The sequence below is a fragment of the Vicugna pacos genome, chromosome 10, assembly GCF_048564905.1.
Source record: "Vicugna pacos chromosome 10, VicPac4, whole genome shotgun sequence".
NCBI classification, from domain to species: domain Eukaryota; kingdom Metazoa; phylum Chordata; class Mammalia; order Artiodactyla; family Camelidae; genus Vicugna; species Vicugna pacos.
In genome coordinates, this window is record NC_132996.1 from 64,519,127 (window position 1) to 64,662,575 (window position 143,449).

The 143,449-nt window shown below is 42.4% G+C and overlaps 8 protein-coding genes, 1 long non-coding RNA gene and 8 other non-coding genes across 18 annotated transcripts in view; 11 read left to right on the forward strand and 6 right to left on the reverse strand.

Annotated features, from left to right (window-relative positions):
- Positions 1 to 12,691: 12,691 nt before the first annotated feature.
- On the forward strand, positions 12,692 to 13,734 carry OR4D6 (olfactory receptor family 4 subfamily D member 6). The gene has a single exon (XM_006214901.1). The coding sequence runs from the start codon at positions 12,709 to 12,711 to the stop codon at positions 13,651 to 13,653; it is 945 nt and encodes a 314-aa protein (XP_006214963.1). The 5' UTR covers positions 12,692 to 12,708; the 3' UTR covers positions 13,654 to 13,734.
- Positions 13,735 to 19,556: 5,822 nt separating this feature from the next.
- LOC140699063 (olfactory receptor 4D10-like) lies at positions 19,557 to 20,492 on the forward strand. The gene has a single exon (XM_072970844.1). The coding sequence runs from the start codon at positions 19,557 to 19,559 to the stop codon at positions 20,490 to 20,492; it is 936 nt and encodes a 311-aa protein (XP_072826945.1).
- Positions 20,493 to 30,338: 9,846 nt separating this feature from the next.
- On the forward strand, positions 30,339 to 30,410 carry TRNAE-UUC (transfer RNA glutamic acid (anticodon UUC)). The gene has a single exon. It is a non-coding gene; the product is annotated as a tRNA-Glu (tRNA).
- A 1,034-nt stretch (positions 30,411 to 31,444) lies between these two features.
- Positions 31,445 to 32,435, forward strand: LOC102528176 (olfactory receptor 4D10). Its single transcript, XM_006219949.3, has one exon. It carries the CDS (start codon positions 31,481 to 31,483, stop codon positions 32,414 to 32,416), a length of 936 nt encoding a protein of 311 aa, XP_006220011.3. The 5' UTR covers positions 31,445 to 31,480; the 3' UTR covers positions 32,417 to 32,435.
- Positions 32,436 to 39,168: 6,733 nt separating this feature from the next.
- On the forward strand, positions 39,169 to 40,103 carry LOC102542657 (olfactory receptor 4D11). The gene has a single exon (XM_031691097.2). The coding sequence runs from the start codon at positions 39,273 to 39,275 to the stop codon at positions 40,101 to 40,103; it is 831 nt and encodes a 276-aa protein (XP_031546957.2). The 5' UTR covers positions 39,169 to 39,272.
- An 8,704-nt stretch (positions 40,104 to 48,807) lies between these two features.
- Positions 48,808 to 49,743, forward strand: LOC102529710 (olfactory receptor 4D9). The gene has a single exon (XM_006214900.1). The coding sequence runs from the start codon at positions 48,808 to 48,810 to the stop codon at positions 49,741 to 49,743; it is 936 nt and encodes a 311-aa protein (XP_006214962.1).
- An 11,904-nt stretch (positions 49,744 to 61,647) lies between these two features.
- Positions 61,648 to 62,589, forward strand: LOC102542419 (olfactory receptor 4D11-like). Its single transcript, XM_006214945.2, has one exon. The coding sequence runs from the start codon at positions 61,648 to 61,650 to the stop codon at positions 62,587 to 62,589; it is 942 nt and encodes a 313-aa protein (XP_006215007.1).
- An 8,511-nt stretch (positions 62,590 to 71,100) lies between these two features.
- TRNAV-UAC (transfer RNA valine (anticodon UAC)) lies at positions 71,101 to 71,173 on the reverse strand. The gene has a single exon. It is a non-coding gene; the product is annotated as a tRNA-Val (tRNA).
- Positions 71,174 to 71,456: 283 nt separating this feature from the next.
- On the forward strand, positions 71,457 to 71,543 carry TRNAR-UCU (transfer RNA arginine (anticodon UCU)). The gene is given in 2 exon segments: positions 71,457 to 71,493; positions 71,508 to 71,543. It is a non-coding gene; the product is annotated as a tRNA-Arg (tRNA).
- Positions 71,544 to 76,850: 5,307 nt separating this feature from the next.
- Positions 76,851 to 76,923, forward strand: TRNAK-UUU (transfer RNA lysine (anticodon UUU)). Its single transcript has one exon. It is a non-coding gene; the product is annotated as a tRNA-Lys (tRNA).
- Positions 76,924 to 77,756: 833 nt separating this feature from the next.
- Positions 77,757 to 77,829, reverse strand: TRNAF-GAA (transfer RNA phenylalanine (anticodon GAA)). The gene has a single exon. It is a non-coding gene; the product is annotated as a tRNA-Phe (tRNA).
- Positions 77,830 to 80,052: 2,223 nt separating this feature from the next.
- TRNAK-UUU (transfer RNA lysine (anticodon UUU)) lies at positions 80,053 to 80,125 on the reverse strand. The gene has a single exon. It is a non-coding gene; the product is annotated as a tRNA-Lys (tRNA).
- A 624-nt stretch (positions 80,126 to 80,749) lies between these two features.
- Positions 80,750 to 82,441, forward strand: LOC140699064 (uncharacterized). Its single transcript, XR_012077085.1, has 2 exons — positions 80,750 to 81,138; positions 82,207 to 82,441. It is a non-coding gene; the product is annotated as an uncharacterized lncRNA (long non-coding RNA).
- A 6,195-nt stretch (positions 82,442 to 88,636) lies between these two features.
- Positions 88,637 to 117,038, reverse strand: OSBP (oxysterol binding protein). The gene is made up of 14 exons (XM_072970012.1): positions 116,188 to 117,038; positions 111,609 to 111,817; positions 109,133 to 109,383; positions 104,319 to 104,517; positions 103,959 to 104,061; positions 103,580 to 103,634; positions 103,262 to 103,393; positions 99,403 to 99,648; positions 98,998 to 99,118; positions 93,092 to 93,195; positions 91,957 to 92,052; positions 91,117 to 91,298; positions 90,014 to 90,234; positions 88,637 to 89,924 (listed from the first exon to the last, which is right to left on the reverse strand). The coding sequence occupies exons 1-14, from the start codon at positions 116,559 to 116,561 to the stop codon at positions 89,782 to 89,784; spliced, it is 2,436 nt and encodes an 811-aa protein (XP_072826113.1). The 5' UTR covers positions 116,562 to 117,038; the 3' UTR covers positions 88,637 to 89,781.
- TRNAT-GGU (transfer RNA threonine (anticodon GGU)) lies at positions 94,740 to 94,811 on the forward strand. The gene has a single exon. It is a non-coding gene; the product is annotated as a tRNA-Thr (tRNA).
- On the reverse strand, positions 110,925 to 111,069 carry LOC116285535 (small nucleolar RNA SNORA48). Its single transcript, XR_004195248.2, has one exon. It is a non-coding gene; the product is annotated as a small nucleolar RNA SNORA48 (small nucleolar RNA).
- Positions 117,039 to 132,108: 15,070 nt separating the features above from the next.
- The window catches only part of PATL1 (PAT1 homolog 1, processing body mRNA decay factor), a 25,998-nt gene continuing 14,657 nt past the window's right edge, over positions 132,109 to 143,449 (reverse strand). For both annotated transcript variants that reach the window (XM_072970014.1, XM_072970013.1), the window contains exons 11-19: positions 142,859 to 142,982; positions 142,292 to 142,389; positions 141,698 to 141,757; positions 140,535 to 140,683; positions 139,051 to 139,210; positions 135,499 to 135,654; positions 133,388 to 133,479; positions 133,128 to 133,277; positions 132,109 to 132,808 (exon numbers count right to left, since the gene is read on the reverse strand). In XM_072970014.1, coding sequence (XP_072826115.1) covers positions 132,787 to 132,808; positions 133,128 to 133,277; positions 133,388 to 133,479; positions 135,499 to 135,654; positions 139,051 to 139,210; positions 140,535 to 140,683; positions 141,698 to 141,757; positions 142,292 to 142,389; positions 142,859 to 142,982 — 1,011 coding nt within the window. In that variant the 3' untranslated portion in view covers positions 132,109 to 132,786. The remainder of the gene's footprint in view (positions 132,809 to 133,127; positions 133,278 to 133,387; positions 133,480 to 135,498; positions 135,655 to 139,050; positions 139,211 to 140,534; positions 140,684 to 141,697; positions 141,758 to 142,291; positions 142,390 to 142,858; positions 142,983 to 143,449) is intronic.

A 143,449-nucleotide genomic window follows, 5' to 3' on the forward strand; every position in this document is an offset into this window, starting at 1 on the left:
CTAAGAAGTCTTCCATCTCTAAAATTTAGCTCTTTCTCCTCAGAAATTAGAGGCTGGCAACTTGGTTAATAAAGTGATTTTATAAAATATATACAAACTCAGTTTTGCCAGAAACACTTTCTAGAACACATTTAAATAAAGTTCTTAAGCAAAGTTTAAAAGGTTTTTGCCTTTTACCCTTCCTTGTTTCAAAATATTTCAAAGTGACTTCAAATACACATGCACTGCACAAAATAAAGCAAGTTGCAAGTAAGTGAAGAGTTATATGCTTTTTAAAAAGTTAAAATGCTTCATGGCAATTAGAAAATATAGACAAATATATGTGTAGCCTTGGAATAGAAAAGATTTTTCTAAACTTTTCTAAACACACACACACACACTTTACCAACAAATTTTGGAAAAGATAAACCAATAGAAAAAAGTGGGCACAGTTATAATCAAGAAATTCACACACAAAAAAAGATAATAACAGCTAATAATCTGATGAGAAAATACTCAACTGTACTAAGAGTCAAAGAAATGAAAATGGAACAGTGAGAAATTTTTTCTATTAAAAAGGCAAATGTTCAAAGTAGCAATAATATTGAATGCTACTGAATGCTAAGATACGGGAAAATAGGCTGCCTCATGTACAATTGTTGAAAATATAAATTGTACCATCTTTCTGAAGGTCAGTTTGGCAACATGCATCAAAAAGCATTAAATGTACATGCTTAAGCCTTAGCTCTTGTCCTGCTAAGAATGTAGCATATATGTCCAAGGATGTTCATCTCAGTGCTATACATGATACTAAAAACTGAAACATCCTTGTAGCCCTTGACATTCATACCTTGTTTTCTAACCTAAATGCCTTTCTTTCCCTTCATTGGTCATAACATGAATCAAGAATCAGCCTTCTCTGGGGGGAGGGTATAGCTCCGTGGTAGAGCATGTGCTCAGCATGTAGGACGTCCCAGGTTCAATCCCCAGGACCTCCATTAGAAAAGTAATATTAAAAATTTAAAAACAAAATCAACCTTCTCTACCTTTACACTGTTTGTTTTAGCTTTTTAATAAAAGTCCACAACTATGTTCTGTTCATGAAGCAAGTGCATTAAAATTTTTACATTTATGTTAAATTAAAATGTATATTAAATATTTGATTTACTTCATTAAATCTTCCATTAAATTTTAATTTAAAATATTATAAAATGAATTGTATTTTGGTTTAATTTTATATTTATATACAAAATATTAATGGTGCCTCTAACCAATAAGATTTTTATGAGTCTGTCATCCTCCATTGCTTTTTGTTTCAGTTTTATTGAGATGTAACTGACATACAGCACTGTATGTTTAAGACGTACAGCATATATTGACTTGACTTATGTATACTGTGAAATGATCACCACAATAAGTTTAGTTAAATCCATCATCTCAAATAGATACAAGAAAAAAATGTAGAGTTTTGCATGATGACAACTTTTAGGATCTATTCTCTAAGCCGCTTTGAAATGCATCATACAGCAGTGTTAACTACAGTCATTATATAGTATGTTGCATTCCCTGTACTTATTTATCTTATAACTGGATGCTTGTACCTTTTGACCACCCCGTCCCATTCCCTCCTCTATTGCTTTTTATATGCGTGCGATTCCTCCTTAGAAAAGACACTCTCCACTCATGCCCTAAATAGTACTATATGGGTTTTTTTAGTAATTTTTATTAAATAAAATGAAACTAGATGATTATAGGAAAAGTCTGTGTATTTTGTGCTCCCTCACCTGAGGGAAATGTCACCTGTGTGTTGTGTAGAGGGTATGCGCTCATGATCTGAGGACTGTGATTCCAAGTGTCCTTAATTTATGAGTGCTAGTGTCCATCAAATCATCTGTAAGTGGTTTGTTTGCAGGATTCAGTATGTTAACATATGCAAAATGCCCACTGCAACACTTGGCAAACAATTGAAGCAATGGGATTCTCTATGCTAACAGGTTATTCGGAGGTGAAGAGCGCAGGATTTTAAATGATCAGATACTTATCCTTTGTTGTATCTTCCAGACCCTCCTATGTGTTTTCCTCATTGACCACAAAGGAAAATCCCAAATTAGATTAACCCTAGGGAATCTCAGGGTCTGACCACTGGGTTGGAGATTAACTACCTCTGCTTTTAGAAAAGTTAAATGAGGATAAATCCCTTACACCCCAGAAAGCAATTAATTTATGAAGCTGTGGATTTTGGATTTTGCAAATCTTTCCTTCACAGAGACACTCAATGTAATGATTCGTCTGCAAGGATGGAGAGAACCAGCTCCCCAAATGCACCCCTAACCATAGACTTTGAAAATCCCTTGTCTACTCTCCAAAGCTGTGGATGTTAACAGGCACTAGAAAAGAGACTCTTAGAGGTTACAGTATCTCTTCAGTCTCCTTTCATTGTCTCACTTCAGGTATCTACCCACAAACATGAACTTCCTGCCCTGGGAGGATGGATGACTAAGCTTGAAGTTCTCTCTCTCATTAGAGAGCAACTTGGGGACCTGACGGAGCTACATGTGCCTGATTAGACTGTATCCAAAGCAGAATAAAACAAAATACAAAGTATTTGGGGACCAGACTGGCAGGAGCGGAGGGACGGAGAGGGTGCCCACAGTCAACTGGTGTCTCCCCTATGTGTGTGTTTGTGTGTGCATGTGTGTGTGTCTGTGTCTGTGTGTGTGTGTCTATATGTATGTGCATGTGAGTGTGTGTGTGTGTCTGTGTATCTGTGTCTCTGTGTCTCTGTGTGTGTATGCGTGTGTGTGTGTGTGTGTCCCATCCAGTCTTATTTATGAGCCCCCAGGAACTGTAAGGCTGAGCCAGATGCAGGAACTTCTTTAGCTTTTCTCTAGTGTTTCTGCCTTTCTATAAACTCAACCCAAATTCTCCCCTGTCCTCTTCCACTCCTCTGATGACATCTTCTGATGGACATCCTGACCCATGTTTGAAACTTTGCCCGCAGGAAGAAAGATTTAAAAAGAAAAAGTTTCCAAGGTGGTTGCTTGCTCTCGACCTCTCCTCAAAGAATTATGAAGTGACGTATATTTTAGGGACCAAGGAGGTCCCTAACTTCTGAACTTTCCCTTATTTGCATCCCAATGCCTCAGATTTTGAAACTCATCTGTTAGTTTGTCTTGTCCTCTTTTAAAATGCCAAACTTTCCCTTTTAAAAGAGGTCACTCGTTAAGTTTTACAGTCATTTGTACAGTAAGGGTCTGAAAGAGAAACTAGGCACTTCTCTAAGCACCCAAGAAGTTAAAGGGAGAGGCAACACTGAAAGAGAACAAGTTCCAGCCCAGAAGAGGGCGCACCCACAGACAGCCATCATGAGCGTCACAGTCTGACTCAACTCTGGTTACAGGACGTTGCTATCAATTTATGCCGTTTCACTCTCATAGCCAAGACACCTGTCAAACCCAAACTGGCAATCCGAATGGTCAAGTTCAAAGTTGGCCACAAATGTGAAGACATTTGAAAGTGGCAAGAACTAATTAAATAAGGTAATATGTGTAAAACAGTCTGTGTCCTGCACACCTATAAAATCTTACCTATTCTACGGGTTTTGGTATTACCATCTAATTGAAGAAGGATCAGGTCCCAAGATACCTTCCATCACTCCCCAACAACATACATAAAAGAATTAACATTTCCTGACTGTCTGCAATTCACGGAGCATTGTGCCAGACACTTCACAGGTGCTGTTTGATGTAATCAGTCCAGTCACCTGCAAGGTGCATATTTTTTGGATGATCAAGTTTTTAATCCCAGAACCAAAAGTCGCTAATTCTGACAAGTTATAGATATCACCTATGCTCTTATGTCTTCATTCTCTAACTCTACCAAGGGGAGACTACTAATTTTAAATTGATTAATATTTAATTATCACATCTATTTTGCAAAATAAGTGTGGGAATTAAATTCTATACATGTATTAGTTTGTGTAATTTGTGTTAGGTTTCCGTCTCTGTGTGGTTCTGTGTGCAAACTGAATTCTCTGTTTTATGATGAGGGCAGGGGCTTTCTCCTATGTCTCAAGGAAAGAATTCCCTTCTCTAGGTTCAGGGAGTCTCTACACCTTGTGCAATAAGAGTTCAGAGATTCAAATTAGCCCAAAAGTCCCTGACGATACTAAATCACTCTGATTTGTTTTGAAAGCAACATTCAGGATAGCATATTCTCTACTCCTTTTCTTCTGCTGCCAACTTGTCCAATAGAAAATAAAATTTATGGTACTAAGGAAAGCTTACCCTTAAACTTTGGATGTTCTTTCTCAAGGCTACTCTCTAAACTGAATTTTTAAGGACAAAGTAAAAGAATTACTAAAAAGAGACCCTTGAATTGACTTGCCAACCTCAAGACTAAATCCCCACAATATCACCTTTAAAACCGCCTTCTTTTGAACCTGTGTACCTCTCAGAGTGGACTTGATTTTTCTGTATTTAGCATATGTCAACAGGGAGTTCCATGACATATAATCCACCCATGCCCAAAAGTCACCATCATTAATATGCCCCTTTAAGTGAGCACTCACTTTGTGCCAAGAACTGTGTTATAAACTTTAGATATATTCTCTGAACCACGCATCTCAACAGCCCCCTGAGGTAGGCAGTATCATCCCCATTGAACAAAAGAAGCTGAGCCTCAAAGATAACCTGTTGGCATAATTATAGCCCAAAGTCACACAATCAGTAACTGGCAGCTAGAACTGGAAACAAGTACCATGTTGGTCTCCAAAGCCCACTCAACTTTAGACCATTACACTCCCTTAGCACCCCTTTCTGCCAAAACAAGTCTTGGCTCCCTCCCAGCCTTCCTTCCGTCTTGTCTGCACTTAGGATCAGGCTTGCATTGGGGACTGACATTAGTTCCAGTCATTTCTGACTCCCTCCTCATTTCTGCTCTTAGGAACTTCCTTTACTAATATCCTTATATGTTCAACCCTGTCTGCTTCTTGGAAAACTTGGACAACACAACTGCACTGCTCCTAAAAACTTCAAATAAGAAACAATATAAATGTTCATAAAGACTGGGCTATATTACCCAATGGAGTATCATATAGTGATAATTGTGAACAAATTACAGCTACAGGCGACAAAAGGGATTGACCTGAAGTGAAAGATGCTGGACACAAAATAATACCTATAGTATGATCTAATGCATATAAAGTTAAAAACAGACAAAATTAACTATGTTGTTTATAGATGCATAAGTTGTTAAAATACTTTTAAAAGGCAAATGATTATCACAAAAGTCAGGATTGTGATTAGCTCTAGTCAGGTTGGGGAGGTGGTAAGGGTGTAGCACTCTAAGATTTTTTTGAGTGTTTCATTTCTTGGTCTGGGTGACGGTTACACAGGGTATGGTCTATAATTATGTCTTGCTCGGCTGAAAGTGAGCTATAGTTTGCAATAAAAAGTTTTTTTAAGCCACCTGATCATGTAACTAGTCTAAATATGCCAATTAAAAGACAAGTGTTCTCATCACACACACATACACAAAATCGTAACTATGTATGGTGACAGGTGTCAACTAGACTTATTGTGGTGATTGTTTCACAATACATACAAGTAACAGATAATTATTTTGTACACCTGAAACTAATATAATGATACATGTCAATTATATACCAATAAAATAGTATCCAAAATAAAAATAAATAAATAAAAATAAAAGACAGAGACTACAGAGTGGATTTTTTTTAAGACCCAACTATATGTTTTCTATAAGAAGCCCACTTTAAACATAAAGACAGAGATAGACTAAAAGTAATGCAATGGAGAAAGATAAACCAAAGGAAAGTTGGAGCATATATGTTAGTTTGAGATAAAGCAAACTTTAGAATGAGGACAATTATCAGAGATAAGGAGAGATCTTTATAATGATAATGTTAAAGGGATCAGTTATCCGATAATATGTAACAGTATATAATGTGTATGCACCCTACAACAGAGTGTCAAAATACATCAGGCAAAAACGGACAGAAATACAAGGAGAAACAGACAAATTCACTACATAGTTGGAGACTTCAACACCCATCTATCACTAACTGACAGATCCAACAGGCAGAAAATCAGTAAGAGCACAGTTGAATCGAATAGCACCATGAATCAACTGGACCTAATTGATATTTATTAAATATTTCCTCCAACAATAACATAATACACATTCTTCTCAAGCCCACATGGAACATTCACCAGGACAAACCACATTCTGGTCCATAAGGCATTTTATTCATAAATCATACAAAGTATGCTCTGAGACCACAGTGGAATTAAACTAGGAAGCAATAACAAGAGTTAGATCAGAAAGTTCCAATATAGATACATGTTGCTTAGTAACTTTTTAATAACTCCCATTACATCTGCAACGGCCAGCTTCTCCAGTGAAAATTACTTTTTCATACAAATATCTGACACTATTCCCTATGCTCATTATTATGTCATTAGACTTCCAATCCAGTGTCTAAGGGAGCAGTGCAGATTGCGCCTGTGTTCAAGTAGAGAAGAGCAGAACAGTGAAGATGGGGGACCTGGCGGGCTCACCTTTCTAACACAAAGGTAGGTGAGGGCATCCTGAAGACACAGTTGCAGGCAAATTCAGCTTAACACACACACAATTTTATGATTTTATTATTGTTCTGTCTCAGCCCCTGAAAGGTAAGCTATCCACGTGCAATTCTTGAAGTATACATCTTTTAGGACTGCTATCCTTAAGCTGGTTGCAATCTCCTGCCTCTCCTGTAAATTATTAGGCTTCTCAGGGCACATTCAAGTGAGATTATTGTTTTATATTAAAACTCATTCTATAAACATTTAATGAGCACCAACAATGTATTGGAAAGTAACTGGCACAGCCGCTCTTTAAAAAATAAGAGAGAGAGAGAGAAATTAAAAGCAAGCTGGGAGCAGGGAGGGAAATACAATTTTATAGCGACTTTAGCATTATGATGATGTTGGATAATGTTTTGAAGCTTCCAATGGGCTCCCGTGTGAATTGTCGTTTAATTGATTTATGCAGCAACAAAAGTGAATGGGGGCAGGAGGGGGAAGTCTAGATGACGCCGGAGACAGAGGAAAGGAGAAAAAGCCCTTGCTGGGTGGCGACTGCCCACCAGGCACTGGCCGTCCACTTGTTCATTCCTCTATTCACAAAGAATTACTGAATAGCTGATACATGCCAGGTAGGAGCTGGGGAGACAATGGTGACAAAACAGACTCCCAGTCTTTGAGGAGTTTGCATTTGGAGGAAGAAGCAGAAACAGACAGACACGTAAGAACAGGCAATAAAACAGTGTTGGGCCATCTCAAGTACACCCCACTGCACAGTAAGCCTTGTGCCCCCCGTTTCATGGAAGGAGATTCCCATGGGCATAAAGGTTAACCTGCTTGGGGACACACAGCCAAAATTTAAAATACTCAAGCCTGAGTTCAAAGGCTGTGCTCTTTTGAACAAGCTGCCTCTAGATTCCATAATACAACCGTGAAGTTACAAGAGAGAAAGGCCACCATTTGATCTTGACCTGGCATCGGGCCTGAGAGCCCAAAACCTTCCACGATGATTGACCAGGAGAGCAAGGGGGACCCATATTAATCCAAAAGAGAAGCCAACAGTAAGTATCTTTGATCTCATTTTCCAGAGCTCTAACTTGGCTGGTCCCAGAGTGTCTCCTGGAAACCTCCAGCCAACGCCTGGGGAACCATAATATACCAAAAGAATAATTAGAACTGTCTTCCCTCCTATACCTCCTTCCTTACTAAGTTATCTTTCTTAGGACAATTTTACAGAAAGGGAAAAGAAAAATACAAAAATTGTAACATCATATCTCAAATTAACGGGAAAATCGTTTACTTCAAGCTGTTAAGCATGTGTATGAGTTTTTTCTGACTTTCAAGATTTTTTTATTTTTTATTTTATTGAAGTATAGTCAATTTACAATGTTGTGTCAATTTCTGATGTACAGCATAATGCTTCACTCATACATGAACATACATATATTTGTTTTCATATTCTTTTTCATCATAGGTTACTATAAATAGTGAATATAGTTCCCTGTGCTATACAATATGAACTTGCTGTTTACTATTTTATATATATTAGCAAGATAAGAAGCCATTTAAAGTCATTTTTTTAAATTGGAAACAATAGATTATCTCTTTAAAGTAACATTACCAAAATCCAGTTACCCACAGGTAACAGTATACATCTTTCCAGATTTCTTCTAGACATGTAGGTTTTTTTCCAATGATAACATTATATGATATATCCAGTGCTTCAACCTTTTACCAGTAGGGAATCTTACCATGTCTAAGAATAAAGGTCTATGTTATCAATTTGAATGGCTGCAAATATTGAATCATTCTGTTGTATCATAACTTACTGAACCAATTTTATAAATCAGACATTAATTTAAATTCTAATTTCTTCTATACTGTGATGAACATTCTTTGCATTTATGTCATTAAGCACTTAGTTTAGTGATTCTTTAGCATAAATTCCCACAGTGGAATTTCTGAGTCAAAGGGTTTGCACTGTTTAAGTTTTGACACATATTTCCAGAATGACTCTAGAAAGTGTGTCCCTGTGTACATTCCTCTCAACTACATATAGAGGTGTCTCTTTTCCCATATCCATGCCAATAATGGATTCTTTCATTGTTGGCCAATCTTCTAGATGAGAAGTACATCCTATTATTATTTTAATTTGCATTCATTTGATTGATAGTGTGAGTGGCCACCTTTTCATATGTGGGCTGATCAGCTAAATTTCTCTGTAAATCATGACCCATTTTTGTTTTCAAGTATCCATTTCTTACTGAATGATAAGAACTCTCTATATACCAAAAAATTAAGCTTATTTTATATTTTTTACAAATATTTCCTCAAGTTTTTCATTTATTTTTAGTTTTAAAATTAAACACTTTTGAAACCTGGAAGTTTCATATTTCTACTTAGCCAAATATAATAATCTTCCATGTAATGCTTACAAAGTTCTTCTCTACCCCAATATTATTTTTTAAAAGTTTACTTAAATTTTATTCTAATATTTTAAATTATTTTTGAGATTTATATTATATAAGATGTCAAAATCTCCAGCCTTCCATGTTGAGAAGTTTAAAAAAACTATTATTTATTTCAGCTCATGGTATTACCTATAAAAAGAAATCAAGCATTCAAACGCAATGAGAATTAGGTTTGTTTCTTTTTTTAACATTTTTTATTGATTTATAATCATTTTACAATGTTGTGTCAAATTCCAGAGTAGAGCACAATTTTTCAGTTATATCTGAACATATATATATTCATTGTCACATTTTTTTCTCTGTGAGCTACCATAAGATCTTGTGTATATTTCCCTGTGCTGTACAGTATAATCTTGTTTATCTATTCTACATTTTGAAATCCCAGTCTATCCCTTCCCACCCCGCCGCCCCCTTGGCAACCACAAGTTTGTATTCTATGTCTATGGGTTTGTTTCTTTACAATACCTTGTTTATCATTTAAATTTAGAAAATTAACACATCATTTGACCCATGTCTGGACTTACAGATGCACATGAAAATGCATTTGCAAAATGTTGAGAGCGGCATTATTTGGAAGTAGTAATTAGGGCCCAACTAGGCAAACTGAAGAGGGCAATGTATGACTTGTGGCCCCATCCCCTCCTGCACGTTCTACAAGCCTGACTCCCAAAGCCACCCACAGACCTCTAGTTTCCAAATTCCCCTTTCAACCCCTGTCTCCCAAGGCCGCTGTGCCCTCCTGGCTATGCCCCATTCCACTCTAGCCTTCACAACCAGTGTTTACTCTTGACCTGCCCGATTGACATATACCTGTGAAAACCAGTCTCTACCTTAGTAACCAATGTATTTACCCATCACATTCTACAAAAGATCAGAAAGGTCATACAGCAAAAACTACAAAACACATACAATAAGCAATAATATGTCGGTAAGAAACTGTTACGAGACTACACTTGAAAAAATATGGAGTAAGAAGTTGAGCCACATCTATACTTTTGAGTGTATGAAGGACAAAACAAAGCGATATAGCCCAATACATAGTCTTCATTACCTAAGAAGAAGAATCTTACTGGTTTCCTTACTGGATAAACATTTCTCTTAGGGTCTCAAATAAGGGGAACCGAATAAATCTTGCCCTCAATACAATCCTAAGGTAAGGTGTTCTTTGTAGACACCCTTGATGAAAGGCAGTAACTTAAGTCCAAATATAGGGTACCATTTGCATAGCTTTCTGTCATTTGCTAGGTGGCAGTTTAAAAAAAAAGACTGTATGGGGATCAGTTCTAGGTAATGTGCCACTGAATGCCAGGCTATTAAGTGGGATTCCCATTGGATCATATTTTTTTTTAAACCCTTAAAGGAAATTCACTTCTCCACAGGAATTAAATTGTTCTAATGGGGAGAACATTAGGAATCTGGGAAAATCAAGAAAACCTTTTTAATTAGGAGGCTTTCTGTATGTCCTAACTCCTCAGATTAAACCATAAAATGCACCCAACTGTAACAGAGCTGAAAAAAGAAACATCAAGAAATAGGTTGTTTGCAAGACGCTTTACTATGCTTTTGCTTCACAGAAAATGATCTGTCCTTTTTTTATCCAGTTTACCTCTTCTTTCTCATCCTATTTTCTTCAAATATTAATTCCATTGCTCCAAATACAAGACTGTCTACCTTCTATTGTTGAACTGGATTTTCACCACCTTAACTATTTGAATTTTTTAAAATTATCTGGTTGATGAGAATTCTTGGACATAGAGATATTCTTATTAAAGGGAGTTTGCCCTCTGGTGACCAGATATCTAATTTGAAAAAAAAAAACTATTTTTCTATAATATAGTAGTAGGAGAAAATTGCTGGAATTTAATTCAATTAACCTGGTTAAAATTCTCTATCTTTCTGTGAGTTTGACTATTTTAGATTCTACATATAAATGAGATTCTACAAATAAATGAGATCACGCAGTATTTGTCCTTCTGTGTCTGGCTTGTTTCACTTAACAAATGTCCTTCACTTGTAGAAGCAGAGTAGAATGCTGATTACCAGGGGTTGGAAGTATGGGGAAAAGGGCAGATATTGGTCAAGGTGTACAAAGTTCCAGTTGTGCAGGATGAGTAAGTCCTGGAGATCCACAGTAGAACAGCAGTGTGACTATAGTGAACAGTATTGCATATCTGAAATTTGTTTAAAGGGTATCTCTTACATGTTCTCATGACCAAAATATTAAAAAAATCACCAAAATACTTGAAATTTTCTTTAATTCTCCATCTTTCACCAATTCATAGACTAATTCTGGAAAAATAAATATTCTTCTCTGTTCCCCTTTAAAGTGGGGAGAGTTGGGGTAAGCCACATCCGAGATCCTGAAGCTTTAATCATCAGTTTGTGATACTTTCATGTGCTCTGGACAATGACTGCAGCTACACACACTACCAGGAGCCCATGGGCCCAAACGAGGTCCAAGTGTCTCCACGTACAGGGAGTCCTTATGAGGGCCTGATTCGTCTCTTCCTTTAAGGGAAGAGAGGAGGATTGAGGAGGCAGGCGACTTAACTGACTAAGCCTTATCTACTCACTGTAATTCTGATAAACTGAAGTAAGCTCCAGACTCTCTGACCTAACAGAGTGCTACAGTGGAAAAAACTCTGGAGACTCAGAGAAAAAATTATTCACTAGGCTCTTGTTAAAAATGGCAAGACAGATTTTATTCATGACTTGAGGGTCAAGACTATTGCAGTAGAAGAGAGAGACTGAGCTCAATTCCAAATACAACAAGGACGAGTGAGGATTTATAGCCAGTGAACAGAGTGAGGGGGTCAGTGGATGGAAAATTACCAAGAGGAGACATTGAGGATGGGGGGATTCTTGCTAAAGTGCTTTAGAAGGATTTTTGCTAAAGTTAAGCCAAAGACTTAGACAAAAGGGGTTGGATATCAAAGGCAGGAATAAGGAGTTTGATCAGAAATCAAAGGTAGGGGCTTCTGGCTAACCTGATTTAGCAAGACTCTTGCTAAAACTGACCTCTGCAATGAAAGACAAGGAAGGCCAAGGTTGAGACCTGGTTGAGAAGAGAGCTCAGAAGAGCCTAACCGAAATTTGATCAGGGAAAGAGTCCTTGTCAAGTCAGAAATTTTACCCAGGTTTGAATCCTTGACTTTCCACTTATTAACTTGGCAAATACACAAATGTAAGCGAGTCGCTAACTGCTTTAAGCTTCGGTCTCCCCTGTATAAAATGGGGATAGTCATAACTACTCTATAGACCCCCAGAGAGACACCATGGGAATCCAAATCAGGATGATGTTACAGGTGAAGCCTTGGTAAAGGATAAAGCTTTGCGTACATGTGAAGTTATTCTTACAGGACAGAAAGTAAGTCATAGCCAAAGGACCATCTTCATCTCCCTCTGTCAGATGAAGGACATAGGAGTATGATGGTTCTTCCTGTCAACCCGGGCTATTTACAATAAAAAAGAAGAATCATCAGGGCAAAAATTTTTCAGATCTTCACAAAAGGGAAGACTCGAGCACAGGTTTTCTTAGTAGTCATGATGATCTAAATGCTTAAAAGAGCCTTGTATCAGTTTATGATCCATGATGTTGCCCTCTATGGCACCATACTCCTAACCCTAACCCTCTTCTTCCAAGATAGACCTGGATGAAGGTGGTCCCCATCATGGGCCAGAGCAACCATACCAGCGTGAAGGAATTTGTCTTTCTGGAACTCACCCACTTCCGGGAACTGGAGTTTTTCTTGTTTGTGGTCTTCCTTGCTGTGTATGTAACAACCGTGCTGGGCAATGCCCTCATTGTGGTGACCATCACCTGTGAGTCCTGCCTCCATGCTCCCATGTACTTTCTCCTGCGGAACAAGTCAGTCCTGGATATTATTTTCACATCTGTCACTGTTCCCAAGTTCCTGGTGGATCTTCTATCAGAGAGGAAAACCATCTCCTACAATGGCTGCATGGCACAGATATTTTTCTTCCACTTTGTTGGTGGAGCAGATATTTTTTTTCTCTCTGTGATGGCCTATGACAGATACCTTGCAATCTCCAAACCCCTGCATTATGTGACCATTATGAGGAGAGAGATGTGGGTGGCCTTGGTGGTGGCTTCCTGGGTAGGTGGTGGTTTGCACTCCATTGTCCAGATAATTTTGATGCTTCCACTCCCCTTCTGTGGCCCCAACATCCTGGACGCCTTCTACTGTGATGTGCCCCAGGTGGTGAAGCTGGCCTGCACTGACACCTTTGCTCTGCAGCTTCTCATGATCTCTAACAATGGGCTGGTGACTCTGCTGTGGTTCCTCCTGCTCCTGGGGTCCTATACCATCATTCTGGTGATGCTGAGAGCTCACTCTGGGGAGGGTTGGAACAAAGCACTCTCCACCTGCACCTCCCACATCCTCGTGGTGACTCTTCACTTCATGCCCTGTGTTTACATCTACTGCCGGCCCTTCACTACGCTGCCCATGGACACAGCTGTGTCCATCAATAACACAGTCATCACCCCCATGCTGAACCCCATGATCTACACCCTGAGGAACCAGGAGATGAAGTCAGCCATGAGGAGACTGCAGAGGAGGCTTGGGCTTGTTGAGAGCGAGAAACTGGGATGAGCAGTCAGATTGAGACTGGACATTTATTTTGAGTTGGTTTTCTCAAACCACTGCCCTAAGAGTAAGAGGCAGCTAACTCTTTCTCCACAGTCATTTCTGTATATCCCCAGAGCCACGAAACTCTATTAGAGAGGCTGTGAGAACAAAAGGAAGAGGTGAGATTGAACATCAGCCATCAGGCTTGTGGTCCGGGGAGAAGTAGGGGTCTGAGGTTGAAATCAATAACCTAAATGCTATTTTGGTGGATCTGAGGCCCTCATGCTACTTTCACCACCTGTGATGTGGAAACAGCCTCACAAGGTTGTCATGAGAATGAAACATGGTAAGTGTTGAGAGGATTACAGTTGCAAAGGTTAGCACCACTTCTGGCATTAATGAGGCATATAATCAATGCCCCCTATTATCCACACCTCTGTTCCTATATGTGCATATATACAGATATGGATATATTTATTCCACACATTCTCTCCCTAGTGACTGTTATTTTCAGTTGATTGTTAAAGTCACTTCCTGATTTAATGCTGTAAGTACAGACTCTCTGATACATTTCACTAATTACTGAAAAGAGAAGGACCAGTTTAAGTTGTGTCAAGTCTGATATATCTATAAACAAATCTATACAAGGACCAAGTATTTCCTATTCTCAAGTCTATTCTACTTCTTTTGCGCACTGAGATTAATTCTAAAAGGACTTGTCCAGTGGAGGGATGTATCTGCACAAAGTGCACATTTCTTTTATGTCAACCTGAACTTCCTTCTTTCCTCTATCCCTCCATCCTATTTCACCCCTGGCTTTTAGAGCTGGAGCAAAACTGTAGTTTTGATCTATGTATGTATAGACAACTCAAGACAAATCATTGTAGTACAAAAAAAATTACCTAAGAAGTAACTTTTCACACACTCAAGACCCATTTTCTGTACCAGGAGAGAAAAGAAACATGCTGTATGAAGGGTCATTTAGGACTAGAGACTGAATCTGTGTTATAATCCACCTCCCTCCCAAGAGAAGGAATCCAAGAAAAAGAATAAATCTCCTTTCTCTCTCTATGCTCACTTCAAATTCCACACTTCTGCCTTCAGTAGTTTTTTTTTTAAAATTGGCCAAGAAGAATAAAGAAGTTGAGGAAATTTCAACATACAGAACAATTTTTTTTAAATGTTATGATGGGTTAATATTTAGCTAAAAAGGTCCTTTTGGTGACACACATCTGTGATCTTCTCTGAGTCTTACAAGACAAAGAAACTGGGCCAAGACTCTAAATCATAGACCAGTGTTTCAAAAGCTTTTTAAAATTATTGCCCCCCCAAAAGAGTTTTATTAGATATTTTTCCTAATTGCTCTCCCTCACGAAAATTTATTACCAAAATATATTGTGTATACTTTTGTGTACTGAGGTTCTCTAAAGAAGCACACATCATTGTAATATCTAAGTTTTTTGGCCCCTCAAGAAACAAATTTTGCTCCCTTGGACATAAAGCCTACATTGAGAATGAATGATCACATGATATGAAATGTCTGTATAAATGTTTCTTCAAAACTGAGAGAATCATAGAATATGCAGATATATGTCTTCTAGAACCGTACAAGGAAGGCATAGAAATGTGAGTATGTTTATGTTTGTACGTGTGTATGTGCGTATGTGTGTGTGTGTGTGTGTGTGTGTACTTGCATGCAATAATGACTTAGAAGCTGTTTAATAACCCCCACTGGAACTCCAACACTAGCAGAAGAATGTCCATCCTCTGTTCACCCTCACATTCAATAAAATCCCCTTTGCTAATTCCCATATTAGGCTTGCGCCTTGGGGATTAGTGAGCATAGCAGGGACACTTTGAGACAAGCAGAAGAGCTATGATGATGTAACTCCCCACGTCTGCCTTTTCCAACATGAAGGTTGAAGAGAAAGACACTGAAGTCCAGTATAACTAATCTTCACAAGAACTTCACCTCTAACGTGCTAGTTCTTCAGCATCGTAAACACTGAGGCCCAGCTACCCAGTCTCAGAATGTGTAAATTCCTGGTTGGATACTGAAGAATTTAGGTAAGGACAGTGAACAGTCAGAATATGAGATATTGTGGATTATACATGAATAGCATGAGCATGAATAATATACCTGGTGTGTCAGATGCTGCAAAGAGAGCTGAAACAACAGAAAACAAAGTGGATGTTAAATATTGGGAAAGGAGGAATGTCTTCCTAAGGAGAAGGGGCTTCCGAGATGGGGTCAGTGTTGTACAAGAGAAAGCAGCTTGCATTTGCTTGAACAACTGAGTTGCGTATAAGGAGCAGATTTTGTTCTAGCTTAGGGTTTGCCTGAGGGAATCACAGAACCTCTTTCCACAAGATGGGTGCTTCCTCGAAAAACATGATTTTAACCCCAAATTCCCTTAAAAACTATGCAGGTTTCAAAAGCAGCCCCACACCTGTACATGACTTACTGGGTCTCTTGCCTTTGATCCAGAGCCAATCTCAGCCCCAAATCCAACCACCCAGCACAGAATCCTCGGGTCCACTTGGTTAATTCACACCAGCTCATTGGAACAAAAATAAGCAAGTTGGCTGAAAGAGAAGCTGTCCTTCTACTGAATAGCATTTTACATTCTGCAAATGTCCTCATAAATAACCCTTCAGGACAGACACTTTTTTTTTCAGAGGAATGAAAGGGAAGCAAGTTAATTGAATGCCTACTATGTGCTGGACACTTTACCAGTACGATTATAGTTGCTCCTAATGCTACTTATTGAAGTAAGTGTTGTGCCTCCCAGTTTACAGAGGAGGAAACTAAAGGAAAATAAAGGACTTGCTTCAAGTAACAAAGAAGGAAGAGGCAGAATTCCAGCCCTGGGGTGCCTCCAGACCTCTTAACATTGTCCTACAGGGCATCACACTAGACGCTACATCACACTAGACAGTTCCCACATTTTACAGCTGAGCATCTGAGGCACAGAGAGGCTGCACAACTTTCTCAGGGTCGCAAAGCTATTTTAAAGCCTGGATCAGAAAGCAAATCTCTATCTGGCATCCCTGAGGCCAAGTCAAAGATATTTACAAAAGGGTTTCTTAACTTATGTTTGTCAACATCCTTCTTACTTACTCACACTCCAATGCCAATGCCTATGTAATGTACACTCGCCAGCGAAGTTTATTCATTAATTTTTTTAAAAAAAATTTATTGACAGGGAAATATACACAAAATGTTATGATAAATCACAGAGAAAAAAATGTGACAGTGAGTGTGTATATGTCCATGAATGACTGAAAAATTGTGCTGAACACTGGAATTTGACACAACACTGTAAAATGATTATGAATCAATAAAAAATGTAAAAAAAACATTTATTGAGCACCTAATATGTGCCCCAGACTAAGCAAATCTTTGATTACATTAGGATGAATGAAATACTGAGTGGACAGGATGAACTTGAGGTATTGCAGGGAAATTACAGTGAACCAAGGAGAGACAGACATATGAGAAATTAGATGAAATTAACTGTTATAGGTGCCAGAAGTCTATGCAGGGAATTGTGAGTCATAAAAGGATATCAGGAAAGTTTCCACAGAGGAGGAGACTCTGGACCTGAGTCTTAGAAGATCAATGTTCATCAAAGAGGAGTCCCTTAGGGTGGGGAGGACATGGTAGGTGGAGAAAGCAGCAGGAACACAAATCCAAAAGTATGGGCCAGCAAGGATTTGCATAACATCTGAAGACCTGAAACAGGATCAAAGGAAACAGGGCACCAGATAATATTCAAGATGGAGAAAAGTCTTGAATGCTGTAAGAGGAGTTCTATCTTTTTTCTGTAGGCAGTGGGGAACCATTAAAAAGTTTCAAACAAAGGAACAGATGGTTCCATTTGTGACTTACTAATATACTTTTGGAAACAACAGAGAGGATGAATTAGAGAACACCACACCGAAGAAAAGACCAGTTAGGAAATTCTTGCAACAATCTAAGAAGAAATGAAACTGGTCTAACTGAGGATGAAGCAAAGGGGATACATTGAGAGACAGGTAGAAAGTAGATTCCTCAGGAGAGATTTGACCCAATGCCCAGGTTGCTGGCAATGTAGGTGCCTCAGGTAAGTCTTTTGGATAAAATGTGCTAACCTAGCAATACATGCTGTGGAGGTGACCATGTCCATAGAGACGGAATAAACTGGGAAACAAAGCAAGTAACCATATCCTCCAGAGCAAATGAGAGGCGACATGTGTCTTCTGCTTATTTATCCACATAATTTCTCAAGACTCTGAAAGCTTGTTTCTACACAAACCAAGCACGATGCTTCCCAGCTGGGCACGATCAAGGGACCATCTATGTACGTGGTGATTTCAGATATCTCAGGTGCTAAGCTGAGGATTCCTTTTTTTCTCTAACTCTTAAGTTAACCTTTTTTTTTTCAATTGCTGCCACCATCATAAGTCTGCTTAGAAATACATATGGGCTAAAAGTCAAAGATTGATTTCACCACTAGCTTCCTATGTGATCTTTCACATGTCACTTAAGCATCTTCGGGAATTTGATTTTTCCTAGATTACTACTCAACCAATAAAAGGCTGGCTAATCCTGACTCACATGGGCAAAACAGAATGAACCGAAAATTCTCTCAGTTGGATCTGCCCCTTCCTCCCCAACAAGGACTGTACAGTAAGAGGACCAGCAGGCCTCCAGGAACAGGGAGCTGCCATTGCTTCCGTCCTGTGTTAGCTCGCACTCCATCAGGAAATGCAAATAGCAAGCTCATCAGAAGCTGCTTAAGTTGATAGGAAGGGCGCAGGAGGAAATCTGCATTTACCTGCCTCCATCACTGTGATATCTTTGCATTTCATGCCCTTCCTCTATATAGGCATGTCCGGAACATTTGCTGTCTTCTTTGTGAACAGAACTATCTCCATCACCGTCCTTATCATCTTCTTTGTGTTAAACTCCAACCCCTGGGTGTTTATGAAATGAAATTTAAAAGTTAAAGAGACATCACTTCTGAAAGGTAGTAGAAGGGATGTTGTCTGAAATTCCATGGTGATGGGGAGTGGAAATCAAAGGGGTGATGAAACTCAGCACTGACGGTGCTAGAAAAATTCTGTAAAGAGTACATTATGCAAATTATTGTAGGATTTATGTATCCTGAAACTGGGAGACAGTGTGGTACTGTGGAAAGATCCTAGTACTAAGAGACAGAAGAAATTTGTGTTCCTTTCTCTCTGCCACTGATTTTCTGTGTGACCTTGGAAGATTGACTTACCTGGATGGAGTTCAGTTTCAGTATTATTGAACTAGGCATGATTGCACCTCCTTCCCCTCTAGCCTCTGAGGGAAGTTAGGAAAATTTATTGAAATGAGGTGCACAGTTGCTTTTAAAGCTATAAATTGACACAACATTGTAAACTGACTCTACTTCAATAAAAATATAATACGTAAAAAATATAATATGTTATTGAAGTTGATCCATATCATGTTGTTACAGAAAGGCATTTGAGGGTTGATTTACTCTAACGGCTTTTAAGTCTAATGGCTTTTAAGCCATAGGAACAAAGTGGAATGTGAATAAAATCAGAGTTGCTCTGATTCACGAAGGCACAGGGAACCCACAACTGCTTCCACAAAACCTTCCTTAAGTTCTCTTCCTCGGCAACTTCTAGAGGTGGACTGTAACAGAAGCCAAAGGTCCCCACCAAGTGCAGTAAGGAAATGACCCTACAACTTGTACTAACCAGGGAGTGAAACAAGTGGAACTGAGTGATTTCTCCAGTTAACACAGCAAGTTCATGAGGAATAACATACGTGAGTTTTTGAATGATGTGTGTTCAATTTCTGTATAAGAGACAAACCTTTGCTTGATTTCATTGCCTCAGTAATATTATTATTTCCTTCAAAGCTGCACATGGAGAAAGAAATTCTTCCAATGGCCTTGAGAAATCATACCAGGGTGTCTGAATTTATTTTTCGTGGACTGACCCAGTCTCAAGAGCTGAGCTTGCTCTTATTTTTCTTTTTAGCTACAGTTTATATAACAACTGTGTTAGCAAATATTGCCATCATGGTCACCGTGACCTGTGACTCTCGCCTTCAGACCCCCATGTATTTTTTGCTCCGTAATTTGTCTATTGCCGATATCTGCTTTTCCTCCATCACAGCTCCTAAGGTTCTGGTGGACCTTCTGCAACAGAGAAAGACCATCTCCTTCAATGGCTGCTTCACCCAGATGTTTTTCTTCCATCTTATTGGAGGGGTGGATGTATTTTCTCTGTCACTGATGGCCTTAGATCGGTATGTGGCCATCTCTAAGCCCCTGCACTATGTGACCATCATGAATAGAGGCTGCTGCATTGGGTTAATAGTGGCCTCCTGGGTGGGGGGCTTTGTCCACTCCATCGTGCAGATTTCCCTGTTGCTCCCACTCCCCTTCTGTGGACCCAATGTCCTTGACACCTTCTACTGTGATGTCCCCCAGGTCCTCAAACTCACCTGCACTGACATTTTTATGCTTGAGCTGCTGATGATTTCCAACAATGGACTGCTCACCACACTGTGGTTTCTCTTCCTCCTGGTGTCCTATACGGTCATATTATTATTACTGAGGTCTCAAGCAGGGGAGGGCAAGAGGAAAGCCATCTCCACCTGCACGGCCCACATCACGGTGGTGACCCTGCACTTTGTGCCCTGCATCTACGTCTACGCCCGGCCCTTCACCGCCCTCCCCACCGATAAGGCCATCTCTGTCACCTTCACCATCATCATCCCTGTCCTGAACCCCATGATCTACACCCTGAGGAACAATGAGATGAAGTCAGCCATGAAAAGACTGAAGAGAAGACTCACGCCTTATGAGAAGGAATAATCTCATTATAGAGTGTGGATCAAGATGCAAGTATATGATGAACTATTTTCTTAAAATATTAGCTGAGATATATTGGGGCTCAACCATACATAGACAACTAGCTATACCAGGATGGCACAGACAAAAAGGACCAGGATCTTGGAACACTGGTGTTAAAAAGGAACACCAGCAGGAAGTTACACAAAAAGAGCAGAGTCCTTAAAGAGCAACTGACAGCAAGCAGAACACAAATGTGAACTATAATAGAACCTGGGTGTCCAGGCAACAGAGTAAAAGTAGCACTGCATTGTCCAGGCATGCAGCAGGTAGCAGGGACACCTATCTCAACACAGCAGGGATCCAGTGGCTAGGTCCCAGTTCAACAATAGACTATGATTATGAATTAATCATATGCTATGTATGAAACACTGTCTGCAAACATTCTTCGCTATCACTTCTGTCCTGTCAGCAACTTTGGACTGTCTGCTTAATTAAATCACCTATAAAATACACCGGCACCATCTGCCACAACCATTCAGGAAATGTAAAGTCTTGGTTTTTTTTTTAAGGGTTTCCGCTGCCTTTCATGCCCTGTGACTTTGTCAGAACTGGATGTGACCTGGGACTTACACAGGCCGATTTTGTAAACCCTTGGTGTGTACGTGACTACAGCAATGGTAAGACTCTGGAGCCACCTTTCCTACTTTGCCATAAGCTTGTGTGACTGCTTGAAAAAAGAAAAATCTACATCCAACCCAAAGAATACTTTTATTTTTCTTATTTGTACTTCTTTATCATTTCCTTATCACTGTGTATTTTAAAACCCCATAAAACTTCAAATTAGTAGATCGAATTCTCTTTTATAGTCCCAGTGTCTAGAATAGTGTCTGAGCTATAAATACGTTTCAAATATGTAGAAAGGAGTGGAATGAATGTATGTAAGAAGATGACACCAAATTCGACTGGATCTTAGATTTTTAGTATTTAAAACTGACTTTACTTCTTGAACAGATACTTCTTCATGGAAGCCAAAGGAAATGGAAATGATTAAATCAGAGTGTACTATAATCTGATACTCTAGGCTTTATACAGGACCACATTCCCTTATTTTAATTTATTGGGACCAGATAGGTTTCGCAATTTCAAATTTCTTCAATTTTAGAAAGATAACACAGTGCATGTATTTTCTACTACATCATTTTTCTCACTGGAAGCACCTGATACCCAAACACTTTAATCAATTTCTGCAATAAAGTATGTGAATATTCCCACTAAGTGCAATCAATAAAAACTACACATGGCCTCATATTAATTCAAATCAAATGTTGTGACACAAAATTGGTTCAGGTCAGATCAGATTTACTACCAAATGACTTTCTAAAAATCAGCATTCTTAGTTTGGAGATTTCAGAATGACTGGCAACAAATACAGAAATTGAGTAAGAGAGGATTATAGTAGGCAAGATATTTACATCCTAATCCCCAGAATCTGAGTGTGTGGTGTGTTACATGGCAAAGGAAATTAAGGTTGCAAATGGAAGTTTGCTAAGGATCTTATCTTCAAATAGGGAGGTTATCCTGGATCATCTGAGGAAGCCCAATGTAATCACCAAGGTCTCTAAAAGTAGAAGAGAAAGACAGGAGCGAAGGCTGGAGTAATAAATACAATATGAGAAGAATTTGGTTTTAAAGATGGAAGGGCCCACAACCAAGGAATGTGGCCAGCTTCTAGAAGCTAGATAAACCAAGGTAATGGACTCTCCCCTAGAGACTCCAAAAAGACCTATGTCAGATTTCTGACCTACAGAATTGTCAGATAATAAATTTATGTTGTTTTAAGCCACTAAGTGTGTGGTGATTTTGTTACAGCAGCCACAGGACACTCATGCAAGGGTGGTGCCTCAGTTGGAGATGAAGAGGCTGTGGGAGCCAAAAAGGAAAAGGAAGAGAAAGACAGACGCAAGGAAAAGGGGCTGGGGTAGGGAAGGAGACCAACCAAGGGACGGTGGCCACATGGTTCTCCCAAGAGCCGAGGAATAAGCTCTACACTCATGCACAAACCTCCAGTCCAAGTTCATGTGCTGGAGAAGCCAGCCCTAAGCCATCACCACTTTATGGACTCTGTGTAGGATGGAATGGGGCATTCGAATCTGAAGTAGAGGTCTAATTGAACACTCGCGAAATTCCACGAGTAGTTAACAGTGAGATCATGTCATACCAAGTGAATTTTTCCTATACTCCATGAAATGAGACACAGGGATGGAATTTCAAGTATTTTGTACAGAAACTATATTCACCATATTTTAATTGAAAATATCATCCACTTTAATAACAGCTACGTAGTTAAAAAAAAAGAATTGCTACTACATAACATGTACTCATTGATGATAAGACGCATCTTAATTTCAGGGACATCTAAATTTGAAGGAAAGAAAAATACCATCTTAGAATTTAAGAAACTCAATATTTAAAAATATAAGATAATCAGTCCCTGTCTCACACTCACACACTTACACACACACTTTTCCAAAGAGAGATGTAAAAGGCAAGCAAGTTTTATTTTGTCAACCTTATGTTTTCTGTTTGCTTTTTTAAAAATTTTTATTCTTTGGGGGGGTGGTAACTGGGTATTTATTTACTTATTTTAACAGAGGCACTGGGGATTGACTCCAGGACCTTGTACATATTAGGCATGCACTTTACCACTGAGCTACACCCTGCCCCCAATCCTATGTTTTAGGAGCACATAAAACTACCATCAATTCACTGGTACTAAACAGACTTTTTATAACTAAATTTTGACCATCTATAACACATTTATTATTTATATGCAGTTCATTCATTTCTTGGTATTAAAGGAAACTATGAAACTCCAATTTTTCTTCACTTTAGGGGACCAAAGATACTGCTACTACATTTCCTCGTTTTGGAAGTAATGAAAATATTTCTCTTATCTTATGGGAAGCTAATAAGACACTTGCTTCTAGGAATCATCCTTTTGTTCCCCCAAAGACCCAGGCACATTCAAGAGTTATACTTCTTTGGTTGAATACATAAACAAACACACCCTATGGACTTAGAGCTTATTAAGGAAAAGAAGCAAAGACTCAGAGCATTGAAATGTAGTTTTAAATTTTGAATGATGGAAGAGAGTATATAATTTCTATAGAAAATATAGATTACAAAAATTAACTAAAGGAAACAGAAAAAAATTTAAATAAATCAATAATTAAAGATGAATTTAAAAATTGCCAAAGATAGAGCCTCTGAAATGGTGCCAGGCCCACATAATTTTGTGGGTGATTTCCAATAAATATTCAACATTATTCTTAATTCTCAACTTTCTTATAAAATTTTGAAAGCGTCTTAACTCATTCTATAAGGACAACATAATCCTATTGATGAAATAGATAACTAGGTAATAGCACCTAATATATCTAATAATATTACGTATCTAATATATGTATACACACCAACCAGATCATTAAAGATACATATAAAATTCTTATAAAACATTAGCAAATTCCATAGCAATGTATTAAAATAACAACAAATCAAGACCCAGTAGAGTTTATACCAGAAATTCAAAAAGAAATATTAATGCAATTCACTGCAATACAGATTAGAAGAAGAAACAATGTGATTATCTCAGTGACACAGAAAATGTTCAGTACAATTCAACCCACATTGCTGGGGAACAAAACACCTGAGAAACCAGGAACTGAGGGGGGAAAATGTGCCATCCTGATAAAGAATATCAACAAGCACGAAATAGGAAATATTACACTTAATGATTAAAAATTAAAAATAATTTTTATTACTTCCATAAATGGACAACAGTGTCCACTATCACCACTAACATTAATCATTAAGCTTGAATTCACTTACAACTCAAAAACACAAGGAAAAAATATGAAATTTTATAAACTAGGGAAAGCTGGAGAAAAAAAGTCATTGTTCTCAGATATTGAGATGATACACCTAACATAATATAAAAGAGTTCACTGAAAGATCATTGAAAATACTAAAAGAATTCAACTAGGTGTTCACATATAAAATCAAATTACACACATCAGTGTTTTCCTGTACATCACCAATATTTGTGAGGAAAAAATAGTAGCACTATTTTAGGCAAAATGAAAGACCACATATCATGAAATGTAAAGACTTGATTTAATCATGCACACAACCATTAGAAATGCTTCTTGCAAACATCCACTTAAGAGCATATCAGAACTCACACAAAGGGAAGGGAAAGGCTCAGGATCAAAAATAGATACAAAGCAGAAAACCAGAGATTTGAATATTCCTCCACCAGTGGAAGGGTAAGCTGGATAAAAAATCCTCCCACCAGCAAAGATAACAATGACACTTGTCTGTCTCAACCTGAGGTCTGAGAAGAATAAAGATTATCTGTTCGAGAATTCAAGGTACAAGTCTAAGATTCAAGTTTTTATTGCCTCCATGAAATGGGGAACTCCAAAGGGAAGAGGTAACTAAGACTAACACAGGGTTAATAATGCCTTATGATGTCTGAAAGAAACAAATAAATATATGCCTTCTCTGAAGGAAAGCATACTGAACCTGAGCCTTCCAAGACTTCCACACAAACAGCTGAGCATGAATTCATTATTCAACATAAAAAAGCTGCATGCAGAAACAAGCCATTATTAGCAAAAATCAAAAGGAACAACCAAAACACAATCACTCAAGGACTTTGAATACTGAAGTAATCAGATAGAATGTACTGTAAATAAGGAGTTAAAAAAATAAAGGCTTTTTTTAATGAGCAAGAAAAAAAGGTAACAAAGCAGATTTATAAAAAGAATGAAACAGAACTTCTAGAAATGAAAACTATGATGAACTGAAGAAACTCCCTGAAACGAATCACATATAGACAAAGAGAACACACAGGAAGATGGTTAAGAGATTTAGAGAAAAAAATGAACAAATCTAATAAACAACAGATTTGACATGAGTTTCAGAATGAAAAAATAATACAAATGAGGAAGGGGCACTATTTTACTGGATATAATTCGGAAATTTCCACAATTGGTGAAAAATACAAATTCTCAGATTCATAACAAATCATCATGGAATACATAAGAAGTTATCCACATTTAGTCACACTGTAGCAAAACTGCAAATAACCAAAGTCAAAAAGTACATCATTTCTATACACTAGCACAAACTATCAGAAAGATAAATTAAGAAAACAATTCCATTTACAATTACATTGAAAGGATAAAATACCTAGGAATACATTTAACCAAGACGGTGAAAGATCTGTTCACTGAAAACCATAAGATACAGACGAAAGAAATTGAAGAAGGTACAAATAAGTGGGAAGATATTCCATGCTCATGGGTTGAAAGAATTAATGTTACAGAACGTCCATTGTACTCAAAGATATCTACAGATTCAGTGCAATTCCCATCAAAATTCCAAAAGCAATTTTTACAGACATAGAAAAAGACTATCCCAAAATTTGTGTGGTACCACAAAAAACCAAAGCAATTCTGAGAAAGAAGAACAAAGATAGAGACATCACACTTGTGATTTGAGACTATACTACAAAGCTATAGTAATCAAACAGCATAATACTGGCATAAAACAGACATATAGACCAACGGAACAGAATGAGACCCCAGAAATAAATCCATGAATGCACGATCAATTAATGTATGGGAAAAATCCAAGAATATGCAATGAGAAAAGGATGGTCTCTTCAATAAACGGTGTTGAGAAAACCGGATAACTACATGCATAATAATAAAATTAGACCCCTATCTTACACCACTCACAAAAATTAACTTGAATGGATTAAGTATTAAGACCTTAAATCATAAAACTTCGAGAAGAAAAATAAGAGGAAAACTCCTTGACAGTGGTCTTGGCAACGATTTTTTGGATATTACACCAAAAGCACAAGCAAAATCTAGTAAGTGGAGATATGTCAAGCTAAAAAGCTTCTGCATGGCAAAAGACATAACTGACAAATGAAAGGATAGCCTACAGAATGGGAGATAATATTTGCAAGCCATATACTAGATAAGACATTAATAACTAAGATATATAAAGAACTCGTACAACTCAACAGTAGGAAAACAAACAATCCAATTTAAAAATTGGCAGCCAAACTGAATAGATATTTTTCCAAACAAGACACACAAATGGCCGACAGGTACATGAAAAGGTGCTCTACATCACTAAGCATCAGAGAAATGCAAATCAAAACCACAATGAGCTATCACTTAACACCTATTAGAATGGCTGCCATCAAAAGAACAAGAGATACGTACTGGCAAGGATGTGGAAAAAAGGAAACTTTTGTGCAATGTTGGTGGAAATATAGATTGGTACAGCCACTATGAAAAACAATATAAACGTTCCTCAAAAAAATTAAAAATGGAACTACCATATGATCCAGCAAGTCCATCCTGGGTATATATCCAAAGGAAATGAAGTCAGAATGTGGAAGAGGTATCAGAACTCCCATGGTCATTGTAACGTTAGTCATAATATCTGAGATAGGGAAACAATCTAAGTGTCCATTGATGAATAAATGGATAAAGATGTGACTATATATATATATATATATATATATATATATGCAAATTTTATCAACCATAAAAAAAGAAGGAAATCCTGCCATTTGCAAAAACACGGATGGACCTTGTGAAATAAGTCCTAATGAAATAAGTCAGACAAAGAAAGACAAATACTGTACAATCTCATTTAAATGTGAAATCTAAAAATCTGAATTTATAGAAACAGAGATGCTTGCCAGGAGCTGGGGATGGGAAAAATGGGTAGATGTTGGTCAAAGAGCATAAACTTTCAGTTATAATATAAATACATTTTGAGGATCACAGTATGGTGATTATAGTTCACAGTACTGTGTTGTGTACTTGAAAGTTGCTAAGATAAACAACAAATTCATACTGTATAGCACAGGGAACTATATTCAATTATTTTGTAGTAACTTATGGTGAAAAAGAATACGAAAACAAATATATGTATGTTCATGTATGACTGAAGCATTGTGCTGTACATCAGAAATTGACACAACATTGTAAACTGACTATACTTCAATAATATATATATATATATATACACAAAAAAAAGAAAGTTGATGAAAGAGTAGATCTTAAATGATCTCACCACAAAAAAAAGAATTGGTATATACGTAAGATGATGGAGTTGTTAGCTAACATTACTAGGATAACCATTTTTGCAGTATATAAATGTATCAAGTCAACACATTGTATACCTTAAACATACACAATGTATGCCAATTATATCAAAATAGAGGTGGAAAAAATACCTATCTCAAACACACAATCTGTACCATGCAGTTTTTATCTTTGTAGACTAGTTGAATGTACAAAAACAAAATCGAAAAGCAGTTAAATTCATTATCATTCAGGGAAACAGTGAAATCAGATTCTATATAAGATGGAACCATCTAATAAACTGAGTTCAACTTAAATAACTACTGCAATTATGTGGACAGCTTTACGTTAGTACTTATCTGTTAGCTGTATCAAAATTGAGAAATTCCTTTGAGTAGACTGCCGGAAAACAGGAATACTGTGCATTCCCCAGACACCACCTAAGTCATGTTTCTCTACGTGAGGAGACTCATGAAACATAATCATCCAGTGTATAATCAGAAACTGGACTAATAGCAAATGATTTGAGGTCCAGCTCTCTTCTTCTAGCTTTTTGGCAATATAATTAAAACTCCTTTGTCTATGACATCCTCTGAGCCTTGCAAGCCATCAGAATTGGACCTTTTAAGTCTCCTGGGAACAGCAATTGGCATATTTTAACAAAGTTCTGATTGAGCCGTGGATAAAGTCACAGGGTTCATCTACTGCCTCTAAATAATTTGGACACCAACCAAAATGTGTCCGTGTGTGTGTGTGTACACATGTGGATGTCTCAGTGATTTTTAATAACTCCCACTGAAAATTCATCACCAGCAGCAGAATCAGGCACCTGACTTTCACTTCCTTGTCCAGTAATATTCCCTTTCCAACTTTTATATGAGTCCTGAGACTGAGGGATTTGTGCGAAGACAGGAACACAGTAAAAGATCCATGAAGATGTGATTCATTGAACCTGCCCTTTCTCTCCTGAAAGGAGAGAAAAGACACTACAATATTTATTCCTCCAAAGGCTTTATCTTCAGAAACAAAATTTTCAAGAATTAATGTCACCAGTGCTTTGTTCTGTACCCTACCTAATGGCATACAATTGGTACTTGGAGTTTCAGGATCAAAGGAATTAGGTAAAGACATTAAACTTCTAGCCAAGATTAAGCTTATGCATACTGAAATTGAGATGTTACTTTTGATTTTGTATAATTACTTTGACTTTAATATTTCTCAGTTATATTAAATGTTTCAGAGCCAAGATGATCGTCTCAGTGACAGACAAAAAAGGTAGGTGTTAGCCACTGGGAAGAGGGTTGTTGTGTTAAGAGGAATGCAGAAATGTAGTCCATTTGATGTGAGAGAAGGCATCATGCATTCATTGTGACACTGAGTTGCTTACTGGTGAGGCAACGTCAAACTAAGGTCAAAGTAAGTTGGATTTTCAGAGCTCCTTTCTGCCAAATTCTTATTTTCAAACTTTATCAAATGTTATTGTTATGTAAAATTAAATCATACATACATATATACATGTGTGTTTTTATGTTTACACACACATATATATATGATCAAAGGTTAAAAATAAAGACATTGTTTCTTCCATTCTATTTCCATCTCTTCCTTCCCTTCAGCCAAAACTAGAGTCATAATATATCCCATATAACTACAGAATTTTAATGATATTTCATTCAATTGAAAAAAACTCCCCTCCAAAATAATATATTCCATATGAAAGCCAAGTATAACATTAACACTTACTAAAAGATGGTGGTAAAATTAAACAAGTCAATTTTTACCTCTTCACATGTAGTAAAGCTCTCAAAAAACAGTGTTTTTTGTTACTGCTGAAAATCATAGCATCTCAGATCAAATCGCTCATCCCACCAAAATCTACTTCTCTTCTCATAACACATTTCACATTTTACCATGCACTATGTTCGTCAGTTTGCACAAATCACTCATTTTGTGAGGCTGTAAGCACTTTGACAATATGGTCCACTTTATCTATATGCATTTGAGGATTGCTAAATATAAGGAGGAACAAATAAAAGTATAAAATTTCCTAAGAATGATCAATAATAGCTTATGTAAAGAATGAGCATTATTCTGATGACACCTGTCTCTCCCTGATGTGTGACACCTCCACTCTTTTATCTTTGATCCACAAAAGGAAAGAAGCAGAGGAGAGTGTGCTTGATACAGTATGGAGCGCCCCTAGAAGTGAGTCACTGTATTTATTGCCTCCTTTGCATCCTTCGCAACAGTGATACATGATGAATAAATTCTAGAGATTTACTGTGCAACACTGTGACCACAGTTAACAATACTGCATTGTGCACTGTGACCACAGTTAAGTTTGTTAAGAAGGTAGCTCTCATGCTTGTGTTTTAACCACAATAAGAAAAATTATGCTTTTCTTTGAGATTCGGATTTATACATTCTTTCAATCTGCTTTCCAACAGCAAATTTAAAGTTTTTTAAGTCATGAAGCAAATAATGTCATTAGCATAGTCACAATAAGTCATCTGTGTGAAATAATAGGACACAATTTTAAGAAATTGGACATAAAAAAGCAAGAGCAAGGAAACTGACTCAAAGCACAGAACATTGTAATAAGAAACAGACAACACCTTTTTTTGGCAAGACAATAACCTCTTGAAGTCAATAGAATATTTGCTAATATGAGTATTAAACTTGTAGGGAGGGTGAGGGTATAGCTCAGTGGTTGAGTGAAGGCCTTTCATGCCTGAGGTCCTGGGTTTAATCCCCAGTACCTCCATTTTATAAAAAATGAATGACCTAATTACCTCCCCCACAAGAAAAAAGAAAAAATAGTAAAAAATGAATAAATAATAAATTTACATAAATAAACTTGTACACAATAAGTCCACAATTGTTGGAGTCATTTCTTACTTATCTTTAAGTACAAAGATATGATTTGAATACAAAAAAATGCTCCTGACAGCAATAAATTTGTGTGAAATTAAAAATAATAAAATTTAAAAGCTGAAATAAATTAATTAAATAAAATAAGCTATGTAAGTATCACCACTTAACACAAATGCTTATTTTTTCCAAAAAATAGTTTTTTCCTTTATTTTATTTAATTTTTTATATATATTTTTATTGAAGTATAGTCAGTTTACAATATTACATTAATTTCTGGTGTACAACACAATGCTTCAGTCATACAGGAACATACATATACTCATTTTCATATTCTTTTTCACCATAAGTTACTACAAGATATTGAATATAGTTCCCTGTGCTACACAGTATAAACTTGTTTATCTATTTTATGTACATTATTTAGTATATGCAAATCTAGAATTCCCAGTTTATTTCTTCCCACCTCCCTCCCCACCCCTGGTAACCGTAACTTTATTTCTATGTCTGAGTCTGTTTCTGTTTTGCAAACAAGTTCCTTTGTCTTTTTTTTTTTAGGTTCCACATATAAGTGATATCATATGGTATTTTTCTTTCTCTTTCCAGCTTACTTCACTTAGAATGGCAATCTCCAGGTCCATCCATGTTGCTGCAAATAGCATTATTTTATCATTTTTATGGCTGAGTAGTATTCCATTGTATAAATGTACCATAGCTTCTTTATTCAGTCATCTGTCAATAGACACAAAAGTTAGTTTTATGGGAAAAGAATTATTGAATGATTTTGCCTGTGATTTTTTGATTTGATCACTAAACAGATGGTAATCTTAAAAATTTGGACAACTCAACAAATTGCAACCACTACCACCACATGGGAAACATTCTGATTTGCATTCATAGCACTTAAGAAGAAAATGCACGTTCATATGAAATAGCTTGAAAGGAGAAAAAGAAGAAGATTCAATGGAGCTGGGAAACTGCTCCAGGGTAAAAGAATTTCTTTTCCTTGGCCTAACCCAGAATCAAGGACTGAGTTTGGTCTTATTTCTTTTCCTACTTTTGGTGTATGTGACCACTCTGCTGGGAAACCTCCTCATCATGGTCACCGTGACCTGTGACTCTCGCCTTCAGACCCCCATGTATTTTTTGCTCCGTAATTTGTCTATTGCCGATATCTGCTTTTCCTCCATCACAGCTCCTAAGGTTCTGGTGGACCTTCTGCAACAGAGAAAGACCATCTCCTTCAATGGCTGCTTCACCCAGATGTTTTTCTTCCATCTTATTGGAGGGGTGGATGTATTTTCTCTGTCACTGATGGCCTTAGATCGGTATGTGGCCATCTCTAAGCCCCTGCACTATGTGACCATCATGAATAGAGGCTGCTGCATTGGGTTAATAGTGGCCTCCTGGGTGGGGGGCTTTGTCCACTCCATCGTGCAGATTTCCCTGTTGCTCCCACTCCCCTTCTGTGGACCCAATGTCCTTGACACCTTCTACTGTGATGTCCCCCAGGTCCTCAAACTCGCCTGCACTGACATTTTTATGCTTGAGCTGCTGATGATTTCCAACAATGGACTGCTCACCACACTGTGGTTTCTCTTCCTCCTGGTGTCCTATACGGTCATATTATTATTACTGAGGTCTCAAGCAGGGGAGGGCAGGAGGAAAGCCATCTCCACCTGCACGGCCCACATCACGGTGGTGACCCTGCACTTTGTGCCCTGCATCTACGTCTACGCCCGGCCCTTCACCGCCCTCCCCACCGATAAGGCCATCTCTGTCACCTTCACTGTCATCTCCCCTCTGCTCAACCCTTTGATCTACACTCTGAGGAACCAGGAGATGAAGTCAGCCATGAGGAGACTGAAGGGAAGACTCGTGCCTTCTGACAGGGTATAGACCACCAGCTCACTCTGTCTCACCACCTTGAAAAATGTTGCTACATCAAATAAACTATATTTACTAAAGGATTTCTGATTAATTTTTATGTTTCTACTAAGATATACATGACTTACAAATTCAACAATGATGTAAAATAATGGATTTCATGTTATCAAAAAGTGGAGAAATCAAATAGTTTGCCAGAGAAGAGTTGCTTTTGCAATACAGCCTTGGAAGAAAAACAAATTTTTTTAATGGAAACCAAATACGCTCAGACAATTTTATCACATTGGATAGTTGCAGAGTTTTTTTCAGCTCTATGGGCTTATAATTGACACACAAAAATGGCATGTATTTAAGATGTACAACTTGATGTTTTGATATACATGTATACAGTGAGGTGGTCCTTGGGGGGAAATGAGTTAAGGTGGGATCTCTCTTGTCATTTCTTACAACTGCATGAGCATCTACACTTGTCTAAATAAATTTTTCAATTTAAAAGCAGCAAATATATACATATATATATATCCAGACATCCCCACTACATTCCTACACTGTTGACAGGGAGAGAACTGAGACATATCACAAAATAAAGTGGTTTGGCATTTGGATTTCATAAGGTCTTTCACAAAGTAATCACATCTTAATGAAGTAAACACATTCAAATTATATTCCTCCTCTGGCTCTATGATTTGAATAAGTTAAGTAACTATTATCTGAAGAGTCTTCCACCTGAAGCCCATGCTCCAGCGGTTGAGAGCAGGTGCCTTGAAGTTAGCACGGCTTGAATGAGAATGTGGACCTCCCCAACACTGAGTTCTGTGAAGGTCCTTACTCTGACCTTCCCCTGAAGCCCTGGCCCACTGGTCACCCTCCACTGCACTCCCTCAGCGCCCCGGCCTTGGCTCCAGCACAGCACGCAGGACCCTGTCTCCGATTCCTTGCTCTCTTTCTTCCTGTAGGATTGTGCTTTATTTATCGTTTTAACCCCAGCACCTGGTACAGCCAGTGGAACATAGAAAACACTCATAAAACAGGTTCGATTTAAAAAGTCAATGAATAACTATTGCCTCTCACTCATTTTTTGCTACTCAAATCACTGGAGAATACAGTTAAGAAAACAATGCATTAGTTTTCCTTCTCTGATAACATGACTCCCTAAAAGGGACATAAACCTATCAAGCTGCTTCAGAATACGCATATTCATTCAAAAGGATCAGAATGAAGAGGAAAACATTGTTCAACGTATCAATTTGGCTTTTATTTGCTTAATTATAATTATTTAGAATTGCTGGGCAATGGGTTTCTTTTCCTCTATTTCTAAAGGTAGATTATAGATCTTAAAATTTTTGAAATTAGAAAAATGTTCATGTCGTGGCACAAATCTCAGTCCACACATCAGACATGCAAAGGCCCTGAGGTGGTGGTGTGCCCAGACCACCCAAGAAACAGCAAGGAGGTCTTTGTAATTAGACAAGAGGAAGCAAAGAGAAGAGAGGGAGTACTGGAGTTCAGAGAGATGACTGGGCCACAGGACCAGGTCGTTAGGATCTTTCAGAGCATCGTAAGGATTCCAACTGTCACATTAAGTAAGATGGGCTTTGAAGGGCTTTGAAAAGTAGAAGAATTATGCATGTTTTGAGAATTGCAGGGGGAGGATGTAGCTCAGTGGTAGAGTGCATGCTTAACATACACAAGGTCCTGGGTTCAATCCCCAGTATCTCCTTTTTAAAAATCATCATCATCATCATCATCATCATCATCATCATCATTATTATTACTATTTAAAATAAATAAACCTAATTATCCCCCACAAAAAATTTTTTAAGATAAATAAATGTTAAAAAAAAAAAAAAGAACTGCAGGAGCTACAGTCATGAATAGACTAAAGAGGGGTAAGGAAAAAAACGAGACCAGTCAAGACGTGCTCACAGAAGAAGTAATGAAGGCATGACTTAGGGTAGTAAGGGCGGAGGTGGTGAGAATCTTGAAAACCTTTGAAGGTCAAGCAAGTGGGATTTGCTGAGGGAGCCAGCGTGGATTCCTGGCTGCAAGTGTTTTCTGTGAGAACCCCATCATCCGCTTTGATCATCAACCCACCAAGATCTCCTTGAAGCTCACCTGCATACCTCTTCCGATCCAAGGGTTCCTTCCAATACTCATGGGTCACACTTCAAAATCTCCCCACAGGGATGAAACTGCCTATGGAAGTTGTTCACAATACCTAAGAATAGACATTTATTTCCCAAGAGGAAAATTACCAAAGGGAAACATCGGGGTAAGGGGACATCCTGGATAAGCCAGCCCGACAGGACTCTTGCTGAAGGCAGACCAGGGCGATTAGACATGGCCTGGGGGATGGCACCTGAGGCACCTGCTGAGATGTGGAAGGTGGTCAGGCATGGAGGCTGGAGAATTCTGGCTAAAGTGACTTTGCAGGGGTTTTGCTAAAATTGGACAATGCCGAGACAAACATGGAGGTCCAAAAGTCAAGGCCTCATTAAAAAATTTGGGGGAGGCTCAACGTTGGTTGATTGGTCAAGGAGAGAATCTTTATCACTGCTAGAAAATTATAGACCCTAGACAAAGTGTGTGTTCCTAAGTGCATGTGCCAGAGTAGCCTGTTAATTACTCCCACTGAAACAGCCTCTCCATCAGCAGAATTTTTCCACAGCCACATCCAACTATATTCCCCCTGATAATTCCCACACTAGTGTTGGGATTAAGGAACTGGTAAGTATGATGGGGCCCTGGGAATCAGTATGAAGAACCAAGATAATATGTTTCCCTGAGTCTGCCCTTTTCCACATAACGGCAGAAGAAAGCCATTGAAATCACTGCCTGCAAAGGGATATTTAACAGACTATTCTAAAGCTGAATGATTATATATGATAATATTCTAAAGCTGGGAACATTATATATGATGCTGAAGTCCTGGAAATAAGTTTGGAGATCTTAGGTAAGAGGCATGACTCTAAGTATGTATGTCCGTGGTGCTGGATGCTTATGCATAAGAGTGAGAAAATAAGAGTGAGGAAAACTGAAATCTAGATGTAATTGTTAATATTTATAGGTATATTTTGACTGCAAATAATGTAATGAGTACCCCAGATGCTGCATTCCAGGATGAGCCTTCAGTGACAGACAGCATAGACAGGAAATATTAGCAAGGAAGACATTGTGAAACGAGAGACATAAAAATAAGTCCAGTTAGGAATTGGGAAAGGGCAGTTTTTGTTTTCTGGCACCCCTGGAATTATACAAAAAAGAGATTTTTCTGATTGCTCTAGACGGACCTCCTCAGACTGAAATCTTCAGATCTGATGCTAAATTCAAAACTAGAGAGAAAAACATAATTTTTCAAACCCTCCAAAAAAATTGAAAGACTAACACAATGAACGTCTACATACTCTTCCTTAGATTTACCAAAAAAAAAAAAAAAGGTACAGCAATGATTTTTTTCCTGTCTTTCCACGCCTACATGTTTGCATCTTTCCATTCCAGCCAAACTTCCCATTCCCAAGCAGCTTTCGTATATTCAAGGGGGTCCCCTGAAGCCAGAGCTCCCTTTCCATCCCTTCCCATCTGGCCCAGATGTAAACGTCACCTCCCCACACAGGATTCTCTGATCCTCTTAATGAGAAATCATCCTTTCCTCACACACAACTCTTCATCTGTCCTTGGGGGTCCCCACCGCTCCCATATTGCTATTACGTTTGAATCCATTTTCCGTTGGTTTGGGGTTATATTCCCTTCTCTCAAATAACCTAGAACTCGGCCAGGTTTCCCTCAATACTTGCTAAGTAATTAGGTGGATTCAAAATAGCAGAAAAATAGAGCAGAATCTGGACGATGTTGTCTGAATGACCAAAGGCAGTTTGTGAACATGGGACCTATTCCTTTCCGATAAAGGGGTCTGACTTGGGGCCCAGGGTAACTTCCAGCCAGGTCATGGTCTGTTATTTACAACGGCGGCCCTATGGAAGGCCTTTGTAAGTAGGATGGATTCCCTCAATTTCTCTGCTAACTAAGTGGAGCTGGCATTTTCGAGTGATCATTTCCTCTCTCTTTAAACTAGTCAGGATTGATGACAGCTTCCATTTAGTTCCGTACATTCCATTTATTAATAAGCCTCCAGTGTTGACGTTACTCAGCAGAGCTGTAATCACAGCAGAAAACCTGTGTGCTGAGATGGTTGCATATGTTAATTCACTGAATCCTCATAACATCCCTGGGAGGTGGGTGTGATGGCCCCCACTCCATGGATGAAGAAGTGGAGGCTCGGGGAGGTCTCTCACTCACCCAAATCGCACAGTGGCAGGACTTGCACCCAGGTGGTTCTCACTGCAGAGACCACGCATTAGACATCCCTGGTCTGCTCAGATGATGTCACACAAGAAGCCAAAACAAGCAGGCACCTTGTTTCTCAGGGCCACACAGTCCCCACCTTCTGGGCTGCTCTGGTTACCACTGAAAGATAAACATCTTCTGTTTTATTCTTTAAACGGAGGTACTGGGGAGGTACCCAGGAACTTGTGCATGCTAAGCATGTGCTCTATACCACTGAGCTGTACCCTCCCCCCACCAAGAGAAATATTTTCCATTTTCCTCAAAACAGGAGGTTTTGATGAAGTTGTAGAGTACACGTTCTGGGAAATATTCAGCTCCTCCAAAAGGTTGTCAGGATATTTAAAAAAGTTGTGTGTCTGTGAGAGTTACTAACCCAGCGTTTTTCTTGAAGGTGACACAATCATTGTAGATGAAGCGATGTTCTGAGTACTGATGCTTTACATAGATTACTTCATTGCATCCTCACAAGGAAGCCTGAGGCCAAAGGGGTGAAGTCACTTGCCCATGTTTGCACAACCGGCAAGTGTCCAGCTGGGATCTGAACAGGCTGTGTGAGCCAGCGTCCCCCAGGTCCCTGCCACATGCTGCGGTACCTCTCAGTGGCTTTTTAAGTTTTCCATACTAAGCAGGCTTTGGACAAAACTGCAAAAAACGGAGGAATAGGACTTGAAGGGGAAGTGAGCTGAGGGAAAAGAAGTATCTTCATTTGAACTGAAAAAATAAACCCCAAAATGAGGAGGGAAGTGACTTTAACCTTCCTTGTGTTTCTGATTATAGTAAGAAAAGGGAGATAAACTGCAAAGAAAGAAATTAAGATCCATTTTAAGGATTCGCACACACACACACAAAAAGATAGGACTTCAAAAGCCATAAGATTATATGGTAAGTGTACGTTTAGCATTTTAAGAAACTGCCGAGCTTTTGAAGGGCGATTGGACCATTTTATGCTCCCACCAGAGTTCCAGTTCTTCCACATTTCTGCCTGCTCTTCATAGAGCTGTCTTTTTCATTTTAGCCGTTCTAATCGGTGTGTGCTGTTAACTCGGTGTGGCTGCCATTTACATTTCCCCAGTGATAAACGGCGGTGAGCATCTTTTCACGTGCTTACTTGCTATCCCTACGTCTTCTCCTTGAGGTGTCTGTTCAAACCATTTGTCCTTTTTTTATATGTATAATTTATTTATTTGGGGGACAGTGATTTATTTTTAATGGAGGTACTGGGGATCGAACCCAGGACCTCGTGCATGCTAAGCATGTGCTCTACCACTGAGCTATATCCTCCTCCCTGACCCTTTTCTTTTATTGGGTTTTTTTTCCCTTATTCTTTAAGAGTGACAGCCATTCTACTCCTGGATACTTGCCCGAATGAAATGAAAACATGTGTCCACATGAAGACCTGTGCACAGATGTTTACAGACGCTTTGTGTGTAAGAATCCAAAACTAGAAACAACCCAAACGTTCAACAAGTGAGTGGATAAGCAAACTGGTATATCCATGCAATAAAAAGGAACAAATCTTGTCCTACACCACAACATGGATAATTTTTATAAGTGAAAGAAGTCAAACAAAAAGAGAGTACGTATGGTAGGATTCCCATTCATAGACAATTCCAGAAATCAAGACTAATGTATAGTGACGGAAAGCAAGCAGCTCCGTGGTTGCCTGAAGAAGGAGGGCAGAGGGGACAGATTATAAGGGGTCAGGAGGACACTCTGGGGTGATAAATAGGTCACCTGTCTTAACTACAGTGATGATGCCATGGGAATATGCTTATGTCAAAACCTATCAAAGTGTCCACTTCAAGTGCAGGAGTCTATGTGTCAATGACAGCTCAAAAAAATTTTTAAGAAATAAATCAGAGAGACGAACAGAAGCTCTGATTACACTTTCATTTCTATTGTTGTTATTTCAACAGCCAGTGGTTTTGGTACATAAAGTAGTTTAAAGTGAAGACAGAAACAAAGAAATCCCATTAAGGAAGACTAGAGCAATAGAGAGGAATTTTATGGCCGTAAGATTTTCTTATTTTCCATAGGATTAAATTTGTGGTTTTAAAAAAGAAAGGAGTGATTTGTAGAATTCAGTCCAAAGAAAACCATTCTGCAGGGAGTGGTTCTTAAACCATTTAAATGCGGCACCCAGTCTGAACTTAGAACTTATATATTTAGAACATTATTTTATGCATTTTCTAAAATATTTATAATTTACAGAAGAAAGAATTGTTAAATGCACGCTGTGTAATAAGATACCACTTTGCACATGATAGCAATACTTCCAGCTCTTCAGTGGTGATAATACCTCATTAGTTTTTAGACCTAACATCTGGCTCTATAAACCTGAATCTATAAAGGAGAGTAAACACTTTGTGAAACAACATTTTTAATTTTTTCCAACTACAGAGGAAGAGAATATGATTCAGTGGAGCTGGGAAATGGCACCAGAGTAAAAGAATTTATCTTCCTGGGACTTACTCAGTCCCCAGACCTAAGCTTGGTCTTATTTCCTGTTTTGTGTTTTGTGTACATGACAACTCTTCTGGGAAACCTCCTCATCATGGTCACCGTGACCTGTGAGTCTCGCCTTCACACCCCCATGTACTTCCTGCTCCGCAATCTAGCCATCCTGGACATCTGCTTCTCCTCCATCACTGCTCCCAAGGTCCTAGTAGACCTCCTGACCAAAATAAAGACCATATCATACACAAGCTGCATGACGCAGATGTTTTTCTTCCACCTCCTCGGTGGGGCAGATATTTTTTCCCTCTCTGTCATGGCCTTTGACCGCTACATGGCCATCTCCAAGCCCCTGCACTACGTGACCAGATTGAGCAGGGGGCGATGCACTGCCCTCATTGTGGCCTCCTGGGTAGGGGGCTTTGTCCACTCCATCGTGCAGATTTCCCTGTTGCTCCCACTCCCCTTCTGTGGGCCCAATGTTCTTGACACGTTCTACTGTGATGTCCCTCAGGTCCTCAAACTCGCCTGTACTGACACCTTTGCCCTTGAGCTGCTGATGATTTCCAACAATGGCTTGGTCACAACCCTGTGGTTTATCTTCTTGCTTGTGTCCTACGCAGTCATCCTCATGATGCTGAGGTCCCAGACAGGGGAGGGCAGGAAGAAAGCCATCTCCACGTGCACCTCCCACATCACAGTGGTGACCCTGCACTTTGTGCCCTGCATCTACGTCTACGCCCGGCCCTTCAATGCCCTCCCCACGGATAAGGCCATCTCTGTCACCTTCACTGTCATCTCCCCTCTGCTCAATCCTATGATCTACACCCTGAGGAACCAGGAGATGAGATCAGCCATGAGGAGACTGAGGGGAAGACTCGTGCCTTCCATAGTGGGATAGAGTAAGACTCTCCAACCTCTTCATCAGCAAAGACTCCTTTCATTGTTCTTTCCACAGAGTCGTATTTATTTACCCAAATATATTGTCAATAGACCAGTTACACGTACTAGGTAACAATTTATTTTTCATTTTAATATGTTACTGATAACCCAAACTATTGATAAGCATGAGTATCTAATGTGATAGATCTGAGCTGATTGATGTATTTCCACTCAAAGACCAAAGTAATGATGTGTCAAACATGAAAACTATATGGCAGGTGTAGAGACTGACTGAATCCAACCCCTTTTTCAAGAGGTCAGTAAACAGAAGACTAAAGATAAAGTGATTTGCTCAAGATCTTGCATCGAGTTAGTTACAAAGACAAGTCTTCAGATAATTAATTGCTCTTCTACCAAATGAATGTAATTTATTACATTACTGGGCCTGCCCATGCCAAACTGCAATCTTCTTCTAGAAAGATCTCACGATCAGTGCTCTGAAGTACACACATATGAGTACATATGGTCTATCACAGATTAAGAAAGTTTTTCTGCTTTGGTAAACTTCATATGGTCTTATGACCTATTAAGAACCTCAAAGGGACATAATTGTGGTCCCCCCACCCCCGCCAGATTCCTATCAGGAATGAAGAAGCTTGGGAAGAGTTCCCATAATGGCCTCAAGGGATTTATCTTATGCGGAACTAGACATGCCAGATCCACATCCTCATGTTAAGTTTAGACAAAAGCAGACAACCTCAGGGATCCTACACAAAGAACCATTAGTCACATTATCCAAGAACTGGTTTTCAGCTGCAGTCTTCTGCAAATCTCAGATTGGCTTCCACTGAGGATTTCCATTCTTCCCACTGGAGACAGAGGAGGTGTTAGAGAAGATAAACTCTAACCAGTCTGTCTATTTTTCCATTTGTTAGTTAGTGAAGAGGCAGTACAGGTGAGTGTTTTTTGTCTGGAACAACACGATTAAAAAAGTAAAGTAAAAAGTGAAACATAGTGGTTGAAAGCTCTAACTTCAGAGTCATACAGACCTGGGTCCAAACCCTACCTCTGTTCTCCACCAACTGTGATATCTTGAGTTATTTTAACTCTTAACAGATCATAGTTCACCTACACAAATGTACTTACACTGTCCGTCTCATGGAGTTATTGTGAGGGATAGAAAAAGATGGTATATATGAAACACACAATGTCTGGCAGAGAATAAATGCTCAAAGGCAAATGGAGAAATTTTTTTAATCGAAGTATAGTCAGTTTACAATGTTATGTTGGTTTCTGGTGTACAGCCTAGTGACTCATATATATATATATATATATATATATATATGTGTGTGTGTGTGTGTGTGTATATATACATATATATGTATGTATGTGTATATATATATGTATGTATGTATGTATGTATGTATGTATGTATATATATATACACACATACACACACTCCTTTTCATATTCTTTTTCATTATAGTCTGTTACAAGGTATTGAATTTAGCTCCCTGGGCTCTACAAGTTATCTATTTTATATATAGTAGTTAGTATCTGTAAATCCCACACTCCCAATTTATCCCTCCACTGACCCCATCTTCCCCTTTGGTAACCATAACTTTGTTCTCTGTGTCTATGAGTCTGTTTCTGTTTTGTAAAGTAGTTCATTTGTGTCATTTTTTATAGTCCATGTGTAAGTGATATATGGTATTTTTCTTTCTCTTTCTAGCTTACTTCACTTAGTATGACAATCTTCAGGTCATCCATGTTGCTGCAAATGGCATTATTTTATTCTTTTTATGGCTGAGTAGTATTCCACTTATATATATACTCAGGTAGTTCTGGTCTCTGGACTCCCTAAGCTTTTCTTTATGAACTTGCCTATGAAAAAATGCATACCACAAATCACCTTATGAACCATTTCATGCAAATATGTCCTTTCTTTTACTTTCTGTCTCTTTTGACTCACTCAGATCATAGTTTTATCACTATGTCAGAACTTGATGGCACCAAAGACCTGTGGAGTCTGAACACTGTATCTCAGAAGCATAATCCCACGAAAGCAGGAACTCAGGAACCCCGGCCACAACATTGTCCCTGACACTTCCTCAAACTATATCTAAACATGCAATATAATCTGATTCAATAATTCAGAGGAAAGGGAAAGCAGTTGCATCTCATTACACAAAGATATATTTTTTTATCTGGATGACATAAAATCACAAGCTGGGCTGCATTTTTCTCATTTAAATCAGTTTTTATTATTTCTTAAGCTCTGCTGCAAAGAATCATAGAAAATTCAACAGACTCTGGGCATAGATAGCTTTAAAACTACCCTGTCCTACTTTACTCCCTTGAATCAAACATTTTCATGATAAGCATCTCTGGGTACTCATGGACCATATAACACAAAAAAAAATTCTGAAGTAATTAAATTGATGAGTATCAAGAACTGCCACCATGCTTCCTCCTTAGGTTCTAAGTGAGCCAAGGATCCCCGAGATGCAGACGAAAATAATTACATAGGGACAATGTACATGTCATATTAAACAGAAATTGTATGTATAAATCTACACCATCCAGTCCCTGAGAGCTACCCTGACAGTAGCCACAGAGGTTTGATTTTTCTATTGTTACCCTCTTGCTTCAGTTTCATTCCCCCAGCTGATTGCAAGCAAAGCAGTTCTGATGAGGAGGGAAGCTGCACAGTCCATGGAGTGGTTTGACACGACACTTTCTACCTCAGCCAAGGGGGCTAAGGCACTGTCTCATACGGTTCCTCTAGAGAAAAGTCTATGCCCTGGACATGCACTTAGTGTCTCTGCGCGTACGTGTGAGATGGGGCAGAGAAGAGATGAGGGAGGAGGAGAGAGATGGAGGAGGAGCGCTTGGCGACTTTTTAATGACTCCCACAAGAGCACCATTGAATTGGCCACTCAGCTTCCACATTCATTCCCAGCAATATTCCCTCTGCTAATTCCTTTATTAGGCTTGTGGCTGAGGGACCAATAGAGGTGGCCAAGGTACTGTAAGGCAACGTGGAAGAGTCAGAATGATGTGATTCCCTGAGGCTGCCTTTTCCCACCTGAAGGAAAAACAACAAAATCACTAGCCTTAAGGTAGGCAGTCCACTACGCAGAATTTCCCCAGAACCTACTCCTTCTGAGATGCAGTTGGAGTATCACAAGAGGATCGATTTTTCACCTGGAGACTGAGTCCGTTGGTGCTGGTGGGTGTGAACTTCCGAAACTGAAAAGCTCTTTGTGTTGATGTTTTAGAAACCCTGCAAGTGTACAGACGTTCCTATTGAAACTAAAGCTCTTAATGAAGCAAAGCGGTAGTTTTTCACTATTAGGAAGAGGGGACTTGAGTCTTGCAAAATAGAAGAAGGTCAGCTGGCCCAGGGGAGGTGATGCACTTTACTTGGTAGGATGTTGAGGTTTGAACTGTTCTGAAGGTACTTGAGAAGGTGCTGATATCCCCAGCTCTCAGAAGGTTGACTGCTTTGGAGAAACAGCGCTTAAAGACAACAGTTCCTGAATTCAGTATATGCAGTCTGGCCAGCTTTGCTTCTTGGCTGAGAATGGAATTTGAGGGGCTTCGAGCAAGGTGTTTTAATGGCTAGCTTATCTGTGCCCTCATGTGCTACTGAATATGAATAATGCTTCTAAAACTTTTAGAAATTCAATCAAGACTAGAGGCTGTTCAGTATTGGGAAAGAGGAAACGGACATGGGAGACCTGGCAGAGATTCAACTCAGTGAAGAGGACAGAGCAGCATTCTTAGTAGGAACCTGGGGTGTCCAGGTAACCCTCAGTTTGTGGGCTCTGTCCACAGTGTTTGATAAGCTTGTTTCCAAAGGGTGGTTCCCTTTTGGGTGATTTCTAAGAAAGCCTCGTGATCCTACTTCTGACTTTGCAAAAACACATAAAACTGTATTCCTTTATCCACTCTCCCTTCTTCCCTCTTTACTGTGCTTGGGTTTCAGTGCAATGTGCATAATTCTGCACTTTCAAAGTATCCTTCCCAGTCTTTGTAAAAAAGAGAGCATCCATAGGAACCCACAATACCCATTATTATTTTCGGGAGAAATTTGTATTTGAAGTAATGCCACGCAGAACTCGTTTCTGCATCTAACATTAGAGTAGTTGTAGTTGATGCAGGTTCTTGGTTATGGTACCTCTGAGGACTGCAAAGTCTGCTTTTCAAACTTTGCTTTATTTTCCCAAGTTACTTCTGACATGCTTTCATGTAAGTAAGTCACTCTCAACCAAACTTTTCACTCACCGTGTGCCGGCTTCTAACACCACTCTCTTACACTCACATTCTACATTCACTTGATTTGCAAAGGATTTTTTTTTCTTTGCAGGAGTTTTTGGGAAGGGCTGATCAACACTGAAATATAGTTGCAGTAATTAAAAGCATCAGACTTTGGAATAAGGCAGATCTCAGTTTGAGACATGGCTCTACCAGCAGAGAAACTTTGAGCAAGTTACTTAATCTTTCCATGCCTTGGTTTCTTCCTCTGTGCAATCAGGATAATATTATCTATTTCACATGGGTGCGATAGGTTTTGGAAGCGATAAAATGAACATAAATATTTACTAAAAGCAAATAAAAAATAAGCCAAGCAGACCTCCGTTATTCTGCCCATATTTCTAGAATGCTGCAACCTTGAAAGTGGCTTAGATCCCCTCCTACCCACCCACCCACCGAAGCCTGACAGCCAGACAGCTGGATTTCAGATTGAGGATTATAGTTCATTTTCTTTCTGTAAAGGGATTTTTTTTAAATATCAATACCTATATTTACAACTGCATACAGAAATCAATTTATTTATATCTGTAGGCAGATGTGATACAATATTCTGACTTTTTTTAACATATGCCTTAGTTCAAATCCCTAAGCAAAAATGAAAAATGCCGCTAGAGGATAAATGGCATTTTACACTTATTCCAAATTGTTGGGAAGAGGGTTTTGAACCACAGGATTTGTAGCAAGTTGAGCTCCTCTCAGTTAAGTCCCCACAAAGGGACCTGTAAGGAAGACACACTCACCTGGAGCTAGTGAGGGTGGGAAGCCACTGTCCAAACCAGAATCTTGAGTTGCTTTCAGTCTGCAAAACAATCTTACCTACGCCTTAGAAGAACCCGGCTTATGAGATAGGTCTTACTTACTATCATCATATTGCAGATAAGTTACAATAGTACAACCATGTCCTGTGAACCTCACACACATTGCTCAGGAGTTTGGTACTATGACTGAGTAACTTGCCCAGGGCCAAACCAGCTAGGAAGTGGTTAAACCCAAACTGCACAAAGGCTTTGGATGGTCCACATATGTGTCTCCAAAATGCAAGTGTAGGTTATGATACTGTCCCAGAAGGCCTCCCGGACAAGGTTTACAAATTTTATTTGCCCAAATGGAACTGTTTTTCATGTATATCCCCATGATTTTGTACCCCTCGCTTTTCTTTCTGCTGATCCCACAAACTGCAACACTCTTATTATCTTAACTGTAAATTCCTTAAGGAAAGGACCTATATTTGAGTCACCTCCCTTTCAAAAAAATCACCTCTATGTCATTATGATGGTTAATTTTGTGTGTCAACTGGACTGGCTGCAGGGTACCGAGATGAGACATTGTTTCTGGGTATGTCTGTGAGGGTATTTTTAGATGAGATTAGCATTTGAATCGATGGACTCAATAAAGCAGATTAATTGTCCCCCCCCCACCATAGATTGACTCCCTCCAGTTCATTGAGGGCCTGAATAGAACAAAAGAGGGAGAGGAAGGAGAAACGTATACCCTTTATTCTTGCCTTACTGCTTGAGTTGGGACATCTTGTCTCATCACATCATTTACACCATTGGCTCCCCTGGTTCTCAGATCACTGAACTAGGACAGAATTACAGCATCAGCTTTCCTGGGGCTCCAGCCTGCAGGCAGGTGGCGAGACTTAGCCTCCACAGTGACGTGAGCCAGCTCTGTACAGGAATTCTCTCTCTCCCTCTCTCTTTTTCTCTCTCTCTCTTGTGTTTGCATATAGATAATGTAGGCTGTATACAGATATAGATATAAATCCTATTGGTCCTATTTCTGGAGAATCCACTTACAGTCATGGAAAGACATCTGGAGAAAGGAGAGAAAATAGAAACAGTAAAGAAAAACAGGAGAGAGAAAAAGGGAGGGAGGGAGAGAAGGTGACACAGGGAACCCTTAATCTTGTCACGTGGTTTCTTGAGCAGAAGATTTGAAAACCATGCCCTTATCCTTCCAATATCCAAAAGAAAGATTCTAGAGTAAGACGCTGTCATCAGTCAAAATATCTCTGCATTCCAGATTAACCAAGGACTACTTTGGGGATGATTTCTCCACTTTCTAGTTATGGCAAGTAATTAGTTCGGGGAATTTTAATTCTGGGATGCTGGACACCTGAAACCTTCTGGGATCGTTCTTCTGATCTGAACATTCAGTCTTATCACTCCAAATTGCTGAATGAAACACCAATAATTAATAATAATGGAATGACAAAGGGGGCTCTTATCTCATTTTTTGGTGTGAGTAGAAAGGAGAGTGCTGCTTGGGGAACTGTGATCTTAAAAAGATTTTTTTTTCTAAGATTAGAGAAGCAAAATGGGAGAAAAAGCAGAAGAATTAAAACCAGAATCTGAGAAAGAACTATATGTGGACAGCAGGGCAGCTGCTTAAGACAAGAATTTGGGAGGACCTAAAGAAAGAGAGAGAGAGAGAGAGAAATAAGAAGATAGCTCTCAACAACATAACGCCATTTGCAGCAACATGGATGCTCCTGGAGAATGTCATTCTAAGTGAAGTAAGCCAGAAAGAGAGAGAGAAATACCATGTGAGATCGCTCATATGTGGAGTCTAAAATAAATAAATACATACATACATACATACATACATACATACATACATACATACAAAATAGAAACAGACTCATAGACATAGAATACAAACTTGTAGTTGCCAAGGGGGCGGGGTAGGAAGGGACAGACTGGGATTTCAAAATGTGGAATAGATAAACAAGATTATACTGTATAGCACAAGGAAATATACACAAGATCTTATGGTAGCTCACAGAGAACAAAAATGTGACAATGAATATATGTATGTTCATGTATAACTGAAAAATTGTGCTCTACACTGGAATCTGACACAACATTGTAAAATGAGTATAGCTCAATTTTTAAAAAATTTAAAAAAAGAAAAGAAGATAGCTCTCAGGTTGTAGCTGATAAAGGCTATAACTTGATTTATTATAAAATAACCATTAGGAAAGTGAGTGGTCAATTAACTTTTACTTTAAGTGAAATTCACTCTTTAGACCTGAGATTAAAATGTTATATAGCAATCTCCATACTTGTTTTTAACATTTTACCAAAGTACAACAGAAAAACTCACATGAGCCTACAGTTCCATGAATTGTCACACAAGCTGAATATATCTTTGCAACAAGCACCTAGATCAAAAAAAAACAGAACATTATCAGCACCTCAAAAGTCTCCTTCATGTTCCCTTTAGTTTTGTGTATTTTTGTTCTTCATGTGAAAGAATAAGGGTGTGTGCACCCTTTTGTGTCTGGCTTAATTTGGCTTAATATTATGTTTGTGAGATTTATATATATTGTTCCCAGTGTTGGAAACATCCAGGGTAGATCATTCCCATTGTTGCATAGTAGTGTGTGAGTTTAACACAATTCACTTATCTTTTTTACTGTTAATGGGCATTGGTGTCATTCCTCAGTTTAAGGTAATTCCAAACAGTGCTGCTGTAAATATTCTAGGATATGTCTTTTGGTAAACGTAACATAATGCACATACTTCCCAGGGGTGGCAAAGATTGTTCTTAACAGGGAGATTAAGTAGGTAGATAGATAGATAGATAGATAGGTAGGTAGATTGATTGATTGATAAACAGACAGACAGATCAATCTCCATCTTAAGATAATGAATAATAAAGATATAGATATTAGCATTAGTAGATGTAATCAAACAGTAAACTGGTGATTTTATACAACCCCCAGCATGTGTGAGGGTTTCAGTTGTTCCACATCTTCACCATCACTTGGTATTTTTCATCTTTTTCAACTTAGCCATCTTGGTGTGTAGGCAGTAGTTTCTTGCCATAATTTTAATTTTCATTTCCCCTATAATGAAGTTGAACTGGCATTTGGATATTCCAAGTGAAGTTTTGGTTCGTGCCTTTTGCCGTTTTCTGGTTTATCTACCTTGTTTTACTGATTTGTAGAAATTCTTTATATATTCTGGATGTGACTCTTTTCTTAGATAGACATATTGTAAATGTCTTCTCCCATTTGTGAGTTGTCTTTTAATTCTCTTGACGATGCTTTTTGTGAACACAAATTCTTCGTGTTGTAAAATTTATGCTTATTATTTACTAAGTATCATATGTTACAGTAAAAGTAGAACTGGATAGATTCACAGACCTACCACCTGTGCTTCAGTGGTCACAGTGATAGAACCTATCTGTCTGAATGACTCCAGTCAAAACCCAGGTCATCTTCTACCTAATGGCAGAATACAGAATTGCAGGCAGAGCCCGTACATGGAAAAGGAATTTCCTAGGCGAACACCAAAAACATGGGACAGTAAGTACAACAGTATATTTCATAACACGTTATTTAACTGCACTGTTATTTCTTACAGAGATATACCTGAAAAAGAATCTGTGCCCCAATGGATCAGGGAAATTATACCAGAGTGAAAGAAATTATTTTCCTAGGAATTACCCAGTCTCGAGAGCTAAGCTGGGTCTTATTTGTCTTCTTGTTTTCGGTGTACATGACGACTCTGATGGGAAACCTCCTCATCATGGTCACCGTGACCTGTGAATCTCGCCTTCACACCCCCATGTACTTCCTGCTCCGCAATCTCTCTGTGCTTGACATCTGCTTCTCCTCCATCACAGCTCCTAAGGTCCTAGCTGATCTTCTATCAGAGAGAAAGACCATCTCCTTCAATGGCTGTGTCACTCAAATGTTCTTCTTCCACCTTCTGGGCGGAGCGGATGTTTTTTCTCTCTCTGTGATGGCCTTTGATCGCTACATAGCCATCTCAAGACCACTCCACTATATGACTGTCATGAGTAAGGAGAGATGCACCAGCCTGGTGGTGGCCTCCTGGGTGGGGGGCTTTGTCCACTCCATCGTGCAGATTTCCCTGTTGCTCCCACTCCCCTTCTGTGGTCCCAATGTTCTTGACACGTTCTACTGTGATGTCCCCCAGGTCCTCAAACTCGCCTGCACTGACACCTTCACTCTGGAGCTCCTGATGATTTCCAATAATGGACTTGTCAGTTGGTTTATATTCTTCTTTCTCCTCATATCTTACACAGTCATCCTCATGATGCTGAGGTCCCAGACAGGGGAGGGCAGGAAGAAAGCCATCTCCACCTGCACCTCCCACATCACGGTGGTGACCCTGCACTTTGTGCCCTGCATCTACGTCTACGCCCGGCCCTTCACCGCCCTCCCCACAGATAAGGCCATCTCTGTCACCTTCACTGTCATCTCCCCTCTGCTCAACCCTATGATCTACACCCTGAGAAATCAGGAAATGAAGTCCGCCATGAGGAAATTAAAGAAACGACTCGGGCATTCGGAAAAGATTTAAATTCTATGAGGATGAGATAATACCAACATTCTAAAATAAATACTAAATTTTACTTTCTCAAAATGGGAGGAGATCACCTTAAGGCCAAAGACAATTAACATCTACGGATACCATGGAGCCTTTTTTTTTTTTCAATGTAGGTGCTGGGGATTGAACCCAGGACCTTGTGCATGCTAAGCATGTGCTCCACCACTGAGCTCTACCCATCCCTCTGTGGAGTCTTAAAGAGGTTGGTCCCAGAGTATGTGCTGGGGAACTAAGGGTGACATTGCTTTAAGGTGAGGTCCGTCCATGTCTCCTACTACCCACTTTCAATTATTCATTCCACGAGTATTTACAGAGCACATATTATGTGCCTGACAGTGCTAGGATTCAAACTGCTGCAAAAAGATTAAACATACTGTTTTCGAGGCATACAGCAAGATGCTTTCACGAAGATATGAACAAAGTGTTGGGGAAATATTGTAAGCACTTTACTTGGGAGTTTCAAAAGACATTTGACAATACGTAGATCTTTCCAAGGGTAAAAAGGCAGAGAGGGACAGTTCAAGCAAATAAACCAGTGTGTGCAGAGGGAAAGAATGGTGTAAGAGTGTGTCACATTTGTGCGACAGTGAGCCCATTATAGCCACAGAGGAGCACATTTGGGGAGTGAAGACCAGTGCTTGACATTTAAAAGGAAAACTGAGATGGAAGAACTCCATACGTGGTCCTCTGAGCAACACAAATCTGCACTTTCTATTGGGGAGATAGGATCCCCAGATCACTCCAAGACTGTGGTTTCCTCCTGGGCAGAAGGAGGTACAAGGGACTACTCATACAGAAATACACTGATGTAGCAGCTGTAAGGATGCTCACCAGATGCTAAGCACTCCTGTGGGAAGGAGGTGACTCCCCATCAAGTAGCACGTTATCCCAATCGTAGAACAGCCAGACCCAAATTTCTCATTGTTTCTGCACATGGGACCTCCCAACTCCTTGGCACTTTTCACTCAACCCATTAGAAGCTGAAGAAAGGCTAATAAAAAATATGGCATTTTAATCCATGAAGCTGACATTTTGCTCATATCTCTGATGAAAGGAATGAGAACAGGGCTAAGAGAAGGCTTTTCTAATGATCCAGCTAATGTTTTGCTGGGCTATATTCACATCACTGTACTATGTCTCCAGTTATGATAAAGTTCAAGCCATAGAAGCCAGCACTCATGTCTAATCAAAGTGGATTAAATACTATGTTAAAAAACATCCAAATTTGAAGTAGTTAAACACAATAAAAATGTACTCCCTGCTCATGTCACAGGCCAATGCTGATCTTTAGAAAGAGCTGTTCCGTGCAGTCATTTAAAGAGGCAGGTTTCTTCCATGTTGGGCTCCGCCTTTCTCTAGATCCTGAGACTCCTCTACCTTCATCCAGCAAATGGAGGAAGGAGGAGAGGGTTAAGAATCACATGGGATGGAATACTATTCAGCCATAAAAAAGAATGAAATAATGCCATTGCAGCAACATGGACTGACCTGGAGATCATCATTCTAAAGTGAAGTAAGCCAGAAAGAGAAAGAAAACTACCATATGATATCATTCATATGTGGGATCTTAAAAAAATGAATATATTTACAAAACAGAAACACACTTGCAGACATAGAAAGCAAACTTATGGTTACCAGAGGGGAAAGGGAGTAGGGTGGGATAAATTGGGAGTTTGAGATTTGCAGATACTAACCATTGTATATGAAATAAACACATTTCTCCTGTATGGCACAGGGAACTCTATTCAATATCTTGTAGTAACCCATAATGAAAAAGAATATGAAAAGGAATATATGTACATATCTGTATGACTGAAATGTTATGCTGTACACCAGAAATTGACACAACACAGTAAGCTGACTATACTTAAATAAAAAGGAAAAAATGATGCAGAGAGGAGAGGGGTGGATATGAGCCAGTCCTGGGAACAGTGTGCATCACTTCTGACCACATTCCCTGGGATAGCCCTCAGTCCTGTAGCCCTGATTAACGGCAAGGGAGTCTGGAGAATGTAATCTTGCTCTGTTCCCAGCAGGAAGAGGAGAACATGCAGACCAGTGAACTTGAGGGATCTCTTCCACATACATGACTCATTGCTAAGTAATCACAATTGGATCAGATTGCAAGGACTAAGACATTGCCTCTGAAAAGATTTCTCTTCGTACACAGAAATGTTTGCTTGGTAGTACTACTGGACTCTTGGAAGGCACAGAGAACCAAATCGAAATGAGGAGATATTGGGAAAAGAAACTTAATTTAAAGGAAGAGGGAAGTGATCTGGGGACGAGGATGACAGTAGCCTAGCAGGTCAGATTCCAAAAGACAGAACGCTGGAGTAGCGCGCCCAAAGAAGATGGACCACGAAGGCCACTCTCGTAGAAGACAGCTGTCACTTATTCCCAGACTTCCCATAGGCTGGTTGTAAACAAACATACACTGATGCAGAAGCTCCTATAGAGATGAGGGCCTTATTCCTTACTGATTGTCCTTTTCTGTGTTCTGTTCTAATCCCACCACTCAGAAATGTTCTGAATTATTTTCCAATATTAGACATGCTTCCCCCAAGCATAAAAATTCCAATAAAGGGGAGAAGGGGTATAGCTTATTGGTAGAGTGTGTGCTTAGCATGCTCAGGGTCCTGGGTTCAATTCCCAGTACTTCCATTAAAAAAAATCCAATAAAGACATAGATTTGTCTCCAGCTGGATCCATCTTTACTCTGATATCATGGTTCTCCAGACCCTCTGTATTTATCACAAGGATCACAAGGATGCCTTTTTTTCCCTGCCTCTCTGTTGACCTTACCTCCAGCAAAACCTTTGTAACTGGGCAAAATTTTAAGTAACTAAAGATCTATACAATCAGAATTTATGTTCCCAAGTATAAGATCCCATAAATGACAGCACCCCACAAAAGCTACCATGAAACTGCCTTGGACTGTTTACAATATGCAAAACAACTTGATAAAACACAGTGAGGAAAAGCAGTTGAATTCAGGAGAACACCATTAAATTTACTTTTCTGCATGACATCAAATAATTACTCGGATTAATTATTTTTTCTCCAGGTAAGGACACTTTCTTAGGGAACTATTAGATATTATACTGATTCTAGCTTATCCTACACAGATCCCATATATTTGATCCTACCATCTATGATTTTTTTCTGCATAAGGAACACTGATTTTAAACTTCCACAATATTTTTCATAAGTGAATAAATGTATTTATATACATGAACTGGCTGGTTTAGGAGTGATCTCATCATTCTGGACTTCTTTGATAAATTCAAGGAAGATTCAGGTTGTTTCAGCTTCATTTCAAAGATGCTACTATATTCGGCAGCAAAGAAACTATGTTTAAGCACCCTGGAGGGATCTGCAGTTTTGTTGCTTTGTCCTTGTTACTGTTGCATGATCTGTCTTTCACGTCTGAAAAAGAATGCTGTCCATCTGTCACCACAATGCAGGTCTGGCTGCTCGCTGCTGGAAAGCCAAGAGAGGCAATAGAGGTTGGTGGAAAGGAAAGTTTGCTTTATTCTGGAAGCCGGCGACCAGGGAGGCAGAGGTGGGGGAGGTGGGACTCCTGTCCAAAGACCAGCTACCCTCCTTGCTGATCAGTGGGCAAGACATTTTAAAGGGGGGTTTCAGGGTGTACAGGAGGAGGGAGGGGCCTACGTGCAGAACAGGACCATCCGCTCTCACAATCTTCTTGAATTCAGTCATGCAATGATCTGATCAGTGTCATCTTGGTAGGTTTAAGTATAGTCAATCTTCAGTCCCAGGGTCAGTTTGTTTCCATTTTTTGAGGCCAGTTTTGGGAATTGTGGCAGCTTCTGTCATTCTGTCATGGCTACAGCCTGGTCACCATGTAGTTAACTTCCTCCGCCTGGTGGGGGTTTCCGTATCCACAAAACAGCTCCAAGGATACAGCTCAGAATGTTATCTATAGCCCTTGAGGAGGAACTAAAGGTCCTTGACTTTGTTTAATGACTTTACTGTTATTATTTTGTTTTGCTTGATTCTTTCCCTTTGTTCCTGTATTTTCTTATTTCTCTGATTAAACGTATTGTTTGAAGTTTTTCTACAGACAAGAGGCAGGCGGAGGACACGGCAGGGTGGGAGGTCGTCCTGGGAAGACCTCATAGGGTTCCTGCTTCATTTCACACAAAGCTCTTACTCAGTGGCAGACTATCTCTTGCTGCCTAACATATTACCCCAAAACTTACTGGCTTAAAACAACACGTAGTTCTTAAGTCACAGTTGTGTGGGATGGGAATCCAGGCACGGCTTCGCTAAGTCTTCTGCATAGAGCCTCTCGCAAGGCTACAGTCAAGGTGTCAGCAGGGAGTTGCAGTCTCAGCTTAAGGTTTAGCTGGGGAAGGATCTGCTTCCAAGTTCATGCACAGAAGCCAGAATCTTGAGCCATTGGTCTGAGGGCTTCTGTTCCTTCCTGGCTGTTGGATGGCAGCCACCCCTAGCCTTGTGGGCCTCTCCCACGTGGCCACTTGCTTCATCAGAGAAGGCAGTCAAGGCAGAGAAGAGTGGGTCAGCAGGACAGAAGGCACGGTCTGGAAGATGGAAGATAACATCCTATCACTTTTGCTGTATTCTTTTCATTAGACGCAAGTCACTAAGTCCAGTTCACACACAAGGAGGCGGGGAGGGGGGGAGCGTTGCCCAAGAAGGTGAGTCTCAGAGCAGGGACTGACAAGTTCTACAAGTAAACTATGAAAAATCATTGCAAATTATGGACGAAACCTAAAAGTAATTTATTCAGGAAGGGTTTCAAAAGACAAAAAAGGGGGGGGGTGGCAGGGCATGGTAAGAAGTGTCAGAGGCATTTCAGAGATTCTGAGCCCTTGTGACAAGGAGAATGATAGTGTCAGCTACAGCAATGTGTGCTTGATGACAGTGATCAGATCAATTTGAGACATTCTGTGTTAAGGGGTGCAGTATACTCACGGGAGGCAATCCATGGATCCATGGCGAGAGACAAGCTTTCAAAAATGATGCTGAGAACAAGACGAGGGGGAAATGGGACTCTGGGATCACAGGGCCTGGAACACGGGAGGCGTTCAGTAAATATTTCATAATTAAGTGTTTAATAAATGAATGGCACCCATACACTTTGTCTGCTTATATACCCTTTGTGGAAAACAAGGAGAAACTGCATTTCCCGGTCTTTATGATGCATCTGATTATGTCTATTATTAGGACAAGCAAACCATCTACCCTCAATAAAATTAAAAAAAAAAAAACCACGAATGGGCTGAAACACCCCCTCCTGGGGTTTCTATTTATTTCCCCTGAGTTCTTACCCCTTAAGGAGACAGACTCCTCGTTTTGTGCCCTATGAGCCCTTCAGGCAAAGAGAGTTGGGTTCTAATCACAAGGTCTGTGAGGGGTCATCTCCTCCCCTGCACTAGGAGAATTTCGAAACCAAAAAGTGCATGTTTGCACCCACCTTCCAGCACATGTTCAACTTCTTAACAGCACACGAGGGAGCTGCATCCCAGTAGGAGTCTGGCTACTCGAGTTCAAAAATCACATCCAAAAGCACTGCCTTTGGTGATCCTTCCATTGAGTCTGGGGCTCGGAGAGAGGCGCTCATGGCAGCAGCACGGTGGGGCAGCGTGGTAGGACCACGTGGAGGTGGTTCTTGGAGCCTGCCCTCTGCCTCTGACAATAGGAGAGGAGGTACCGTACCAACCAACTCTCAGGTAGATGCCTGTCTACCTTAAAGAGGAATATTCCCTGACAATCAATGGCTCCTAAGGGCAGTGTGTGCAACTGAATGGCCCACACTACTTCCTGCGTAGGGACTAGAGGGCTGGGAGCTTTAAGCGAGGTCTTTTTGTGACGTTGCGGCTTTTTGGTGTGTGCTTGTATGTCTGGTTGTGCATCTGTGCATGTGTGCCCATGCACTACCAGTTTTTAAATATTATTGTGGATTTCAGAAATCTTTTGAATGTTAATAATGTTCCTGGAAGGTGGAGGATGCGGCATAGTAAAGCTAAAAACTTTAGTAAAGCAGAGCAGAATAAATTAGCCCTTCAATATTAGGAAAGTGACTTGAAGGGCATAAAGAAAAGGTCAGGTTGTTGAGAGAGATGGGGCAGCCAGTGCTTGGTGGACAGCTGGGTTGGGAGTTTTCTGTTCTCTGTTTTCTTCTCTGCTACTGCAAACAGACACACTTCCACAAGGATTCTCATTTTACCCCCGACCCTCCGTCTTTGCTTTCTTCACCGTGCATACATTGTGTGCATGGACGAGCACCACTGTCAGCCTTTCTCAGTTGTAGCACTGATTTGATTACTTTCAAGACTAATTTCTGCACAGAACCTCGTACCTTTGGGTTTCAAAGCCCCTTCTGTTGCCAACTAAAACTTGTCACTTGCCATCCGCCTCTATAAGGATTAAATTAGGAGCCGCTGCAGCTGGTGACCTCCAACACTCCCTGAAAAGAGTTCAGGATGGAGACCTGGAATGAGGCACTCAGTGCTCTAGGAAAACTGGTGGAACAGGCCTTCAGGGAGTTAGATATTTTCAGAAGAAAATTTCATGAGCTCTAATTCCTGCCTCTCCTCGTATCTAGAAAAGTACTAAAATCATTAATGGTGACATCTGCTCCTCGTGACAAGCAGCAAGCCTCTGCCTAAGTGTGTGCTTGGCTGCACGTGCCCCCTTCACTGAAATCATACACAATACTGACCTCCTCCCCTGCCTCTTCGGAACAGTTACTCAGAGCTGTCTGAAGCGCCGTCTCCCAGGCTATAGCCCTCATTTTGCCCCAAAGAAAACTTAACTCACATCTCTCACACTGTGACTGTTTTTTTCTCAGTTGACACTAAAGAGTGGTTAAGACCACGACAATAAACTGCCTCTGGAAATACTTGATCTGAGCAGCGTTCCTTGCTGCCACCAATCAGCTCTTAGTTTCATATCAAGAAACGGTTCAGATTTATAGTGAATTGAGCTTCACCTGTTGGTGAGCAATTGACAGAAGACAAGCTTAGACTAGTCACATGGTAGCTGAGGCCAACAGTATTTAAAACAATTAAGCGTTAAATCGCCAAAAGTCTAGAAATCACCTAAACTGATGGATCCATTTAACAGCGTTTAATATGGTGCAGAACTTGCCTTGATTTGAGGGGTAAATGCTCCCATCTTACTGATGAAAAACTTGAACACCCTGGAATTCAGATGCCTTTAAAGATTCCACTGTTGTTCCATGAAGGCATCAAGGCTCATGTCTCCCAAGCTGGTACCCTTCCTCTGTGCCTCCTTACTTCCCACCATAGTTCAAAATCAAAAAACAAACAAACAAACAACCTCTGTGCATTGTCTAAAACAACTGCATGTGTTCTGATCATTTTATGTTTAAAATCTTTCAAATTAGTTACTCTGCAGAAAATAACTGGCCCTTTTAAATACTAAAAACATTTGAAAAGAATGAAATCCTCTGGGAGTTATTGATGGATTAATAGATTGTGGGGAGTGAGCCAAGAAAATTAGCTTTGTGTTGCTTGGGCTTCAAAGGAAAGAGAATAGGAGGAAGGTTAGCGAGGAGGGAGTTCTGCTCTGATGAGAAAATGAGACGGAAGGTACAGCGGGATCTGGAGAAGTCAGTAATTAACAGCAGGACAAGAAGGTGGCTTCTATACAAACAGAATAAGGGAGACAAAGAAGTGTCAAAGATGAACACAGCCTGACGCTGGTGAAAGCAGTAGGGAAAGGGCTGAGCTCCACTCCTGTTTTGCACAGAGTGACTGCAGGGGACAAGCTGGGGCTCAGTAGTCAGGAAAGTGAAAAACGGCAGAGCTGATCAATGTCAATGCGATCGGGCTGGTCGTGTCTGCCGGAGGCAGGTATGGACGTTAGGGTTCTATCCCCCCATGGAGACGGGACAACAGAGGCCCCATCCTTCCTGAAGAGCACAATCGCTGAACGGCTCTGGGTCCTGGAGGCAGGCACTTGTCAGTTGCAAGAGATCTACGTTCACAACTGCAAGCCCCTTTCTGTAAATGCCTAAAGAAGGGGCAGTCAGGCATCTCAGATGTTGGCTGGGACAAACAGTAAATTCTCCCAGCAGCTTTGTGCTTCCCCAGGCGGACATTTTCATGGAGACTGGGGTCATCCCAGGGACACCGCCTTACACCTTGGGAAGCTGAGCCACAATCTGCTCATCTCTCGGTGCAGGTTTGGATGGAGTTGTTAGGTACCTAGATTCTGCAGTTCTCAGGAGCACAAGGAAGCTGGGGCATGATGCAGACGGTCCCTATCCTGATTGTGGTGATGGTTTCAAGGGTGTACCCATATGCCATATGGCAAAGCTCAACAAATTCTACCTTTAAGTGTGTACAGTTTATTGTATGCAAGTAACAACTCCACAAAGCTGATTTTTTTAAAAGGCTGCACAGGGCAATTTTGTTTTAAGCAGTTGGTGAAATCACAGTAGCCAGATGCCTGCCAACAACCAAAGCAGTACTTACTGTAAATGTTCTCTTTAAAACGGGATGGGAAACAGGAGAAAAGCATCTGATTAGGATATACAGGAAATTTTAAAAAGTGGAAAAGTGTGCTCCTTTGCAAAATAGAAATGTTCTAAGTTGTTTTATCCTTTGGGATGCATTTTTTTAAGCAAGAGATTTTTTAAAATTTTTTTTAATTGAAATACAGTCAGTTACAATGTGTCAGTTTCTGGTGTACAGCACAATGTCCCAGTCATGCATATATACACATATATTCGTTTTCATATTAAGTAAGAAATTTTATTTCTTGGAGCAGGTTTAGGGTTACAGAAAGATTAGACGGTATGGAGCTCTTTCACACACTCCCTATCCCAGCCAGCACCAGTTTCCTCTAGTATTAACATCTTGAATTTGTTAACGCCTGATGAACCAATACTGATACATTATTATTTACTGAAGCCCATAGGTTGCATGAGGTCTCACTCCCAGCGCTGTGCCTCCTGTGGGTTTTGACAAATGCATGAATGTCATGTATCCATGATTAGCGCATCATATGGAATAGTTTCAGTGCCCTAAAAAGCCCCTGTGTCTCACCTATTCAACCCCCAACCTCCACATCCCACCCCACACAACCATTACTCTTTTTACCATAGTTTTGTCTTTTCCAGAATGTCATATAGTTGGAATCATATGGTATGTACCTTTTCAGATTGACTTCTTTTACTTAGTAACATGACTGAAGATTCCTCCTTGTCTTTTCATACCTTGAAAGCTCATTCCCTTTTATAACTGAATAGTATTTCATTGTACAAAAAAATCTGCTTTTTTTTAACATCTTTATTGTGGTGTGGTTCCTATACAGTAAACCACACGTATTTTAGTTGTACCATTTGATGAATTTTGATAGATGTATACAGCCATGAAGCCACCACCACAATCAAGATAGCTAACATTTCCATCACTCCCCAAGAGGTGCAATTTTTGAATTCCCCATTTATCCCTTCCCACTCCCTTTACTCACTGGTAACTATAAGTTTGTTCTCTGTATCTGTGAGTCTGTTTCAGTTTTGTAGATAAGCTCACTTCTGTCTTTTTTTTTTTTCAGTTTCCACATGTAAGTGATATCATATGGCATTTTTCTTTTTCTTTCTGGCTTGCTTCACTTAAAATGACAATCTCCAGTTCCATCCATATTACTGCAAATGGCATTATTTTATTCTTTTTATGGCTGAGTAGTATTCCATTGCATATATGTATATATATATACACACACACACACACACACACCCCACATCTTTTTTATCCAGTCTCCTGTCAACGGACATTTAGGTTGTTTCCATGTCTTGGCTATTGTAAATTGTGCTGCTGTGAACGTTGGGGTGCAGGTGTCTTTTTGAATTATTTTTCTTCAGATATACACCTAGGATTGGGATTGCTGGATCATATGGTAAGTTTACTTTTAGTGTCTAAGGAACCTCCATACAGGACATAACTGCTTTTTAAATGCTAGCTTTGCTAATAGTTGCAATTATTTCCAAGAATTATATTTTATGAGAAAAGTATAAAAGTGAGTTTTGGTCAGCATTTCCTGAGTAACGTATGTAAAGACTGGCTCTGCAAAATGTTAATTGTGCTATCGATGTGGGGGAAATTGTGGTGTGCGATGAACTCAGATTAAGTAAATTTAAAAAATCTCTTCAAGCTTCACAATCTTATCAAACAAACATGATTACACCCATTTTTACTGATGATAAACTGAGGCTCAGAGTCACCTACCAATTAGGTGGCAGAGTCGATATTCAAACTCAGGTCTGCTGACACTAATATCTCTGCTCTTGGCACAGAACTGAAGCTGTAACCAGCACTGAGGGGAGAGGGAGTGGCACGCAGATGTAGATGGTGAAAGGGAAGGAGCCTGAGAAAGGAAAAGCATTTGTCCAGGGGCCTGGACGATGAAGTCTTTGCTGAGAGGGTCATGAAGAGCAGGGGCTGCAGCTCTCAGCTCCCAGGTCCCGATCTTGGGCCACAGAAATAAAAAGAACCTAAGACACCAAAGAGAAGGAAGACTGGGGGAAGAAAGGAAAGAAACAGTAATGCGCTCAATTACATTGTCTTAGTCGCTGCAAAGCTATTTATCCTGGGGGAAGGTAAACCATACATGTTTTTTCTGGCCTTAAATTTGTGAAACAGAGCAGGACCCCCACCCCGTGTGCTCTGCCTGCATTTTGTCTGTGGGAAAACTTTAGTCAAACAATCAGTTTAATCAGGGAAATAAGAAAATACAGGAACAAAGGGAAAGAATCAAGCAAAACAAAATAATAACAGTAAAGTCATTAAACAAAGTCAAGGACCTTTAGTTCCTCCTCAAGGGCTATAGATAACATTCTGAGCTGTATCCTTGGAGCTGTTTTGTGGATACGGAGATCCCCACCAGGAGGAGGCAGTTAACTACAGGATGCCCAGCCTGTAGCCATAAAAGAATGACAGAAGCTGCCGCAATTCCCAGAACTGGCCTCAAAAGAATGGGAACAAACTGAGCCTGGAACTGAAGACTAACTGTACTTAAGACAATCAAGATGACACTGGCCAGACCACCGCATGACTAACTTCAAGATGACCATCAGGGCTGACTGTGCTGTTCTGCACATAGCCCCCTCCCTCCTCCTGTGCACCCTGAAACCCCCCTTTAAAATGTCTTGCCCACTGATCAGCAAGGGTGGGGGTTGGCCTCTGGACATGAATCCACCCTCCTCTAGTACCTGGCCTCCAGAATAAAGCAAACTTTCCTTTCTACCAACACTTGCCTCTCTTGTATTGGCTTCCAAGCAGCGAGCAGCCAGACCTGAGTTTCAGTATCATCACTGCTGATCATTTGGCATCATGAAAATTTGACCAGACTATGCCAAGCAGGTTGCCTGCTGGGGAAGAGGGTGAGAGAAGAGGCTACAGGTTTCCTTTAGAGCCACAGACTGGGTTTTATATCTTTTCCCCTGCATGTGTTTCCTACAATAGATACATGAGTGTTCATTGAAAACTAAAACAAAACAGTCCCTTCACTTCTCAAAGCACTCAGTGACTTTTTAAGAGGGATTTAGGATATATAAAATTATGAGTAAAAATTTTTAATCAGAATTTAATAACTTACTGATTTAGATGTGTCCATTAATTACACCCAATTACAGTGGGTTACCATTGGAAACCTACTCTTTGGTTTGTACTGAGAGAACTCGAAAAACACCATCTGCTGGGGATAGCTTCCTAAATTTTAGGCACCCCTGCCCAAAAGGAAAATGATCATAAACATAACCCCCAAGTTACCCCCATCACATAACTCACACTCCTTTTGTTTTGCTTTGTTTTGATTTTCTGTTTTCTCCCCAGGTAATTGAAGAAGAAACGTGATCCAATGGAGCAGGGAAATCACACCAGGGTGAAAGAATTTATTTTTCAAGGACTGACCCAGTCCCAAGAGCTGAGCTTGGTCTTATTTCTTTTCCTACTCTTGGTGTACACAGCCACCGTGATGGGGAACCTCCTCATCATGGTCACAGTGACCTGCGAGCCTCGCCTTCACACCCCCATGTACTTCCTGCTCCGCAATCTCTCTGTCTTGGACATCTGCTTCTCCTCCATCACTGCTCCGAAAGTCCTCGTGGACCTTCTTTCAAGGAGAAAGACCATTTCCTTCAATAGCTGCATTACACAGATGTTTTTCTTCCACCTCCTCGGTGGGGCAGATATTTTTTCCCTCTCTGTCATGGCCTTTGACCGCTACATGGCCATCTCCAAGCCCCTGCACTACGTGACCATCATGAGCCGGGGGCGATGCACTGCCCTCATTGTGGCCTCCTGGGTGGGGGGCTTTGTCCACTCCATCGTGCAGATTTCCTTGCTGCTCCCACTCCCCTTCTGTGGACCTAACATTGTGGATGGCTTCTACTGTGATGTCCCTCAGGTCCTCAAACTCGCCTGCACTGACACCTTTGCCCTTGAGATCTTAATGATTTCCAACAATGGCTTGATCTCTACACTGTGGTTCGCCTTCCTTCTTGTGTCCTACACAGTCATCTTGACGATGCTGAGGTCCCACACTGGGGAGGGCAGGAGGAAAGCCATCTCCACGTGCACCTCCCACATCACGGTGGTGACCCTGCACTTTGTGCCCTGCATCTACGTCTACGCCCGGCCCTTCACCGCCCTCCCCATGGACAGAGCCGTCTCCATCACCTTCACTGTCATCATCCCTGTCCTGAACCCCATGATCTACACCCTGAGGAACCATGAGATGAAGTCAGCCATGAAGAGGCTGAAGAGAAGACTTGCACCTTCTGAAAAGGAACAGATGTGAAGCCCAGATTGCAGAGTCAGAATGGAAACATATTTTCTCACCACACAATAGAAAATCCCAACCAACAGACCATCTTGGGGCCAGAGCTTTCCCTTTGCCCCACAGAAAAATCCTCTCATAAGGATGGCCTGAAACAGTCATCTCTGTGAGGTTTTCTCATGGTGACATTGCCGACAGCCTAGAGTCTCAGATCCGTGAACTGTCGGCTCTTAAAGGACTCTAAATCTTAGATCACTCAAAAGCCTCATTTTACAGGTGAGAAAATGAATCTGAAAAACACTACCTCTCAGTTCTTGAGTTGTGGCTGTACCAGGTGTAACCCAAGCAATAATCAGTAAAATGATCTCCAGGGAGCAGGAGTCAAGGCTATAAAATCCAGCCACCACTCCCTAGGTGGAAAATTTTCCATTGCCAACCTTGGAGAATATGAGTTCTGTTTTTCTAAGGAAGCCTCTGGGTTTCCCTTGCAGAAGCTGAGATGAGTTTTGTGTTTGATCAGAGTTTTCACAGCTGATGAGTGGCTGAGACAAGGCTGGATCTGAGAGCTCTGATCCTCCACCCAGTGCATTGTTTGTGCTGGTGCTGCTGCCTTGGGCAGGACTTGCTGGCGTCTAACACAAGCGCAGCTATAAAAATGCGTCTTCTATTCTAGTGTTACGAAAGACACTTGGTTGTCTTTATCTGATCAAGTTCAGAGGGTAAGGCTTCAGGTCCCTCTAAAAATTTCAACATCATTTTCCAGCCATTCATTCCGGGCCAGCCCTTGGGGGAGAGAGGAATACCAGCCTGTCTGCATCACTAGAATGTGCCTGAGTCACACGTCTCCGAGACGCAAAGCCTTAAGAACAAACTGACTTTCCATGATTCAGGGACTGATTATTTAAAGGATTATAAATCAGCCCATTCTAAATTCCTCCTCATTCTTCATTCTGCAATTTTCTTGAGTGCTTCCTCATTAAGAGATTAGAAAACAATAATAAATACCTGTTGGTCTCCTGGCAACCTATGATTTTGTCAAGTAAGTAGATGAGAATGGCAGTCAACTAAAATTTGGGCTGGATGTGCCTCTCTCCCACCCAAGCTCTGATGGACCGACGTAAGGGAAGGAAAGAGCCATTTCCATCATATGATTTAGGAGGAAAACACACGCAAGGGAGACCTGCTCCCAAATCCAGCCCACCCCCAACCAGCTCTGTCCGTACCTACTGCTGCTCCCTGGGTGTTGGCTTGAAATTCCTCCTCTTGGGATATTTCAGAAAGCAGAATAATTCATGGGGTTGAAGCAAGATACAATGCCACCACTGCAAAAGTTAGATACATCCCTGGAAGGCCATGGCCATCTGGTGGTGGTGACCGAGGTGAGAAGCCATTTCTAAGCCCATTCTCAGTAGCATCTCGCTAGGGGTTCATCTCAGATGGTCCGCTGGCCTAGTCAAAGGCACCAGGGGTTGTGCTGGCGTGGAGGAGGTGCAGAACAGGAAAGCTGCACCAGCTGCGCAGGAAGGGGATAAATCCCAGCCCAGGGTGCCAAAGGCAGAGAAGGATGGAACACTTCAGCAAGGCGGCCGGGGCAACGCAAACCTGACACTAATGACAAAAATTCTCATGTGCTCATGTCTGGTCCTGGATGCGTGGGTGCCTTGCTAAAGGTGGGAGAGCTTTTAAAAATCTACATTTGCTTCTTGGGATGGTTGTTACCTAGAATTAAAATTCTTCACCACGCTTCTGACTTCAGCCGTGAATTTTGTACCTAATTACCCGTATAACAAAAATGCCAAGAACAATTCAAACTTCCCACTGAACCAGAGTAAGGAGTCACATTCTGCCACAACCAGTATGTTCCTTTATCAACAAAGCAGCTCTTTCCTTCCTTGCAAGTCATTTTTTATTACAAAAAAAAAACAAAAAAAACAAAAAACTTCCTTTTCGTATACATTTTTTTCACATTTAGTCTTTACTTTCTAGAGGCAAATAGTGAATCCAGGATTCACAAGAGACTATTTCCAGAAAAAAAATAATAAATATGTGTGTGTGTGTGTGTGTGTGTGTGTATCCCAGAAGTACTTTGGAGACAACCAGTACACATTAAAATCTATTTCCATGAAAATATGTTCCTTCTCTTTCAATATAATGTGAACGTGTTGCTTGACAATAATCTTTTAACATACACATTCTAATACAGGGTATTTGCATTTTGGCTAAATTGTTCAACATCTCCCACCTTGGAAAGCTGTATTTCTTTTTTTTTTAATTTTCTTTATTATTGTTTTATTTAATTATTTTATTTTGGTAGAGGGGAAGTAAGAAAGCTGCGTTTCTAAAGAACCTCCCCTTGAATTAGGAGCAGTGTCTTCAGAGGAAAATGTCTTCTTACCACTAGGGGGAGCCATTCCTTTCCATGATTTTTCCTTTGGCAGCCGGTTAAGAATTATTTAACAGAGATTTGCTTTATTTCCAGAGATGAAGCCTCAAAACCCATGTCGACTGAAAAAAAAAAAAAAAAGCGCAACCTAAAGGTCGAGAAATATGTTGTATTCAGCTGACTTACTGAGGACTTAAGCCTGGGAGACAGCCTCTCAGGTGTCTCTGAGGGACTGTTTCAAAGAGGTAAGGGAGGGGACAGGTTATACAGGCTTTTTTTTTTTTTTTTTTCCAAAAAAAAATAAAATAGTAGGGGAAGGTATAGCTCAGTGGCAGAGCACATGCTTAGCATGCATGAGGTCCTGGGTTCAATCCCCAGTACCTCCACTAAAATAAATAATAGTCAAACAACAAAAGATTACTGCTATTTAAAGAAGAAAACATCTCAAGTTACTGAATTTATCACTTTTCTGTGTATGGGAAGGTGCAAAAGCCTGGGCTTACTGAAATTATCCCTTTGATGTGCACCTTAGCTGTCTAGGGCCAGTGTCCTGTATATCTGCATCCTGAGCTTCCCTCCGGGTGCGCCAACCGGGCCACTGCAGTGGCTGATGGCTTAATGGCTGCAAAATCCTTCGTTTACTGAAATGGCAGGTGGCAGTCTGAGTCCACAGCCATATCATATTCACTTTCTCTCCCAAAAGTCTCAGGCCTTTTTCCTAGGAGCAGGAACAAATGCACACATGACCTCTCACACAGATCAAGAGAAGCGGCTCTGTAGACGGTTCCCTGAGGGACATCTCGGGTAGACCTCTTGGACCTCTCAGATGAGAGCTGGAAACCTCTGTTCAGGCATCCTGTAGGCTATGGGGCCAGCGGTCCCAAACCTCAGTGGGCATAAGAATCGCCCAGCAATTTAGTAAAAAACAAAATTCCAAGCACCATTTTTAAGAGATTCAGTAGTTCCCTTGGGGCTACCAGGAGTCTCATTTCTAACCAGCACGTCCCAGTGATTCTGATGGAATGTTCTGTGTGTGTCCAGAATTTGCAAAACACTCAAAGGTCAAAGTCAGTGTTTTTCAAACTGCAGATCCTGAAACTCTAAGAGGTGTGATGTCATCAGTGGTTCTGGACGTGGATTTTTTTTTTTTAATGAAATTGAATGGTCTAGGGTAGGACAGAAAAAAATCACAGAATTCTTCATATAATGAAAAGTATTGTTTCCTGGAATCGTTATTTCAGGAGAGAAATAAAGGGAGCTCTCTGGGTCCCTATTTAGATGGGTTTATTTTTACATTCAATATCTAATAAATTCCATATTCTTTTTTTTTTTTAGTGTACAGGAGTATAGTAGTCTTGATGTAAGTAAAATATATTTATTAGCACTTGTTTCAGTGAAAAAAGTCTGAAAGCCACTAGGCAAGGATGAACTCTCTTCTTGGACGTAGTGAAGCCTCTGACCCATCAGGTCCAGGTACCAAACCCTCAGACCCATTGATATGGAACCGCGTGCCCCCGACCCCTTCCGGCTTCCGTCCAGTGTCAACACTCAGTGAACATGGAACAGCCCCAAAAAGAGCCGTGTCCTAGATCCTAAGGTCAGTGGGTCTCTCTGAAAAAAAAAAAAGAAAACACAGGAGATTTCAGCAAGTCTGAAACTCTGAGAAAATAGGAGATGAGGTCCAAGGCCTGAGGGTCTTCACACCTTCATCAGCACCAGGTGTTGAACCAACCCCTTGGCCCTGAGAAATCACACTGTAAAACTGCGTCTGAGAAAGAACTGGAGTCAAAGGCCACATGCAGCTTTGCTAAAGAAATGAAAACGTGCACCAAACCATTTCAAAAGGTTTTTTTTACATGCTTTTTAACATATAATCCGTCCAAAGGGAGGCCATCCCTAAACAGCAAAGGCTCAGAGGCAGGTGGGTGAAGCGGAGCAAGCTGTTCATCTGGACCAGTGAGTGACCTTGAAGGACTGGCCGGGGGCACTGGACATCTCTTCTGCCTCTTCCCTTCCTCCCGCTCCTCCTCCTCATTCTTCTCCTTCACTTTCTTTTCCTTCTCTTCTCCTTCTTCTTTTTCTTCTCTCTCTCTCCTCCTTCCCTCCTCATCTTTTCATTGTGTTGGATTTTTCCTCTGCTTTCTGCCCTGCCGGAAGTCACCCTGCAGACCACGGACTCTCAAGCTGAAGAGGAGACCGCGCCGCCTCCACGCGGCGCCGTGTGGGAGTCAGACCCGCCTGACAGCCCTGACTTCGCCGTCCTTGAGCCCTAACTCCCCGTGGATATTTTGGAAAACGATACCATTTCTGATGCCATGAATTCATCTCTTTTCCTTACCCCCTCGCCGAGCTGCTGCTTTCCTTCTTAAATATTACAAAAGAAATTGTTTTTTTCTACGTTTTAAACACAATGGGCTAGAGACCACTTCTCTAAGAGGACAGCGTCTTGGGGTTTGATAGTTCTGTGATTCGGGCTGATATACTGACCGGTTTGTATTGTGCATCTATCCCCCTAGAAATAGGAAATGCCTACCAAAAAAATACTATTCACAAAACTGTGATCAAGTAAGACTGCTCCCTCAATCTGAAATCCAATTCTTGCTTCATTCCATCATTTCTCTGACAAATCCTTATTTATTTGTATATTTATGTATTTAGTTATTTAGTATGTTTTTCTTATTGAGGCGCCTGCAATGTGCTGTAAATCTTAACATTTTTCTTTGGGGTTTTTTTTTTATTTTGTTTTTTATTGAAGTGTAGTTGATGTTTGTTTATTGAGGTACAATTTATATAAAGTTCACCCTTTTCAGGTGTATAATTCTAGGAGGTTTGACAAATACATAAGGTCACGTGAGCGCCGTTATAACCAACATACAGAATGTTTCCATCATGACACTTTGCAGTAATACTTACCCAACTCGGCCCTCTTCATCTGCAAGCAAAAAATATCCTCCGCTCTGAGATCTTGGGGCATCATGTCAAATCCTACTCAGGCTTCCAGAATGGAATCACTAATCTGTCTGTTGTCTCTATAGTTTTCCCTTTTCCAGAAAGCCAAAAAATGCAGTCATACAGCATGCAACCTTTTGTACGTGGCTCATTTCACTTAACACTTTTGAAATTAATCCATGTTGTTGCATACATATATCAGAAGATCTTTCTAGGGTATAGCTCAGCAACAGAGGGCACACTTAGCATACACGAGGACGTGGGCTCAATCCTCAGTACCTCCGTTAAAAGAAAAAAAAAAAAAAGGAAGGAAGGAAAAAGAAAAATTGCTTTTTCACGGTTATGGAGCGGGAAGTCCAAGATCAAGGCAGAGTCAGCATCTGGTGGAAGCCTGCTTCCTGGTTCGTAGACGGCTGTCTTCCCAGCTACGCCCTCACACAGCGGAAGGGAGCTCACTGGGACCCCTTCCTTAAGGGCTAATAATCTCATCATGAGGGCTTCTCCTCATAACCTAAGCACCCCCAAAGTCCCCACCTCCAACACCATCACATTTGGGGTTAGGATTCAACCTATGACCTTGGGGTGACACAAACATTCAGCCCATAGCACCCATTTAGAGAAATTTCAAGTAGACCAAGGATAAACATTAGAAAAACTGTAACTAAATAATAATCAGAAAAAAAGCATAGCATAATTTTTGGAATATGATCTCAGACTAGGGAAGTACATTCTAAGCAGGAAATTTTAAAATCTCCTTCCCCCCTAAAAAAAATAAATAAATATAAGGATGGGGAGGAGGGTATAGCTCAGTGGTAGAGTGCATACTTAGCAAGCATGAGGTCTTGGGTTCAGTCTCGAGTATCTCCATGAAAAAATAAACCTAATTACCTCCCCTCTCCAAAAAAAAAAAAAAACAGTAGAAATTTAAATATATTTATACATATATATATGGATGATGAATGTGATTACATTAAAAGTTTTAAATTTCTGCATTGCACAAAATATCAAAAATAAAATTAAGAGGCAAATGGTAAGTCGGGAAACTGCACTGGCAAAACATACCCTTTAGGATTATGACATAGATTTATCTAAATCTACAAATACTATGTAAAAATCAATGAGAAAACATTAACAATATAGTAGAAAACTGGACAAATGAAGTGAGCAGACAGTATGAAGGAAGGGGGGAAGGAGAAAATGTTTTTAAGCCTATGGAAAAAACAGCCACACTTACAATGAAAGACATATAAATTAAAGCATTTTTGGCTTTCAAACAAGCAAAGATCCAAAAGCCAACTAACAGTTTTCATTTGGGAGAGACCAAGGAGAAAGGAGGGCCCTGGTGTTGGTTGGAGTGTAATTTGGTGCAAGCTCTTTGGAAGTGAAAGGAGCAATATTGCAGGAATACAGCATATTCCTCAGCAATTCCTTTTCTAAGACAAAAAGGCAATATCCCGTTTGCCTGGGTTGGTACCCCATCCTGTCCCTGACCAGTGGTGCGACCTTGGGCAACTACTTCTCTATGCTTCCTCCTCCTCATTTGTAAAGTGGGGTAGACGATAATGACTATTCAAGGTTTTTTTTTTCCTATTATTATTCTACACACAGATCGACACCAAAGACAGTGAACAAGGAAATTCACTACAGCACCGTCTGTAAGACTGAATACAATTTAATTGTTGATCAAATAGCACGGATCAGGAGGAGGGCGTAGCTCAGTAGTAGAGTGCGTACTTAGCATGCCTGAGGTCCTGGATTCCATCCCCGCTACCATTAGAAGAAATAGATAAAAATAAACCTAATTGCCTCCCCACCCCTCAAAAAAATAAATAAAAATAAAAAGCGCAGGCTAAAGAATTGTGATCTAGCCAAACCCTGGAAGTGAAAGGATGTGTGAAGGCTTATAAAGGGAATAGAGGGAATAGAACGATGCCTAGAATATTATCCGGGTAAGAAAGCAGTCCCTACAGCGCGTTACCTTTTGCACAAAAATCGTAAGTGATTTATAAACAGGTACAGCTCTACTGGTGAATGCACAGACTATCTCTAGAAGGTTGAAACTTTGGGCAGTTGAAAGGCAGGTGGTGTCAAAGATAAACAAAGCTAAACGATAGCTATCTTGAAAGCACAGATATTAATCAGAAATACACTATTGCAGTAAGGAAAAGGGTCCAGTGTGAACCGACCTGAACTTTGACTTGTCCACAGTGACTGGATATTTTAAGGGAGACTGAGGGAAAAGAGAAGGGAGCGATGGGGGCTCAGGAGAGCCAGGGAAGTGAAAACTTAGAAAAACCTGAAAAGGTGGGTAGGGGCGGTAGGTCCCTGTGAAACCCAACAAGGTTTGCTAAGTGACCCTTATTGCTCATGGAAGTTAGGCTCATACCTTCTCACAAAGGCTGGAAGACTGAGGCCCTATCTTGGGCTGTTAACTGGAACAAACAGTAAATTGTGGGGCTGGGGCGGGGCCGGGGGGAGGGGGGGCGGGTCAGCATTCCTTTTTCTCAGGCAGACACTTTAATTGGAGCTAGGGTCATTTTAGGGGCGGGGTCTTCAGCTGCTAGAAACTGTTAGTGTTACGGTTTGTTCAAGTCTTATAGGCCGCCTAGTTGAGAGGAGCGCTCAGAGGAACGCGGCTAGAGTTTGGCGAAGGAGAAATTCTGCAAAACACGTGGGGCTGCATATAATATTTTTAATTTTTTTTATTGAAGTGTAGTTGGTTTTCAATGTTGTGTTCCTATCATTTTTCCGAAAGTATTTTTAATTCAAATAAATAAAACGTGAGGTCAGGAGACTTGGAGTTAATGAAGAGAGGAGGGAGGTGGCTTTCGAGATATCCTTCAACTGAGCGGCGGCAGCAAATTTTAGAAGCCAAGCAGGGTTTAAAAGGAACAGGAGGCGGACCCAGCATCCCGCCCAGCTCCGGGAGGCTCAACAGCCCGCAGCCCGGAGGGCGCAGGCGCAGCGGCGCGGTGACCTGAGCTGGGAGGGGCCGGCTGCACCTCCCTAGATGAGCCACGAGAGGGCAGCCTTGGCAGCCGACCTGAGCGGGCGCCGCACGAGGGCAGCCTGCGCTTCGTTGCGCAGCGCGGACCTGCGTTGGAAACCGCAGAGTCTCCCGCTTCCCAGGAGTAAAACTCAAGGTTTGGTCTGGTAAAAAGAAATCTTAAAACGCCCTGAAAAGAGTAACCATACCCTTATGGTTCCACTGGGGCTCGAACCCAGGACCTTCTGCGTGTAAAGCAGACGTGATAACCACTACACTATGGAACCTCTTGCTAAGCAAGTTTGCCAGAATACTATAAAGCCACACAAAGACTTTTCGCTTTCGCTGTAGAAGGAAGCTGAGAGTTGATGCCGGACGATCGCTCACGGAGGGAAACTTTCAAACAGATTACAGACGTTCAAGCTTAACTCCCATCCACGCTTCTCCTCAGCGACGGGCTCCACTGTTTCTCCAAGAAAGAAAGCATGGCCAGGCCTGCCGGCGAGAGTCTCCCAGACAGACACCACCCCTCCTTTGATGTAACCAACGCGGACAGGACCCCCTGCATCGGGCTCTGTGGCGCAATGGATAGCGCATTGGACTTCTAGATATGATGGAGGCATTCAAAGGTTGTGGGTTCGAGTCCCACCAGAGTCGCTTTTGTTTTGGTAAGGAGAAAACTAGGAGGAAAACAGTTACCAACAATATACAATTTCCAATCCAACTCGCCCACTGTGAAAAGAAACTCATCCCAGCTCCCTGTTGTGCGCTAAGGTGTGAATCTGTTGGGAATCTCGCTACTTGAGCCTTCTCAGTCACTTTCCTGTGGCTCCAGAGTTTCTGGTGACTGGAGATGAGGAAATGAGCAAGCAGAGTGTGATGAAAACTGCTGAGTTTCCTCTTCCCCCTTCTAATTCGCTTTGCTCTTTTATATCAGGATAAAAGTTTGTAAAGAGTTGTGCAACTTTTCAGTAGCTCAGTTACTACTCAAGTTGTACAACAATAGATGTTTGGCAGAGAGGTTGTAGAATGGCTGAGTGCCCAAGGCCTCAGACTTAAAATCCAGTGAGTTTCTACCCTCAGTGGGTTCAGATCCCCTTTCTGGTATTAATAAACTTGCTTTTCCGAACTTCTGAGGCCCTAACGATGTTTGCTGTCCGTTTTGCAGACTTAGGAGTCCAGCCTAAATAGGAAAGTGCCAATGACCTTTTAATCTGAAATTTTATGCCAGACATAGAAGCGGCCCAGGTCCACACCGTTGACGCTTGATAAATACACAGTTTAAGGCTTTGGTTCTATGTTCAATGCCTATCAATCTAGTCTGTCCTAAGAGTACAGGACACAGATCTTAAGCTCTCCTGCATTCAGAGCTGTACTCAGTAGCCCTCCTGAAGCTGGAACTGCTGTAAGAAGCTGAGGTTGGGCCAAAGGCTCACTAACTCCCTTGGGATTAACTTCATGGAACAGGCAGCTCTTTTCCAAGGGGCACTGGTTTTACTTTTCTTGGTTGAATCCCAACTTGTCATATGATTCTTAAGAGTTAATGATTCCACATCTTCATTTGTGAGAATTGCATCTAATTCATGGGTGGTTTTTCAATACCAGTGAAGAGGAGCAAAAATTTGCCATTCCAAAATGTCTCTTTGGCATGTGGATTATTTAGAGCTGAAAGCAACTAAGGCTCAAGCCTGGGAGAAAAAAAAACTTTGACTTTTGACCTTCTTCTTAGCTGCAGACAGAGGACCTGTTCCTGGAAGGGAGCAGCCCCGTAGATCACTACAGTATGACCTGGGTGTGCAGGCAGGGAGGAACCCGGCAACGTCTGTGAGAATTCCCCTCAGTGCCCCTTGGTCTCTGCTTGGCTCAGCAAACATCGGTTTCCCATACGTTTGCTTTTCCATCTCTGTGTCAATTGCCTTCTTCCCCTTTGAGGTTCCCAAATCACAACCCCCAACATTCGCTTTTGGCTTTAGCTAAAGATGGTATTTCAGGTGAGGGTGTCAGGCATCTGGGTGAGTTACTCAGTTTTCCTGGGTCTCTTTCGTGGACTCATGGCACTAAACTTTTGTTTGATTTTCTCCAGTTAGTCTGTCTCGTGTCAGCTCAATTCTTATACCAGCCAGAAGAACTAAGAAGGATAGAGGGAAAAAAAGTCCTCCCCGTCTGCCCACCCCTCCCACACACACACACACACACACCAGTAACTCCACTCTAACCAGGATGGAAATTTGCTTTTAACCTTTCTCTACTGGGATCTGTAGAAAACAGAGAATCAGGGATGCTTTGATCTGAAGGGCTGCCTTTATGATCCCACAAGGATGGAACAATCTGTCTCCATTTTTTTTCTTCATTGATTTTACTATGAAAACAATACATGCTTTTTTTAAACTCTAGTAATACAGAAAATAGTGAGAGAAAAGAATTTGAAAAGAAAAAGTATATATGTATGTATATGTATAACTAAATCACTTTGCTGTACACCAAACTAACATTTTAAATCGACTACATCACAATAATTTTTTTTTAAAGGGAAAACAGTGAGAGACTTTTCTCAGACACTTCATTCCCTTTCTTCAAAAGGTGGTCATTTTTCTCAGTTTGTTTTCTATCCTTAAATATCTTACGCATTTGCAAACAACAAATGTACAGAAAGGTATGACCATAGGGTACATATTCATATACATGTCCTTTGACTTTTCCACAAACATTATACCATACATATTGTTTAGCACCTTCTGTTGTTTTTGCTTAGCACAGCATGAATATCTTTCCGTAGTGGATTACTTTTTAAACTTTGCTCATAGTTTCCAATGTTACCAGCGAAAGCTGGAGCCGAGCTCAGACTAGCTCAGAGGCTCTTGCTCAGAAGTCAGTGTTGGAGAGACCAGGGTTGGTGGGAAAAGATGGTTTATTCTGGAAGCTGGCAACCTTGGAAGATGGTGGACCAGGGTCACCAAAACCATCTCCAGCTTGCTGGTTAGAGGGGCAAGGAATGTTTCACAGGGAAGCTCTGGGACGTTACAGGAGGGTGCAGGTGGCAGCCACATGCAGAACAGCACAATCAGCCTCAACAATCATGGTGAAACTAGCTGGTCATGTGGTGGTCAGCGTCACCTTGAGTGCTTGAGGCAAGGTTCAGCTTCAACTCCAGGGTCAGTTTGTTCCCACTTCCTTGAAGCCAGTTCCTGGATTGTGCAAGTTGTAGATTCACTACTGCTCCAGACGGAGCGGCTTGTGTCATGGCTACAGTCTGGTCATCATGCAGTCAGCTTTTCCCGTCTGGTGATGGTTTTAGTACCTACACAACAACTCAGGAATGTGCATCACACACTGTTACGTATGTCCTTCAGGGAGGAACTGAAGATTCTGTGAGTGCTATATGGCTGGTCTGTTGTTTACATTGTTACTAGTTCTCCTGGACCAGCTGCTGGTTTTTGTTATCATATGTTTGTAAGTGGGCAGAGGATTTACCAAGGAGAATCACCCCAAAGCATGGGCTCTTGCTTTTCTACCATGAAAGAATTCACAATGGAGGCAAAGAATAAAAGGGGGGGGGGGGGAGTCTGCTCTTTATTGCGCTAGATTGAGCAAGCAAGGCCCTTAAACAATGTGGTCACATAGAATAGATCAACTCAGGGCTTTCTGTTCCTTCAAGGTGGCTTTTTTTTTTTCTTCTTATTTTGGGAGGGAGGTAATTAGCACCTCTGCATGCTAAACTTGCACTGGATCACTGAGCTATCCCCTCCCCCTCAAGGAGACTCTTTAAGTTTAAACTTTTAAAGAAATTTCTAGTTAATGTGTTCAAGTTTTGGTTCACTAGGTCCCTGCCTTCCTCAGGTTCACATTTCCAATCTTTAACTCTTGAGCTAACCTTTTGTGACTCTTGGGCGGCCTGGAAGACTAAAGCTTTTCTACATAGAAACAGGCGGAGGACATGGTGGATTGGGGTGGAAGGGGTCTGTCCCAGGAAGGCACCCTAGCGTCCTGCTTGGTCACATCAATACATTTATCCATAAAAGACTGCAAACATCATTGTTCCTCCACAGAGTGAAGTGTCCCTGAACTCCAGGGACAGCTAAACCGGTTAGGAGGCTCCACCCCATAGGATCCCCTTCCTTTCAATGCCTCAAGGAAGGATGTGGCAATGAAGGAGCAGGACTAATTTAAAAATGGGCTCATTAATGAGGACTGGAAATAAAAACCACACCATCTAAAACCTGGGAATAGCGTTTAATTTGGAGATCTCACAGAGAACTATAGCCTGGGAATCAGCCTCTCAGATGGTTCTGAGGAACTGTTCCAAGGAGGTAAGGGAGGAGCCAGGATATATAGGACTTTCTTTGCTTAAAAAACAAATAACAGCAACAAAAAAACAAAAACAAGAAAAATAAAAACACGTAGTAGAACATTAACAGATTACTGCTAATCGTAACGAACAGACATCTCAGATTAATGCTTTTAGTGGTTTTCGAAAAATGGGGAAAAAACAGGAGTCTGGGCTCATTGAAATTATTCCTTTGACATGCATCTTAACTATCTAGGGCCAGTATTCTGTTTTTCCCCCTCCTGAATTCCCCTCGGGGAGGATACAGTGGCTGATGGCTTTGTTTACTGAAATTGCAGGTAACATTTTTTGGGTCCACATTAGTTATGTTCCGGAATCAGATGCCAGGGTAATTAGAACTTCCTAAAAACATAAAATCCAGCCTGATCAAAATCTTTCAATGGGAGCTTCTGTTACCAAACACAAGTTTCTGTATCCAATGCACAGAGAGGCCAAACTAACTGAAACGTGACAGTTTGGAGCCAAGAAAAGTTTATTGCAGGGCTGAGCAAGAATGGTGGCTCATGCCCCAAAAAGCTCCAACTCCCTGTAGTTTTCATGGAGAAGTTTTTGTAGGCAAAATTTGGGGTGAGGGCTGCAGGGTGTGTGACTTCCTTCGGATTGGTTGGTGGTGAGTTAACAGGGCGGTGCTCCAGGAATCTTGTGCTCAGCCTCAACTTACCGTCCTCCACCTGGTGGGGCGGGGGGGGGGGCGTGGCTGTGGGTCTTAGTTCCTGCAGAATTCAAAGATATTGTTCTGTACATCCTTGAGGTGGAACCAGGATCCGGCTTTAATATCTGCACTGTCATTTCTCGACCTGACTACTCCTCCTTTGTTTCTGCATTGCCTCACTTCCTTGACTAGCAACTGTTTGAATGAGCCTTTTGGAACTCAGGAAGGTCTAGGAGGCTGAATGAAGCCTCTTTCCTGCAAATAAGAAATGGGGGGGGGGGACATTGAAAGGCTTTTGTGTCCAGGAGGACCCCACAGGATCCTGCCTGGTTTCACCTGAAGGAAAATGTTCAGATTCCCTAGCCAATGTCCTTTCCCTTTAGCTGTTCCCTCTGCTCAGAATTCTCCTCCCAAGCCTTTGCTCTTCAGTTGGGCATCACCACCCCTTGGAAGACTTGGCAGACTCATGCTTCTACTGTTGGTCGGATTCCCAACAAAGCTCTTGACTGGGTGTTTCTGTTTTGCGTGTATTCCCGCCCCACTGAGGACCGGATCTGGGTCGTGGTCCTGGGTGGGATTGGACGAATGAAGATTGGAAACCTAATGAATTATTCACGATGCCCCACCCACAAGACACTCCAGGACTGGGATTAGAAATCCCGCTGCTCAGCCAGAGGCCCGCCCAGAGGTCTTGAATCTGGAGAATTCCCCCTGGAATGCTCCCATTAGGCTGCGAGGAGTCGGGGAGCTTCCCGGGTGGGAGCGGGGTCTGGCAGGAGTTATTTTCTTTAGAGTCTCTCTGTGATGGGATCCAAAAAGGCTCTTCAGCCCATCTCCCGCTCGATCTTGAGTTCGCAGTTTTTCACGGAATCGACAAAAAGACTCAGGATTTTAATTAATCCAGTAGGAAAAGAATAAGGCCACGTGGTCTGTTTTCTGCGGATAGACAGAAAGGGTTCCTTTGTGAGCCCGGATAGCTCAGTCGGTAGAGCATCAGACTTTTAATCTGAGGGTCCAGGGTTCAAGTCCCTGTTCGGGCGGAGGTTATTTTAAACTCCAATATAAATTTGAGTGTGTGTCAACACCACTTGTGCTGAGCTGGTGTGAGGTTGTGCAAAACCTAGCTGGATTCTCTCGCGGGGAGTTTACAACCCAGAGGGCAGGCCCTAGTGACGCTGGGTTTTGCTGAAAAGTGAGGAAAATGCCTGATAACTTTTATTTCCAGCCTCGATCTTTTCTCTTCCAATCTTTGTAGGATTCTTGGTATTTGGATGTTTTTCTTAAAACTAACATGTAGTAGTATTTTATATTCAAAACATCAATAAACATATAGCCAAGAAAATTGCATCGCTGTCATCACGATAGTAAAGCTCCTAGAAATAAATGTCCAAATTTTGGCACTGAGTAGTAATCACGCACTGTTTATTAAAAGCGCGCTGAGAAAACTGAGGTTCCAAGAAATAGTTCTGATCGAGACACGTGCATGAATTATGTCACCTCTCCAGCTGGGAACCATCCTCTGCCGGATTTCTAACGCGCTCATGGGACCCTGACTTGCAAGTCTTGCTGTCTAGGCCGTTTTTGAACTACCTTTGTGTCTTTTGTCGATGAGAAAAACTTGGAAACCCAGTGTTGACTACACTGGAGATTACCCTCAAGACCAGACGTGTTGGCCATGCTGTGAAATGTCATGCCACGTGCTGCTCCCTAATAGCCAATAGTGTATGAAAGCGATTGTGCGACTAGGTCCAGATACTCCATCATTTGTAATTTCTTTAAGAGTGACATACTCTGTAAGTACTGCTTCGCGCGCGCGCGTGTTTTAGGGGTTGGGGTGGGCGGTGAGCCCCGGATGCTGCATGGGCAAAAGCCCTGCCGAAACCCGGGATCGAACCAGGGACCTTTAGATCTTCAGTCTAACGCTCTCCCAACTGAGCTATTTCGGCGAAGATAGTGACCTTTTCTACCCTGTTGAGGAAATTTTAAGGGAGTGGGGATTCCTTTCTTTCCCATCTACACCTTTTCAGTTCCTAAATTCACCTTCCAAATTGTACCTTTTTTTAGCTCGGAAGTTTCAAGATCATGAGGGATATAACTAATTCCTGTCACATGAGGAAAATTTCACTTTCTTCCTTGTCCCAGTCTACCTTTTCTTGCCTTCCTATGGCTGTCTCTGCCTCTCCCCAGAACCCTAATAAGAGTAAAGACAGCCGCTTCCGAAGTGCAACTGTGTGCCCAGCACGTGATCTACATGGTGTCCTTCCATCCCTGCCCCCCACCGCCACCCCTGCCTTAAGGTTGATATGATAATACGATCATTTTTCAGTGAAATAACTAATTTGCCCCAAATCATCAGAACTAAAGCAGAGCCATCCAACTTCCAAGCCCGAAAGGGCTTGCTGGAGAGACACTTTGATTTGTTTTTTTCGGTTTTTATTTTTGGTTTTGTTTTGGCTTTTCTCGCTTTTCATCTCTTGGTGAAAGGGAGAGGAGGGAGTGAAATTGAGGAGAAGCAGCTGAAAAGAACCAGAAGATTTCAATGCTCTCCACCCTCGTCCCCTCCTTGCCCGCGCCTGGTCTGTTCTTGTTCAGTCAGGAAATGATTGGAGCGGAGGCTCCTCTTTTCAAGGTTGCCAAAAATGGACTTGATCACTTTCCAGAGCACTCCTTCAGGAAAAAGAGGGAAAATCCGAGCGTTTGCCACGGCTCCTTGACCCTGTTTCTCTCCCTGAAATGCCCCATGATTCACTTTCTTCAAGAAAGAAGCCCGTTCTTCCTTGGGCAGGTGACCAATGCTGTCCCTTCATGACATACCAAGCAACACGAGTCAAGTGAATATGGGTTTATGATCTCGGACATATTTCTTTGAAATGGTTCCTTACCTGTTCCCATGCTTCTTTTGTTTCTTCCCTAGATCGAAAGATCTTTAATAATAATAATATCTTCAACGAACTGAATGTTCACTTGGGGGCAAAGACTCTGCTAAGCACTGTGCATGCATCGTTACCGCACTTAATCACCGCAAGTTTATGAGAGGGAGGCCATTACTGTTATTCCCTTTCTCCTGAGGAGTGCTTTGGAGAGAAGAAGGTAATCGTGGGTCAGTGTAGGCCGGGGGTAAGGCATTCACGCTGGGAGGGTGAAGGCCCTGCCGCCCACGTGAGAACTAGTTGGTGTTGGCCCTGCCCTCCAATCAGCACTCTTCGGGTACCACGGTCTATTAGCTAAGAGGGCCTCTGAGTCGATCAGCCCACATCCCCACTGTGTTCATGACCTCAAGATTGACTTTGTTCTGTCGCCTGGCAGAAGCAAGGAAGGCTCCGCCTTCAGGTAAGCAAGGATGCACCGGCTCCCTTCACCTCACAGGGAACGTTAGTTTAGACTTGGTGACCCCGTGCCTGAGCTCTGGAGACCACAACCCAACTTCCTCAAAACTTCGCAGGAGCCAAATGCTTTCCTTCTTAATTCGTAGTTGGTGGAAGCTAACCTTTTTTTTATTCTTGTTTTTCGAACGCCAACTCCTTCAATGCACTCTTTCCTAATATGTACCCTCTTTCCTCCACCAGCAGAAGCTGCCATCTGAACTTCAACTTCTCCCTGGGTTCAGGGTCACACTTTGGGGGTCAGGGGAGAGATCTGACCTCGTTAGAGACGGGGAGCGGCTCTGCTTGGAGCTTCAGTTCTTAGATAGCAACCTCCTCCTTTACCAGTGGTTAAGTCCGGGTGGAAATGTGCAGGATCCGGCCCACGTTCCGCAGGCACCCAGCCGGAGGGAACCCAACAGAGAGGGAGAGAGGGTCTTCAGGGGCCATTTGCAGGTGGCCCACGGGAGGCGACGCCCGCGGGGGTCCCAGGGACTTCCTGGGGGTCCCAGGGAGGCATCCGTTCCCCTTTATTTAACTAGAGCGGTGATTGAGACTGAGTTGCCCAGTCGGCTGTTGCAGAGTAAGCCAGTCTATTGAGATTCCAGAGCGATGCTCTCCGAGTCTCCCGGGGCCCTCTGCCCAAAGGCCCGTGGTGTCTGCCCGGCTTTTCCCCGGCAAGTGGTTGGACTCGCAGCGTACATGCTCCAGCATTTTCCTTCCTTCTCTGAAGGCAACCGGTTAACAAACGCATGCCCCTAAAACTGGTTCTCACTTTTAAATATAATTGTTAAAAAACGTGAGCTACGCCCGAACAGGGACTTGAACCCTGGACCCTCAGATTAAAAGTCTGATGCTCTACCGACTGAGCTATCCGGGCTCACGAGAACTCTTTTCATTCTGCTGATTGAAAGCTCTATCATGTGTGCTGCTAGCTAATGAGCACAACGCTGGACCAGTTCCCGGACTCCTCCTTTGTGTGTGATTCAATCCAATTCCAATCCACAGACCCCGCGGGGGCGGGGAGGCGAAGTAAGGGAAAAAGAAGGTGCTTAAGTCGTACTTTGGCAGTTGATTACAGATTTCTTAAATAAAATAAAATACGCCCCCTTTTAGAGACCCTTTGGCAAACGTGAATCCTGAGTCCGCAAAACCCTGGAGAGGAAGAAGCCATTTACTCACTGTCCCCACCCCTTCGCGTTTCCTTGCCCTAAACCCAAAGCGCACAGGGTCGGCGACCACAGTTCCGTGTTAAATGTACCAGGCTGCCGCTTCTCCCGAGAAGCACCACTTCGCAGTTCCTTGTCCCCAACCCAGTGGCCTACGAAACGGATTAGCTGAAAGAGGCAATCTGGGATACGGCCAGAAGCGGTGGCAACCGCCACCACTCTGGGTTTGGAGAGCGCGCCCCGCCCCCGCGCCCCTTACCCGCCCCACCCACTGGGCCTGGCTTCTGCGCATGCGCGCTCATTCTGCTCTTCGCTGGCTGAACCCACCTCCTAGCACTTCTCTACCCTACAAGCCACTATTTTCATATAACAGATCCCGCCGTGCCTTTTCAATCCTCTGGGCCTTTGCACGTGGTGTTCCCTCTAACCTATTGCCACCTCCCTTTGACTTCGTCTCCCTCGTCTGCCCAAAGCACTTTTGAGCACTCAGCTCCACCGCCATCCCCCACCCCGGGAAGCTTTTGGTGGTCTGCACCATCCCTGGTCTTCGCCTCCCCTGTAGTGTGGGTCTACTCTCAAGCAGGCAGCAAAGCTTTTTGACACCGCGTAATCAGTGCTTTAATAGAGAAACATACAACTGTTTTGGTAACACGGAGGAACGACTAGAAGGTGGGCAGAGCAGAACCTGGCTGGGAAAAAAGACGTGGGAACTGTGCCTGGGAAGGTGAGTAGGAGTTGCCAGACATCAATCCCTGGTGAACCAGGAGGACAGATCTGTCTTCTTGGAGATCCTTGCTTGTATCCCAAGTATTTCCCAAAGGGATTCTTCAGGCTGAGAAGAGTTTACCTTTCCTAGGAGTCTGGTGCCCACCTTCATGGTCCCCAGGTGGTTGACCTTCAGTTCAGAGCACTTTTTCCCCGTGAGTTGTAATAACAATCTCATCCTTCCTTCTTACCTGTGTGTAAAGCATGCTATCTGGAGTCAATAGACAGAAATTTATTTTTAATTGGTTCAGGGGACTGTGGGGGCTGGCAAGTCTAAAATCTGTTGGGTAGGAAATTCAGGTGAGTTGATGTTGTGGTCTCAAGTCCACCTTCAGCAGGGCAGCAAGCTGGTGGTCCAGGCAGTTTCTTCTATGTTAGAGTCTTGAGGAATCTTCATCAGGAAACCCCAGTCTTTGTTCTTAAACCTTCAGATGATTGGATGAGATCCACCCACATTGTGGAGGGTAATCTGCTTTACTCAAAGTCTACTGATTCAAATGTTAATTACATCTAAATAATACCTTCACAGGACTGTCTTGACGGGCTTATGACTGAACAACTGGGCACCGTAGCTAGCCAAGGTGACACGTAAAATCCACCGTCACTGACATACACTGATGCTTACATACATCACACAGAAGTCTGAACTGCCTTATCTATTCTTTGTTTTCCTTCCTTTGGATCATCATTGGATTTTTCAGAGCCCTTTATCAAAATGCCTCCTTCCACCCAAGAGCCCCAAGATTTGGGGGATGAAGCCCTGCATCAGCAGGCATCTTGGTACAGAGTAACAGAAAGAAGAGGGCATATAACAGGTCCAAAAGCAGTGTTTCTCCATTTTGCCTTTTACCACACCTCGAATTTTTAGAACGTGAGGACCAGAGCTCATTCCTCTCTCCCCAGATCCCAGCCTGGGAGCTGGCGGAAAAGAAGGCATTCCCCAAACGTGTGTTCTATTGCACTGCCTTAAATGGAGTGGCTCATCATTTTAACAAGATTTTTAGTGGGTTTTTTTTCTTTTTTTTAGGATCCAGTCCAGAGTGTCTAAATCCTCCTCTCCTCTACCAGCATGCTGAGCCACTGTGGACACTCTGGAAGCCTGGGACCAGGTGAGCTGGCTGATTCCTGGCGTGTTTCCTGGTGATCCCCACCAAAGTCTTGCCCTTGGTAACGAGAAAAAAAAATCAGCTGATTGACACAAATGCGTTTTGAAACCTGTGAGATGCTGAAAATAAGAAATCACCAGTCTCTTCTGAAACCCAGTCGTCCTGAATATAGTTTCTGAGTATCTCTGCCGGGGACGTGGCTGGGGTGAGGGGAACATCCAGTTCAGAACAGGAAGAGCACATGACGTACAATAGTTGTTTGCGATTTAGCAAGGAAGAAAACAGTAAGAATACAGTTAAATTTGAATTTCCGAAAAAAGATGAATATGAATGTCCCATGGGATATTTGGGACATGCTTATACAAAAAAATATTAATTGTGTCTCTGAAATTCAAATGTAACTGGGCGTCCTGTATTTGATTTGGTAGCCCTAGTGTGGACGTAAACCAGACAGGAATTCCAATCCCACCCCATCCCACCCCCGCCACCGCCACCATCGCCAAAAGCTGTCCTGGGTCCTTGATATTGTTAAACCAGCTGGGCTGAGTCAAAATCGAGGATTCCTTTGGCCCGGCCGAGAGGGAACCCGGCAGTCGCCATCCCCCCGGAGCCCGCGTCCGCCCTGGGGACGGGCGGGCGGCGGGAGCTGTGCAGCCCCGCGCGCCCCGCACGTGGCGGGTCCGTGGCCACGAAATCCCCCAGCGAGGGACGGGCGTGCCTGTCCCTTTGAGCCGCTGATTAATGGTCCAGCCGCGGCAGCTCCTGGAACGTCGTCGGAAACAGGAAAGAAGAGGGAGAACTGGGCTGAAGAAGAAAGCGAGCGGCGCGAGTGCGTGGAGCGAGCGTGGTCCCAGGCAGACCAAGATCGGGGAAGGGATACTGGCTTGATATTGAGCAGTTTAAACGCAACGCCATCACTTCCTGTACGGTTTCTAGTTTCCTCCTTCCCAGAGGGGAACAAATAGGCCGAACCTGTCTTTCCATAGCCATCCAAAACACGTGCGAGTGAGAACATAGGGTGGGCAATCTGTGAATCTCACTAAACAGGGGTAGATCGGTACACGGAGCTCATCCAGAGGAGGGTAGACAGGGAACCCTAACTCTAAGTACCGTTGTGGTTGATGTTTAAAACCGTTGCCAAAATCGGGGATCGAACCAGCGACCTTTACAATCTTTACTCTAACACTCTCCCAACTGAGCTATCTCAAGGAGCGCCTTGAGCAAATATGTAATGAAATAATGTCTGTCCTATTGCAACAAATATGCATTTGTTAAATGTAAGCATTTAACAAATATTACAGAGGTGATGTATTGAGGCCTCTTTATAACCTATTTATCAGCTCAGTTTGTTTTTTTAACTGCCTGCGATTTGCTTTTTTCATCTAAAAATAAAGTATGGACTTTTTAAAGTCACCTATGTAGACCTATTTCATTGTTTTTAACCCACGCACAGTATTGGATGGTATGGATATTATACAATCCATTTAATCAAAGTTCTAATGATGGACATTCTGATCCCCCCCCTAGTTTTCATAATTAAAAACAGTACTGCAATGATTATCCTTTTGTGTTTGTTTTTCCCATGAGAAGGCAGATTTTGCAAGGCCAAAAGATATGAACATTTTGAATTTTTCAGATATTGCCACGTGGGATTCAAGATATGTTTGGAAAAGAACAGACAGGAAGGCCATTTGTAAATGTTTCAAATGTGAATTTTCAATGCTACCTCCTACAAGGTATACATAGAGTCACTGTATATTAAAAACATTGATTAGCTAAACCTAAATGTTTAAAATACCCCTCAATTTTTGGATTCTCCTCTTGGCATTTAAAAGATTTTAAATACATAGATGTCAAAAAGTGGTATTTGCTCAGACCTCTCTCAAACTTTGAGAAGCAAGCTGTGGTTTAATAATATCCCCTAAAATGCTGGTTTAATCCCACCTCCTCCTCCTACTTTATAATCTTGAAACCCTTGCATGTATGTATGTATGTATGTATGTATGTATGTATGTATGTATGTATTTATTCCATTGCACTAGCCCTAACTGAATCAGAATCTCTTCAGTTGGGGTTCAGGATTATATAGTCTTTAAATTGCAGGTGATTTTAATGTGCAACCTCTCTCATCTCATTCCTCAGTTCTTAAAAAATGTAGCCATTACACTTGGACCCATATTTTGAACTGCTTACTCAACTTCTCCACAGGCATCTCCAACTTAGAATGTCAAAAATGAACCCATCTTCCCCTCTAAACTTGCTAGCTTACTACCACATTCCATCTAAGTTTTCCAAGCCAGACCAGAAAAATACAAATTCCTTCCTCTCTCCCTCCCTCCATTCTCCACCAATAATCGTACTGAAGTGCTGTTCATCCCAGTTCAGTATTACTGGAATCCCTGCACTTCCTTCTCACAACTTCTCCAACCTCTTACTTGATCTTAATACCTATCAATCATTTTCCAAACTGGAACTCATCATCCTGCTTAGAAAGTCCTTCACTGGCTCACTCGTTGAAAACAAAAACCAAGGTTTCCTTATAGGGTAGATAAAGACTTCCATAACTTGGGCCCTTCCTCTCCCCAGCACTGTATCAGATCTCTCTCCTTGACCCTAAACTTGAGCCATTCATGCAGCCATCCAAACTCAGGATGCTTTCCTTGACTTTGCTCTTCATCTTTGTCCATGCAGCATTTTCTTTTTTCATGCAGCATTTTATACGTTGCTCTTCCCTTAACCCCTATTAGACCTGCAACTCTCAACTGAGATACATTCTCCGAGTTCCAGAAACCTTCTCTGACTTTTCTTTATCCCCTCCCTCTCCAGCCCCTGTAGGCTTGTTACCCCTCTACAGTGCTTTCACACCACTTATCAAACTAGATTGTAATTGCCTGTTTATCTGAGCTCTTTCTTGCCATTTGTATCCCTCATGTATGTTACATAACAGGCTGGAAGTAAATGTTTAATGAGCGAATGAATGAGTGAATGAATGAATGAATGAAGAAATTCCTAGTCATATCTATCTCAGGGCCAACTGGTTCTTTACTAACTTCTAAAATCACCTGGTCAAACCCAGAAGATGTGACCTCTGCAAGGCTATTTATAGAAGATTCTGAGCTCTTTAGTTCTTGCCTTCATTTTTCTATTTTTTTTTTTTAGAATTAACAATGGCACCCATTATTTTACTAATATTTTCATAAATGCATGAGTGGAATATTTAGTTTTTGTTTCTTTCTTTCTTTTCTTTTCTTTTTTTTTTTCTTAAACAGTTTTTGTTTGATGGAGGTGCTGGGGATTGAACCCAGAACCTCATGCGTGCTAAGCACATCTCTAACCCTGAGCTATACCTCACCCCCATATAGCCCTTACTTTTAAAAGATGCCTCATCTGAACAGTGTGCTTCCTTCTCCTGGGAGATCAATGTGAACTCCAAGAGGAGCATGCTACTTGAAGACAGTAGGGAGGAAATCTTGAGAACCACAGATGATTTTATGAGGTTCAGAAGGGACAGCCATGAAAGGCTTGGGGAGTGCTTCCCACAGGGCATGGCAGACTACTGGGCAAAAGTGTTATAAACTTTTAGAAGCAAGCTCTCGATTTTGATAACAACCTTAGAGTTTAACAAAGTATTTGCATTATAGTGTATAAATTTCAAGGCTTTTCCTACATTTTTTTAGGACTATTCTATAGTTTGGTTTTCACTTCTCTTGCCAAAAATAGAGCAGACCCTTGAAATGTATAGGTTTAACATTTATATATGCAGAGGGCCCTGATGGGTGTAATGATTTATAATGTTGCTGAATCATAATTTTGAATCATGAGTGGAACAGACTCCTTGGGATCCAGACCCCAACCCATCAAGTAACAGTAGTCCATTAAAGGATTGAAGGAGGGATTATTGAAATGTCTCAGGAGAATTTGACGGCCCCTATCGGAGGAAATCACATACTATGTGGTTTTCAAGATTGCAGAATGCAGCTCTCACCAGTGTCAAGGGTCTACTACAGTGGTTTTTAGCTTGCTAGAAAACAAAAAAAATTGCTGAAACTTAACACGAAGCCTGATAATGGGAATCGAGCAAGTGACTTGAGCAGGTTAAGTGGCCTTCCCCAGAACCAGGCCAGAACTTGATAACGCAGCTAATTTTGTGGGCATGAGTCTTGAATCTAGGAGCCAGGAGGCTGACCTTCAAGAATGGGCCTTCCTTCAGGTGGGACTCCCAAAATGGTATTATCCACATTAACAAGCTTCTTGGAAACAGAAAAATGCATTTCTGCATGATGTTTATAACCCAGGAGGAAATGACTTGGCTACCAGCTGCCTTCCAACCCAGTTTCACACAGAACACAAGGTTGTAAAGGTCACAAACTCTGGGCTTAAACAAACTCAGCTTTGAATTCCAACACTGTGACTAACCTACCAGCCATGTGACCTTGAGTGAATTTATTCAAATTAGGCAATTTTTTTGAGAGCCTTTCTTCATATTCAACATGACGATTGTAACATTCGTCTCTTAAAATGGTTTAAGTGGAAGCCAATGTTCAGAGCACCAATCTCAGCCCTCCAGACATGGAAGCAGATGCTCAGAGGATATGGGCCCCCCCCAACAGGGCAGGAATTGGCACCTGCCCTCATCTGAGGCCTCTCCAGGCCCCTTTGACTACTCTGCCCACCTTCTCCCCTCCCTTAACGTTAGAGAGAACTTAAGCAAGCATTTTTGCCGTCCTCCTCTCCAGGCTCTTCAGATCAATACTCAGTTGCTTATGCTGTACACCAGAAATTGACACAACATTGGAAACTGACTGTATTTCAATAAAACTAAAAAAAAAAAAAAAAAAAAGTGCAGCGCCCAAACATACACATACCTTCTTATGGAAGGAAATATAAATTACTGGGGGAAAATACATTATTCAGTAAACAGTAAAAAAAATACTCAGTTGCTTATTTCAAAATACAGCATCTGAATCCCTACATGGAACAGCTAAGATTCTGAGATTCTAAATGGGCAAGAGAAATTAAATTCAAAACTTTTATTTTTTTGAGGTGAAAACAGGCCCAGTATCAAAAACACTAGAAAATATTGCCCTAAGCCAAGCTGGGACACTGATGATGCTCCACTGCAGCATCACAGGCCGTTAAAACTGCTCTTCGGTTCACGGGCCCTCCAGAATGTTGCTGAGAGGTCAAAATCTGGAAATCCATGCCCAGGTTTTCTTTCAATTCCCCCGAGAACAATTCTCCCTTGAGCCAATCCTCCCCTTCCTCCCACCACCCCCTACCTGGTAGAAAGGACTCAGACACACCATATGACTTTTTAAAAATTATTTAATTTAGTAGTTTTCTTGGAAAAAAAACAATAAGGCAAAAAAACCGAAAATATATATAGTTTTGTTTCGTTTTCATGTGACTTTATTTCACCTGAAGGACTCGAAGCTTCTTCCATTAGCAGGAATCTGACTGGGGAATAAGGATGGAAATGTAGTGCAGATGGTGGGGGAAGGAAGCGGGTGGGGGGAAATAAAGCAGGGAGTTCCCACTCTGTCTAAAGCCCCCTGATTAGGTCATTGCTGTTCTGGGCCTCCTGGAAAAGAAGTCCCGGCATAATGCCTTGCTTATGGAAAATCAGGTTATCAGGTTCTTAGGAGGAAATTCCCCAGGAGTTGCCCCTGTCTCAGGTTTCAGCACAGCTGGGAAGGGAGGGCCGGTGGGAGGGAATGAGGACTCATCTACCCAGTACAAATGCAATCTCCCTGCAGGGATGGCTTCCTCTGGAATGATACTTCCCCTGAGGACCCACCCGGGCTGAGGCTCAGCAGTTAAGGAACAGGAACAAAAAGACACTAACAAAAAGCATACAAGGAAGGCACCTCAATTTGTGATCCTCAACCAAGGGTGGGTGGCACAGGGGTCAGATTTCTGAACCAGACAACTTAAACAACCACAGGACAAAACAGGAAGGAGACCAGGGCCCAACAGGAGCAGCTCTCTCGCCCGCTCCCTGGGACGGTGCTTTTAGCCCCATCTCCCAGGAAGAAGGCTCTTTTGGGAATCAGCTGTATGTGCTGTGATCTGGACAGAGGCAGGCTTAAACTGGAAATTACCCTCCTGACTTTCTACCCATACCCTTCCTAGCAAAAGAAGGAAAAAAGGTAGGAAAGAGGTTAGGATTTCATTTTCAAGAGTCAGGGAATTAGGAGAGCGAGGTTTAGACAGCCCGTGACACAAACCATGGATCAAGTCCCTGTTCAGTAACTGCTTACGTTTGGAATCTGTCTGCCCCTGACACGTGGAAAGCAAAGGAGACTCCAGTCCACGTCAGTGTGTCCGAGAGAGGCCCAGGGAGACAAGTGATATCAAAAAACAAGATTCTTAATGGGAGGAAGGAAAATCAAACAAAAAAATTAGATTTTTCTCTACATATATATAATATACAGATCTTCAACACATTATTCCAGAGGTGGCTCCAGTCCAGGGGGCTTGAGAGATGGTGAAAACTTATTCCAGACAAACTCCTTCTCTGGGGTTCTGAAGGGTCTCGAATAGGACGGGTAATGCTTTGCTCCACACAAACCCAAATTCTGGGCACAAAACTGCGTCGGTACTGTGCCGAGGGAGAGAGAAGAAGGGCAGTGAAGGATGGGGTTGAGGAGGGAGGGGGACAGCAAAAGTGGCCAGCAGTCTCTTTCCATCCTGCCTCCTCTTCTCAGAAGTTCTCCGCCTGAGGAAGTCCGTAAAACCCCTCTGCGAGGAGGATCACGAGGACCACGCAGCCCTCCTACCGACCACTCAAGTGGCCCTGGTTGCTGTCAAAGAAGACGGAGAACAGCAGCAGGGGGTTTTACGCGAGTGAAGATAGAAACTTCCAAGAATCTGACTCTGAACGTTCCAGTCTCACAGAACGGTTCTCTCACAAAGTGTTCCAATACCACGGTTTTCTCCACCCGGACATCCCGTTAAATTGACCCCCTTTGGAAACATTTCATAACGTTATGCCTAAGCTCCCCACGAGCATTCACGATGCCTCCTTGGTTAAGCCTTACATGTTTCTTTTTAGAGGAATTTCTAAACTCAGCTCTTGCTCTGAACAGCACCAAAATGCTCCTGACTCGTCACCGTCTGTAGATCTTGGCTGAGCAGGACACTGTAAGGGGGGTGAGGGAGGGGGGTGAATGACATCACCTTAAACGGGGGCAGAGGGCGAAGGAAGAGCCAAGAGTACTTGACTTTGCAGAAGTGGAATAACACTAACTTTCAGCCACTAACCCTCTCCCTCGCGAACACAGTATCTAGTATGTCGATTTCAGTTTCGATCAGCTAAGGCAACCAGCCAATCACCACCAATGGTGTCTGCTTCTGGTGATTGATTTGGAAAAAATGATTGGTTAAGACAGACAAACCGGAGGAAAGCACGCGGTAAGAGAGTCACCGTTGCCAGCCTTCCCGCGCGTCCTCTGTCCTCTTCTCCTTTGCACCCTCCTCCTTTTGCTACTGCCGTTTCAGAAAATGTCTGGGCACGAGCTCCAGTCCTGCTTCTCTTTACACTCCCAGTATCCTCCCCTATAAATATGGGTTAGCTCCTTGGTGACGGGGTCCTTCTTCCGCTCAAACCACAGAGCCTTGTAGGGATCGTAGGGTGTGCCTAAAGGGAAAGAAAAACCGAGGTTAGAGCTGAAAACACAGCGCCATCCTCCATGCGTCCGGAAACAGAGGGAAAGGCGGGTTCGCTACCATCCTCCGACGCTTTCATAGCTTCCGCTTCTCTCTTCTTTCTGGCGAGTCTCTGTTTTTCCTCCAGGCGCTGCTTCTCAGCATTGGCTTCATCCCAGCGTCCGTTTTCCATCAGTCTCTGGTCGGGCCGTAACCGGCTGTCTGTGGGGGCAGTCCCACTTTCCCAGGCATTCAGAGTGAGAGCGAGCTCGGAGAAGTAGTACATGTTTTCCGCGTTCTTCCTAAAAGTGAAGGATGAGAAAGAGACAGGGTGATGCCAGGGCCTCGACCCTCATTAGTTAAGGAGCAACCACTAAGTTCACTGCCAAGGACGACATCACCAACGCTGTCCGACCAATGGAAAGACTCGGGGACCATGTAGGGTCCCCTAATTGAGAGACCTGTTCCCCACCCCCTCTCCCCGGGATCACTCAATTCGATAGCTTTCTGGGCCTGTGTTGTGCTCAGCTGAAACTGGGAAGAATGAAACATCCTACTAAATAAAACTTTCTTTCTGTTTGCTTTGCCTTCTTTTTAACCTCTTTCTTGGATAATCTGGGCTACTACTAAGGACTGAACACATGAAATGACAGGAGACAAATGGCCTCCATCTCCATCTATTTCCAAAGTCCTGTGCGTTACACAGGGGCTGCTAGGCCTTTTGGCTCAGTCGTTCACAAGTAGTAGGCATCGCTCTCCCCTGGCCACTTCTGAACAGCTGTGCTCCAAATTAGAGAAAAATATCCTTCTGCCTTTGTATCCTTATCCTGCCTGTATCTGCACTCACTGTGTTATTTTGAGATGTCATACTGCACACAGCAATGTAAAAATAAAAAGTAAAATTTTTATTTAAAAAAAAAAATCTCCTGAATCCAATCCAAAGGACCTTTAGAAAGCACCAAACAGTTTTTGGCAGACGTGGTCTGAGTGGTCTGCACTTTCTCGGGACAAGGCATGTTACAGCCCCAGTCACACCGGGACAACCTTCTGGTCATCTCTCCGGGTCTCGACTTCCCCTACTCAGTTGCTCACATAATTAAGTGGAAGGCAGGCAGAAATGCCGGCGACTCTGCTCGGAGGCTGAGGTCGCCACCGTACTGGGTGGCAGGCAGACTGCTACTCACGGTAAAGGATTCCGTTTCCACAGCATGACCCGGCTTTCCTCCGCTTCGTGGCCTCGCTGCCGAGCATCGCCCCCATTCTCCCCAGCCACAGGCTGTACTTTGAAACAATCCATTTTCTCATCCCACGTCCCCAGAAGGGCAAAGTGAACTCTTCCTGATGGATCTGTCACTTCTCCTGTCACCTACAAGGGTGGAGAGCAGGGCTTTGGAGGATGATGGCATTCACTGTGGGTTAGCTCACCTGACAATTCCAAAAACTAAAGTCCTAGGGTAAAGACAGGTTAAATCCTGCTGTGACAAATACCATGGAGCCATTCAAATTGTTTTGTTATATTTTCTTGGGCTGCTTAAGAGAACGGAGCCAGGAGCTGGAGGTTTCATTACCATTTTGCTGCATGGGGATTTTTGTTGTGATGATGTATGGAGAAAAAGGACCTGACTCTTCCCAGAATTATGTTATGTTCTTCTCTCCAGAGATCAGAGAGCCACAGATTTCTTCACTCTCCCATCAAAACTCACGGCACAGTTCCACTGCGGTGGTAACACAGGGCTCTTGCTCAGATCTCACAGGGGTCAAACTGCCCGTGCCTTCTTCCTGTAACCCTTTCATTAGTCCTTTCTCAGCGTTTCCCATTTGCAATCTCTCTTCGCTCTTAACTTTTACTTTCTAACTTGTCTTTTGCTGACTTTCTCCTTTACCTCTCTTTTTAAAAAATACATACACACACACACCCACCCCCATCCATCCATCCATCCAACCACCTATGCCAGCTCCAAAGGAGTAGCCTTTCTAAGGGATACACACTAAGTGAAAAACGTTTTAATTCCAGCTTCTCTTACCTTTCTTGCCACATCTCGAGAGAAGTAGCTATAAGGAACAAATTTAAGATTGCACTTGTCTCCCGTCTTGTGGTTCACAATGTCAATTTCGCCAGACTATAAAATGAAAAGAATCATGGATTTGTTTTATTAAGACCGGATGACTTGCATACGTGCCAAGCCCCATGCCTCATAATTCTCTACTTTTCAATCTTACATCCTAGCACTCCCTTGCTTAAGATTCAGGTTGTAGCCAAGCTTGAGACACTATGGAATTCCTCTGTAATCTTGATTTTCCAGGTTGGAATCAAGGCCAAATGACCCTTCTTTTTTAAAATTGTGTGTCACATGTTAGGTGGCATAGTTCGACTTCCAGCACATAAATTGATACTCACGTAATAATTTACCTTTCCAAACCAGTCCTCCGTTGGTACCCTTCATGAACTCTGTGCTTAAATTAAAGCATTCTACTCAGTTTCAGGATTACATATGGTGGGCCTTTCTACACGTTATTCATTTCATTTTCTCCTCCCTTCTATCTTGTGAATCCCAAACTACCCTTTAAGACTCAGCTTAATTCTCACATCAGCCTGGAGCCTTTCATGACTGCTCAGACAGTATTCCCTCTCCTTCCTGAATTTACTGCAATCATTATTTTAAGAGCAAACTGACACTGAATTCGGTATTATCGTAGTATATCTCTTACACTCGTCTATTTTCTCAAATATTTTTTAGCGCACACCCATTTGTCACCTATCTCCAGTGATAACTCTCTGAAGGACCATGCCTCATCTGACTTTGCATCCCCAGGGCCTAGCACTTTGCCTGGCCATAAATGTTAGCTAATAATGAAAGGATGGAGGATGGAAGCCATGTTTATTATTTTCTTGTATCCTTCATCGTGCCTAACACAGTCCTAGTAGAGTGGTCACTGAATGAATGTTGCAATTTGGCCATTTATAAATCATAATTTGTGGTATAGAAACTTGGGGAGGTTAGGGATGGGGCTACTGCCTGGGAGAAATTCCCTAGGTGAAACTGATATACCTGTAACAGCAGTCTCGGGCCGGTACACATGTCCTAAATACTACAAAGATGGACGTAAGGAGGTACTACTTTTCTGAACTTTAGAAGCCCTTGGAGAACCTTTCCTCACCTGATCGATCCACAACTTGCCCACGATAATGTTGTGCACTGTTGTGGTAACTTTTTTCCAGGTGTAGTGGTGCCCAGTTGCATGGAAAATACAGTGGATGCTACCTAGAAGCAGAGAGCGTTATGCAAATTAAGTCAAATATTAGTAAGACAGCACCATGCCAGCTAGAAAGAATGATGCATTGATTTCCTTCTATCAATATTTCCTACTTTTAAAAAGAAAACAAGTCAAAGAGGACTTATAATCTTTTTAAATGTTGGAAGCACTCAATTTTTTTCACTTGATTTTCACATTTTTGAATAAAATATAACTCATGATGACAAACATGGACAACTGACACAGCTTGCCAGGGGGTAATATTCTGCAACTGTAGAAACAAAAAGGGAAGCAAAAGCCCCAATCTTTTCACTAACTGTGAAATTTTGTAGCCATACATGCTGCAAAATTTATAGGAACAGGTCAAATCTGTCCCAACATGAGAAGACAAAACTGCACTATGGAAAAGAGCACACACTGATAGTTAGAACTGGGGACAAGCCCTGTTGTGAGTAACTGGCTGTGTGACCTTAAGCAAATCACCCGTCTACGACCTTAACAGTAAAAGAGGAGGAGTGGCTGGAGCAGGGGCTTTGGAATCAGACAGAACTGGATTCACTGGCTCCACCACTCATTAGACATGTGAGCCTGTCTGCTGTGTAATAAAGAATTTGTCTGGTCTTTGTCTGTGGTTCCTGGGAGAAAACCTCTAAACCCTTGCGAGTTCCCATGTGATGGCAGTGTCTTTGTTACTCATGAGGGCCCTGGTGGTTTATGCCAACGAGGTGCCTCATGGCGGGCCCCTGGATAGATTACGCCAACCAAGTGGCTCAGGGTGAGGGTGGACCAGAAAGACCAACCATGTCATTAGGCAGTGGGTGCTTCAGGCTGCCTGATATGGGCTGGACCTGGGCCTCCCAACCTCCTGGGAATGATATTCCCTTCCTTCCAGATTAAGCAGTCATGCCCACACCAGGAAACTGCGATAAAATCTCCAGACAGTGAAGCTTGGTGGAGCTTCCAGGCTGTTAAATACACCAATGTGCCAGGCAGGTGCTGTGCTCTGGTTTTCAGGGGGAGAAGGCATGGAAACTCCACGTTCAGGATCCTCCCACACCCCATGCTACGTGTCCCTTCATCTGTGGCTGGTCCTGACTTGTACCCTTTATAGCTCTCAGTAGGGAGTCTTCTCCTGTTCCTATGAGTTAATCTCAAATGAATACCAAACCCAAATCAGTCGTTTGAACAGAGGTGAGTTGAGATTCAAAATTATCAAAAATTTCATATATAATGTACATTAAATATTAATATTAAAATTAATATCAAATTTTAATATAACACATATATATAAAACTCCAGTAACGGTATAAGTCTAAGCTCCCTCTGTAACGACGAATGACAAGAACACTAAATGTCGCTTTGGTGTGTCTTTCTTGTACAAAGGAGCCTTGATGGCTGATGAGCATAAAAATGGTGACAATGACACTATTAGTAACAACAGCCACTGTGCTGCGAGCACTTGCTGTGTATCAGACACTGTGCTGTGTTCTCTTCACCTGTCACCTCATTTAATTTTCACAACCATCTTCAAAAATATTTACTCTGGGGGCTGGGGGGTATAGCTTAGCGGTAGAGCACGTGCTTGGTGTGCATGAGGTCCTGGGTTCAATCCCCACGGCCTCCGTTAAGGGGGGGTGGAATTTACTCTGCCTAATTATGTTCTAAATCTCTTGTTCAATAGCTCTCTCACCACCACCGCAGTCTAAGCCACCAGCAGCTCTTGCTGGAATCTCTGTAACAACTTCTGGTCTCCCAGCTTCCACTTTTCCCCCTTCAAGTCTTCAGTTACAGTGATCTGTTTAAAACATGTTGTATCAACTTACCACACTAAAAAAAATCTCTGTTACATCCCACTGCAATTAGAATAAAATTTAACTTTTTTCCCTGGTGTACAAGGCCATACAAGAGCTTCCCCACATCTCATCCACCACCCCACCCCCGCCCTCAACTTACTCTGAGCAGCGGCCGTGGCCTTACTGTTTCTCAAGCATGCTAGGCTCGCTCCCCCTCAGAGCCCTTACTTTTGGGGTTCTTTCTGGATGGAAAACACTCCCCCAAGTCATCTTTTGGTTTCGTTTCTGTTATCTAGCCTCTGTTCAAAGGGAACCTTTACAGAGAACTTCCTTCACTCCCCTATCCAAGGAAACACACACGCTCATTCTCCACCATTAACCCCTATCTCCACCTACTCTGTTTTTTCCAATGAACCACCGCATATAAAATTAAATTATTTTCATTTCATTTACTTTTTTATCTACTTAAGAATGCAAGCTAAATGAGGACCAAGTGGCTTCTGTTCACCTTTGTATACCCATAATACCTAGAACAGTTTCCGACATACAGGGGGCACTCAGTTATCTGCGGCCCCCAGTGCAGGCACTATCGTCCCCTACGTTTGTTTCCTATGGCTGCTGGAACCAATCGCGACACTTCTGTGGCTTAAAATAACAAACCTTATCCTCTTTCTGTTCTGGAGGTCAGAAGGCTAAACTCAAGCTGTCACCAGGGACTCTAGGGGAGAATCCATTTTCTTGTCTTTCCCAGCTTCTAGAGGCCACCTGCATTCTTTGGCTTGTGGTCCCTTCGTAGCATCACTCAGACCTCCTGCTTCTGTTGTCACTGACTCTGATCCTCCAGCTCCCTCTGATAAAACCTTTGTGCATACAGGAGGCCCACGGAATAATCCAGGACTATCTCCCCATCTCCAGAGCCTTAACCACACCTGCAGGTTCCTTTCACTATGTGAAGTAATATATTCACAGGTTCCAGAGATTGGGATGTGAATATATTTGGGGAAGGGGAGGCATTATCCAGCCTACCGCACACCCATTTTACCAGTGAAGACTCTGAGCTTAGAGAGATCAAATAATTTGCACAAGGTCACACAGCTAGTAAGCACTGGAGCTGAAGTTCAAAATAAGAGCAGAACGTCTGTACCGTCCAACACCATAACCCTGTGTCCCACCCGGACCGTGGACCTGTTGTTCTGCAGTGTCCCTGCCGGCTCACAGGGATAGCGGGAAAACAAAGAATGCCTATGACTGCCTTCCCTCATGTATTATTTGTGTCTTGGAAACCTGACAGTAAGTTCAAGATCTCAAAACCGAGCCATTTAAAATGTGGACAGAAGACAGCCACTTGCAGGATGGTGGAGTAAGGACATCCACGTGTCTGCTCCTCAGTAATGCCAGCAAGGACACAGCAAAAGTGCCCAGGACACATGTTTTCACAATGCCGGAAATTAACCAAAGGATTCCAATGATCTGAGAAGCATTTGTTCAGGAAAAAGGGCTGAATCTCGGTAAGAAAATGAATTTTGAGGCATTTTAACTTGCCCTATCCCCATCCCCACCTCCCGAGCTTGGAAGTAGCCGTGGAAACCAGCAGGCAGTCTAGCAAACAGTGGAGGAAACCGAACAGCCTCAAAAGCTCCAGTCCCAAAGAACAGTCGTATCTCACCTCTCTGGTGCCTCCTTGTAAACTCCCACTCACACGGCTTATCTTTATTTGATCTGACTCGGCACTTGCTCACCTCAAATACCCTTTCCCTGCGGCAATTATCAAAATAATCAGTGGCAATTATTTAACACAACAGCTGCCTGCGGTGGTGATAACTGTTGGAGCCGTTGAAGAAATAATGGCCAAAAATTCCCCAAATTTGATGAAAAACCTTAATCTACACATCTAAGAAGTTCAATGAATGCCAAGTAGGATAAACCCAAAGAGCACCACACAGAAACCCACCATAATCAAACTACTGAAAGACAAAGACAGAGAAAGAATCCTGAAGGCAGTAAGAGAGAATCGTTAATACCCAGGGTAACTGCTACAAAAATAATGTTAAAAAATATAGTAAAAGAAATAACAAGGGAGTTAAAATGGTAAACTCGAAAATCATCTATTTAAGACAAAAGAAAGAACTAACTAAATATTAAATACAGCCGTCCCCTCAAAGGCTGATGTCTGGAAATTCCACTCTTCATATTTCTGTATTCAGTTTCCTGCCAGTATGTCAATTCTTTATTCACTCTCCCTATGAAGGCTGGGACTTCCTGTTCACTTACATTTCCCGAGCACCTTAGAACGATGCCTAGCATGTGGTAGATATTCAGTATCTAATAGATGGGGTGACTTGAGATAATACATCCTGGCCGAATACATTTAACCCGAATGGTTAAATACCCATAGGAATGGAACTCTATCAAAGGTATTTTCTTAACTCTAAAAAAACTAGATCCACCGCTTCTTCCCTGTTTGTATAGTTATTTACCCCTCAAAGAATTCTAGATTAGTCAAATTACAGAGAAAATATACAGCACATCACTGGTAATTTAGGTTTATTGTTATTTTTCTTTCTAAATGTATATAATCGTCGCTAGAATTAAATACAAATACTCCATCCTTTCAGAGATCCTCAGGGGGCCTGTGAAATGCTTTTCCATGGATGAAAGTTACAATGCAATGTGACCACCAACACCCTAGTTCTGCAAATTAGGTCTGATCGTCCCAGGGGTTTCCTATCCTTAAGCTGACACTTCTGAAATTATTAGCTTCAAAGATAATTCAGTAATTAGAATCTTATTAATGGTTCTCAGTAAAGATCAAGACCAAAATCACTTAGTCTCCTTTTCATCTAAAGGCCTCTTGCACATTAAGCATGAAATGATAGCGTTAACACTCCAGTTTCTTGTCTTTTATTGTATTACTAACAACCCTGGATTTTCTTCTGGCTAATTTCTGGTGTGCACCTGTACCCTGCTACAGTTTGTGTTTCTGAGAGAAAGGGGGATTTACTAAAGAAGACTACACCACAATAACCCAGCACTGTAGCAACGACTCATGAAAGACTCGGACCAGGAAACGGAAAGCCATCAAGACACAGGCGATCACCAACAGCTCCGTCTCTAGGGAGCTACTAGGTTTCTCTCTACCTATTTTGTGTTTCTTTCTCTGTAGACCAGCATTCACTCTTAGTAAACACATGGCCAAATGTGGCTGCTCTAGTTCAAAAGAGCATCAAGAGGTGGGGCGGGAACAGCTCAGTGGTAGAGCGCATGTTTAGCATGTATAAAGTCCTGGGTTCGATCCCCAGTACCTCCATTAACAAATAAATAAATAAACCTAATTACCATCACCCCCAACCCTGCCAAAAAAATAAAGAGCGTCGAGAATTTCCACTACATTTTTTGAATAATGTCATTTCCCCTACAGCACAGACACTCTAACACTGCGTGTTAGGATTTCTATTCCCAGGCTTGATCTTTCTGATCTTGGTGCAAAATCAACTTGTAATCCTGATTAAGATCTTTTAAAATAAAGTTTCATCTTACCTGGAGTTCAGCTGTTTCATAAATGATACCTAACCTCTCCAGTAGACGTTAGAGAGGGAAGAGAGAGGGAAGAAAGGAGAGGAGAAGGGGGAGGGGCTTCACAAGAAACCTAACCTTGCAGTCACAAGAGTTCTGATTTATAGAGAATCTGACTGCTAGGGCAGTGGGGGAAACAGCACCCACAAAGAGACAGAATTTTAAAAATGCAAGCTAAAATTTTGTTCTAAAATAGTACTTAAAGATGCATTAAATATAGCCAAGAAGACAAAGGATTTATGACTGGATGGGTCCTTAAAGAGTCTCACGCCCCCTCACTCACTTGACAACTGAGACACGAAATGACCTGCACAAAGCTAGTGGAGAAGGTTCAGGGCCCAGATCAGACCCCCAGGCTCCTGACTGCTGAATCAGTGACCTCCCCATCACGCCAGCAGGGCTCTCCTTCCCGGAGCACTAATTCTTACAAGATGGTGGCCTTACCGAGGGGCATAATGGAGAGGTATTTGCCTCGGAACTTGCTGGTGATTTTGATTTCCTGACGCAATGTCCAGCCATTTTTGGACTCAGCGTGGTGTGCAGCTGCCGGGGGATGGTGACTCACCTTGAAGAAATCAGCGGTTCACATTACAAGGGAGAAAGGAGAAGGGAAAAGCTACTGCCTTATGAACTGATGATAAACGCCCCAAATTCCCACTTGACATTTGCACACCCACGGCAGTAGCTGAACACCAGGGCTTCCAGTGCTGAAGTCCTGAAGGAAAAGAAGGCTGTCTGGGATGACAGGGACTGGAAATTTCTGCAAATGTAATACCCAGGGGGCTCAAATGCAAAAGTCATCCCTTTCTTCAAAAAGGAAACAGGTCGCCGATCCCGAGGCCCCTTTACCTGCTCACAGAGGGATCGGTACCCGTTCTCCTCTAATCGGTCCAGCTCAAAGGTCTCCCCAAGGAGTGGGTTGAATGGCTTGCTGGTACGGAAGACAGTAGTGGAGTAGGAGGACACGGTGAAAGCTGCAACATAACAGAGCTGTTCTAGAGAGTTCTCACATTTGGCAGCTCGGTCTAACAGCTCGTGGTATTCCAGGTCTTCAGTAAGGCGCTGAAGCATGGACAAGGGCTCATTAAAGTTCACCTGTCAGGAAAGGAGCAGGTATGAAAACTGTGCCCACACATCTACATGAGACAGCGCTACTGTTTTTTGCAGGTGGAGACACGTATCGAGATGTCAAGATGATAAAGTCAATCACTGGGAAAAGACGCGGCCTTTGCTCAGTTGAGCAACACTGAGATCTAATCCGAAAGCAACCTGTTCCCCCTGATCAACTGCTCATGTCGTTGAGCAGTGGAAATCACCATTTTCATCTATTTGACCAACTGTAAGCTCTCAGAGATGGGAACCCGGCCTCTTCAGCTCCCCACTGCATATCCAAGAGCCACTGAGGCCCAGCCCGTAGGGGACTGTCATCAAAATGGGTGCTGAATGAATGCATAAACGAGGAGATGTACTTTAGGGTAAGTATATCCAGAGAGGAAGGAAGGTATTTAAATTTTTTGAGGGAGGGAAGAAAGGCTAGTAAATTCTAAGTGCAGGCATGCCCTGATTAGTGGGAAAAACATTACAAAAGTTAGCTCCTACTCCTGGACTGGATGATGGCTGAGTCTCAGGTCAGCTCGACATCAGGCCAGGACTCTGAGTTCTTCTCTGAGGCTGGACCTTGTGTTCCTGGACCTGCCGTGCTCATGCCGGGGGCTGAGAGCTGGTTGTGAGTGTTCCTGCCTTTCAAGTTTTGAAGCCAACTAAGGTAAAGAGGAAGGGAGCAGGGAATGAGTTATACAGCTGATGGAGAGCTGGACAGCCAAAGAAGATCCCCTGGAGACTGGTGACAGCAAGAAGCCATAAACGCTGGGATGCTGGAGACAGAAGCAGTGATGTCACTGTAGCACAGAGCCCAGAGGCATCCGGCAGAAGCTGAACCCTGGGGGTCGGGGGCCTGGCCAGTGAAACCAGAGCCACCCAGCTGCTGCCAGAGCATTGCCCAAGAGAATGCAGCCCTGGGAAGTACCCCGGGGTGTCTCCCTTCCTCCCGGCTTGAAGCTCCTCCTGGCACCTGGCACTGGTGGAGCCCAGCCAGCACCGGCAGACCTGGAAGCCTGAGACACACAGCCCGGAGGGATCGGCTTTCCTATGACACAGCACAGAGCAGGGGGAGGGCGAGGACTAGCTCTGCAGGCAAACAGGCCCAGGGCGGCAGGTTCCTTGTCACCATGTCAACCGGGAGCTAATGACAGAGGAGGACGGACAGGTCACCTAGACTCAGGCTCTAAGCGGAACTGCAGTTCTGAGGCTGCAGTTTGCCTTTCCAGCCCACCTCCCCGCCACTTCCTTCAAGGAAGCAGACACGTGGGGCTTCTTTGGGGCCAGGGAACCAACTGGTTTACGTTTCACCAGTGTGCTTACTCACGGCCTTTTCTGTCTGGAGGTCAATAATTGTCTAGCAAAAATCCTACACACTTACATACAAATCTGTCTTCTAAGACCCAGTTAATTAATAACTTCAATATCTGCTGAATGATATGTATGTGCCAGGAACTGGCTGAGCAACAAGGGTGTAGAACCAATATATAAAACAGCCTCTGCCCACGTGGTCTGTGGAGTGGCAGAACCCACCCACTGGTCCATAAACCCCAGGAGGCTGGGAGATGGCCTCCTGTGTTTCTGCGGGCCAAGTACCTGGCTGTGGGCAGAGCCAGCAGCCACCCCCCCTCCCCACTCTCTCCACTTCTACAAGCAGCAGAACCCCCAATTTTTAACTAGGCCGTGCCACTGAAAAAAGAAGTCTTCATTTTTAGCCTCTTCTCCAGCCAGCTGTGGCCATATTACTAAGTTCTGGCCAAAGAGACTGAAGGGAAATCGGTTTATGCAATTTCCAGGCCACCCTTAAAAGGCAGGGCATGCCCTTCTCCCCTTTCCTCTTCCTGCTGGCTGGGATGACAACCTGATGGCCGGAGCTGGAGCAGCCACCTAGGACTGAGGAATGGGGGCCACAGGCGGCAGAGCAACAGGACAGAAAGGAGTCTGGTCCTGACACCATGGAGAAGGGTACCAGCCCAGGACCACCTACGTCTGGCCTTTAACATGATAATGAGGTGAGCTAATATTTACTTAAGGCAGGGATTGGCCAGTTTTTTCTGTAAAAGGCTAGACAGTAAATATTTAGGCTTTGAGGGCCATGTGGCCTGTCATACCTACCCAACACTGCTCTGTTGTAGGATGAAAGCGCCACAGACAACTGGTGAGTATGAATGAGCATTTACTGCGCTCCAATAAACTTCATGGACACTAACCTCTAAATTGTATATAATTTTCACATCACAGAATATGACCCTCCCTTTTGATGTTTTTCAACCATCTGAAAATATAAAAACTATTCTTTGCTTGTAGGCTGTACAGATGACAGCCAGATTTGGCTCCAAGGCCACAGTTCGCTGACCCCTGGTCTAAACCAATCTATTTTGGATTTGCTTCTTTAACTTGAACCTATATCTGACTGATACACTGATACCACCCCAGGCAGATAGGCCGTCAGTAAATGCTTGTGGTGTGAACGAGCAAGTGTGACCCACTGCCCAGGAATACACTGGTACTGTGGGAACACACCCTGCTCAGACACATGGGTGAAGGTTTGCTGAAAGAGACGACACTATAGCTGAATCCTGAAGCAAAAGGTACCAGCTACGGCAAATGGAAAGTGGCACGGGTGGGTGGGGAGTTGATGAAAGTTTGGGTGGAAAGAGCAGCGTGTGCAAATGCCCTGAGGGGGAAAAAACCCAAGATGCCGGTAAGCACCTGAAGGGAACCCCCAGGGACTGGAACACTGCATGCATCTGGGTGGCACCCTGTCCTTGGGGAGGAAGTACCAAGCCCACTAAGGAACCTGGAATACCCTCAAAGCATAAAGGACCTAGTAAAGAATTTTAAGCTAAAGAATGACATAACTAGATTTGCAGTTTTAAAAAGGTAACTTTTAAAAACTGGACGGACTAGAGGAGGGCAGGACGGGAGGCAGGGAGGTCAGACCACACACCATCTTCACCATGGATACAGTCCGCATCCTCCTGGTTGGAATGAACCATTTTTGCTTCTGCACTCCCCAAACCTTTGTGTGTACAGCGCTTCCCACAACCCTATCAAGAAAGGAGTATTTTCCACCTGTTTTCATGTCTGTCTCTTCTGCATTACATGCTTCTTGAAAACAGAAACTATGCTGTATTTATCTCTGCATGTCCCCCCCACATCTAGCATAGGAATTTGCTCCTAAATAACTGTTACTGAACAAATGCATCTGATTCTAGGTGATCTGGAAACGTGCGAGATCCACAACCAAGTTTAAAGCCTGAAGGGATAGTTTATGACTATAAAGGTAACAAGGACCACGCCACAAACTGCCACACAAGTGGGCGGGGCTGTCCTGGCTGCATTCTCCTGACTGGGGCCTGAGAGGCCCTCTGGGCAGCAGCCTGGACGTGCAAGAACCTCACTGGCCTCGTTTATCTATTTTATATATATATGTAGTTAGCAGCTGTAAATCCTGAACTCCCAATTTATCTCTCCACCCACTCCTTTCCCCAGTAGCCTATAGTGAAAAGAAATATACACGTAACTGAATCACTATGCTGTACGCCAGAAACTAACACAACATTGTAAGTCGACTAGACTTCCACTCAACAAAACAAAGGGCCCTCACCGGCATGGGGATCTTGGAGAGCTCCTTCCCTATGCAGTTCTTCATGATGCTCCACAGATTGAGGCTGTAGTTGGGCTTGTACGGGATCCTCGTTCTCTTTTCCTTCTTGGTCTCTTCCAGCTGATGCTTGTACTGAGCCCAAGACAAAGCCATTCAATCACCCACAAAGAACAGAAAACCCAGTATTTACAAGCTTCCCTTCCCCCACGCTAAGAAAAAAAAAATCAGTATTTTCTGTTTCTTTTAGTACTTTACAAGCAAATCCTTGGGGATGACAGCTAAGTCCCTCACTCCTGGTAACTTTCAAATAAGAGTTACCTGTTCATCAAGGCTGATGTCACTGCTGGCCCCACTGATGTTGCTGCCAGTACGTCTACATGGATGGGAAACACGAGAATTAGAGTAAAGCTCAGAACTAGAGTTTGGTCCCCGCCATGTGTTTACAAAGCAGAATGCTAATAAGCAGGCTGCACAAACTTACTAACGAGTGATCAAACGATGACACTTAGAAAAGAATATGGATGAATAAACATCTTTGGAGAACTTGCTCATGTAAAACAGCTGACAGTCTTCTACTTACTTAAGGAAATAAGTCCAGGTCTCAGGAAACACTACGATACTCACTGAGAGCACTTCCAACCCTCTGATGGTCGGACACGATGATGTTCGTGTTTCTCGGGAGTCCAAAGTAACTTACTTGTGGCCCAAGTTTTCGGGCATAGTGATGATCTCAGGAGCATCAAAAAATTCATTCTCGTCATCCTCGTCGCTCATGTCTCCTTTGCCAGAGCAGCACTGGTCTACAAGGAGGAAAGCCTCTTCTGTTTACTTTGGCTACACTGACCACAACCTGGCATGACAGGCTCTTTTCACTACTGACCACAAACATAGCAACAAATGGTGGAAAGCCGTGGACAAGTCAGAAGAAGTAAATGGCTTGAATTCCATTTCCCATGAGTCACTGATTGCGGAGACTCAGGAGTTCCTTCTACCCACTGTAGAACACCACCCGGCACAGATCAGAACAGGCCAACCAAGAACCAAGGTGGCGTCTCACCTTTCCCCGAACCGGTGTTGCCGGGGGTGTTGGCCGGCAGCACCGTGGCCCCGCGGAAGGCCCTCTCCAGGTGATTATGCTGCTTCGCCAGCTGCTCCAGGGTCTCTTCCAGCCGGATCCGCTGGTCCCTCTCATACTGGAGGGATTTCTGCCATTTCTTACTGTGGGTCTGGGCTAACAAGAGGAAATCTCGGCAGGCCTGTATGAGAAAGAGTCATTGTGTGTGTCACCTCCACCCAACTTGTCAGAGATGTCCCCCTAGGCTTCTGTAAGCTCATCAAGTAACCTCACTCTGGGAACTGTAACAATTACAACGCAAATTACAATGAAAGGCTTTCCCTGTTCTTCCACAGCATCAGGGGGCAGCCAGCCCTGTGATGTAATCAAGGTCAACCCCAGGGGAAAAAAGTGAGCGTGGTTGTCACGGTTCTCTTCTATTCTCCTGCTCATGCAGACCAAACAAATGCCAAGTGAGCAGTAAACCCAGACAAAGTATTTGTGGCCACATCACAAAGGGCAGCTGTGTGAACTGCACCAAAGAAAGAAACCTACTGACGGAAAGACGAGGAAAAGTGTAGGGTAAGTGCTTTCAATAAATTCTTTTTAAAAAATATTTTTATTATTTTTGTTTTTTAATAGGGGCACCATACCAGGGATTAAACCTAGGATCTTGTGCATGCTAAACACACACTCTACCACTGAGCTACACCCACCCGCACAACTTTCAATAAGTTCTTGACTAAACTCAAGTCACCTGAAGCTGAGAAATTCAGCCATCGAGAACAGAGTCTTCACTGAATCAGACCAAACAGGAGGAAATTAAGTCGGTTTCTATTTTAGTCCCTTAGAGAAACAACCAACCTCAAAAATTAGAAGCCTACCTGTGGAATCAAAGAAAGACAAAACACGAACCTGATCATACTGGTCCCTTCACGGCCTCCCCACTGACACTAGGACCAAACCCCAAGTACTGGTTATGGACATAAGGGGCCCGGGCCGCCTCCTCTCCAGGCACCGGCACCCGCCTGCCGCACTGAACGGCTCACCGCTCCGCAGACACGCAGGGCTCTTTCAGGCCTGCCTGTCACAGCACGTGCCATTTGCTCTGCCGAGAATGCCTTCCTGCCCGCTTGCTCTGCTTGGCCAGGTCCTGCTCATGCTTTTAAGATCTATGGCAAATGTTCCTTCTTCTGTGACACCCTCCATCCCTCCCATCTGAGCCGCCGCCAGTCTCTCCTCCGCTCGTGCACATGGTTCTGTTTCACACCAGCCACAGCAGTTTCGTGACTGACTTTCTTCCTCTCCAGATGGACTATAAGTGACTGGAAGACACCATTTATAGCACGCTCACATACTTCTCTCTGGTCCTACCTTAGCTGCTTTGTACATAATGGGAGCCTGTACAAAGTTTGCTTAATAAATAAATGAAGGAAGGAAGCGACGTAAGCTTTAAAATCTATGCCCTGTTAAAGAGAAACTAAAAGGTAAACAGAGCATCTACTCCCACAGTTTCAACCTTTGCCTACGGACCAGAGCCTTCTAAGTCAGTAGCTCCAGCTCTGCACTCACAGAGCTGCAGACCAGACTGGCCAATTGCCCACTCAATAGCTCCAGGTGATCTCAGGATCTGTGGGTCCCCAACCACCACATCCCCTTTCTGATTCTGCTTCTCCATCCCAAGAACAGTCCCAGGGCCCTTCCACCTGCCTAAGCCAGAAAACAAAGAGGCATCCTTGATTTTTGGTTTTCTTCCCTCCCCACATCCAAGTATCAAGTCCTATCGATTGTTCTTTAACATTTCTGGAACCTGTACTCTTCCTTCCACCCTCCCTACCCTCGCAGCACAGAGGACATACTCTGGAGTCGGAATGCTGGGACTCAAATCACAGCTCCATCCTACTGTCTACCTGTGGAATTTTTAGCAAGTTATTTAACCTCTCAGTGTCTCATCTTCCTCATCTGTAAACAAAGAATGAGTACCTCAAAGTTGTTACTTAGAAATACTGCGCTCACATAATCACTCAATAAGGTGTTAGCTATTACAGTTAAGTCTGCGTCAAAATCGGTCTCATCCTCTTCTAATCCACTAGTACCAAGTCCATTTAGTAGGATCTGCACCCCACCCTACCCCACCCCACCCCACGCTAATTCCTCCTCAGCCTTATCTCTGGCTACTTCCTTGCTCTACTAACAGCTAATTGCGAGTCGTTCCCAGACTTTGGGAGAAAGAGAGGAGTCCATATATGCACACCTCCACCTGGATCAACCCTCCCCCATCACTTCCTCTGATGTTTGCTGAACATGACTCCAAGTGAGTGACAGGTGACTATCCGTCAGGCACTTTGATCAACACTTTACATCAAGTACCTAATAAAAGCCTTTCAGCCACCCTGTGAGCGGCTACTAGCGTCCTCACCATTTACAGAAAAGGAACTGGGGTCACAGAGGAAGGAGGGGTGCCCAGGTTACAGAGGTAGTTAACCGAGGCAGGTGGACCTAGGGTCCCAAGTTCCATGTTGCCTTTTTGTCACAGGAAGACTCTCCCAGGTCCTTCAGAATTTAGATGAGGTGTTACCTTTCCTTATCCTCCCAGTCCGAGCTAAACACCCCTGCCGTGCCCACCACAGCAGCCCGTGCTCACTTCTCTCACGGGACTCAGCACACTCCACGACCATCTGCTCACTCCGCTGTCCCCTCACTGGAGAGTAATCTCCCTGAGGGGAGGGCCCTCATCCGCACTAGTTTCATATCCCCTGGCAGACGGCCACTGAACTAGCCAGTGGATACAGTAACACAGCGTCAGATCCACTCCCCTGCTCAGATTCACTTTGGTAGCAAGAAAAACTATATCCCAAGCAACCAGGCAGTTGAGTGAAATGAATGCATTCTTCCTTTGATACAACTTTGCCTATTTAGAGATGTGATGTGCTGGCATGTTAGTTTTAAGGCTTCACCATCATCACTGAAAGGTACAAAGGAAATGACACAGGGATAAGAAATGCATTTCCAGCAATAAACGGCTATGAAAGGGGCCCAGGCAGTGCACCCAGGGAGGGGAGAATGAGAACCGACACGAACTCTGGATGCCTAGAACTTAGGGGAAAGAATCACCCCGAGGAACCAAGATAAGCGTATTTTCAAGAGAAAAGTCCAAACTAAAGTTTCAGTTCTATGAGAAATTTCTAAATCAAGAGGCATATCATTTAGCAATTTTTTCATTTCAGAGTAGTAAAAGCACTGCCACAGAGCAGGGTGCTCACCTGACATGGATAAAAGGCAACAGAGCGTTGTATCCTGAGCTGTTCTATTTAAAAGGTTATGTATTTACTATTGATTAAATGACCTGTATGATTTATGAGGCTTTCCTGATCACAGAAGGACCAGAAAAACAGGCCCACAGGCACGAAGCAGGGTGACAGTCTGGAAAAACAGCAGACGGCTGGAGCTCAGATACCTAAGCGTCCACGCGGATGCGCAGGGCGGCACTGGAGGTAGGCTGACCCCTCTGCGGTCCTGAAGTGGACAGAAGATTTTCTCTTTTCTACTTTGTGTGAATCAGAGCACTGACGACAGTGTTCGACACTTCGGAAAGCGATATGAAAATATTAAGAAACAAAGGAGCCTTAGATGCGAAAAACTAAATTTTCCTTCGGTCATAGGAAAAGAACTTTGGTCTCTCGGAGCCTCGTTATCTAAACTAGTTCTAAGCAGACGTCTTATCACTCCTGAAACAAGGAGAAATCTGGCCCCAGTGAAGAAAGTTCAAATCATTTAATGAGACAGGAAAAACACCACCACACCTGCCTAAGCCCTGTCTCACAGAGAAGCCTCTCGCGTGCCCTGTGCAACGTCCTCCCATGTTCTGACGTGGAATGGGGGTGAGCCAAAACACCCTGCCAGGTAAGGATCGGTTACCGGCAGAGGACACCCAGCACTGCTTAAACCATGCTCTCATTTCATCCCTGTCACAACTCACTAATGCCAGGGGTGCTCTGGGTTTACCTAGAGCCGTGCACCTGAGCAGCCGAAGCATTCCACAAACCAGCAGCAGCCACTCGAGGCGGGAGTCAGAAGGAGGCAGAAGCGCTGGCCCCTCCCTTTCAAAAAAAAGTGCCCAGGGGAGTGGGTATAGCTCCCTGGTCGAGTGCATGAGGTCCTGGGGTCAGTTCTCAGTACCTCCATTAAAAAAAAAAGTTGCAAGAAAAATTTAAAAATGGAAGTCCTTAATGTTGAGTATTTCATCACCCAGCATTACCACTCCAATCAAAGACTCAAGATGGGACCAAGTAGTATTATAGGGTTCTCACTAGTACTAGATTCGGCCCCCACGTACCACACTGTAGCCCAGAATGCATTAGCAAAGTAGGGGTCAGCCTCCAACCTAAAGCTTAAACTCAAAGAACATGACAGTGGAAGGGACCCATGAAGACCTTTCAGTTCCAACAAATAAGCTTAGAGAACGCTAAACAAACAAATAAAACAGAACTGCAACCCAGAAAGATGAAGGGACTCAACTAACATCCCCATCAGATGTCCTGCCGGCGGCAAAAGCAGGGCTAGAACCCTGGACTCCAACTACCTCGCGGGCTGGAGCAGTGTCCCCCTGACCATTTGAGCAGAGCGTGAACGTCACTGCACCTGTGCGCCCTGTCCCAGTTTCACGCAACAAACCACGTGGCTTAAACCCCCTGAACAGCACAGCAGGACCTCATGGTCCTTCTAGGCTTTATTAACTAGTTTCCCAGCGCTTAGGGAGAATTACATCTCAAAGGGGGGGGGGAGTGAAAAGCGAGGCGGGCACCACGCGCACTCACGTTGATCATGGCATTGGACGTTATCCTGAAGAGCGTGGCCCGCTCGTTGACCTGCTTGATCTTCTCGTTGCTCTCGGCGGGCAGCCGCAGGGACTCCAGCTCGCTGAGCGAGCGCTGCAGCGCCGTGCCGTGCTTGGCTATCAGGTCGTTGCACGTGCTCAGGTCCTCCACTTTGCTGGACAGGGTCCGCAGGGTGTTCTGCAGCTCGGTCTTGTCCGTTTGGGAGACGGACTCTTCATCTCCTGACTCATCTGGAGGGGTGAAGAAAGGGGGAGTCACGTGACTCCCGGGCCCAGGGCTAAGGGGGGAACCCTACCAGCTCTACCCACAACCAAGCCCGACATGCCTCAGGCTGTGTGTTCTGACCCACCGAGGGCTCGCCACAACGAGGTAATTCACCCGCAGTGTGGTCCACAGCCCACCTGCCCACCTGCATCACAAACACCTAGGGTACTTCTTTTTTTTTTCCTGGGGTGCACAACAATAAGCATTTTTTTTTAACTCATGCTTTTTTTCCCTTTCAGTTTTATTGATCTATAATTGACATATAGCACTGTTGTTAAGTTTAAGGTGTACAAAATATACACCTTACATATATTGTGAAATGATTACAACATGTGAGTCAACATCCATCATCTCATATAGATACCAAAAAAGGTTTTTTCCTTGTGATGGGACTTTGAGGATCTACTCTCTTAGCAAGTTTCAGATACACCGCACAGCAGTGGTTAACCACGGTCATCATGCTGTACACTGCATCCCCAGTGTTACCTTATAACTAGAAGCTTGTGCCTTTTGACTCCCTCCATCTGATCCCCTCATGTCCCGCCCCAGAGTTCTTCAAGGTGCAGAGTCTCTGGCCCCACCCCTCCCAAAGCTTTGATTTGGCTGCTGTAAGGCAAAGCCCAGGAATCTGCATTTCAAATAAGCTGCCTGGGTGGGTAATTCTGCTGCACACCATGGTTAGAGAACCAGTGACCTAGAGGACAGGGTGGACAAGCTAAATGGCTCTTGGGACTGGGAATGAGTTACTGAGCCTTTTAGCCCTAGCCTGAGTGTCCCAATCTAGTCACACTGAGTATCACTGCAAATCCACTATCATCTGCCAGGCGATCGGTGGGTCTTGTATGAAACAGGTTGAGAATCGCTGTCTGGCCTTTGTAAACCAAGTCTACATCATCGAGAGACTCATTAATTTCTCTTTCCTAAAGGAGAACTCAGGACCTTCAGGATGAGTTCATCTGACACCAAAGCCAGCACTGCACTGAAAGCAACGCATGGTCTTCTGTTACATGACTTTCAAATAGCAAGTCAAGCAGGGAGCTGTTGTACCTCTCACTGTCGGCTTTGTACTTAACACTCCGTAGCTGCAAAGTGCTTTTCCAGCAGTGTCACTTCCTTTGGGGGAGCTAAAATCAGCACTAAAATCAAAACGAAAGACCTGCCCAATCTGCTAGACAGGGAGGTAGGGCCAAAGTCAATACAGAACCTGTGAGCCCAAAATTTACAAAGCAGTAAACTCTCCTCTTACTGCTTTTGGTAGATACTAAATACAGGGTGGGAAATAACAAGGGGTAAGAAAAACAAGAGCTGAACAAAAGTTAGCAGGTGACCATCTTGGTCAGCTCTAAATGAACAAACTCCACGTGATTAAACTATCAGTATTTGGAGGGAAATCCTACCATCTTCCTTTAAGAAAAATCAAAACATAATTAGACTGCTCTTTTCGGGAAGACTAAGGTAGCAAAATAAAGATTTTTCACAAAAGATATCACATATCATTATTTTTTTTTAATGTGCTCCAGGAATGAAACAGCTCTGGCCCCCAACTCTGGCATCAAGCTAGGATGAACAAAGGACTGTACACCTGCTTTCCCCCTGACTGATGTAAGAGCAACACCACCGGTCAGGTGTCTCTCTGCCCACTGCCAGGGGGTTTCACATATAAAGTTTCTGGCAGTTGATGAAGATTGCTGGTTTCAACTCAACTAGCAAATAGTAAGAAGATGTCAGGAGAAAAGAAGAAAGTAAGGCTAGATCAAATTGGGAGTTGTAATAACCTAAAGACCAACTTGTTAATAAAATAATTATTTCACAAAATTTCAAGGTAGTCAGTTGACATTAAAAGCCGAAAGGAAAACTGTCACGCTTCTAGGACAGTTTCCCAAGCTCAACAATTCTGACATTTTGGGCCAGATACCCCTGTTGTGGGGGCCTGTCCTGTGCAGTGGAGGAGGACACTACTCCCTGGAAGCCAGTAGCACCACCGCCCCTCAGCTGTAACCAATGTCCCCTTCGGGGCAGAAGTGCCCCCAGCCGGAAGCCAGCACGCCAGGAGAAATGCTGCATGATGGGGAGAAACCTGACACACTCAAGAGAGAGCTGATAACCAAACGACAAGGAGGGACAAAGTAAGATTTGTGCCTAAGAGGGGCAAACGGAATGTCCCGCAGATGCGGTGTTCTTCGCTTCCTACCTGATTCTGCCAGCATCTTCACAGCCTTGGCCTTGGCCAGCTCCAGGGCTGTCACCCAGCGCTGCCGCTCCACTTCCGAGCTGGCCTTCAGATGGTAGGTCTGAGCACCCCCGTTGGAAATGATGAAGTTGCAGGAGTCCTCCACGGTGATGTTGGCTGTGGCGAGGTTGATGGTACCCCGGCAGGTGTGTCTCATTTCTGCCTTCGACCTGTAATAACGGGACAAAGACAAGCCAAGTAAAAAGCGGATAGGGTGGCTTATCCTTCCTCATATTCCATTTCTTTTCCTAAGTCTAAGCCTTTCGAAAATCCAGTAGTCTCAGGCGTCAGTAAGTTTTATTATTTCCCTCAAATGGCTCCTTAAAATTCCAAAAACCATCAGTAGGGATTTCCTTCCAGAGCCTATAAGTTGTCTCTGAGTCAGGCTGTATTGCTCTGCTGTTCCTCTCGCTCCCTTAGCTTTCAAAAACTAGGTTTCACTGAAGGGTAACTACATATAATACCAATTCAGCAACTCTGAGTGTACGACTGAGTGAGGTTTGACAAACGTATACGATTGTGCAGCCATCACCGCAATCAAGATATAGAACATTTCTACCACCCCAAAGGGTTCCTTTGTGCCCTTCTGCAGGCAGGAATTACCTTCTATTTAGCAAGTTATAATCGTGAAATGGCGCTTTATAAACTCATGCAACAAAATTTTGTAGAATAATCTTACTGAGAGAAAGAAGAGCTCCATTTTACATATATTAAACAGCCCAGCCCCACAACTGTAACTCAGCCCAAAAGAGAATTGTCACACTCTGCTCACAACTACAGTGCACAAGTGTAAGGCACGCTGAGATGTTTAGAGTGTATTTAGAGTTGTATTTGACTGCAGCTCAAATGATATGAAACAGGGATAACTAGCTTTCTGTGGGTGTAAAGAAAGAATAATCATTTAAGAATCACCAGGTGGTATAATCTTTCCAGAATATATTTCCTCAGGTCCACTGACCTCTGTTGGTGGGAACTCCTAAGCCATTCTATTAATAGCTAGGAAAGATTCAGCAAATCTGTTCTCAGAGGACTGGGTGTAAAAAATTTTCCCCATCTCTTTTGACTGACAGTTCTATTAATAAACTCACTTTTGAACTTTGCTGCACTGCTTGGTGACAACAAGCTACAAGAGACTTTATGTGAAAAAATCAAGCTGCCAGAGTAATTGAGGGGACGGGGCCGACCGTGCTCATTTCCCCCTAGCCCCGGCCGCTTGGGCGCGGGGACCTGTGTGTTGAGGCTGCAGTTTTTCCTGACCAACTTGGAACGTAAAGAGGTCAAAGTCCCTTGCCAACTGTCACCGTGCACAGCAGAGCCATTTCCCTTTTGCTCGTGCCAAGTGGCCCAACACACCGGGCACATCCAGAATTCCTGCACGCCAGAAATGACACACTCCATCTCCAGAAACTGCGATTTCAGAGGTTTGAGAGAGGCTGTTCACTGTGTTTTAGGAAGACAGATTTGCTATTGTTTGGTTTGTCACATGAAACTGGTTTTTCTTCCTCAAATGCACAAATGAGCAGTATGGGATGGCCACAGGGTCTCAGTGGACCGGGCCATTTTCCATCCCCTGCACCTGCCACACTGTAACATGAATCCCTGTTTTTTTCTGTTACCTCCCCTCCCCCGCCCCCTAGCTTCAGTTACATTATGAATAATGCAAGCGAACTACAGACCCACTGCCGACAGGCCAGCTCGCCCCTGCTTTCTACTCCAAAGGTGCTACTTGGACCTTCTACCACATTCCTCACAATGTGTTTCTACTTTTCACAAGCCACTTCCTAGGACTCTCTTCCATCTGGGTCATCTTCAGGAACTAAAGAAAGTTTCCCAAATCACAAGAGCCTGGAGCAGTTTTTAAAATGCCAAGGAACCCTGGGCGTAAGGCAGGCTTGACCTCGGAGCTCGTGAGTTCGGGTAGATACACCTGTGCTTATAAATGATTGATGCAGAAGTTGGAAAGAGGTGGTGTTCAGGGTGCAAGATAGGTTCTTCTCACACTTCAGTATTAGGTGGTATCTTCTGGTTAGAAAGTTATTTCCGGAAAAGGCCAGCCGAAACAGTAACTCAATCTCTAGAAGCCAGCCAGGAAAACCAATACTATGGGCTTGTCACCATGCATCTGAGAGCGCTGGGATTCCACATGTGGCTCTGAGTAACAGGACATCCGTGCAGCTTTGCATGTAAGGAAGAACAGGATAGGTAAAACAGAAGGCTTGCCAAAGCCTATGAGCACGTCCCTCAGAGGACGGATCTAGGAAGCACTCAGTTAAAAAGAAAATAGTATTTTGTAAGAGGCATATATAGGAGATGACAGGTTCTGGAGTCATGAAAAGCAGGACGAACAACAATGTGGCTAAATAACTCTAAGGAGATGGGGACCCAAAGAACCTGTTCAGAAGAATAAACTACTGATCGGTTGGTAGGAAGTACTTCAATGTGATTTTGAGACTAGTGCATAGATTTGATAACTTCGGATCCTGTTGCTTGGTTGGTTTTGTGGGTGGAACTATCTTAGCTGGCAAGGACAGGCCAATGGCATATTTCCCAATATGTGGTTTCGTATGTTTTGGAAGGAGTTTTAGCTGTAGTCAGACAGGTACCACTAGCTCTTGTAAGAGAGAAGTTAAAAGTGGTTATAAGTACGTGACGAGACAGCAACATCTAAGTTATTAATGTCCAACCGAGATCAATATTGATCAAGACTGGAACTGATCAAAGACTTAACTGGCCTGGAAAGTGGATTTGATTAAGAACTTGGATGAGGAAAAATGACCACACATTAAGGCCTTCAGCTGACATACAACTTTTGAAAATAGGGTATCAGTGTTAATAATGACTTATAAGCCAAGTCAGGACATGAATCAATTGAACATCAGAATGATGTTCAGTGTAACCGGAAAACATGAACGTAAGTAGGGGAAAAACTTTGGAGCAAACTAAAATTTTAGATTTGTGATTTAACCTTAAACTGATGGTTCTGGATGAGTAATTAGAAAGGGTTAAAATTAAAATCAGTTCTGAATATAATAACGCAAATGATACACACAAATGTTCATAATTAATGTCACTTAAGCAGGGAGGATGCACTAAGGTATTTTCCACTGTGTTAGAGACCAGATAAGAATGTGTTCCACCTTTATCAACCTCCAACTCCCATCTTCAATTTCCTCTCAAAAGTTCTTTAAGAGATGATACAGTGGAGCTGATGGAAAAGAGATTCGTTCACCCTAACTGTCCCCATGGCAGAGTGGCTATTGACAGAGGAAAAGAGATACAGAGTGAGCTGTTATTAACAGCAGTGTCTTGGATCCCCAGTAGAATGGTCTTTATAAAAAGACTTCACTCAGAAATGCCATTATATTAAGCAATATCTCCCTTAAAGGTGACTTCTATACATTTTGTATAAAACACACATAGTAACCATGATCTATAAACTTACTTGCTGTAGGTATTTATCCCTGTATTTGATTGATTCACATAACACTAACCTGGGTTTTAGGTTATGTTGGTGTGAAAAGAATTAGTTTCAAATCCTGACTCAAGACCCTGTGAAAGTCGCCCAAGCAAAGTCTCAGTTTCCTCATGGTTAAGGTGGGAGAATCTCCTAACTCCCTGGTTGTCGCTGGGAGTCAAAGAATACTGTACGCAGAACATCTATCCAAACTGCCCAGCCCTCAGGAAACGTTTATGTCCTGTCCTCAAATCCAGTACCTTAACCTATTTATCTACAGTAAGATGAGTAGCCAAAAGCATCTTATGTTACGGCAAGATTGTCAGGTACCATAAATATATATGAAACATTCCAAAACAAGTATTGTTGAACAGATGTAATCATGCCAAGGACATGGATTCTTCTTTGAATTAACTAACCACAGATACCCCAGAATTACTGGATGGAACACTTAATCATTCCCATGGGAGATGGGGCAAGCAAAAATAATAGAAACACGGGAGTGCACAAGTCCACTCTGGGCTGTCCAGAAGGCGAAAGCATACGTAAGTCTTGGGGAGATAGAGAAGACAAGGGACAGATACCGAGGCCACCCTGTGCGTGGTGTCCTTGTGCCTGAATGTGGAGGGGGAAAAGGCGGGTACATCAAGGGCTGCTAATAACCTTGAATTTTGGAGACTGGGCACAGATAGCTAAGCCTTGCGACTTTCACAGTAAGTTCTTCGGGAGCGGCGCCTGGTCTTTGCTCTCCTATACGTGTCCCTTAGCATCTACAACAGCGCCTTCCTTGCAGAATTAATCATTGTGCCGAGGTGCTGCTGGAAACACAATGGAAGAGGAGACGCTCTCCAAACAATCGGAAGAGCCAGGGACCGAGAGAAAGGTACGGCACCGAGGGTGGGTCCGCAGGTGGAGGGGTAAGTCGTGGGGCGTTCACTTTTGTGATGCTGGGCTCGCGTCGAGGGCTGTCAGTGCGCGCAGGTGACGAAAAGGGGCCTGGGGCGACCTTGGCTGCCGCGCGGGCAGGAGGGGGACGGCGCGGGGGCTGCGGGCTGCGGTGGGGGAAGGCGCCCCGGAAGCAGTTACCTGTAGTAGCTCAGGAGCCCGTTGCTCAGCACGAACCACCGCCTCTGGTAGCCTTTGATATAATTGGTCCATTTGAAGAGCCAGCCCTCACGAGCCGAGCCGGAACCCCCAGAGCCCGAGCCGCCTGAGCCCCCCGCCGGCGGCGCAGGAGCCGCGCCCGCCGCCGTCACTCCCCCGGCTCCCGGGCCCGGGACGCCTGCCGCCGCCGCCGCGGCCACCGTGCCTGGGGCTGCCCCGGAGCCTGGCCCCGAGTCTCCGCGGCCGCCGGCGCCGCCTCCTCCCACCATGGGGGGACCGGCGCCGCCGCCGCCACCGGGAGCCGCAATGGCCGCCGGGCCCGGGCCCACCACTCCTCTCAGCTCCGTCGCCGCCATGAGTCGCCGCCGCCCGGAGATACAGGACCGGAACCGCCTACGAGAGCCGCCGTCGCCGCCCGGAGGGCCCCACACGGCTAGCGCATCAGCAGCCGCCGCGCAGCGTCCCCGCCCCGCCAGGCCGGCCGTGGGGAGGAGGGCTCGGCCGCTGGGAAGGAAAAAGTCGATTGGCGCCGCTGAGTGTCACTTGCTGAAGACCCCAGGACATTGGCATTTCTCTGGGGCCTGTCATTCCACACCGCCCAGTGAGAGCCCGGGGTGGGACGCTTCCGCCAGACTCACCGTTGATTGGTGCAGGTGAAGGCCAATCAGACTCATGTAAAGCTCATTGGTGCTTTCCCGAAGTCTCTAGCGGTCAGGGAGGACTCTAGGATGCAGACGGCCCGGCTAGTTTGATTGCCGATTGGCTAGTATTTCTGCCACTCATTTTAGTTTATGCCCCCGTCACCGCCACGTCACCCCTCCCATCACTCTTCTCCTCGTCCCTCTTCCGCCCTTACGGATTGGTGGTTGATGTCAGCTGCTCAACCTTTTCTACCATTTACTGAACGAAGTGAGGAGAAAGGGGCCTCTCACTTTCATTCTTTATTGGTTGGGATGAATATCATTCACATGCCGGCGGAGAGACGGCTCGGTGATTAGAGATGATTGGTTCTTGGGATTGTCTGTGAAAAGGGAGGTTGGCAGTGCTGACCAATGAAAGAGGCTGATTGAGAAAGGGGCAGGCTGGGGCAGCCAATAAAGTCCCGGAGTGCGGTTGAGGGGCGTGCCAAACTGCTTCCACCTTTGGGGAAGTTTGTGGGAGGCAAAAGCGGGTCAGCTTCTCAAAAGCGCTTTTCTGTGAACGGGCGGTGTTTCAATCCCCCTTTCTGAGTTAAGATCTCCATGGTTTCTTGTTAGTAAGAATGATTCTCAGTAGTTAGCGCCTGCCTGAGCTTCTCCCTTCTAAGACCCTCTTCTAGTAGCTGGCTCCGAACTGGAGGCCTGAATTCCTGGGGAGCCCAGAAATTGCTTCCCCAGTTTCCCCCTGAATCCACCATCCGAATTCCGTTCCCTGGTTTGCTCATCATCGCACCACACCCCGTATCTCTTGATTCTAGACTGTCACATGCTTCTCCTAATTTGGTCCCAAGCTTTGCTGACCTAGCTATGAGGAGAAAATAGGACCTGACTTTACGGGTACTTCGTTCCGGTGTCTCCAACAGTCCTAAAGGCCCTTGCTGGTCTTAGCATCATAAGCGCACATGTGTATGCTTAACTTTGCAAACACACACACACAGGGTTACGTTAAATAAATTGACTTTGTTCACACATTTGCGAAAGTCACAAATTCAGTAACTCATGTAACATTTAGATGTTGTCAACTATTGTTACAAAAGGAGATTTGGGAAACCCGGCACCTGTTAACGTTTTGCTAGTTTTGCCCGAAAATAGAAATAGCTGTTAGACATTGTAAAAAAAAAAAAACAAAAAAAAACATTGCTTTTTTTCCTGGCAATATGCTTCATGGTATCAAAATAAAAATACGCTTTTTCAGAAAACGTTTTTAAAAGAAGAGAAATAGCTGTTGAATTCTGGAGAGAGAATATACTGAAAATCTGCAGTTAGTTGTAGGCTACTTGGGATTAGTTGTCGTTGTTGTTTTAACGGAATGAAAATGAACCCCTTTATGTCTGAGCCCTGCCTTTGCTACTTACTGGCTCTCTGATCTTGGGAAAGTCGTTTAAGCACTCCAAGCCTCAGTTTTCATTTCTCTTAAATAGGAATAAAACCTTACAGGGATATTGTTGCTGTTAACTGCAAATGAACTTTTTTGGTAAACTAAAACAGCAACAAAAATGGGAGTTGTGATGCCAAACACATTCCTCAGTTTACTTGCCAACCACAAAGCAGCAGCACAGACTTTTGCAATGGGGAAATCTGGCTGTCCCCACCTTAACCCAGTTATCCAATTTAGCATCATTAACCCTGGACAGTCAACATTTTTGAGTTCCTTGGTGTGCTGCAGCATGAAGTATATAGCTTCACTTAATCAAGTTTTCTTGCCAAAAATGTTGGACCTGAATCCAATCAAGCCTTTAGATCTAATCTCCAGTTTACGGGAGCTGGAGGAACCAGTTAAACAACACTCCCAAGGAGACAATTGCATAAATCAAGAATGTGAGACGTTCTATAAGACACTGGTTTTATAGAAGATAAGATATAAAGATTAAAGAAAAGTGATGTCATAACAAAGAGTCATAAAAAAAACTTAAAAACCGCAACCAAATGCTTGATTGGATTCTGGTTGTGAAAAAAAAAAAAAAGTAACCAGCCTTTTAGACATTTGGGGAATAATGGGAAATTTGAAAATGGACTGGTGATAGATGATGTTAGGCAGTTACTACCCTTTTTCAGTGTAATATTGGTATGATGAATATGAAGGAAAGCAACTTTAGAATCTGGAGAAATGTCGGTCCCTTCAGGAAATGCTGTTGGGAAAACTGGATAGCTACCTGCAAAAGAATCAAACTGAGCTGCCCTCTCATACCATTTACAAAAATAAGTTAAAAGTGGATTAAAGACTTCAATGTAAGACCTGAAACCGTAAAACTTCTAGGAGGAAACACAGAGAGTATGTTCGTTGACATGTCTTAGCAATATTTTTTGGATATGTCTTCTCAGGCAAGGAAAACAAAGCAAAAATAAACAAATGGGACCTAATCAAACTTAAAAGCTATTGCACAGTGACAGAAACTATCAACAAAATGAAAAGGCAGCCCACTAAATTGGAGAAGATATTTGCAAACGATATATTCAATAAGAGATTAATATCTAAAATATACAAAGAACTCATGCAACTCAACCTTAAAACACCAAACAGCCTAATTAAGAAATGGGCAGAGGATCTGAAAAGAATATCTTCTTTTCCAAAGAAGATATACAGATGGCCAATGGGCACAGGAAAAGATGCTCAACATTGCTAATCATCAGGGAAATACAAATCAACACCATAATGAGATATCGCCTCACACCTGTCAGAATGGCTATTATCAAAAAGACAGCAAATAACAAGTGTTGGTGAGGATGTGGCTAAAAGGAAGCCCTTGTTCACCGTTGGGAATATAAATTGGTGAAGCCACTATGAAAAACATCATGGAGATTCCTCAAAAATACTAAAAATAGAACTTCCATATGATACAGAAATCCCACTGCTGGGTATTTATCTGAAGAAAATGAAAACATTAATTCAAAAAGATATATGCACCCCCATGTTGCCTGCAGCATTGTTGACAATAGTCAAGACATGGAAGCAACCTAAATGTCCATCAACAGATGATAGGATAAAGGAGAAATGGTATATGTATACAATGGAATACTACTTGGCCATAAAAAAGAATGAAATCTTGTTATTTGCCACAACAATAACATGGATGGATCTGGACAGAATTATGCTTAGTTAAATAAGTGAGACAGAGAAAGACAAATACTATATATTATCACTTATACATGGGATCTTAAAAAACAAGACGAATGAACAAACATAACAAAACAGAAACAAAGTCATACATAGAGCAGATGGTTGCCAGAGGGGAGGGGGAGGGGAGGAGGAGAGAAAATAGGGGAGGGAGATTAAGAAGTACAAACTTCTAGTTGCATAAAATGTACAGTATGGGGAATATAGTAAATAATTGTACAATATCTTTGTATGGTGACAGATGGTAACTAGACACTGTGGTGAACATTTTGAAATAGAAGTATTGAATCACAATCTTGTATAACAGAAGCTAACGCAGTGTTGTAGGTCAATGATATTTCGAAAACAAACAATTCATAGAAAAAGAGATCAGATTTGTGGTTACCAGAAGTGGGGCTAGGGGTAAGGGAGGAGGAGTTGGAAGAAGGCAGTCAAGATAAGTTATAAGATAAATAAGTACTAGGAGTTTAATGTACAACCTGATAAGTACAATTAACACTGCTGTATGTTATATATGAAAGTTGTTAAGAGAGTAACTCCTTAGAGTTCGTATCACAAGGAAAGAATATTTTTGTTCTATTTCTTTACTTTTGTATCTATATGAGATGATGGATGTTCACTAAGCTTATTGTAGTAATTTCATGCTGTATATAAGTGAAATCATTATGCTGTAAACCTTAAGCTTACACAGCGCTGTATGTCAATTATATCTCAATAAAACTGGAAGAAAATATATAAATAAATAATTTGTTTTAATTGGAAAAATGTTAGGATTCTTTAAATTTCTTTTGAAATGGTCAGAAAAGGAAAGGAAGAAAGAAAAAAGAAAGCCAAAAAAAAAATGAGCAGATTTTGAAATGCATACACACATTTATATCTATATATTTAAATCTATGTATCTGTATATCTACTTATAAAGCAGTTAGGCAAAATGTTCATTGCTGAATATTGGTGAGGAGTATATGAGTATTTTTGTACTATTATTTTTACTTTTTTGGTATATCTGAAAACATTGTTTAAAGGTTTTCAGAGGCTGAGTTGAGTTGAGTTAATGTTACCCACCACCGCCTCCAGAATGCAGCCCAGATTTCTTCGCCTGGCAAATGAGGCCTTTGACAATCCAATGCAACTCCTCTTTTTCAGCCTGTCTCTTTCCCTTTGTCTTGATGTACTCTGTGCTGCAGTTAAGCTGACCCATGTGTCTTCATCCACATTTGCCCTCCACTCTCCCTCCAGGGTCTGCGATTTCCCTGCCTAGAATCATGGCCCTGCATCAGGACTTGTCTTGCCCTAATGTTATGTTTCTGACATTTCACCTTTCTTGAGGGTGAGTTCCTCCAGGGCGTGATCATGTATCTGTTTCATCTTTGGTATCCTCATGATGCTTAGCATATTCATCCATTTAACAAATATTTTAGGTTTATTTAATCATTTATTTTGATGGAGGTCCTGGGGATTGAACCCAGGACATGGCGCATGCTAAGCACACACTCCATCACTGAGTTACACCCTCCACCTCCTGCAAGGGATAAACAATTCTTTAAGCAGTCTGGGGGCTGGGGAGGAGTTAGAAAAGTGAAGAATGAAGACAGTCTTTCTTGTGTGAAGACCTGAGCAGGACAAAGGGAGGCAGAACCTGAGGTGGAGGGTTAAGAGGGAGAGGCGGCAGCTACCAAAGGCCTGCAAGGCCCCCCGGAGGAGTTTGGGTTTATTACAAGCACATCATGAAGCAACTGAAGGGATTAGGGTAAGTGACCCCAATTAAAAAAAAACCTTTTGTTTTTTATACAATTTAAAAAGATTACATTTCATTTACAGTTATTATGAAATATTGGCTGTATTCCCTGTGTTGTACAATACATCCTTATAGCCTGTCTTACACCCAGTAGTTTGTACTTCCCACTTCTTTGCTCCCATGTTCTCCCTCCCCCTCCCCCCGCCCCCCCCCCATGTTTTTTTTTTTCCTGTTATTTTCCACGTTGGCCCTGGCTCACTGTCCTGACTTTTGCCAAATAATAGTTTAATAGTGCAGATTTTATCAACGTAATGTAGGGTAGGTATTTGGTTTCCCAGTTTTACTCTAACTTTGTGTGTGTCATCAATTCAAAAACTCTTATTGGAAAAAGTAATTTGTGGTTTCAAAGGACAACAGGGTGTCTCCCTCAACTGAATTAAGAAGAAAATCAAATTTGTTTAAGTCTGGTTCCCCTCGGAAGCTTATTGAGTGGTGCTCCCAGGGACAACACCTGTGAGTGGGGGAAGGAAACAGGTAAGGGAGAAGTTGAACTGAGATGCGCGTGAGGCCTCAGCTGTGCGGAGGTCCGGACTTGGGTTGGATTGTCCCAGGTGTCCAAACCTGAGACAACATAGCCGGGCACTTATTCCATGTACAGGTCAGTCAGTGCATGCAGGGTGCGTGGAAGAAGGAGGCGTAACCCAAGGCACTTCCTTTTGGGAGAGGGCAGCTCCCAGAGGGAGACAGGCTCAGCTGTGGGCCACCAGCCACCCACACTGTCGGCACTGGGGGTCTGAGTACCTCGTCCTAGCGAGGGGACCTTGGCAGCACTTGAGTGTCCACTACAACACTAAACCATGTTTTCCTTGGAGATCAGGACCTATGTCATGTGCCTCCTTTAACCTACATGGAAGTAACAGCAGGCTGGACACCTGGTAGATACTGAACTTGGTGACACTGGTGACAGCTTGTTGTATTTTGCCAGAGAGACACTGGGGTTATTGTTACTCATTCGTGCTTTCCCCAAACAATTCTTAAAGCCTGCTCATTCCAGGTGCTGCCCTGAGCAGAATGGGAATGAATTCTCTCTCTGTGATCAGCAAGGCGTGGTCTCCCTGGTGTCCCTTCTCCCTGGTGTCCCTTGCTTGCTGTCTCCTTTCTCCTGGAGCAAGAGCTACGTCCTAGCCTTGTCTTCCTCCTGTGTTCAAGTCTGTGCAGCAGGATGATGATGAAATTCACTGAGACTAGGAAGACACAAAGGTGAGGTGGGAACTGCCAACACTTCAGAACAGATTCTCCAACAGGGTCTCAGGAGAGGTAATTGAACCCTCTATTTTTGGGTTACGAGGGGAATGGTTGCTCCGAGAGATCAAGGACGGCATTCTGTGTGTATTTTGTAAACAATCAGGCAGGGGGAGATAGTAAATTTTTTAAAAAGGAGCTGTTATACAATTCAATATAAAACAAAAACCCAATCAAAAAATGGGCAGAAGACCTAAACTGACGTTTATCCAAAGAAGACATACAGATGGCCAGCAGACACAGGAAAAGATTCTGAACATCACTAATTATTAGAGCAATGCAAATCAAAACTACAATGAGGTATCACCTCACACCAACCAAAATGGCTATAATGAAAAAGTCTACAAATAATAAATGTTGGAGAGGGTTTGGAGAAAAGGGAATCCTCCCACACTGTTGGTGGGAGTGTAAATTGATGCAATCACTATTGGAAAACACTATGGAGATTCCTTAAAAAAAACAAAAATAGAGCTACCATGTGATCCGGCAATTCCACTCCCAGACATACATCTGGAAAAGATGAAAACTCCAATTTAAAAAGATACGTGTACCCCAATGTTCACAGCAGCACTATTTACAGTAGCCAAGACAGGGAAGCAACCTAAGAGATAAATGGATAAAGATGCGGTATACACACACACACACACACACACACACACATATACAGGAATAATACTCAGCCATAAGAAAGAATGAAATAATGCCATTTACAGCAACATGGATGGACGTAGAGGATATCATACTAAGTGAAGTAAGTCAGAGAAACAAATATTATATGATATCGCTTACATATGGAAGGGGTTTTACCATTCCTTTTACAGATGGGGAAATGGAGACTTAGAAAAGTAAAGTAACTTGTAAAAGCAAAGCCAGCTTTCAAACACAGATATGAATCTACTTAGTTTTGGCAGGCTGTCCTTCATATTACTTGTGCCCTGGACTTTTTTTTTTATTTTTCCTTAATAACAGAAACAATTCAAAGATTTAAATCAGGTGTCATCAACACAATGAACTGATGTTTGGTTTAAATTTGATAACAAAATAAAACCAGTTTCTTTTATTTTTAGAAAGTATCTCTAGCCTGCCTCTGTTCCCGTTCCTCCCAGGAACTAGACCAACATCTTAAATCACCCTCTTTGGGCTTTACAAACCCTCCTTGTCACACCAGATAACCATGTGTTGCACTTCAGAGAAAATGGAGGCTGTGGGTGAACAATTCCCTCATATTTGTAATAATTTTTAAAACTGTTATACATAAAAATTTTTTCCTCAGTATCTCTTAATGAACCCTAATGACTGAAAAAAAATCCTTTGTAATAATCAGGATTTGGTTTATTTGCAAGTAACAGAGGCCCAATTTATGCTGGTTTAAACACAAAAGTGTATTCTCACATCTAAAAGAAATCCAGAGGTAAGCAGCTTAGGTTTAGAATGGTAGCTCACTGAAGTCTTCAGAGACACAGCCTACATCTTTCTCCTCCACTGTGCATTGTTACTGTTGTTGAGATTACCTTCTGCTCCAAGATGGCTGCTGGAGCGCCAGTCATTACACCTGCATTCTAGGCAGCAAGAAGAGGAAAGCAGGGAGAACAAAAGGGAATTCCTTCTTTTTAAGGAGAGTTTTTGGAAGTTCCATACCACATGTCTGCTTACTTCTCTGTTAGATGGAAAAATGTTGCAAAATGACTGTAAATGTAATGCAGGTTTTCTTTTTCTTTTTTCCTTTTCTGCAATATTGGACAGATCACATCCATGTGTTCTCTCTCTCCCTTTTCTTCCTTTCTTCAAATACAAACCAATTATATACTCATAAAAGATATAAAGCATTCAGAAATGTAAATATAGAAAATCAGAATTCTTCATAATCACACCTTCCAGAAATGACCATTGTTAACACTTTGATCCATATTCTTTTACTACCTTATGGATTTTTAAAAATTAAAAAAAAATTCAATGATAAAATATTTGACACGTATATTTATTAGTTTGCCAGGGTCACCATAACAAAGCTCCAAAGATGAGGTGGCTTAAACAACGAAAATTTATTTCTCACAATTCTGGAGGTTAGAAGTCAGATTAAGGTGTCGGTAGGGCTGGTTTCTCCTGAGGTCTCTTTGACTTATAGACGGCTGTCTTCCCTGCATCTTCACATGGACTCCTTTCTGTGCCTTTGTCCCAATCATCACTTCTTCTAAGAACACCGTTTTGGATTAGAACCCACCCTGAAGACCTCATTTAAATTTTTAATTTTCTATTTTTAATTGAAGTAGAGTCGATTTACAATGTTGTGTTACTAATGACCTCATTTTAACTGAATACCTCTTCAAAGGCCCTGTCTCCAAATCCAGTCACATGCTGAGGTGCTGGGGGTTAGGACTTCGACTTGAGTTTTGAGGGACACAGTTCAGCTCATAACACAAACAGAACGTAATATAAAAGTTATGAAGCACAAGAATAAAACAAATACCCATCAATCCACCACTCGGCATAAGAAATGTGAAATGACCAGTTTCCTACATCTTTTTCGCCATCCCATTCTCCTTCCCTTCCCTCACCAAAGGTAACTTCTTTCCCAGATTTATTTTTTAAAAATTATTCCCTCAGACACTTTGCCTTTTAAAGGCTCAGTCTCATCATCCTGTAGACTAGGAATAGTGTCGTGAGACCTTCCCTTGGGTGACCCTTCTCTTGTCTATTTCCTTCTCCATGCAGCAAAGTGATATTTAAAAGCATACAGCCCATGTTTTGTTTTGTACTTTTTCCTTAAAAACTCTGCGAAGTCTCCCACTGCGATGTGAATAAATCCCTTCAAGGCCCTGGGTGGTCACTCTACCGGCACCCTTCACTCCGGCAACATTAACCCCATGTGGTCCCTTGAACTCCTCACTCATTGTCATCTCAGGGAGAGAGGCTCCCTTCTTCATTGCTTCGGATGCTCTTCTGAGAACTTTGCATGGCTGTCTTCTCATTATTCACATTTCTGCTTAAATGCCACATCAAGGCCTCTCCTGGCCTCTGTGTCAACAGTACGAATCATCCCATCACTCTTCATTCCTCTACCCTCTTCTGTTCTCTCCTTAGCACTTATCACCAGGTATCCCCCTCAGACTGCAAGCGGCACCAGAGCAGAGCCCTTGTCTTTGTTACCACCGTTCCTGGAGTAATGCTGGACATTGAACAAATGCTCGCCTGATTTCCTTTCTCAAATTGTGCCTGACCTAGTGGTGATAAAATGAGCGACAAGGAATAGATAAACAAGATTATACTGTATAGCAAAGGGAAATATATACAAGATCTTGTGGTAGCTCAGGGTGAAAAAGAATGTGACAATGAATATACGTATGTTCATGTATAACTGAAAAATTGTGCTCTACACTGGAAATTGACACAACATTGTAAACTGACTGTAACTCAATAAAATAAAAAATTTTTTAAAAATGAGCGACAAGGTATTTTGAAATGGGCCTTGTACACACAAACTGATTTATTACATTAAGGCCTGTTCTCTGAATAACCCCTTTAAGCTGTTTCTTCATGGCCCAACTATTTCCTGAACAGGTTGGATGCCTGCAAGGTGTTGCCTCAGTGCTGGGCCTTGGGGCACAGCTGTGAACAAGATGATTGCTACGTTTGTGGAGTTCACATATCAATGCAGTGAACTAGTGAACTAACCTCCTGCGATTGAATATGTCTAATATAAACGTGCATTTCAAAATGTTGGGGTAGAGAAGTGAGGAAGCAAGTTTTTTTCCCCTCCTTTTCAAAATGTTTAAATGAAAACCAAACAGATGCCTGACAGCTGCCTTTCTGTAACTCTGATCCTTCTGTGTTGCAGTTGGCCCCAAAAATCAAAACTTGAATTACCATGTATGGTTTTTTTTTTTTTGGACATTACTGAGAGGGACTTGTTTAATCTGCCTACTGAAAATGAAGGCGTTACAACCCAATCAGAAGAGTTTGCAAATGTGTCAAGTGCTTGTAGCTTTTCAGCTGCTCCTGTGTGAAGTTTGGGTAGAGGAGCGGGAGACTTCTTGTAGACAGGACGCTAGATGTGAGCTTAAAACTTAGGGTTTAAATCCTAGTTTTGGCTCTTACTAGCTGGATGGTCTTGCTGGCCTAGTTTTGGTACTGCACAATTATAGTTGCCCATTCTATTTCAAAAGGGTATATAGAAGATTGAATTAGAAAATGAAGGTCAGTTTTCTTTGTATAGTATAAAATAGCTATGGAAATGTAAGGTGATATTGTGGGTTTACCTCTGTTCATTGTTAGATGAACAATAATGACTGGCACAAAGTATTTGAAGATTAAATCTATCAATAGGGAGCAGTTAAATTATGGCACAAGGGTCCACAGTAGAACACCATACAGTCATGAAAAAAATGGTACCTCTCTATATACTGACATAGAAAGATGTCCACGATGTATTATGAGAAAAAGATCTACAATTCTATTTATGTATGCATGTGCATAGAGAGATCACTTGGAGGACAACATATCAAACTGTGAGCTGTGGTGTTTCTGGGGGGGCTGGGGGTGGAATCCTTTAGATTGGTACAAAATCTAAGCAAGTTGAGAGGTAGCCTGTTCACAACTGGCAACACGCACACATCGCTCATGGCCTAGCCCCCTTCTAGATGTTTCCCAGCTCTCAGATCTGATTTTGGTTAACATTCCCTTGGAGAATGAACTTGGCTAAACTGGGAAACTTAGAGAATCATGCTGAATAACAAATGACAAGCTCCTTGGGACAGCCTTATGAGCAACATGCACAAAATAAAAAGCAAAGCAGAGATTGTTATGAGACCTACAGTCTACTCATAACTGTGCCTCTGCTTCAAGAAGGTAAATGGTCAAAACAATGCTATTTGTGATTTTTGAGATACTGATGTTTTGGATTAAAGACTCGTTTTTCCTAGAAGCCCAGATATTAATTTCAAGAGATTAATAAAAATCACATAAGGATCACAATATCAATATATTTAAACATAGTAGGGTGAAGAAAAACATAAGATGCCTTCAACCTCCCACTTACATTTTTCACCCAATGAACTTTATTGGTCTCCATCTGGAGATGGTTGGTGGATGACAGAATGTCACCTTGGCCTTCCTGATGACTGATAAGGCAACCTCGGTGAGAGCCACCTGACAGACACTCAGGCCAAAATGGACTTGAACAGCTTTTTCTGGAGATGGAGCTGGGATCCATTCATCTTGATTCAGCAGTCAGTTGAGGGGGGAAAATGCAATTTAGTGTAAATATGGAAGCTTACTGGGAGACATAGATTGGACTTATCAAAGTGGTTCTTTGATCCCTCAACTGGTACATCATTTAAAATGTTTAATAATGGTCTGCCTGACCACATCTCTCAAGACAACTGCCTTCTTCAGACTCCAAGCAGATTCATCTCCTACAAAGTCAAAGGCACTGGCTCTGAAGTCAAGCACAGGTAGATCAGACATTCTTGCCCTGCTAGAACTTATTTCCTCACTAGAAAGTAGAAGGCTATTATTTTTAGCAGTTTTTAGAAAATAACCTCCTTTGGGTTGTAATAGCAATACATGCTCATTGAAGACAATTTGGACTATGGAAAAGCAGAAACACTCCCCTACACTCAAAATCCTCCACAACCTTTCCCCTTAAAAATGTCCCCTAAGCGGGGGGAGGGTATATAGCTCAGTGGTAGAGCGAGTGCTTGGCATGCACGAGGTCCTGCGTTCAATCCCCAGTACTGCCATTAAAACAAGTAAGTAAAAACCTAATTACCTCTCCCCTCAAAATTAAAAAAAATTTAAAAATTGGAAGCAGAGTGTCTCCTAAGAAGATAAGCATTTTCTCTATAGATCTGGAAAATCCTGAGAAGTAAAAGAAAAGAGTCCCCCATAATCCCACCACCTAGAGATGGACACCTTTAGGAGTATATATATCCTTCCAATGTATTTTTTCAGCATATATACATTTTCTTTAAAAAAGAATTGGATTCAAAGCATATATGCTTTCTGCTTTCCCCCTATACTGTATCTCACCATCCGTGATTAAATATTCTAATTGTCTACAACACATGGGTTAACATTGACTTAACTATTACAGTATTGGGCATTTAGGTTATTTCTGGTTTTTCTATTACAAATAATGCTGTGATAAGTATAATTACTTTGGAATCTTTCCTTAGGAGATTTCTAAAGCCAAACTAGTCAAGGACTATGAACACTTTTGAAGCTCTTTACTTTGCCAAAGCACTTTCCAGAAATGTACGCACTTACCCCACCAGAGTGAGGCGGTCCCAAAACCTCACTTCCAAATCTTTTATAGAGAATTCCTTGAGAAGTTTTTGTTACTTTGATAGGTTAAAGATGTATTTCTCTGGTTACTAGTGCAATTTTAACATTGATTTCCATTTTCTTTTGTGAAAATTATTATTCACAAGTCTCTTACTTGTTACTTATCAGGGTCGTCTTTTTCTTACACAGAGATTACACACACTGACATCAGGTTACAACTGTGCCATACTGTTATAAGCGATTTTAGTGCGTCACCTAATTTGATTATTTTTGACATACAGTTGGCGGGGAGGTTAATGTTGCTCTCACTGGTTACTCTGAGTCTTAAAATGATGTTTTAAGCACTTAGAACAGCATGATCTGGTATGCACTATGACTCAAAAAACTGGCTGGTAGTTATTGTAAAAGTACTTACTTCTTAAACTCAGCCTTTTCCTCATAAGAAACATACTACTTATATTTTCTGGACTAGGGCTGATATTTCTCAAACTGTGGTGGGGGCTGTCATCTAGGGAGGGGCACGAGCCAGCTGTCCCTGCCCTCGGGGCCGCTGTTCCCTCGCACCTGCAGTGCTGGTCCACGGGATCTCTGGTCTCCCTCTGAATCTAGTCTTCTGGGGTTGCAGGGGCAGTTCCCCCACCAATGAAACAGAGCTCTCATGAGACCTATGTTCTTTCACGGAAGTGTGAGAATCAATCTTCCACCTTAAGACAGTCTTACTCCTTCAGAGCAGTAAGAACCCCCCGAGTGGGCCTCCTGCCCTGCTGCTCACTAGCTGTGTCACCTCAAGGAGAGTGTCCACTCATCAGGAAAAACTGAGCTTTGTGTCAGTGAGCACCCAGTAATGTTAAATTATTTCCCTCTTCATCATTTTAAATTTTCTTTTCCTGCCTTTCTCTACTTGTTTGAATTTTAGTTTTCAAACAAAAGGTCTCACGTTATTTATTATCAATCCAACATACTAGTAAAACGCATAAACAAAGAAGAAAATCACCTTCCCAATAAAACATGTCCAACTGTCCAGATGGTGGTGAGGCCTCAGCCTGACACAGGACGATGCCAGTGACCTGACACAGCATGTGTGTGTGTGTGTCACCTCACGTGTGAGTCCTTACAGACCCGGCTCTGTCCCTCGCCAGTGTCTCCTCTTGGAGCTGTACCTCATTCCATTACCAGTTTTCATGAGAACCCACTGGGGAAGGGGCGATTCTGCTTTTGTTTTTCGGCAAGGAATCGCTTGATCCTGGAAGTCTGGTGAGACTTATGAGAAGACACAGCGGGGAAAAGAGTTAACTGCACACCCCACAAGGGTGAAGAAAGGGAGGGAGAGCTGACTTTCATCTTGAGCACTTTAGAGTAACAATGATACCCAAGTTTGAAACAATTAACATGAATTTACAATAAAAAGTGACTAACTTTTCCCCATCTCCTTTGAAGAGATGTGAGAACTAAGGAAATACAAACCATGAAGGCAGCTTTAGGTGAAACTGGTCCACAAGAAGTTTCTTTAAAAAGTCTCATATGCCTGGAGATGAAGAAGATGAAGTGTAGCGTATCTACTAAAATCTATCATTCTGTTTTGCAGTTAAAATGCAGGGTGGGGGGAAGGGGGCGGAAACAGACTGAAGGTCCACTTTTAAAAGAATATTATCGTGTAAACATTAAGGTCTTTTCCTGTCTCCCTCACGAAAAAATAAAAAAGGTAAAGACATCAAGTAGTAAAATCCTTACCAATTCCCAACAGCAAGAGGTTTGCCGGCCCACCTAGATCGAGAAATACACCAAGAAGCGTGTTCGGAAGCAACAAGTAGAAATGTAGGCACACTTTTTTTTTCAAGTATACAATTTTTTATTTACAATACCCTATAAAAATGTAAATTTAGAAACTTTTAATTTTTATTAATTAGAACTAAACAAAAAAGATAAAGCACAGAAAGGAAGAAATAATAATCAAGTGTTCACTTGATCGGCTGTGAAGGGAAGGGAGGAAAGGCGCGCAGGGGCACAGTCAGTAGACCAGGGCAGAGGGAGGCGCCGGTGGGGCCTGGGCCACAGACGGGAAGAAGCGGAGATGGGGGACAGGACAGCTGGCTGTCAGGGAGGGCTCACTGTTGTACGATACGTGTATGTGCAAAATGCTTCTCCTTAAATATCACAACCTGCCCCCCCTACTACATTCGAAATGGTGAGAACAGCAAAATGTCTACCGGGACAGCCATGGACAGTTAATTCCGATTTAATATTCTTGAGGGCCATAATCACTAGAGATGAAAACCCCGTATTCTGGTCGATTGCTGAACGGGAGAGGGCTGAGTGAAAAGGCTCAAGGAAGGCTGTCCCTGCTAGGTTCAAACCCAGGCCCCGGCTGCCTGGGAATGGGACCCGGCTGAGGCGAAGCAGCGAGGACAGCAGTCCTGCGCACAGCGTGGACGAGACTGACGAGCAACGCGGGCCGAACCTGGCTTCCAAGGCTAGGTTTGGAGGTTTCTACCCAAGATGCCAAATAAAAACAGGGACGAGAGAAGTAAGAGCATGGCTTACTGAAGTAGTCTCGGGAAGACGGAGTGAGTGTGCGAAAGCTACGCTGTGAAACAGACTCCAAGTTAGGGTCCTCTCGGGCAATCCTCCACGCACTTGAGGGGACAGGCTCAAGTACACTGTAGCTGCAGCAGGAAAAAGGCTTAACCGCGCGCTGTTCCCACCGAGGCGGGCAGAGACAGCGGAAAGGTAAGTGGCGAGGAGATACAGGACTTCGCAGCCTAGAGTGGGCATTAGCCAATTAAGAGTTCCGATTTTATTAAACGTGCTGCATACCCTATATTTATATTAAAATAAGTAGAACCCACCAAATTAATTACAAGATGGACAACAAACAGATTAAAAATACATCAGCTAGTCTGCAGTTAGAGAAGGGATGTGTCAACTAAATATTTCTTAATCTAAAACTCGTTCTTTAAGAACCCTCTGGAGACCACATAAATGTACGTATAGGGGTGTGTGGTGCACATATATATAAACTGATCTCTAAGTAATCGGCTCTCCTACAGTCTTATTAACACGGGGCAATGAAAAAAGACTTCAACAGGATGAGGAAAGGAATCCTTTGGCAGGCTACAATCTACTCTCAACTGGAGTAGTGGTGGTGGGATAAAGGGAGAGATTATATTTGTGTCTCTAGGGCAAAGAAAATGCAAAATTGAGAAGAATCGAGTAAAAGCAGGACATGCAGAATTGTAACATAGACGGTAAGAAGAAAACAGTAGAAGTACCACCCAGCCAAACTCCCAGAGCAGAGGGGAAACACCTGGCATTCAGAGACCACCCCTGTGAACAGGACGCTTAGGGGGAATAAGCTACCTTCCCTCCCTCATTAAAATCAACACTCCATCGGTGACGGCAGCAGTGCAGGCGGCAGCCAGAAGGACGAACAGGACACGCGTGGAGGTCTTTTATCGTATCCCCTGAACTAGCCTATGGTGCAGAGAGAGAGAAAGGAAACCTGCATGAATGAGTTAAAACAGAAAGAAGCAGTTTCCTGTATTAGAGTTGCATCCTTGTATAAACTCTCATAACAAAACACCTAAGGTATTTCTACCCGTAGCATTTATTCAACCACGAGGGTTCCGCTGCACGCAGCATAGCGCTTTACATCGGGGAGATGACACTCAAGTATCTGACAGAAGTCTTTCGTCTCTTCCACCAAATTCAGGTTTATGCCCCCAGATCTCCTCAACGTAACTTCTAAAGTGCCAACTTCAGTGAGATGTGAACTGTCCCGTTTCAAACTTACTGCAGTTTTGTCTCCAGCAAGTTCAGTTTCTGTCGGTCAACATAACGAGAGAAGAGGGACACTAGGTTTGTGGGGATAGAGATTGGCTTGGCCAGGGCTGCCTGGGGAATCCGCAGAAGTTCTCGGGTTGCCATGAACATCACCTCCGTCCTAACAGGGAAAACCGACAACAACGCAGTAAGAAAAAACAAAAAAACAAAAAAACGAAAAGATTACCCAACACAACTTAAAATAAAAGAAGAAACACAGCCCAGACTGACCACTGGTTGCTCTGCGTTGATTCTGTCGTGGGGTCTGAACTCTGCAGGTCTTCCCCGCGGCTCAGGACGACAAGGAGCAGCGACAGGCCGAACTGTGGGAGGAGACAGGGGGCATCAGACAATACTCATCTCATCCCGCCCCACGCGGAGGGTCCCAGCGTTGGACGGGATACGGCACAGAATCAGAATAACCCCACAGCTGTGCTCTCCCACGAAACCGGGCAGGATCAGACACCCGTGAGCCGAGGCCAGGGCTGTTGCCGGCACAGCAGCAGCAAGCATGCTCAGTGGGAATGGGAGGCCCCCACGCCCAGCCGGCCTCTGCTCCCCACCCACTGGAAGGAAAAGATAACTTTTCCCTGCCATGGATAGTGCGGGATTCCCATTTACTAGAACAGAAATGGATTAAATAGGAAAGTTAAATGAAGACAAACTCTGATACAGAAAATTAAAGTTCATAGAAAAAATAAACACTAAATAAAGAGTTTAAATTAAGAAAAAAGGTGTTAAGATCTGTGGGAAAATGTACAAAAACAGTAACGAGTGATCAGGGTACAAAGAAAATTTCCTTAAAGAAGGACACACCTATCTGGAAATACAGGCTCAGAAAGTATGTTAATAAGAGTCTAAAGGAAAAGAAAGAGAGGAAGGATAAAGATATACCCACCATATCTAGGATTATTAAAATTTAGCAACATGCCGTACAGACTAAGACACGTAAAGATTTATTTTACTCAGTGGGGAGGAACAGCAGAAAACACGTGGCCTAAAGGGGCACAGGATGCAAACACAAACGGGCAAGAACCAGGTTCAGTGCATACATCACAGCTACAGCGGACCACAAGGAGAAGCTGGGGGCATTCGGGGATTCCACTCCTCCTCACCGAGAGCACCTCGCAGAGGCTGACCTTGCCTTTCCACCAAAGTGCCCTTCATGTCACTGTCCGAAAAATAACCAGCTACACAATCTTGTCTGACTTCATGCTCGTCCACTGCCTTTACCAAAACTGAAGCTAAGAGACCACACACCACGGAAGGCACATAACTAATCACCCCAGAACCCCCGTCTTCTGTCCCCTCTCTCTGCCTCTGATGTACTTCCCGCCCTTTAGGGCCATGCTGACAGGTTTTCAGATGCAAGAGGAGAGGCCCTGGGTCTATGCTGTCATCTACTGCAACAGACGGCCCTTAACGATGCCCACTCTGTAGCAGCCATTACACTGAACCATTCACAACCGTTCTCTCATTTAAGTAACAGGACAATCTGAAGTTGACATCATCACCTCCACCTTATAGATCAGGGAACTGTGGCTCAGCAAAGTGAAATAACCCACTCAGGGTCACAAACGTAGAATGTGGCAGATAAGGAGTAGAAACCTGCTCTGTCTTAAAAGCTCATGTTCTTTATTCCATATTATGCTTTCCCCGGGTTTCTGGATTTTTAACCTGCTATAAATGAAACATGATATGGGATGTTCTATTGTGATAGAAATAAAATATGAATGTAATATGAAATGGGATATCTTATGACAGGGACCACTAATTACCTAATATGCTTTCTTCTTCGTATTAGATCTGATTTTACTTGTGGTAACACTGGTGTGAACTAAAAGATGTTTTCCAGCCTCCTTGCAGTTAGCTGTGGCATGTGACTAAGACCTGGCCATTGAGATTAAGTGGAAGTTGGTGGTTAGAGCACCTGGAAAAGGTCCAAATAGGGAGGATGGGAGGGTCCTTACACCTTCTGGCCCTCTGCACACGCCTGTCTTTCTGATGCAAAGTGGAGCCTTGAATTCCACCACCACCCTGGGCCTGAGAGGTCGTGAGCCTGCAGCCACTGCTGGATGGCGGAGAAGGGAAACTGAAGGAGCTGCAACCCTGACACCGTGGAGTCACGATACCAGACTTGTTCCACATGAGGCACAGGACATTCTATTTTGTTGAAACCACTGTTATTTCTAGCCTGTGTCACCGTGAGCTTAACGTAACTCCTAACTGAAAGAAACGTTGTTTTTTTTTTGTTTAAACAATTGCCACAGCAGCCATTATTTTCACACATAATTCATACTTAGAAGTCGCGCCAAGCTCAGGGAGTTAAAAGGCAAGCCCACCTTGTTCTGGAGCACAGCAGTGAGGTGAGGATTGGAGGGCGCTGGTGCAGCTGCACTCTGAGGTAGGTTCATTAGCTGTTGCAGAAGGCTGGTGACGGTCACTGACGGAAGATGATAGAGGAGGAGGGAGAAGGGACTCAGTAAGCATGGCAGCACCTACAAAAAAAGAAGCAGCAAGCATCACAGCCTGGCAACGGTCCCCTCGGTCCCCTCCATCCACGGGCACAGGGGGAGGGATGCTCGGCTGCACACTCTGCTGCCCGCGGCAAGGCTGCACGAGGAAGGGCAGACAAGTCCTGCAGACACTACTAGTGTCTTATCAACGGACTCACGGCATCTGCGGAGAACTATTCCAACTCAATTTGCACAGGAAACGTCATGACTTGTGTGAACGAAGGATGGAGAGTGTAAAATCACTTCCCCAATACAGCCAGGTGGATGGTAAGACATCTGTATTCATCCCACAAATATTTAAATGCCTGCCATGTACCAGGCACCGTGGGCTAAAAATAAATGGTAAACAGGACAGACCCTGGGGGGTCTAAAGTACAGTGGAGGGGCAACAAGTAAACTGCAACTTTGATATATCGTGAGGAGCACTCCAACACAGGTCCATTCTGAGTGCTACAGAGTCGGAGAAGTGTCTTCAGACTTAATTGTATCTTGTTTTACCTTTATAAAAACTCAGTGAGGAAATAGAGAAATGATTAATCAATTTTGATAGAGTATTAGAAAAGCTAAATGATCAGCGTTCAGTTACAAAGCTAGCGGCTAGAACCAGACTCCATGGCTGCTGGATTCCAGCCTGCTAGTCCACTCATTCCTTGTTGACTGGGAAGTTACAATATAGAGCCACCAATACAGCTAGGTTTCGACACATGAAATCAAGAGTGCTTCCAGCACCAAATGCCCAGGGTATAAAAAGTGATGATTGGTTTTACTTTAAGTAGCATCCAAGGATGGAGACTGGACTCCTTTTCATCATCTACTGCTCTACATAAACAAAGCTTAAAAAATTAAAGCACCTTTAAACATACACAAAAAGTACAAAGAACAGTATGGTGAAGTCCATGTATCCATAACCCCACTTCAACAACAATTCCATCAACAGGCTGCCAATCTTACTAAATCTGTGTTCCTCCTATATCATATCATTTCATCCATAAAAACTTCAACTTGTTTCTCTAGCAAAATCTCTCACAATACTATCATACCTAACAAAATGTAATTCTTTAATATCATCTAATATCCTTTCCAAATTCTTATTTGTCCAACTGTCTCAAAATGTCTTTTAGCAGCTGATGCTTTTTAACCATAATTCAAATAAGATCCACACGTTGCATTTGGCTGGTAAGCCTTTTAAAGTCTGTTAACAGTCCTTCATCACTGCCCATCTCCTTTTCTCACGCTATTTATTTTTGTTGAAGAAACTGGGTCATTCGTCCCATAGTTTGGATCTGGCTAATTGCACCTCTGTGGTGTCACTCAACAGGTTCCAGTATCCTGTGTTTCTTCCCACAAAAACTGACAATTAGAAGGGTTAGGGTTAGGGTTTGATTAAACTCAAGTTCACTGGAGGGTCAGGGTGGTGCTGTGTGCTCCTGCTGCATCAGATCAACACGCACCGAGTGCCTGGCTGTTCCCGCTTAGTGCTGTTAGCAGTCATCACTGCGTCCAGGTGGTGTCAGCCTGTTCCATTCAGCTTTTCCTTAATGCTTTCAGCACCAGTAATGGCTGCTGGTGAGATCGACTGCTTTTCAGTTAAGAGTTGTAAAAGAGCAATTTTCTAATTTTATCATTTCTTTTGAATTTATTAACTGATATTCTTCTGTTAAGAATTTTCTATTATCAACTCGTTGGTCATGATGACATTTGGTTGTAATGGGGCAGGCTAAAGGCTTAATTCTTTCCTTTATATATCAATTTTTAGAATAATGAGTTGATGGCCTGGCAATCTCTGAAGGTGACTAATATTATTTTTTGTATCATTATGAATTCATTAAGTTAAATATATTTGATCTATTTCAATCCATGGCTGTAATTTTTCTTTCTGATGCAAATTACCCCTTTGTGACCAAAAAGAGGCCCCTTCAAGTTGGTCTGCACATCTTTTACACAGAACCTTAGCAATCTTTCAGCTTCCGTGCTTTCTGACACATGATATTCCAGGATTATCTTGTATATTTTATGCCTCAGACCTAGAGCCTGTTATTACTTCAAAGAAATGGCATTTACATGTGGTCTGTTACTCTTTAACATCTATAGGTAAAAACGTAGCCCCAATATTTAACCCAGCTTTCTTCACTGGTTTGTAAGCTCCACTGAAACAGGCATCTTTGGATTCCTACCTCCTAGCACCTAGAACTAGGTGCTGTATTTCTAGGATCTAAACCATGCCTAGTACATCGAAGTGTTCAACAAATATTTGCTGAATGGATAAAGCTCTCCCAGATTTCTTTCTGCTGATGAGATTCTCTGAGGGTACAACTGGTGAGCACCTGCCTCATTCCTACACTTTATATGCTGTAAGGTAGCTGTGACTTTTAGTCTTGGCTTCTGCTTTCTGGGATTAGCCTTAAATCCTTAAACTTTTCTCCCATCCATTTCTCATTCTTGAAATCTTAAAAAAAAATATATATATATATATAAATATATATATATATGTGTGTATACACACACACACACACTTGTCTCAACTCACTTCACTTTTTTCAATGAGACCTACACTTCTCTGCATTTCTTCTGCAGAAGCTAAGATATCAAGAAGTTCTTTTAACTCAATTATTATTTCAGAAGGAATAATTTTCAGTTCTTTCAGGTTCACTCTCATAAATTCTATTATTCTAAACTGCACACGTAATAATACTAGCCCTTTGTGCTAACCTTACCGACTTCTTATTTTCAACTTCTAAGGCTATTCTAAATATCGCTCATCTTTCAAGTGTTATGACAGGGATAAGCAGAGAGCAATTCCTACCACGAGTTAACTTGTAGACCTGATGGTCATGTTTCAATTTCCAGCCCAGTTTAGATAAAATTATTTAAAAGTATTGGCCCAACTCCTGTGGGACACCATTCAACTGAAGTCCACAGGTCAATGTTAAGTTACTAATAACAGCCCAGTGAGTGATACTTTATATCCAACAAAGTAACCAAGATCCTACATTGCAAGTTGAGCGAACAGCAGACTCAGCTGGGGACCTTCTTACAAACACAGAAGCCCTGATCTTTCCTCTGTAAAATCTGATTCAGCAGGTCTGGGGTAGGGCTGAATTATCTGCTTTCCAAGCAACTCTGATACAGACCACAGCTTTACAATTATGTCAAACACGACAGAATTACTGCTTTCCTTATACTTATAACATGATCTGTTGGATCAAAAATGACATTAAAAATACAGGCCTGGAGTACGCTTTTCGCTTGAAATAATCAGATCATTCTGCCAGAGGCTAGACAAAACAACACAAAAGGAGAGTAAAAGAAATCTGGGTTCTAGAAATCTTATCAATTACGAAGACCCAAAGGAAAGATGTCCCCCACAAGGTGGATCACCTCGTCTTGTGCATCTTTCTTGATAAGGAAAGGGAGGTTCCTGGCTGTTGTCATGAGAATGTCAGCTGCTTGCTCTGTGGAGAGGAAAGGAAGAATACGGGCAACCATCCTCTTCCCTTTTCGGATACACATGATCTGTACAAAGTGGTCATCACTCGGCCTGCAGGGGAAGACAGTGCTAACTTAGGTCAGCAAGAACAATGTGAAAAACCCCCTTTTTCCTCTTACATGTTACTGAATGAATATACTGCATTTATTTTTGCTCTACAATAATCTGTACTATAAAACAGTGAGAATCATTTCTAACTCTCAATCAAATAATACAAAGTAATTTTTCAAGTTTCACAAGTAATAAAAATCATCATTTCAAAAACTGTGTATCAAAAAATTTGATCAAACTGTTTGTACTGATTTCCTTTATTAACTCTTCAGTAACTACACAAATGACATGGTTAATACAGCAAAATCTAAAAATAAATGTAAGAAAAAAGGACACAAATATTCATAATCTCAGAGTTAATTTATTAGTTACCATTCTGAAGATATTTTTGCTGCGTATTGGATATTTTTATCTTTCACAAAAAAGGGTCTATATATAATTCATATGGCTTTGTTACTTGACTTTTTTCACTCAACAACTTCTTGTGAACACGTTTCCATGACAATAAATATACTTTAACTACACACATTTTAATGGCGGTATAACATTCCAATCTATGGATAAACCCAAGTTTATTCAACCAGTTCCCTGTCAGCCCAACTCTGGAAAAAGCATGTTGGAAAGAAGGTGCTTTTTCTTACGTTCCGTTTTGTGTATGTCCTTGCTTAGAAGAATCACCAATTCTCTTGAATAGGCAAAGAAAAAAAGGGAGTTATGAGGAGACACAATCCTCTTGCATTCATCAAATAAGTATTTGGGATTTATAGAACATTTACCACTAGCAAAATTCTGTTCCAGAAACTGGGTGGGAGAGAGATGACAGAGACACAGAGAAGATGAAATATTAAGGAGCTTAGTCTCCACTGTACGACTGACTGGTTTCCATAGGAAATGAGTATTCTATACAAACCCCAAGGAAGGATAAACGTTTACACTTTTCTCTTAGTAGGAAAGAAAACACATGAAGATTACAAGGTTGAACATTAGCAAGCACAAACCAGGTACAATCTGTCAGCTCAACAACAGAAACGAAATAATATTCCCCCGGCATCTCCAGCACCTAGCACAGTTCCTGGTGGATACTGAATAGGTACTGGTTGAATAAATAAATTCAGAATAAATAGATTTTTTTTCTCCTGGCTGGAAGGAATTATGAAATGTTTTATGTGAAGTGGCATTTGAGTTATTAGGCCAAAATGAAAGACTTTGAGCTTACTCAGAGGGCCAGAAAGGAGATCCAAAGGGTAGAAATGTATAAAGCTCAATTTAGCAGAGGAAGGAGTTCAGCTAGTCTCATGTTTTCACCTAAGTGCACAATTCTTACCTCTCTTGTCCAGGCAATTTCCCTCTTAAGTTGTCATACATGCTACAAATTTTGTGCTTTCTTTCATCCGTCAGAGCAGGTCGCTCTTCTTCCAGACTTAGGAGGTAACGCCTTTCATAATCCTCCACGTCGAGGAGGAGACTATAGGTCTAAGTGAGAGACAAAGCAAGCTGGGTCAGGATCCCACAGTATTAGATAACACACCTCGCAGTTTAGGACTACCAGAAAAGGACAAGAAAGTGAAACTCATAAGGATGGAGAGAAAAAAAGGTGCTCTTTTGAATCCAGAAAAATACAATGAAATAACTTAAAAAATTCTTCAAACATCATTTTCTGTCCCTCCCGGACCTCTAAGCCAGAAGGCAGTGGCAGGGAAATGATTACATGCTTTCTAAATTTTCTAGCTGCAACAACAGCAACATAACACAAACAATCTGCACCACTGCTCCAAGTGATGCCTTACATCTACAGAGATGGTGACAGTTAATCCTGCTCCTGGGTGCCAGGCACTGATCTAAGCACTCTGCAAGTACTCCTTTACTGAGTGCTCACTCACCACAGCCCAGTGGGAAAGGGACTCTTACCATTTTCATTTTTACAGATGAAGAAACTGGGGACAGCAGAGAAAGGTTAAATAACTTGCCTAAACTCACAGACTCAGTGAGAAATGGAAGACATGATTCGTAGCCTGGTTCCAAAGTCTACACTCTACGGCCTGGCAACGTGGTCCTTATGCCTTATAAACTAACAGCCTATACATTACCTCATTTTCCTTAGAACCGAGGACAATGCCCAGCACCTAGCAAGTGTCCAATAAATATATGTGAACTGACTATTTAATAGACTTACTTAAATTCATGGGCAGAACAGTGTAATTTTTATTCTGTTTTCTTAGAAAGGTGGCCTGTCCTCAAACACTCAGCTGTTAACTGAACAAGCATAGACAAAACCCCAGGATGTCTAACTGTAACTGCAAAGTTCCTTCCATGAGGCCATAGGTACAAAACACCACCTTTCTTTCTAGCGTGCCCTGTACACAATAGGCACTTAATGTGAATGCATTCATTAACTAAAATCACAGAACACTGATTGTTTACTTGTCAGGCACACATACATTTAACAGTTTCTTACTCGAAACCACAGCAACATATTCTACAACTTACTTTCTCAATTATGACAAGGGTTTTTCGTCTTTTGTCCCGAACCTGTTTTTCTTTTGTCTCCTAAAAAAAAAAAAAGACTATTCAGTGTGAAATCTTCACCCATGCTAAAAGTAATTTACTAAGTGTGCATATGTAATTCCACATGTGACAATACTTTGAGAATCTTGACTCTTTGAAAGTCAGTTATCTAAAACTAATGTGGACAAAGGTCACAGAGTTGACTGAAACAACCTACATACAAACTACTGAACTGAATTCACAGATAGGCAAAAGATAACGCAGAATGCTGTAGAAGATGCACATACAGGAAAATCTTAAAACACATAGAAAGTGGTAATTTTAAAAACCGGAGCCAACAGCTGATGCTGTCTGCAGCAAGTTGCCCAGTTCAAAAACTTTTGCCACCCCTGGTCCTGCCTGGCTGCCTTAGGCATGAAGGTGTTAAAATCTTAGCACATCTGTGGAAACCCAGGAGGCGTGACATGCCAGGTGGGAAGGTCCAGGTTAGACTAAAGACAAGTCCACCACGCCTGATTCTAGTGACCCCAAAAGAAGCAGTGATGACCTTGAACACACCATCCTGTGGACACTTACATCATCCTCACTCCGAGATGTCACAACAGCATCAATCATTTTTCGGGGGTTATTCACACTAGAGACAGTAAGCTTTCCCAAAGAGCCCTCAAACTGCACTGCAAGGACAAAAAATTACAACAAATGAACACTCAGTAACGCAAGTAGGCAGTTTTTAAATGAGATCTTGAGAGTCTCTATTCTCTACTCAGAGCTAACAAGTTACTGCAAAAATGTGTATTATCTAAAGCAATTTCTTATCAAAATCCATCCTTTCCCATTTTGAGGAGTTGCCATAATAACCAAATAAAAACCTGAAGTATTCTCCCCTAAGCCATTTTAAGGATACTGGAAATTATAACAGGTTTTAAAAAGTCATGGAATCTTAGGTAGAAAAGGATCAAAAGGCCACCCGTCCAGTCATTCACTCCAGGCTTGAACAGGCTGATCTCGGCTTTCGTCAAGGACAATGGGACTTTATAAATCAGTTTCAAACATCTCCATCCAACTATCTGGACAGTCATCTTTATTTTATCCTGTCAGCAGCAGTCACACTTCTCTTTACGGGCGAGGGGACGAGGACCTTACCTGGCTTATAGGCGTGCTCCAGTCTGGCCACCTGAGGGGTAATGAGCTTGGTGCGCTCCTTTTTAGGGCCATCGCCTTGCACTTCTTCAGCAGCTGACAGTTTCTCCAGTTTTTCAAAGTAATTCTACCACAGGAGGAGATGTTTCAGTTGCAACAGGCACAGAATACGGCTGCCCCTTATCACTGAATAATTAGTTCATACCACCAGTAGTAACACTACTTGTACTCTACAAATGTACTGACTTCTAATTTTTGTCAGATTGCTATAAATTGAATCAAAAACCCCAGCCTTCAAAGTAATCATCAACAGAAATACCATTAATGTTAGACTACCAATATTCTGAATTGAAAGAACCAGATTACTGATGCCAAAGGGATTTGAAAATATTGGTCTGAGAGCTTCTGTATGTAAGAAACAAAAGGCATACATTAGACCTTCTAACGAACAGTGTGAGGTTCTCCAGCTGGAAAAGAGGACAGAATTTGCTCAGTCAATTCTTACCCACTTGAAGACGGCCTCAAAAGAAAACTCCATCAATATTTAATCCTACCAATACTTAAACGAGTGCCTTCACCAGGGTAAGGGACTAG

Excerpts from the sequence above, each read along its gene's own strand:
- LOC102542657 (XM_031691097.2), top strand. The coding sequence starts at position 39,273 with ATGACAACTCTTCTGGGAAACCTCCTCATCATGGTCACCGTGACCTGT.
- LOC140699063 (XM_072970844.1), top strand. The coding sequence starts at position 19,557 with ATGGCCTTGAGAAATCATACCAGGGTGTCTGAATTTATTTTTCGTGGA.
- LOC102528176 (XM_006219949.3), top strand. The coding sequence starts at position 31,481 with ATGGAGCTGGGAAACTGCTCCAGGGTAAAAGAATTTCTTTTCCTTGGC.
- LOC102529710 (XM_006214900.1), top strand. The coding sequence starts at position 48,808 with ATGGATCAGGGAAATTATACCAGAGTGAAAGAAATTATTTTCCTAGGA.
- OR4D6 (XM_006214901.1), top strand. The coding sequence starts at position 12,709 with ATGGGCCAGAGCAACCATACCAGCGTGAAGGAATTTGTCTTTCTGGAA.
- LOC102542419 (XM_006214945.2), top strand. The coding sequence starts at position 61,648 with ATGGAGCAGGGAAATCACACCAGGGTGAAAGAATTTATTTTTCAAGGA.
- OSBP (XM_072970012.1), bottom strand. The coding sequence starts at position 116,561 with ATGGCGGCGACGGAGCTGAGAGGAGTGGTGGGCCCGGGCCCGGCGGCC. Across the intron at positions 111,818-116,187 it reads GGGCTCCTGAGCTACTACAG|GTCGAAGGCAGAAATGAGAC; the intron begins GTAACTGCTTCC and ends CCGTTATTACAG. Across the intron at positions 93,196-98,997 it reads CCTCTCCATTATGCCCCTCG|GTAGCATCCACTGTATTTTC; the intron begins GTAAGGCCACCA and ends CTCTGCTTCTAG.